At 41.2% G+C, this 139,303-nt stretch overlaps 4 protein-coding genes across 5 annotated transcripts; 2 read left to right on the forward strand and 2 right to left on the reverse strand.

Annotated features, from left to right (window-relative positions):
* The first annotated feature begins 6,216 nt into the window (after nucleotides 1-6,216).
* On the forward strand, nucleotides 6,217-16,297 carry LYSMD2 (LysM domain containing 2). Its single transcript, XM_036389865.2, has 3 exons — nucleotides 6,217-6,494; nucleotides 9,835-10,172; nucleotides 15,525-16,297. Exons 1-3 carry the CDS (start codon nucleotides 6,297-6,299, stop codon nucleotides 15,574-15,576), a joined length of 588 nt encoding a protein of 195 aa, XP_036245758.1. The 5' UTR covers nucleotides 6,217-6,296; the 3' UTR covers nucleotides 15,577-16,297.
* Nucleotides 16,298-18,539: 2,242 nt separating this feature from the next.
* SCG3 (secretogranin III) lies at nucleotides 18,540-46,720 on the reverse strand. 2 transcript variants are annotated; one of them, XM_036389372.2, is made up of 12 exons: nucleotides 46,342-46,720; nucleotides 45,604-45,656; nucleotides 45,006-45,051; nucleotides 44,696-44,911; nucleotides 43,526-43,668; nucleotides 42,260-42,421; nucleotides 41,773-41,950; nucleotides 39,821-39,937; nucleotides 28,649-28,732; nucleotides 27,920-28,048; nucleotides 25,892-25,972; nucleotides 18,540-21,772 (listed from the first exon to the last, which is right to left on the reverse strand). In XM_036389372.2, the coding sequence occupies exons 1-12, from the start codon at nucleotides 46,424-46,426 to the stop codon at nucleotides 21,654-21,656; spliced, it is 1,413 nt and encodes a 470-aa protein (XP_036245265.1). In that variant the 5' UTR covers nucleotides 46,427-46,720; the 3' UTR covers nucleotides 18,540-21,653. The 2 variants fall into 2 exon arrangements, with proteins under 2 accessions (XP_036245265.1, XP_036245266.1); XM_036389373.2 differs by having other exon boundaries at nucleotides 25,904-25,972; nucleotides 46,342-46,578.
* Nucleotides 46,721-50,743: 4,023 nt separating this feature from the next.
* On the forward strand, nucleotides 50,744-70,851 carry AP4E1 (adaptor related protein complex 4 subunit epsilon 1). The gene is given in 22 exon segments (XM_036389821.2): nucleotides 50,744-50,905; nucleotides 51,200-51,271; nucleotides 52,109-52,232; nucleotides 53,377-53,450; nucleotides 54,808-54,929; nucleotides 55,803-55,962; nucleotides 56,452-56,618; nucleotides 57,181-57,254; nucleotides 59,313-59,435; nucleotides 59,524-59,633; nucleotides 59,895-60,034; nucleotides 61,282-61,394; nucleotides 61,532-61,650; nucleotides 62,335-62,637; nucleotides 63,194-63,308; nucleotides 63,677-63,812; nucleotides 64,391-64,646; nucleotides 65,388-65,963; nucleotides 67,299-67,368; nucleotides 67,371-67,482; nucleotides 68,175-68,332; nucleotides 68,777-70,851. Coding segments are annotated over 22 exon segments (3,447 nt in total). The 3' UTR covers nucleotides 68,938-70,851.
* A 1,695-nt stretch (nucleotides 70,852-72,546) lies between these two features.
* On the reverse strand, nucleotides 72,547-117,523 carry TNFAIP8L3 (TNF alpha induced protein 8 like 3). Its single transcript, XM_036389718.2, has 2 exons — nucleotides 117,157-117,523; nucleotides 72,547-75,549 (listed from the first exon to the last, which is right to left on the reverse strand). Exons 1-2 carry the CDS (start codon nucleotides 117,506-117,508, stop codon nucleotides 74,987-74,989), a joined length of 915 nt encoding a protein of 304 aa, XP_036245611.2. The 5' UTR covers nucleotides 117,509-117,523; the 3' UTR covers nucleotides 72,547-74,986.
* Between the last annotated feature and the right edge of the window lie 21,780 nt (nucleotides 117,524-139,303).

Below are 139,303 nucleotides of genomic sequence, written 5' to 3' on the forward strand. Positions count from 1 at the left end.
GTCACTAATGTGCTACCCAGTGCAAAAGGAAATGTGCCACTGAGGCATTGTGAAGTTAGTCAACATTGAGCCATCTGCTACACACAATCTCAGGCTGCATGTCGTCAGTGAGGCATGAATGGAAAGAAGGCTCTAGCCTGACATTTTAGCTTTAAATTGAGTACATTTAATCCAGTAGTCATTGAAGGGCAGGGCAGCAGATACTGTCCCATGGCACCTTCCTAACAATTGCTTCTTAATGCAGAACAGTGATTTATGTAGTTTATGATGTTAAAGGATATATATGATGATGCTGCTCCAAATGCTTTCCCCTTCTGTACTGTTGGCTTCACTGCCTGATAACTTATTAACCAGAAAAAGCTGTAAACAATTTGATTCCAGGGATTTTATGACTTCAAGGGAAAAGTTGATAAACCATAAAAAGGGTATAAACAAAATATGAGCAAAAAGAAAGCCTGAAGGCCAGAGTGTGTCCCTGAAGTGCCAGTGGAGAGCTTGTCCCACACTCCCAAAAGCACTGCCAGCAGAAGCTCCCTGCCTGCCAAGTCCCTCATGCTGTACTGAGTACAGCCTGCCGGTCCCATGTCCCAAGGACACGGCTGGTGTCCTCTTAGACCGAGATGTGCAGAACATGGGGATTCCATCCTACATATTCAGTTCTATTTTCAGTGTAAACAACTACAAAATTTCCAAGAACTGCCTGTCCTTTCAACATGCACAGGTCAAAAGCAAATATCAGTCAAAAGATGGAGTTAAGAAGGAGAGGCTGAGTGGTATCATCATTTTCCAGAAGGTCACACCAAAAGCCACATGGCTGGAGTGTGGCAGCAGCCCTCTGGCCACAGAGAGAAACAACTTTCCCAGGCATTGTCCTGGGGAAAAGTCTGTGAGAAGATCAGAGAAAAGAATGAGACGCAATTCTCATCTCCACTTGCTGCACCTGTTGTTGTGAACAGGGGGAACGTGTTATGGAGATTTGTTTACCAAAGGGTGGTTTCTTAATTGGCCACTGGTGATGGTGTTTAGATTGAAGGCCCAATTAGGCCCAGGTGTATCATAACTGTCTATAAAAAGTAATGGGTTTCTTGGTAATATAATAGAATAAAGATTATTGATCAGCCTTCTGAGAATCATGGAGTCAATGCTAATTATTACCAGTTTGGAGGTGCCCTGCAATGACACTGAAGGAAACAGAACATACCTGTGATAGCAGAAGTCAGCCCTTACCATGGGACCCAAACTGGTTTCATCTTTTCCTGTGCAAGATTGCTCCTACCAGAATGGGGCATGCAATGCTCACATTGCTAAGTAGCAGGTGATGGACTAGTAAAGCTGGAGGCAACGAAGAATAATTCATCCTGCACCACAGTCCAGCTTAGAAAAATATTCAGGCTCTGCAAATGGTAAGGAAGGGAAATTAATAAAACTTCACTAGAACTTTTTACAAAGCCAAAAAAGCTCAAAGAATGCAAACCCATAGCATATTGCAACATTGTCTTGTAACCTTAATACAGAAACCCACAGTAAACCCTGCTAAGAGCATTAAATATTAATAATGGCTCCCAGCTGCTATTGCTACATAATGGGCTTATTTTGATGAGGAAGATGTGCACATCTTAAGTAATGTGCACCAGATCAGATGATCCTACTTTCCTTTTGAAATTCATGCAAGACCCTCTCTCCTTGCTGCAATTAATTGAAGAACCCAGAGCTATTATTCTTAAAGGCAGGACTTGTCTCTGATCTTTGTCCTACGTTACATTTTTTTTTTTTGTCAGAGGTTACAACATGAGCAGAGGTGGATGGTTTAGCTTGATACACAACTCATTACCAGAGGGCAGCTTTCTTTTACCCTGTACTGTCCTAATTAGTGTGACTCTGCCCACGCAAATAGCCCACAAGGACAGGGTTTTCCATTGTTCCCTGTCCTACATCAGTGCAACTATTATAAATGGTAATGTTCCTGGCTTGCATCATCATAAACATCAAAGCTAGGAATGCTCACTTTCCATTTATCCTTTACTAAGCAAGCTTGGGCTTCTTCACTGGCAAAGTAGGTGATGAATAGCTGACCACTAACAGAATGATTAATTAGCCAGAAGGCATTCTCCCCTCTTCTCTACTTACTTTGCCATTAAATTATATGGCCACCATAACTAGACTGAGCTGATACTAATCTCTGTTTTAGAAGATGCTGACTATAGTCTGCTGATTCATATAGCTTTAAAAAAATCATGATCACTGTGCACTTACAGATCCAGATATGAATGGTTCTCAATGATAAAATGGCAGCTAGATATCCAATACTTGTTGTCATCTTATCACAGGAGTTCCATCTTGCTGTCTCCTTATCACAAAAGTTCCACACCTTCTTGGTGTTCCTCGTGGGCAGCTCCTCAGAGCACTGACTCTTTCTTCTTCACAAAGCACCCAACAGACTCCAGTTCCCTTCTCACCCAGCCACCCCACTCTTTTATAGCATCTTCTCCTCATTGGTTACAGCTGTGGCCTGTTAGAGTCAGGCCTGCCCCTAATCTTTGATATTTGGCCCAGCTGCAACTGCTTAGGGGTGAGATTACTTTCCACACTATCTTTATTTTCTTATATTCTATCCCCCTACAAATGCTCACTGGAAGTAACACAGACTTAAATACAGTTTGTTATTTAGAAGATTCACCATGAAGCATTACTAAAAAGAAAAGCCTCATCCTCAGAAATTAAGAATGACAGAAGAGGCAGTAAGTTCCTAGACATAATGATTCACTAGAGCTACCATTAACTTCTACTGCTACTTCTACTTCTACTATATATTTCAGTAAATACTGAAATATATATTTTCTGGCTTTAACCAATTTCTGTCAAAAGATTTTATGTAAGAATGCAAAACTAATATTATCTAGGTCTGAACATGTCCCCAGGGTAAAAAAAATGCAGAAAGGGACTTAATCTTTTTCAGACTCAGCTCTAAGTAAGCCTTAGGTCAGAAGACACTCCGCTCATCTTGGCTGAAGTTTATGAAATGAAACCTTTCACTTCTAAAAGTGTGTTTGTAGTGTTTGTAGCTGCTGTAGTCGCAGCAATAATCCCCCAAAGGTGAAATGAGTAGCAGATGTAGGAATGTCTGCAGCCACCCTTGGGACAATGACTCTGAGGAGTGAGCTCCTCTGTTCCATGTTAGACTGATGAGTGTCAAGTCCAATCCTCAGATTTGTGACTTCAGTGAGCAGGAAATGGATTTGGACAAGTAGAGCTCCTTGAAACTGGGAGCTGATGAGGGGAAAGGGATCACAGATGCAGTAACAAGGAAACAGCAAAGACAGAAGAGAACAAGGGGAAAGGAAGTGGAGTCAGTAATGCCATGAGGCTCCCTGAACAGAGAAGGTCATGATCAGTAAACTCAAACTCAGGAGGGGGAACTGGGGAGCTGAGAATCCCAAGGTGACAGCAGGGACTCTTTCTAATGTGACAGGACACAATGGTTTATCAGGATGGTTTCGTGTCCTGACACTGAATAGTCACATCTTGAGGGGCAGGGGTAACCCTTTCCTTTTTCTGCCTGCTAGAGGATCTCCACTCTTCTGGGGTCAGACACAATCTTTAAAATGAAGTGTCACTAGCAAGACACTTCTAGTTTCTTCTGTAACTTTGAATGCAAATTAGAAGATACAGGTAACAATGCCTAAATGAAGATCTTGCTCACATTTCTAACTCAATTTTTTGGTTTAGAGGGTATTCACTTCATGAAGAAAAAGAAGCAGTCAGCTAATCAGATCAAGTATCTTGGCAACACCCCAGATGCAAATGTTCCTCTGGCTATAATATGGATTTTGAGATAAGAAACAAACATTTCCACAGATTGCTGACACAAAGAAAGGACAACCCAGCAAGTCCAGAAAAAAAACCCTCATCTACCCTTGAAAAGGTTTGTTGCTAAAATAAAGCATTCAGTATTATAACACCTGTGGTATCTTTATACCACTGCAAGGGATGCTTCTGCTGTTGTCAGAATCGTGACAGCTGATTTAAAGTGTATTGCACACACTTTCATACAAATAGAGTTTAAGATAACATTAGAGGGAATAATACTGTCTAATATTAGTGTACCTGTCAAGCACATTTCCAAACTAATTTATATTGCATGTTCATCTGATTGTATCACTAATGTTAAACAACATTTCCATTTTCTCAAATTGCAGTTCCCCTTTACTAAAAGCCATTTTAGCTGAAGTAACTGGTCTGAGTAATTCCAGCTCTAGGCAGGCACCCAGATGTTTGTAACTTCCATTAATCAGCCTGAAGAGGCTGAAGCAGATCTATGGCTCCACACTGCACACAGAGTAGACATTTTTAATAAATGCTGACCTGCAGTTCAGCTCTTTGCTAGGTGGGTCATGGCTGAAGTGCTGATGCAGTTCTGCAGATCAAGTTGTTTCACAAGGACTTGAAAGCACTGAGATGTCACAATCTGGTGCTTACTTTCTATAGCTGGTATAAACTCAATTTGGCATCCCTAGGGGACTCTTCAACTTCCCAAATATATTGTAGACTGCAGAAAAATTAAACTGAGCCTTTTCTTGCCATCGGTTTATAGTCTCTTGTACTGCTCTTGTCTGCCTGTGCATCGCCTACAGTCCCTCTGCTCAGGATGGTCACACTGGCTTTTCATGTGATGGTGAGGTGCTGATGTGTCAACTTGTGTGTCTTGCAGGGCAACTTTTGTATTTTCCTAACTTATATCTGGAAACTCGTGGCCAAATTAACAATGTTTCTGAGATCTGTCTTGATTTTAACACTGTATTCCTTAAAGAGACTCCATGACCACCACTGAACAAAATCTGAAAACTACAACTAGGTATTATGTCAGTTGATGCTTTTTTTTTCTTGCAAGTACTAGTATGAATACATACTGAACTGAGGAATGCTGAGGAATGCATGACTTTTGTGCTTAGGTTTAAGATAGAGATCTATCTTTTTAGGACTTCACAGAAAAAAAAATTACACCACGCTGGTGTTACACACACAGACACTTCCCAAAATCCCAGCCTGGTTGAGGCTGGAAGTGACCTTTGAGGGACATCTTTTCCAACAGCCCTGCTCCAGCACAGGCACCTAGGGCAGGCTGTTCTGGACACTTCTGGGTATTTTGGTACGTACTATGTCTGTAGAGGATACACACATGTGCATCATTTATTTGTGGCATACAGGTTTTATTAGAAAGCTCCAGTTCAGCAACAATGGATCAGCTTTCCCAGCCCACTGCCAGGTTTCTTGGTGAGAAGTACTCACTTAAGAACACATTACAATTAATTTTAATGTAAAATGGTACTCCAATACCTGAAGGGAACTTACTGAAGATGGGGCAAGACTATCTGTCAAGAGTCTGTAGTGACCAGACAATGGGGAATGGGTTCAAACTGTAAGAAGGTAGGTTTAGATTAGATATTAGCAAAATATTTTTTACTGTGATGCTAGTGAGGCACTGGAACAGATTCCCAGGTAAGCTGTGGATGCTCCATCCCTGGAGGTATTCAAGGCCAGGTTGGATGGGGCTTTGATCAACGTGCTCTAGTGGAAAGTGAGAGGTTGGAACTGGATGATCGTCAAGGTCCCTTCCAACCCACACCAAATTAGGGATTCTATGATTCTAAGTCACAAGTTATTTTCCTCGAAAGAATTTTCCCACGTCTTACTGTTTCAATAAACCTGGCATAATTAGACTTTCGTATTTGTGCGCTTATGGCCGAAGTCACTCCTTTTTACACTCTCTGACGGACCGCACTACTGAGCCTCCCGCCGGCAAACGCGCTGGGGTCCGACCGGCCAGGGGCCCTCAGTGCCGGCTCTCTGGCAGTGTTACAGGGCAAGCGTGCGTTCCGCGACGAGCGCTCAGGGCTGCCCACGGCTCGGCCCTGCCCCGGCCCGGCGGTGCCCAGGCCCAGCGGAGCCGCTGCGGCGGGGCCCGGCCCTGCTCGACTCAGCCCCGGGGCGGCTGTGCCCCGGCCCGGCTGTGCCCCGGCCCTGTTCGGCTCTGCCCCGGCCCTGCTCCGCTGATGCCCAGCCCCAGCTCTGCCCAGCCCGGCACAGCCGCTGCAGCCCGGCCCAGCCCGGCCCGGGCGGTGCGGGGCGGGCGCTCCCCGCGCATGCGGCCTCTCCGCGCCGGGCGGGGCTGCCGGGCCGAGCCGGGGCTTCCGCCGGGGCCGGGCCCGTGTCCGGCGCGCCGGGGGCGGCGCGGGGCCGGTGCCGGGGCGATGCCCGGGGCGGCGACGCGGGGCCGCGGGCGCTGAGCGGGCGGCAGCATGGCCGAGGCCCTGCGGCAGGAGCAGGCGGGCGGGCCCGAGTCGGAGGCCGAGCTGTCGCAGCGGCTCGCCCGCACCAAGGCCCGCTCGTACGGCAGCACGGCGAGCGTGGCCGCGCCGCTGGCCGAGCGCTACGTGGAGCACCGGCTGAGCGCCGGGGACACGCTGCAGGGCATCGCCCTCAAGTACGGCGTCACGGTAAGGGAGCACCGCCGGCGGGGCCGGGAGCGGCGCTTAGAGCCGGAGAGTGGCCTGGGTTGGAAGAGAGACCTTAAAGCTCATCCCGTTCCAAACCCCTGCCGCGGGCAGGGACACTTTCCCTAGACCGGGTTGCTCAGAGCCCCATCCAGCCTGGCCCTGAACACCTCCAGGGATGGGGCAGCCACTACTCCCGTGGGCAAGCATCTCCTCCATAGCCTGGCGGCTGTAGCCCCCACAGCGGGAGCACTTGGGCCACAGCCGCGAGGTGACAGCAAAAAGGTGTCCCACAGGGCATTTCCTATACACACAGTGGGTAGGAGACAGCGTGGGTACGGCGTTAGTTTAGTTTGAGTATTTAAATTGCTGACATCAGGAGTGTGGCCTGCCCGGAGGGGTCAGCAGGCAGCGCTGGTGCCCAGGGCTGGCAGGTCTGGAACTGACAGCGCTGGGGTGGGCAGGGGGCCTGGGGAAAGGACTCGCACCTGCTGCCACCCGATGAACCTGGATCACACCGCTGTGCACCACTACACTCACTGCAGGCTAAAAAATATAATTAGTGTCATTAAACTTAAACTGGAAAAAAGCATCATTTTGAGCTTGACACGCAGACGGTGACAAGAGAAGGAATTTCTTCTAGTAGCTTCAGGGCTAAACATTCTTCCATTGTGATCTGCCCAACCCAGTCCAGAGATGAGGCACAGATACCACTGATTTGAAAGTGTTGCTGCTTTTCTGCTCATTTTCTAGGGAGAATGTTCATTTCTGAGATAAATGTTGGAAGGCTTAGGCCAGCCTAGGACATGCAGAGTCCAACAAAGTCTACCAGCAGGCCCTTTACTACCATTCCAGATGGGGCAGAAATCACCCACCCTGCCTCATTCCCACTTATGGGGGGTCCATATTCCAGTGCGCAGCTTCAGTAGTCCCAACACAGAAAATTGTTCAGGGCTGGGCAGCTGGAGAGGTGGCACTGGTACAGTCTGTGCCACTTTGACGTCGGCTGCAAACAGCACCTTCCAGTTGGGCTCCTTCTAGATGAGCTACAGTGTAGTGCCAAACTATGAGGTTCTGGCTGGAGTGGACTTTTCCTTCTCTTGGTCTGCAGGATCTACTAAAACCTTCTATCACTTTCAACAATACAAACTGATCACTAAAATAGTAGCTTTCTAGAAAAAAGGCATTTCTAAGCTATTTACAACTCCCTTTCAGCTGAAGTTGTGAATCAAACCTGTACAAACACCTCCAAGTTGTTAACCTACCTTTTGTTTATAATGAGTTTGATAAGTTTTTGCTGTGCTAATGACATAAAATACATATGTTGGGATTTTTCCCCAACATCTTATTGGTTGTTTGATTTAATAAGTGTTCTGCTTAAGAAGCCAGAGCTGCATCATTGTAGACTGCAGTTGAGAGAGGTTAAACTGACATGAAATGCCCCTCAGAGCAATGACAAGTTCAGCAGAATCAGCCATTGTGTTTATGCTTTCATGGGTTTCAGCCCAGGGTAGGAAGGTATGCAAACACATTTGCTTTGAGCAAAATGCAGGCTGTTGTGTGTTCACACAATGACAAAGACAGATTTCCTTTAAAGAGTCCTTCTGTTTGCTTCCTGCATCATGTATTCTTGACTGGAAGTGAGAGTTGTAATGGAAACCCCAGAATTATCTTTGGCTGCCATTGCCTCCAGTATTGCTGGTTTTAGGAGTTTGCCCTGTGGTTTTCCTCACTGGGAGCTAATTTGTAGCCAGAGACATCCTGTCCAGTGGCTGCCTTTGCATGACTTGGCATAGACAGTTCAAGATAGATAAAAATACCAGGCCGGGGGAGAGGGATCAGTGTGCTTTGTTTGGTCTCATCCTCTGCCCTTCACCCCCTCCCCTGGATACTGTCTATTCATATTTAGAACTTGAATTGGGTGCATTTTCCTTTTGAGTAAATTAACACTTGAATTCATGTTTATGGTTCAGCCAATTTATGGCTCAGTGTAAGTGCTGTATCCCTTTTGAGGGGAGAAGGATGAGGACAATATTTCACTGTCAGTAGAAGTAGTTTTGATTAATTAGTTCAGCACCAGTTTACAGCTTCAGTTAAAATATTAAGCATGTGCTGAACCTTCTGCACTTTCATTATGATAGATTTGTAGCTAGTGGGCATTACTTCAGTTGTTCTAGCACTAAAAAAAGAAAACTCTTGTTAAATCCTGCTCTCCATACACCTCTGAATGTACAGAGTCACACTGAGTTGTAGGAGTTGTATTGCACATACAAAGTCACCTGCTCAGGGCTGAGGGATGTTCTTTTTAGAACCAAGTACTTTCCTTTTCATTATTGCTCTGTGCAGAGGTACAGACTTCCAAATGCTACTGGCTGGTATTTTAGGAAGAAATAACCAGAGGTAGAGTTACAGTGAAAAAGGAGAGAGAATAGCAGTGCAGTGCATTATTTATCAGCTATTGAAGCATCACCTTCCAACTCCCCTGCAGTAGGCTCTCAGTTTTCAGCTTCTGTATTGTATTTTTCCAGAAAAGCTCCTGCTAGTATTTTAAACTGTTTTTATACCCATCAAGACAGACAACTTATAGAGATTTTAACAATTGACATTTACACTAGAACCATTAGAAGTTTTACTAAGGCCAAACTGTTACTGAGTCAGGTAAAGCTTCCTTTATACTCTTCAGATGGTGCTCAGCCTGGGAGAGAACTTGCACCATTATACTCTTTGAGCCTTACTAAAAATGGTTTCCAAGCTTTAGGAGCTGGAAGAGAAGTGATCTTCTCTCGCTTGTGATACTGGATATTAGCTATTCAGTTTTTAAATGGGATTATTATAAGCTGAATATAAGCATTTCAGCATTTAGTCATCTGCATCAACAGGTTGAACCCTCGTGGTAACTTTATTCCCCTTGTTTGGAGTCTGCATAATTTTTACCAGAGAGTTCACCTACAGGAGGAGCTGCTAGCAGTTCTGAGCCTTGTTCTAATCTAAATCCAAATCAAAAGTACATTTGTGACAGAATTTTTGTTCTTTGGTAGGCTGTTCCTGTCAGCCTGCATAGGGACTGCAAGGCTATTTAAGGGCAGCATCTTTAGGTAGCACAAGACTTTGAAAAAAGCAGTATTGTGGAGTCAAGTGCACATAAAGCTAGGGTGTTAGCAAGGCTGAAACAGAACATGCACTCTGAAGTCACTTTGAATGCAAACAAATTCTCTCCTGAAATAATTGCTGCTGCAAAGAAAGTACAGATTTATTTTAACTAAAGGTTGTATACTACTTCAGAAAGTTAATGCTTTATACGTTGCCAAAACCTAATAGCTTATATTTTTTCTATTTTTTTCAGATGGAACAAATAAAGAGGGCAAATAAACTTTTCACTAATGACTGTATATTTCTGAGGAAAACCCTGAATATTCCGGTTATATCAGAGAAACCATTACTGTTCAATGGACTCAATTCACTGGAATCTCCTGAGAATGAAACTGTTGACAGCTCCCCTTCCTGTGATGAAGGACTAGTGGCAGCTCAGGAAGAAAGTAGCTCTTCTCCCAGTCCTCCAGAGCCTGACAATCAGCCCACTGCACCAGAAGAATTATCTGCCAAAGATTTCCTACAGAGATTGGACTTGCAGATTAAGTTATCCAAACAAGCAGCCAGAAAACTAAAAGATGACAATGTCAGGTAATTGCCACTTTTGGTGTTAAACATTGTAATCTCCCCCTGAAGGCATTGCAGTCTAAGCTGACCCCTCTTTGTGGGCTCTCAGCATCTGTGGCTTTTATTTGTCAATAGCAAGTGCCTGCTGTTCTCATGCACCAGGTACATTCAGAGCACAGCATTAGCAGGTGCCTTGCTATGGCAGTTAGAAAGGCTGCCTCACAACAGATTATTTGAGAATGCAAATACTATTTCATAAAAGCCAAAAGGCCAGGATTCTCCAAGATGTCTTGCTGTGTAAGTAGGCAGCTATTTAAGCAAAAACATAGTTTTTGGTAGAGTGCTAAGCAAAGGCCTATGAGGAAGCTGATTATGTACAGCAAGGCATGATTCTATTTTTCTTTTGTCCCAAATTGCCTCATTGTGTAAATATTCTCCATGACACAGTTTCAATTAAGCTTTCCTATCTCCTTTCCCTATGCAGTTCACCCCACTTTGTGGATCCACCTATGCAGACTTCATCTTTTCTTCAGTATTTCCACAGCCAGGAGCTCCCACATATTTACTCATAGAAAAAGCAGTACTTTGTGACCTCTGTGCCACAGTAGTGGCACATATCCCCTCACTTATGTAGGTATGCTATGGAGAGCACAGAAAGACTCAGAACAAGAGTGGATTTCAGTGGTGTTTGTTTTCTATGTCCTTGGGACAAGCTTCCTCAGCTTGTTCACAGTCAGTCAGTCTCTTGGGGTGGCTGGCTGCCTGTATTCCCTGCAGAAATCCCCTCAGTGGGGGATGCTGAGGTGGTCCTTCTCACAATAAAAGGTATGACTGCAGGGAACTGGTACTGCTTCTCTTACCAGAGAGCTGGAGAGAAGTTATGCCTGCAGATAGATGCTTTGCTTTTACAAATTTGTTCATCCACCATCTTGGTTCACTTCACATGCTCTGATTTGAGGGCAAGCAGAGGGTAACCTTTCAGGACCAAATTTATTGAGTACAGAATTGCAAAATTTTTTTAAACTAAGAAATTATTTCAGCAATGTTAAAGCTTTGTTCAGCAGACAAAAGTTTGAAGGAGAACAGTATATTGTATTTAGCTATTGGACAAGCCTCCTTTGGAGAAATATCCCCACATACAACCCTCCATTGCCAGGACACTGGTTTAGAGTCTCAGGGAAGGCTGGAAGGCTTTCACATCTTATCACACTTGTCAGTTACTTTCTTTTGCATTGGTTGCATGAAAGGAAAAATAGCTTTTGGAACTCACAACCTTCTCTGTGCAAACGCATCCACTTCCATTGTTATATTTGAAGCACCATAGAGCACCTATCAAAATATGCTGCTGCTGACTTTCAGATTATTAGATGTATGTACCTACCAGAGCTCAGAGTAGGTGTTGACCCAGCAGTTAAACTGCATAACAGGAAACCACAGTCCCTGCCAGAGGAAGGCAATAATTTTAACATCCCTCCAAGAAAATAACATGCTAATTTGAAGAAGAAAATTCACTTAGACATTACTGTACCATGAGCAGAGCCAATACAGTCAAAGTGCCACTGCAAGTGGCACTGCTGCCACTAATACCCATTTCCTATGCTGCTTCAGTTACAAATTGGAAACGTAGACCTGGTACCAAGTCACCTCCCAAGAAATAATGTATACAGGAGGATGAGTTATTTTCCCACCTCCTGTTCAGATTGAACAGATAATTCTGTTAAATGCATGTAGCAGATTTTTACTGGTCAGGATGTTACACGAAGCATGAAGTACAGAGCTGCAGGCAGTCTGCTGAGCAGGGTGTTGCCCAAAGCTTCTGAAGAGAAATAGCTTCCTGTGCATCTGATAGTCTTCATAATATTCCCTTCTACATCACTGCCCCTGGCTTTCATTTATGGCTCACAAAAGCCATCCTTACCTTGTCCTCTCCATCACAGTTGGAAAGGACAGACAGACGGACCAAAGTCAATGTTTACTCTGCAGAGAACAGGAGTAGAGAGAGACCATTGCCAAAAACCTTGGAGATACTTTTCAGCTGTGTACCATCAGTGGTATATGTGGGTCCAGACTGGAAGGTGGCAACATTCCTTTCTGTGCTCCAGCAGCTGCCCAGGAGGCGCCTGTTCTTCCTGCCCAGCCCTTTTGTGTCCCTTGCTTGGAGCAGGAAGCCTTTGGAAATTGGACAGCCATGTTAATAAACCAGCCTCATGAATATGCAAGTTTCCTATTCTTAGAGTGAAAACCATTTATGAAATTAAGCAGTTTCCAGCTGCTCTAGCCTGTATTCAGGTTGCCTTGTCAAGGCCTGTGTAGAGCCTGATGTGCCAACACTGCTGAATGCTTCCATGCCTGCTTGAGAGTGCCAAAGGAGCACCTGGAGTTCACCCACTACCACCCAAAGGGACACTGGAGCTCACAAAACTGCAAGCAGAAGCAGACTATCAGCTCATGAACTTAAAGAGCCATAACTTCTCACCATAGCATGAGCCTGATTTGACAGATGGTGAGAACCACATCAACTGAATTGCTGTTTACTTTGGTCTCCTTTAAGTTGCCAAGAATGCATGTGCACACGTGCACTGATTTGGATTAAACCACACAGAGAAGTTTCATAGTCAGAAACTGCCCTGTGCTACAAAGGCAGCTTAGAGTGAATTATATTGTTTAATTAGAGCTCTTGGAGTCACTCCCTTAAGTGCTCTTAGAGGAATAAGGCTTAGGTAGAAAAACTGGGGAGCACGTAGTTGCAGATTTAGACTAGATATTAAACTATAATAGCTGTGCAAGCAGATGAGCATAAAAGGTTATAAAATGTGATCCACTCAGTTTGTGCCAGCTGCCTTTCACTATTAGAGTTTATATAAGCACATGACTAGATCTACACATGATAGTACCTTTACTAGAGTTTCATTGAGCAGAAATCGTGAGTTAATGAGTCATTTATTAATCATGCATATTCAGCCAAGATGCAGCGCAAGGCAATAAAGCCTTTTTGTTTAGAGCAATGTTTTTATAGTAGGCCAGAAGAAATGCAAAAGGATTAATACAGTTCTCTGTAGCATATGTTATTAATTCATGTATTTGTATATTAGGAAAGAATACTCATTATAAAGCAGCTGTGATAGTTTGAGAAAACACAGTGGTGCTTCACCTGGCCCAAAGTGCTCTTACACTGAAACTGAAAATGACTTTAGTGGTGCTTTTTGTATCAGATAGTTGAATATGAGCAAGTTGAACCCCAGGTATATAATGCAAGCTGTTTATAGAGTCCTTAAGATAGACTTATACCATATACTGTGCTTCTGGAACAGGTCACATTTTTCTGCATTCACCTTGGAGTGTCTAATTTTGAAAACCTTGTAACTGAACAGAGCCTCTCTAACCAGTGATGGTGATTCAGTATAACTGGTGTCAGCACAGGAACAGGACCTTGTACTGTCATCTGCTCACTTGCCTTGACCTCAACCTAGGAAAGACTATGGTCTTGAAGCCTTCAAAACTCACAACTGAGATAATTTGCCCAATATTTTTTCACCCTCTTTGGCTATCAGCTGAGAAAAGAGATGCCTCAACAAAGGAGGCTGTCTGTGGAGAATCCTTTCAGACATCCCAAAACTAACAACTCAGATTGCCTCCTTGTTTAATTGTGCATTCTAGGAGCATCCAAGCATTTGAGTGTACTTACAGTCAGGTGTCCTTGCTGTTACAGAAGTGGTTATTTGTGGCCTGATGCACACCATTGCTTGCAGGAGACTTCTTTCAGTTCCTGTAACCCACTGGGCAAAGCGGCAGCAGCGAACGGGAAGAGACAGCACTACAGAGTGTTGTAATGCTGTGCTGTTCCTTTTCCATCCCCTGAAGGAGAACGTTGCTATGACTTAGCACTTGGCTATTTTAAGCATCTTAAAAGTGAAGTAAATTGTTTGGTCATTAAACATACACTGCCATGGTGGTGCTTGTGGGTCACAGACCAGAGCTTTCTTACTTTACTGTCATGCCACGTATCATGGAAAGCTTCTGCAAATGATACATTATTAACATTATAGTATTCCATGGCAGTTTTGGACACAGAACTGGATATAATGAAGGATACTATTTAAATGTCTACAGATATTTGCATCGTTGGTACTTGCTTGGTAGCATCACTAATGTAAATAGATATACATTTGTAAGGAAGGCTAAAAATCTGTTCTCAGCACTACTGTAACCACACATCCCTGCAGTAACAACCAGTTTCATCCCAGACTTGTTTTTTGGAGGTTTCTGTTTTTGGCAAGATTTTTTCAAGGCAAAGGACATATTATGCCTTTGGCTTAAGATGATAATTTTGGTGGGAAGACAAGTTACTCTGCTGTTTCGTTAGTTTGTAGGGTTCTGTTTTGGGGTGGTTATATGAAATTTAAATTGTAGCTAAATAATCATTTTATTTGGGAAAAGCCTTCATGGTTTTGATATTGAAATATTTACTTTTTACCTTATACCATTATTAGACTCTGAATAAGTGTACCTTTGTATGGAGGTACACACAGCATTAAAAGCAACCCTTTCACAGTGTAGCAGCTGTAAAGTCCTTCTGTTCTTACCAAAACACTGAACTTGGCAGCAGCTTTAAGGCTGGACTCTCAGGAACAAAACCATGAAGCCTCAGTAGTACAAAGCAATGACCTTTGGGGAACTTGGCATCCTTGATGCTGCACTGCACTAGGTTTACATAAGCCCTTTTTTTTAAAGGCAGCACTGTCAGGTGAACAGCAGGCAGACTGATTTTCTTGAGGATGTTTTAAAAGCAGCAGTACTTTGCTTTATCCAGTTATTGCACTAACAATAGCAATTGGGAGCAATTGCTTTTTCCTAAGAAAATCCAAGTGATCAGTGTCAGTGGGGATTGATGTGAGGGAAGTATACATCAGAACAGCTTGCAGCATCAGGACACAGATCCACCCACAGCTATGATTGACTGCTCCTGTTGTTTCATTTGGTCTCTCTGTCCCTCCTGCCATTCAAAATGTTGAAACAAACCTCTAACTAAGCTTTCTTTTTTTAAAAGAAGAAATGAAAAGCAACACTGCAGGAGCTCCATCATGCCCTCCACCTTGTTATCCTTTAAGTTTTTCTTATTGATTTGATCAAGAATACTTTTAAAAATACATTCTGATGTTGAACTTACACAGCTTTCCTTGCTTTCAGCATTATGTTCTCGACATCTCAGGAACTCCAGAGATGTGTAAATTACAGTATTATATTGCAAATATTCCTCTTAGGCAAGGCTGGCACGGCCTATTTTAACCCACTAGGAAAACTGGTCACCTGCATTTTCATTGCAGTTTTACTGTTGAGAATGGTATGCTCCTGACCTGATGATCATTTTCTTTCTAGAGATGAGGAGAATGAGGAAGGTCCCTATGCAACTTCTTCGTACCACCAGTAGAAGACAGATGTGATGGCCTGAAAACTTTCCATGAAATCAGTTCTTACAGAACTAAGCAGTCAGTAATTCAAAACCCAAGTCTTTTGGACTCATCCTCTCGATGTACTTAAAAGAAGTCATGAATGGGTAATTGCACTGAAATTATGACCTCTTCTGCCTTCCATAGGTTAATGTCCTTATGTTATATCAATAAAAGGTTTAAGCCTTCCAAAACTAGCAATGGCCTTTTTACCCCTTCTGTGCAAACTGTAGCATGGTAGCAACTATATATCCCTGAGGTCACCTTTATGCAGGATGTTGATCTTTAGTAAAGATTTTGTAAATACTTGTTAAAGTGAAATTTGTTTTAAGTATTTAAAAATATTAAATAAGTTTGCTTGTAAATGACAAATGATGGAAGTCATAGGAATTTACTTATTCTGCAAACATAGGCAAGTTTACTGTGAAAGTTTTGTCTACTTCAGGGCTGCAGAACTTGCCTATAAACCTTGTATGTGTCTGTGTGTGGTTATGATGTATTCCTAGAAAGGGGAATTCAGCTTGTGTTGATAAATTAAAGCCTTTTTGCTTAAAGAACTGTTTGCATATTGGATTTCTACTCATAAAAGGGATGAGTTACACAAGAGGTTTTTTTGTGAGATATGACATTGGAATATCAGATGTGTGTTCTTGTGTGCAGTTAAATTTTGTGTGGTTTTAATTTAATAAAATATCAAAAATACTGATGTGTGTGTTCATAATGAAGTCAGCTTGGTTCTAGCCTGTTCTTAGGGAAGAATGGTTTGTCTAGTTTCACAAAGTATTAGGTTGCAATTTCAGGGTAAATAATGTCTTTACCCTATCCATCTAATTCACCCTCCTAAGTGAGACCTGCAAGAGCTATCTGCCCTAGTTGTGCAGTTTGTTAAGATGAATAAGAGGCACATTACCAAGCCTTCTCTGTTCTCAGAAGACGTGCCAGTATTCAGGTATGCAAGTGCACTCCATCTGCAGCTCAGGGACACAGAGTGCAACCTGCAATCACTCTTGCCCTGAAGTTAGGGTATTAGGAACTTGTTAAATATCCTAGATTTTTTCCCCAAGGAGTCCATAAACTTCACAAAGGTTTTGTCACTAAAGATCTGATGGATCCTGACTGAAACAGATGCAGTTTCCTATCACTCAGATCATCAGTATCACCCTAGAATAAAAAGTTTTCAGCAGTATGATAACAGGGAAACAAAAGAGAAAGTTTCATTAACTTCCTAAAACCAGAAGTAAAAATTCAAAGCTCAGCAGGAACTGGCTGCTTTTACTGCTCTACCTAGGGTTAGGGTTCCAAGAACCACAAAGCCCAGAGCTCCAGGCACACTGCAGCTGCCAAAGGCATCCCAAGGGGAACACAGAACTGCCACACCATGGCTGCCTCCACAGCTTCTTACTTGGAAACAGCCCCAGCCCAAGGCTGCTTTTCCTGCCCTTAAGAGCAGAGCTGCAGTGGCACACAATATAAGAAGAATAGAAAAAGCTTAAAGTTGAGAAAAAGAAGTTCTGATTTTTCTTCAAGAGACTGGTGGATTACCTTTTGATCTTGTATCTTTCTTAGATTGGGATTGTATCTATTTCTTACATGATTGTAACATCTCTTGTCATTTAATTTCAGTAGAACATGACAAAGGCAGAATTAACTACTTTTCTAAAGGCCACCCTAGCTTCAAGCCCAGCTGTATTTTATTATTCCACAGAAAAACATAATCCTTTTCTTCTGAAGACCTGTTGTAGTGATACCCCCAGTGCTCTAGCACAGCCAGGCCTTCTTTGCCAAGCAGGTCAGAACAGCTCCCTGGCACAGGAGCACTGCACCTCCTGCCTCCCAGACTGGGCTGCCCAACCTCTGGGAAGCCACAATTCAATTGGGCCTTTCCTGATGCCTGTGGGCTACAGGACCCAAAGGACACACGGCATTTGCACCTGTTTTCCCCAACAGAAAACTGCCATAGCCTCAAAAAGCTGGGCAGTGGATAGAAAAGATGCATTCTCTTTGATACACAACAGCAGCCTTGTGCTGCTTCTTGTGCTTTAACCCCAGCTGGCAGCTCAGCCCCTCACTCCCCCAGAGATGGATGAGGCAGAGCACCACAAGGGTGAAAGGCAGAAAACTCACAAGTTAAGATAAAGCCAGTTTAATAGGCAATGCAAAAGCTGGGCACAAAAGCAAAGGAAAAGAATTCATTCAGCACTTCCCATGGGCAGGCAGGTATTCAGCCATCTCCAAGAGGGCAGGGCTCCACCCTAGGTCACAATTGCTTGGGAAAACAAACATTGCCACTCTGAACACCCCTTCCCTTCCTCCTCCTTCCCCAGAGGAAGAGCATGGCACACGGAGCACGGCACCACATGGTCTGGTGTTGTCATCTTATTGCAAAGCTCCCATACCTTCTCAGTGATTTCTCATGGGTAGTTCCTCACAGCACAGCCAAAAAGCTCCAGCTCTCTCCTCGCCCAGCTAACCCACTCTTGAATAGCACTCATCCTCACTGGACACAGCTGTGGCCTGTTAAGGGCAGGCCTGTTCCTAATCTTTGATAATTAGTGCAGCTGCAAGCCCTCAGGGGTGAGATTGCCTTCTGCACTATCTTTATTTTCTTACATTCTATTCCCCTACTGTCTGGGACATCCTCTGGTTAGGGTTAGGTTCGGGGTAGGAGATGGGGATCAGGTTTGGCGTAGGGTTTGTGTTAAGGAATTTGAGATCAGCTGTCCTGCATGGGTCCCCTCCCAGCTTCGTGTGCACCCCCAGCCTCCTCATAGGTGGGGTGAGGAGCATGAAAGGCCTTGGCTCTGTGCAAGCTCTGCTCAGCAGAAACGAAATCATCTCTGTGTTATCAACACATTTGTGTTTCTAGCACAGATCCTAAATATAGCCCTACATTGGCTACTGTGGAGAAATAAACTCTACCCCCACCAAAAGCAGCACACTAATGTAGCTTGTAGTAAAGTGTTTAATAAAGTACAGTATCAGAAACAATAGCCTATTAGAAAAGCTGAAAAGGTGAATACCATATATATTGTACTTATTACATTTTCAGTCATAATTTAGAAGTGAAGGATTTCTGAAGGATCCAGCAGAGATAGAAACAACACAGAAACTGATTTTTGTCAGTTTTGAAACAGAGATGTGCAGTTGTTGAAAATACCTTTCTTACCAGGAAGAAAGCAAGCACTATGATTTACTAATTATGGCTAAACACACAGCAGTGCATGTCAAGTTGTAATGTGCTCCAGGTGTTCCCTGCAGAATAAGTACTGATCTGTGATGCAAGTTGAAACTTGCATCATTGGTTTGATTTTATTTTGGGTAAGTCACAGCCCTTTAGGAATGCAGGGTGATTCATCAGGCTGGCTGTGTTTCACTGTCTGTTCTGAAATGTGTGAGGTACAGATAGATGTTCATTCCATGTACCAGCAATGGAACCAGCATTTGAAGCATTCAAGGAACGAGTTTAGTGGCTTGGGCAGGATGGAAATTGGATTTAGTTTGAGGAACCATAGCTTGATTTCTGGTCCATCTGTCAGAGGCTTGCCCTGTTCTCAGCTACTCATCAGGCTGCTCCAGTTATCTCCACAGGTACCCCCAGGGATGCACAGCAGCAGGGTAAGTACAGAACAACTCCAAGAATGTGCATACTCTGAAGTACAGTCAGGGCATACACATTGTTGAGTTTTTGTTTTCCTAAGTTATGCCACTCATACTTTGTTCAAGCTATAAAATTTGCAAAACTGAGAGGTTAACAAATATCACCACACACTGTTCATAGTCACTGGTCACTACTTGATGACATCTGCCCTTTAGTACCAGACTTGTGAGAGGATGAAGTAAGAAACTAACTTCCAATGAAAACTGAAATTATTCTTATACTACTCATCATGTAGACAGGAGAAGGAAATTTGAGGTCTTTTTAAAAGTAGTCACTGGAGAAGGACAGTTTGTCCTTTTTGTTTTTTCAAGTGCAGATCCTAGGTCACTGCCACTTCCCTATCTGTAGAGATCTATGGTTAGTTACCATCCTCCTGATTTCTGTCATAAATCTAAATTTGGGAAACAGTTTGCTTTTCCCACGTGATGGTCACATAAGAAAGGAAGTCAGAAGCTGTTGCAGAATGTAACTGAAATCTACAGAGACATTAAGAAATTTGGATCTTTGGGAACAATAGCAAATAATAATAAACAAACAAGAGGGTTTAGATGAGAACAAATGCACTGATTTAAAATAACATTAACTCTTTTTACCTGATTTTTTTCTATAGAGTTTCTAAGGGACTATTTGTCAGAGGAAGCTTACATTGATTACATTTTTGAATATGGTTTTTACCATTAGTGACTGATACTGCAATTCAGTGATTCATGTCAGGATGTGTATGAGCAGGCAGTGATGATGTATTTTGATGCTAGAAAACATTCACTGGCTTATGTTTCATCAGTTTGCAAGGAGTTATGCTGTTACACCTCAGTGCTATCACATTCACTTAATGCTGATTATCAATAATTGATAATTTACGTTGACAATTTACATTTTGCAGGGATTCCAGAGTTTACTTCAGCTGGCTGAGAAACATTGCTCAAATCTCCTCCTCTTTAATCTCCAGCTGTGAGGAAGGAAATGACCCAAGGAGTGACTTAACACTTACAAAACTTTGTGCTGTGCAGGCGGTGCTCTAAGTCAGTATCTCCATTCACTGGTCTGCATCAGATAATATTTTTTAACTGTATCAATCTCAGACATATCTTAAGATTTAAAAAAAATATCAGAGAAGGGATAACCTCAGTAATGAATGAAGAATCTGTAAGTAAAGAGTACAGGGCTTTCCTGGAGTTCCTCTACTCAACTGAGTCTAAGGCCTTACATGGGACTCTGAAATTTACCTTTCTAAATGCTTCTTTACCTTTGATCCTTTGATATTGCTTCGTTAGTTCTTCATACATCAAGTTATCCACTCACTTTAAGGTAAAAGACCTCATAAACCATTCTTCCAAAACTTTGTTAGTTGAGGAAGAAGAATGAGGATGACATTTTTGGTTTTGTTTCTTTGGGAAGTACCAAATTCTTGGCTAATGTTAGCATATATAGGCCAAAAAAAAAAAAAAGTTTTTCTCCAAGATAATACTGCTCAGCACAGAACAGAGGTCAGTGATCAGACCACAGCCTTGATATTCAGAGATACTGAGATACAATAGATTCTTTAAGTCTTTCTGAAAAGCAGAGCCCCTGTTCCTAAAAGAACATCTCTAGTTGCAAACTTCCCTTTCCATTCAAAATGACTTGAATTGCTTTCTTATTTTTTTTTCTTTAGAGAAAGCAATGGCTATTTACACTTGCTATCAGGATATTCACATCAGGAATTCAACTAATTATGCATGCACAATCATCAAATGGTGCAAAGAGAATGTCCACACATGCTGAAGAAGAGAATATTCTTCTAATATGGAAGGCAATTGTAATGTCTAAGATTTATCAATTAGCTAAGGACACTACAGTCCACATTACAGAATACTACATATAGAAATAAAAAAGGATAAAAAAAAGTGTTAGTATTTAAAACCAAAATAAATGAATATAAAATAATATTAAGATTAATGAAAACTTTATAGGTAAGTTATTTTCAAATACTTTATTTAGAGAACTATGAACTATTTTCTAATAATGCCCCTTTACATAGTTGCAGCTATAGAAAGCTTGTTGAGTGAAAGCAAAAAAATGTAGCATTAAAAGAAATTTCCATCAGAAATGATTGGTTTAGCTACAAAAGTAAACCAAACATGAACAATAATTCAAAGAGAGCATTACAGAAATATTTACCTTATCAAATAGAAATTCAGTGTCAGAATTTGGTGTTTAGGGTTGATTTGTGAGTATAGGAAAATACAGTATGCAGAAAGTGAATGGAGCACTACAGCTCTTCATTTCTGTCTAGACTTGTCAGTACAATGTAAACAGAGCATTTCTAATGATATCCTCAAATTAACAGATCATAAGTCATTGAGCCAGGAGTGGGGGAAACTAGACTAGATTCCTACGGGTTTGGCAGTCACTACCGCTTTACAGGCTGCCATAGATGCGTTTAATGACATCAGCCTCCTCCTTGTCCAGGATGCCCTTGTCCACATAAGCATCAGCTTGCTGATCAATGAAATCTCTCAGCTTTGAAAGATCATAGTCTGAAAAACAAGAATTCATTTGCACAATGAGTCATTGCCATTATACTGCTTCACCTAAGAAACAATGTCATTGTAAATTTTATCCAACCAGTGCACTTTATCAAACATGAAGAGAGTTCTCTCTAAGTGCATCTTGTGAAAACATAAAAAACCCCAAAATATTTGCACAAAGTCTTTTTACACACCACAGTGCTTTTATTATGCAAGAGAAATAATCATCTCTTGCTTTTGATTGATTGCTATCAAATGTTAAAGCAAGAACATTTTCCAGTCCAGGGATTTAATGTTCTAGTCTGCACAGCAAAAGCTGTTGTGCCCTATTATTTTCACAACTGTCATGGAATCAAAAGAAAGTACTAAATAGACTGTTTCCAGTTGAAATCCCAGTAAAATTCCCACTTGCTACCATTGCAGTGGAAATGAAAGCAACTCCCTGAAAATAGATCAAAATAATACAATTATTTACCTCGATACAGAACATAATATTCTGGTTTGAAAACTACTGCAGTGAGCAGCCTTTGTGACAGTGTTAGTGTCAGTTTTTGACAAGCTTTCTCTGTCAATCTGCAACAGAGTGCTGCAAGATCCTTCCTCCTCTTCCAATAGATGAGTGCATCTATGCAGCCTGGTTCACACCATATGCATTAAGTAGACTTTTCCTGTGCTGGAGAACATCACTATTTTCCATGAAAAGAATTCTACTGCAGAGCAATTTTTCAAATAACATAGAAAGCAAACCTATTGTGACTCTGGCAGCACATTCAGTATATTCACATATAAACACAATAAAGTTTCAGTTACATAATTAGCTGGATAAATGTAAAGCTTAATTTCTTAGAATCAGAAGAAGAACATCAATACTTTAAATGTTCATACTAAGATAAATGAATTAGCATCTTTCACAAGAATGAATAAATTCTGAATTTTTCAGTATAAATTACTTATTCCACAGAGCCTTCAGAATACATTAAAACTGATTTTTCAATGTCCAATGTATAATATCACACAGCAGTATGTAGAAGAACCTTTTTTCAAACTGTGCATTCTTAACAAAATAGACAATAATGAATTTGTGGTTTTTTAGGTTTCAAAAATTGACCAAAACAGGATAGAAATAGAAAGATATTAAGAAGAAAATTGATGCTTGTGACCATTTTTATAAAAGCATAAGGCAATTTCAAATGAGTAATACAGAAAATTTATATTCAACATTCCCCACTCCTGCAGAGGTGTCCTCTCCATATCTGAGTTAGCAGGAATTTTGCCATTTGCTGCACTGAGGGGAGGATTTCCTCTCTGCTCTGTTACTGTCATTATTCACAAGAATGTAACCTGCTTGTGTCTCCATCCTGTATGAGTAACAGGGACAAACAGTACTGAGCAGTTCTGTAACTGGGATGAGAGATTTTATTCATCTTGACAGAATGAGAGTCTCCATTGAAAGATACCAAGGAATGGAAATGAATGAAGAACAAATACTAAATTAATTTAATATCCACATTTTTCAAATTAAAGTGTATGTGCTTATTTTACTTCTAGAATACTTTTTCTAACTCTAAGATTATTATGTGGAGATGTGAAGGTTTAATTACTAAACATCCTGTATGGGATTATAACCATTATGATATTATCCAATTCGGGCTAATTTGTATATCTCACAGCAATTTAAATTGGGTTTTTTTCTAGAAATTGATAGCTGCCAATTTCTAATACTTATTTAGAATCTATTGTAATTGGAAAAATTAGCTTTGCATGCTGATTCACTGCCACAGCTGCAGCATTACATGGAGCTGTGAAACAGCTCCAGTAAATGAAGAGAACTCTTATTTGCAGATTCAGATCAAGCCATTTGCCATTGTAATTAATGATAGGATTTACTTTCATTTCTAAATGGCTGCTGTTAGTGGTGTGAAGCTCTGAAGGACCTAAATGTTTGTTGAGCAACCCTCTCATGCTCTTTGCCTGCATTGGTTAAATGCTCAGCTCTGCAATGGTTTCAAGCACCAGGCCAGGTATGGGAGATGTGAAGGACAGGCCCATGGAGTCTGTAGGCTGTAAACAGGCAAAACCAAACTTTGGACACAAAAGGCAATGAGCCCAAAATCCAGGCTTCTGACATGTTTATCTTTAAATCATCCCAGCCCCTCAAGCTTACCAGCCTCCTTAATAGGCAATTGATACTTCCAAACTGCAGAAATGCAAATCAACATTTCCAGGGTTATTACTCATTGAATGAATAATATCTACTGAAATTCATACAAAATGAAGGACCCACAAACATTTGCTTGAAGTAAACCTAAACCTCTTCAAGGTTATTTGGTGGGTAACCCAATCCATGAGTAGGGCTGGGAAAGTCTGGCCATTTTAATACATGAATTACTTTGAGAATTGCTTTTCTGCCAGCCCCAAGGTGCCAGCTGGAAGTGGAGAAATGATTGATGAGCACAGCAACACCACCTAATCTTGCACTGAAGAAACACTGCAATGCATTTATAGTTAGATAAGCTTACCCTGACTGTACTTTTAACATCATCCATGGGGAACTGAATTAGCATTTTACAAAAATAAAGAGTATGAAAAGGCACAATAAAGATGATGTATCAGAAGAGTAAGAATACTATTCTAATTTTGTCATAACTTGCACTCACTTTAAGGCTTATTTCCATTGCCAGAGGACAATAAAGATATTTTAGTGCAAATGAAAATCCATCTACACAGATATATATATATATCTCTTCATGCATTCACAGGCAGATAAAATGCTATTGATCTGCAGTCACAGCCATTTTCAGACTGCAGCAGAGCAGAAGAAAGATTACTACAAAGAGGAGCAAGGGGCTGCTCAGGCAGTATGTGGGATACAGAGATAAAATCACACATGATGGAGATCTAATTACATCAATGAGTACACTGCTAAACAGAACCATTAATTAAAATTGGCAGGAAAACTCTTGAGCAAATATGTAGCCCTGCTGCTAACTGCCATCCCTGCCATTGTGTGGAAGTGATTTGAGAGATGGGAAGGTTTTTTTTATAGTCTTTCCTATTACAGCTTCTGTACAGAAAAATGAATGTGTTGGGCTGCAGGCATGCACTCATCTCTGAAATGGAATTCACACACACTTCAACTCACAGAGAGGATGGATAGATGACCCAGGGCTAATCTCATCTCAGATCACCCTCTGCTTGGCTGCTGCAAGAAGGATCCTTCTCACCAGGCACCAGTCATAGCCCAGGGACAGATCCCCTGGCCAGGAACCTTCACTTCCAGAGCAGGCCATGGCAGAACACACAGCCAGGGCAGAGAACAGGGATGGGAGATTGGTTTTATGTAAGAACTTGAGGGAAAAGATGGTATGGAGGAGGACGAGGAATAAAGATCTGTGAGAAATAAAGGAGAAATTGTGCTGCTGTTCTGTCCCTGCCGGCAGCTCTCACACAGCCCTGCCTCCGAGGAAGAGGCAAATGCTGGGACAGCTGGTGAGCAAACCCTGTGCAGCTGCTTCAGTCACTGCTCCCTTCTACACAGCTTTGCACGTGAGAGCTACAAGCCATTTGAGTTGATCTGGGCAGTAATCCAAGGTATTACAGGGCTACTGACATAAGTTTGTATCTCAACTGTTCCTGCTTATGGAACCAGACTTGTTGCTGTTGGTGCAGGCACAATGGCCAGATGCACTGAGCTCCTCTAGACATGTCCAGACATTTCAAATGCATCTATCTCACCTACAAAGTCATAATTAAACAACATGATGAGCTAAGAAATGAAGCACTAGACCAAGCTGGCACAGCTGCCTGGTGACAGGCAGCCCACCATGACTGTGTGGACAGCACATGAGTGACTCCCTGCTGCTCAGTCTCTCTGGGTTTTGTGGCCAGTGCCATTCCACCCAGTTTACATTAATCTACCTTAGTTCACTATTTATGTTCATTGACTTAACTTTTACCTGACCTGTATTATTTAACTCTAACACCACTAACGATCACTATAATCTAGACAAGCACAGTTTCACATTACTATTATTTAAGGTATAACACAAGTTATACAACACAATATAAATTACTTGCTTTTTAATGCATATGGTGCCCACCCCAATGTCAAGACCTTTTACTTCATACCTTCTTTGTTACCTTGTTTATTGTGTTTCTTCAGCCATTCTATGTTCTTCCTGATTGCTTCCAAATATGCCTCAGATTTCCCTGGAGGAAAGGATGAGAGAGAAATCAAGCACTTACATCAATGATTGATGCAGCTTGCTTAACTGGGTGAAGTTGGTCACAGCAAAGGCAGATTAAAACTATTCTTAGTTTCTGTTTAAAACCTGAGTCCTGTCAAACTCAGTCAGGCAAAATTCCCAGAGATGGTTAGCAGGTGTTGCCTGTGCAAGATTAGTCATACACAAACCTTGGATCATGGTTTTTCTGATCTTTATACATAACTTTTGGTGGCATCCACAGAAACTGCATATGTAGATTAAAAACAACCTGTAGCTTTTTGATCATCATAACTGTTCAGCAAAGAAAAAGCTGTTGAGATAGCAAGGAATGACTTAGTTAGGGCTGAGAGCTTTCAGTATCAAAACTCCTCCATACAGTAGTATTAGCAGCATACAACAAACCTAAAATTGTAACATTTTGGAAAGACAACTTGAAATGTATTTACTGAGGAAAAATATTAAAATTACTATGATAACTCCTTGTTATAGCTGAAATTTAAAGTGACAGCTATTTTTGGACCAGAAAGCACACAGGACACAATTAGTACAAGGATTACCTAATAAGGCCCCTAGGAAAATATTCCAGCTAATGGATTTTGAATTCTTAGCTTGGCTGGAGCTTTATTGATGTAATGTTCTTACATTTGTCAGGAATAAAAAACATGGTGTGATCAGTGTGTAGAAGGTTACTATTGCCAGCTATGCATGTCTGCTCCTGTTAGTAAATGGATACAGTATTAGATACACCCTTATTTTTGAGTTGGCAGCGCAGTAACTTTACAGTAAGTTAAGCAAGGGCATTGCATGATGAGATAAAGAAAAAATACTGATCCAATTAGAATTTCTAAAAAGCTATTGGGCTGAAGATAAAGGAAAATGACCTGAACCAAACTGAAATGACAAACCTTCAAGAGACAAGCAAAATGTGTTATTTATCACTTCCTACCAAAAAGTGCTGAGATAACTTTACTGTGAAAGACAGCCATCTTGAGCTATTTTCCTCTTCCATGTTGAAATAAATAAGCTACTGGAAAAAATGCCACCTTCCCTCTGTGAGTGCACTGCCCACAGAGCTGAACCAGGTGACTGATGGACTACAATCTACTGCAGTCCTGATGTCTGCCATTTATTACTGAGCAGCCTGAGTGAAAACACTGCATTCCAAAAAGTAAGAGCATCAGACAGCACTGGTGCAAGAGAAGCAATTTTGTTTAACCAACTGATTGCAAAACACTGATATTTATGCTGTACCCTTTGCACTAAGAACTCACTGAAAGGTTTCTGCACCAGCAAACATTCTCCTTCAAGAGTTCAGCACAATAAGGAGGCATGATGTCCCCTGCAGATTTGTTTTCAGATGGAGTAGCTGATTTGCACCCAGGAGACTTCAGCCAGTACAGTGTAATTCATGCTGAAGCATGACAAAAATAACTGTACTACTGTACTACATTTGCTTAGGGAGACACTAACTTACTGTAATGTTTTCAATGTTACATAAAATAGGTTGATTACTGATAACCTTTAACCTCTGGCTGTGGGAAATGTAAAATGTATCACTGCAGAACTCCTCACTGCCTTTGAGTACCAGCTTGCTCTAACACAAACTATAGAAATCAATGGGCCTGCTCAGATATTGAATATTCTGGCCATCCTGAAAAGCCACAGATGCAAAGAAGCAAAATTTCTTTGCACTACTGCATCAAACTGCATTTCATACTGTTCCAAAGGGGTCTGTGAATTCTGGGAATGTCTGCTCAGCAGTAGTGTCGTATGTTTAAAACTTGGCAGATAAATACAGTTCTGAATCAAGCTCTTCTGTGCTGACTCCCAGTGACTATAGACTGAAGATATTTGTGCTAACACCATGGCAAATCAATACCAAAGAGAAGAAAATACTCCAATCACTTGGAGGAAAAGCGATATTCTGTACCTCTGGATTCTTCACTGTTTCCCGCTGCATTTTGTCCTTCATTTTTTGTAGAATCCTTTGAAACTTCATATTCCTTTTCCATTTTAGCTGCTTCTTCCTTTGTACTGTCTGCTTCTTCACTGCTCTTGTCTAAAGAAACAACAAAAGCAAAGAATTTTGTATCAAATGCCCAGGAACATTTCCCAATTACATCAATACAATCTTGGCAAGTAAAGCATTTTGACTGCTGGTTGAGGAAGAGCCTCATTGGAGCTGTCCCAAAGTGCTTCCTAAAGGTCATCTCTACTCCAGACCTCTGGAAAGAGGAATGCTTGTTTCTGCTCTCACAAACAATAGCTGAATACAGGTGACTGCAATGCAAAGGCACATTTCTTTGTGCAGAGAAAAAAATCTGTGAAATTTGCATTTGCAACATTCAAAGTCGACAAATAATGCTTTCTCATTATTATTTTAGTCTTAAAAAGCACTGATACAGCTTGCTTTTGTATATGTGTAACATCTGGACTCCAGTGAAGAAAAAGAGAGTGAATACACTTCTCAAAGTCTGGGCAATTAAGTGAAAATTTCTCTCTTGTTGTGTGCTTGGACAACCAAGCTATGGCTTGGTACAGGTCCTTGAGACACTGTGGCTTTAACAAGCAGTCTGGCTGCCAAAGCAATTAGCATACTTTTAACTGAAAAGGTTACAAAAAAGTGTTATTCCAGAAAAGAAAATTGTAGACCAAGTACCTGCTGTTAGTTTTGTCCTGGTTTTAGTGGAAGGGTTCTCTAGCTTCTTCTTTGTCTGCTCAGCTATCATTGTATCTAAGTTTTCTGGAAATCAAGGCAAAACAAAACCAAACCCCAGTTATTCTCCAGTGGATAAGATGCAGAATCCATACCACATTTTCCCCAACAGCAGTGTGAATGGTAAGTAGAAATCTAAAAGAACAGCCTTCATCCTTGCCCCTGAACAATTAATGCAGAGCCAATGCTACAAGAACAAACAAATATTAAATATTGATCAATTTTATTTAAGAAATTAACAACTGAATCATGACAATGAGAGTACCAAATAGTGCCAACATGCATAAAGTCAGTAAAAATGTGCATCATATTCCATATTTCAGTCATGTAAGTCACAAAATACTGATGGCTATCTGTAGCAAATTTATTCTGATGAAAGCAATGAAAGGCTTTAATTAACTTCACAAAAAAGACAAGACTATGAAATATGTGCTTCATCCTGGTGGGAAAACACTATCCCAAACTGCCTGTGTGTCTCAATTTTATGTGGTTTCATTAGAAAAAAAAATCTAGTAAAAGGTTTAAATTATATTTAGATGAAATAAACATGTAAATTGAAGAGATGAAAAAAAATACTTTCTTAAGTTGCTGAAGTCAAGCATTTACCTGAAAACCAACTAGACAGCCATAGCCATGTATACAGCTCTAGAAGACTAGAAAATGTATTTCCATGCAAATTTCAGGGCTGAATTCATCTAATTTGAAAGTAAAAGCACCTCTTCATAAAGATGGATGTTTCAGATATAAACATTGTATGGTTATGTGGGAAAAAAAGTCCTTTTGGTACCACACTTGGTAGATATTCAAAATACAGAGCACCTACAACCTGCCACGTTTCCTCAGTCATGTTATGGATACAGTGTAGAATTTTCCTTCCTTTTATTACCTTTTAAAGATTCAGTTAAACATAGATTCAAAATTTCATACAAACTATCTTGTTGGTGGGTATTTTTGAGAGATTTAGTTTTAAAATTTATCAAAATTCCATTTATATAAACAGCTGAAATATTCAGTGTGTGATGTGGGAACTGTGGCAGAATAGATATCAGGCTAATAATACTTTAAATCATATTTTCTGTATAAGGGCAGTATTTTATCCATCAGCTAGCAGCAATTTTTCTATTAGAAAGATACTCAGCACTGAAACCTAAGGAGCAGTTTTTTAGTAAGCATATTTCTCTTTGTGGCAGATCAGCATAAGCAATTGTGCCTCCCATCTGATGAGAAATCACATAATCCTGTCTGCCTGCATCCTTTATATGTTGTTATTTACATAAAATTAAAATGTAAGCAGTATTTGTTGGCACCCTGCCTGATTGCACCCTCTCAATTCTACATCACATCATGTTTTTTTGGTGAATATTTTCATTTGGTACATATCCCTTTAATGTGATTTCTGACCTTGCCCCATATGCCCTAACCAGAACAGGTCTGGGCTGTGTTACAAGCTGGATCAGACATCCTGGTGAAATAAAAACAAGCTAGAATTATAGTGGTGGTACTGATGCCCCACTAATCACTTGATCCAAAGCTTATTGAAAGGACTGTAAACATCCCTTTCAGTTCATTTTAAGATTCTATTTTTCATCCTGAATCAGTACCATACTAGTTTTTCAACAGGAATATAAGGATTTCTCTGTTGCAAGAGGCACATTTTTGAGGATAAGATTCCACAGTTAAGAGCTTAAAAACCCTTTGTAAACTCAAACGAATAGATTATTCTCTTTCACTAATTCATGCAAATGCAAAAATGTCACTGATTTTGGAGCTTAATCCAGCATGTTCTATTCAATTAAGCTTTATTTTAAAAAATGAAAGTATTAAAAAATTAAAATATTACTCATATATAAATGCCTTTCATGTTCTTCCTTTAAAGCGTCTGCATTTAGGCAGTAAGTTTCTATTAGCAGGAAATAAAAAGGCTCCACCAAGAGATAGATTAATAACCTGCCAAGACATCTTTAGATTTAAATGTCTGACACTGATATTTCTGCAAGTTTTTGTTCTGTTGATAGACTGTAGTGTTTAAAAGTTGTCCATATATCCACATACAGCATGTGCTACTGCAGGCAATGGGACTCATACTCCTCCATTATTTATTCACTTCTGTCAGTAGCTTCAGGAATTGTACAGTTTCTCTGAGTCCTTTGATTTGGGTAACAATTTCATGTGAGTCCACTATCACTCCTTGGTGAGTACAGAATTGCTTTCCAGCCCCATGAAGCATAATAAGGCAATGCTAATGACTGAGCTTTGCCACTAAAGCCAGACTGAATACCATGATCACTGTGCTCCATTCTCAAAGCTTTGTTTTGTCACTAAGGATGCAGACACACTTACAAGACAGGCCTTTTAACAGGCACTGCATTTGACAAGAGAAGTGGTGGAGTTACCCTGCCAGCTGGATGGCACATCAGCATGGATCTGAACATTTCTAATCAGCTGCATTTCCTGAGTGATAGAGTCCATGATTGAGGGGCTTTGTCTGATGTGTACCCTAGAGAAAATATTGCCAGATAATCCCAGTTCTTCCTGAACAGGATTTATTGCTCTTGCTCTGCATCCAAAGTAATGCTTTAACAGCTGGTATTGTTTCAAAACATGTTTGTACCTGCCATGTGTGGCTGGGCCAGGGCTGAGCAGTGTTTGCTCTGAGTTACACTGATGGAGTGAATCATCCTCTCGAGTGAGCTGTGCCTGTGAGCAGCTCAGCAACGCTGTCCTGGCCAGGTCTAACAAGGATTGATTACTTTTCTGGTGCTGTCTCCTTGGCAACCTCATTCGCACAGAGGAAGAGCTTAGAAAGGTACTGACCTTTCTACACTGCTGGCCACTTATTTGAAATGGCACTAATTAAAACAACAGGACAATAACTACTGAGCTAATGGAAGTGACCCAGGCTGGTAAATAGGTCAGTGCTCTGGCACAGCTTTCTGCAGAGCAGGATAATCTCATCATCCAAGCAGATACCAGAGTCACAAGATCTGCTTTCTGCCTTGCCTCACTTTCTAACTGCTCTTTGATCTGGGGTGACTCACTGAAGCATTCATACTGCGGAGGGCTTCTGTTTTGAGTAGGCTTTCTGAGACATCCTAGGCCCAGTTCCTACACACTGATAGATGCTCTTAATTCCACCAGAAAATGCAAATTCCCAGCAGTTTTGAAACTCTTAAGTCCCTCAAGTTGGGCATCCAAAAATCTGAACTGCATAAACCCAAAATGTTTTATCTTTACTCTGGGAGAATGTACTGTGGTTACACCCTCCATGGGAAAAGATACTACATGGATAACTATTACAAATTAAATTTGTTCTTATTAGAGAGGCAGAAACTAACATATCCATCTGAGTATTTAATGGAATTGGTAATGGAAGCCTGACATGGACCTTTCTCAATAGACAGATTCATGGTGTTTTCCAAACTCTTGCAAATTTTCCTGCAAAGGGTTTTTTCTTCTGCATAATTGTCCTGTACCTGGGAGGCAGTTTCACATTCTATCCTCACCAAATTGACTGAAGCTGAGATTCTATGTCATTAAATTGCCACAGAAATACCTGCTTTGCTGTTCTGTTTTCATGCAACATAAAAAGACTGTTTATTAAAAGAGAAAATGGATCATCAAGGTACTTAACATCACTTTTAACACTAGCTAAAAAATTAGTTTACTTAATGAGTTCATACACTCCAACTGCTTCAGCTGGAAAGCTTTGTGCTGATGACTGCTTGTGTGACATGCACATATTCCAGGCACTAAGAAACCACAGCTCTCCTAGGGCTTTTCTGTCTCCTGTTGTAGATGATCCTTAAGAGTTTGCAAGGCCATTTTCCATCTGTGAAAAATCTCAAGATATCTCAGCATTTGTTGGGACTATTCTATGGGAAGAGTATGTCTGATTAATTCTTTGGACAAGTGCATGTCCAAGAACTGTCAATATCCATTGGATTTTCCCCAGTGTAGCCAAAAGCAGAGTTTGACCTTTGGGCAGCTATAGCTGTATCAAGCATATGTCACATAAACTACTAAAACTGTGATGAACAAGAGAAATTCCTCCATTGTGGAATTACAGATGGGTCTCAGCCTTGCAAATCTCCTGCTGCTCTCCAACTCCCTGCCTTACATGTCAAGATAGGGAATTTTCTTTCTGAATCTCCCTGTTTGACTGATTTGATGTGATAGTGTCTGAAGCCTAATGCTGCCATGAGGAGTGACACGCCAGGTGACAAGTCCCAGCTCATGGCATCACTTGTAAAGAGATTACAGGTGAGATGGTCAGAATGATCTGAAATTAGGACAGCAACAGTATCACTTGGCAATCAGGTTAAAAGCAACTCCAAAAGTAAAACACAATTAAATAGATGTGCTTTGAGGTAAACATAGCTCTAACTAAGTGTCCTTTATCATCCTTATTAAATTCCCTACCTCACAGGCTATTTCTCAGATTTATCCTTTTAATATTCTACAGGCATTTCTTTTGCATTACTGCAGGACTCTTAGAGCTGTGTGGTGCAGTCTTTTGCTAATCCTTTCCTGTGGCCTGTGCACGCATTTTCTGTGTTTTCAGAGCATGCCCTTCACAAGCATGATGGTTTGGGACTGAAGCAGCACAGAGCTGCCTCTCCTGCAGGAGTGGGATGGAGTTTTAATGTTCAGTGACACCTTCTTTACCCCACACCCACATAATCATCTCAAACTTATGGTCTCAGTGCCCAACTGTCAACAGAGTGGCTCTGAATTCAGAAAGTAGGGAGGGGTTTATGGAGATATTAAACACAGTGAGGAAAAAATAAAAGCTTTGCCCTCCTTTAGAAACACCAACCACTTGGGAGGGTGCAAAACCTAGTTTTTCAGGAACCAAGCAATATATTTGTCAAATAAGATACTATGAGAAGATGAAGATTTCCATCCAGTTGGGAAAGCACAGAAGAGGCAGTGAAGGGAAATGAAAGAAGAGGCAATATATTTGCAAGAAATAATTGTACATTTAAATGGTAGGCAGTGACAAGCAGAGGAATGAACTGTAAAGTATTTATTTAGATTCTTGAACACATGATTTGATAGTCATGTAATGTGGTGGGAAAAGCAATTAGTGAGACTAAAACTCCTGGATCTCTCCCAAAACATATCTGAGAAGATTTAGAACATGTGGACATGTTCTAAAAAATACTACACCCTCACACACAATGTCACCCTCAGGTGATGCTCAGTTTCATGTATTGTGTAGTGGGGTCACAGACTTTCCACACCATAGCCACCCATTTGTTTTATTATGCAGTGAGTCTGAATGGGGGGAAATAGGAGGTAAGATCTAAGTAGTGGAGAAAAAACCACATTCATGTGTTTATTTAAATGCAGAAGTAGCAGGGGACAGACATGGAGGAGGTTACAGAAAGGACAGCTATAAAGGGGCAGTGAGATCTGCAATCAATATACTTCCCAGATTCCAGTCTTGCCTGGGATCTTTACACACTCTCTGTCCCCACATCATTTTATCTTATCTCCATGCAGATTCATCTCGGGTTTAACTATTTGCATGTACTTTACAGAACCACTGCTGCTCCTCAGTATTCAGCTCACTTTCACCATCTGAGGTGTCTCTGATTTCTACTTTTCAGATATAGTACAGTATACTGGCATCTGTGTGACTTTAGTTCATCAGATAAAAAATAAACAGCAGAGAAAAGAGCTGCCTGAAATTAAATTACTCCCACTGGCAGCTGTATGCATCATTCACATGATAAATACTGGGTAAGGAAAAGGACTAAAAGGCAAATTAAGGTAGGGAAAAATTTGTTAAATAATTTAATGTTCATGAAGAAAATTTGCAGTAGCAACAAAGAGACCTTTGGAAAAAAAGGATTTTTTAAAAAAAAGATGGTATTATGCATAAATGGTTCCCTGCATGAAATACTGTCAGTGCCCTTCAGGGCCCAGGTGAAAATGAACAAAAGGTCCACATGACACTGTCCATATTCCACTTGTAGCCTCTGGCTCTGCTTTAGCCAGACCTTCCCTCACCCTCTGAAATCACAGTCTGCATCAGGGAGCATCAGCTTATGGTCCCAGTGAGGAGAGGAACGATGATGCCAGAGTGGGCTGTGATCTGCACTCTGCCTCACACTCTTGGCTCTGTGCCTGTTCTTGGCTAGCTAAACAAATATCAGGATCAGATCTTTGGCCTGCAGCATCTGTGCTGATGAGAATGTCAGGCATTAGTCACATTATTCACACAAGTTCTCCTCTCCCAGGAAAAGGCCAGATTGTGGCTACTGTGCACTGGCATACAATGGGGAAATCACAGAGCTTTGCCTCCATCAGAAATGGAGCTGTGGGAGGTACCAAGAATGAATGCGAGAGGCTCAACAGCTATTTCATATTCCTTAGTGTGGAGAGGCAGGGACATGTCAAAAATCAACATAGTAGACTTTCTGCCTCTTCTCCTTCCCCTTTCACACAGGCTCAGTCTGCCTAAAAGACAGCATCACAGTAAAACAATATCCCAGCAGTTCTTTAGGACAGGACCAGACTAACGAGTGCCCGTACTCCTCGGCAGAGCTCCCCATGAACAATCCATCTCCCAGGGCTCCTGTGTCCTGCAGCTTGGTCCTCTCCCTGCTGTCCACGAAGAACAAATGATGTGAGGGTGGAAAAGGTAAACAGAGACATCTGTTCATGCCCATTTCTAACACACACAGTCTCCTACTCAGTCACGGGGGACAGTGTGGATTCTGACAGTGAGTCATTGCCAAAGAGAGAGGTGTGAGAGGTGGCTGTGGTTTGGTCTAGGGAAGAAGGCAGCTGGGACTCAAACAGTGCTCTCTGATCAGCTGGAATGATTTCTCTATTTCCCTCCTAAATAAAAGCCCCTCAACCAGTCTGCTGTGGGCTGTGTGTTCTACACTGTGGCTCCAGTAGTCTAAATACCACAAGGAGGTAAAAAGTGGCATCCCCTTCAAATAGAGAAAAGCTAAAGAGTTCTTAATTTTCTTCCCAGTCCTTTGCCCCTTTCTTTTCTCCAGCTGTGGATGACACAGTATTTCTGCATCTCACAGATGTATCTGTGACATAGAGAAGTACTGATGGCAAAAGTTTGTGCTACATATGCTATTCAATCCACACAAGGCTACAATGAGCACATAACTAATCTGCGTTTTTGGGGTAACAGTTTATTGAGTAACATATTTTTCACTTGGCTGGGGGACAATGAATACATTTGCTACAAATCTACTCTTGTAAGCAGCACACAGCAGGAGAATATAATTAATCTACTGTGTAAAAAGGATTCATGTATACACACTGGTGTCTCTTAAGAATTTGTCTATCATCTCTGAAAGCTTTATTTTTTATGGCCCCAAGCCTCTAATTGCAAATATTTCCTAGAATGGTTCTAAAAATCACTCATTATTTTGGTCTTATTAGTGGGAGATGATTTACAACAGTATCTGAACAAATTGGCTGAAACCATTTGTTCCTGTTTCTAAGCTGTATTATTAAAATAAATCTACAAAACTATAGTTTACATAATTACTATAAGTAGAGTATCAAGAAGGTAGTGGACTGATATGCCTACATTTTAAAACTAGTTAGATAGCCTGGCATACACAGGGAAAGTCACTTGTCATACAAAAAATTCTTTGTGTGGTGTAGATGAAGCTTTTCTTTAATATTTATCTGGTCTGTGATAGATGGCTTTGGTGGAAAGGCTATCAGAGTGAATCTCCATCATGTTACTCAACAGACAGAAGGAAAATGAAGGAAAATGTGATATAAGTCACAAAATAATATTTAAACAGTACAGGTATCTATGCAATGCATGCCTTGTTGTGCTCTGCTGAAATCAAAGTGAATTTTGCTATTGGCTCAAACAGTTCTTTTTCTCTTTTTCTCACTCAGCACTGTGAAGGATATTGTCCTTTCAGTTGTCCATGGAGTATCAGATATTTATGCATCAGTATCAGCTATTTATGCAATATAAATGCTATGAATGCCATGAATAATGAAATATTTTATGCTGAATCAGTCAAAACTTATCTGAAAGCCTCTTACTGCTTTCCACTGGTCACTAAGTGGGAGTGTTCCAACACTCCCACTCCCCTCTGCCGCTGCACCCTTGCCAACAGCAACATCACTTCAGTAACTGCCCCAAGCCCTTCCCAAAGCTCAGCTTGTTCAGGGACAGCAGCTTCTGCCTCTGGAAGGCTGGGGCAAGCAAGAGGAGCTCAGCTGTTTGGGCAGCATTTGCTGGATGCTGCCAACAAACCCAAAGGTGGCTAAATTAATACCACAGTTGGATCTAATTCACAAGCCACTTGTGCTCCTGAGATCCTGTGTCATAATTTACTGCCTTATGCTTTCTGTACCAAGCAATGTTTGTCCATTCTTTTAACTGCAAAAATTATTTTAAAGCAGCTTTCAATTTCAGAGGGCAGATGGTTTTTCTAGAAAGATTTCTGAAAGCCTTTGAACGGGCTAGAAATTAATGAGGCTGTCCCTCCACAGAAGGATCTGCTTTCTCTAACAGCATTCATAGCTAAGAAAGTAAAGAGTGATAGAGAGTTGTGGCATTTTGCCACAGCAGGATAATTATCCAATGAGGTGTACCTCAGCTGAACACACATTTTCTATCAGTTTGTTACAGTCTCTTTAATGCTTCCAGAGCTATACTTCTGAACACATACTGTAAAAGGTAGGCATTACTTTTTCTCCTGATTCATATATATGAATATGCTGGTCTAGGATTCTGTTACAGATTACATTTAGCATATAGAAAGCTTTTAAATATGTATTACATAATATTGAATATATGTCTTAAAAATAAACTTATTCCTTGTGTTTCCATGTATGTGCATCTGTGTTTTTCTTGCACCACACTGCAGCTAGACCTTTTGTAACTTAAAGCTAAGCCCAATAACATCAGTCACTGCTGCAGCAAAATACTTTCCCCTAGAGTAATATACAATGATGATGACATAATGCTGTGGTTTCCAAATCCCAAGCCAGCTGTTACTGGTATATGCAGTCAAATTCACTCTCTCTGCACCCCTCTGACAGGCAAAAAAGCTGCACCTTGTGACTTGATTCTGTAAATGATTTATCATTTTGAATGTATAATTCAGAGGCTTAGCTTACGCCTGGCTTCAGTCACAGAGCGGGAAAATTAATTTAGGCAGTTTCCTACTGTAATAAAATGGAGAGAGGATGTAATCCATCTGCACAGACCCAGTAGGTATTTTCCACCAAGTAGCACAGAATCTGCTCACTGATTGTAGACTGAGGAAACAACAAAAAGCCCTCAATTTTTTACATTGATTCCTCTCTCTGACAGGTATTCATACTAATTCCTTTATCTGCTATAAAAAACCACAGCTGTGTATCAATCTCCTAATCCAAACTGCACCATGATACACAGTACCTATCCTGCTATTACAGACTATAGAATTTTAATTCAGTAAGAGTGGCAATAAAACTGCTGCCGCGCTTAAGCACAGTGCAAGAAGCTAACATGCTCCTGTGGATGCTCTTCCTCATTATTTGAGAGTATTAGCTCAATAAATGAAGGTCAGCTTTAAAGCAATTTCTCAACAGCAAGTCTAGAAAAAGAATACCTCAGAAGCAACCTGAGAATCTATGAGAAAGCTTTTTCCACTACAGTAAGTTGCTTTGATGGAGCACAAAATCCACCTCTGCATAAATCACTCGTTTGCAAGGCAGAGTCTGGATACATCAGTTGATAGTCTTACTTTAAATCCAGACTAAATCAGACCTCTCAAACTCTTAACCCAATGCTTGCCTTCTGTACTATGTCATCGAGGCAATTTGTTTCCAGGGTTACAGTATCTATTTGCTCAAACAAAAGTCAATGTGAACAACTGCCCTGAATTTTAGCAGGAAAAATGCATTCCTAGTGTAACTCCATTATCTGCATGGTTTTGCATCAGGGATGAATTTAGCCTATTAAGTTTTGGCAATATCTGATCAAGCCATAGTATCTTCATTTCTAGAATGACACTGAAACCACTGTGCTTAAAATCAACCATTTCTTTATGTGCATCTTTCTTTAGATGTGCTGGCAGACAGAGAAATAGAGAGATGGACTGAGGCATAAGTTGTCCAAATATTCCAAAATTCAAGGAGATTTCTTGGTCAGATATATCATGAACTCTTTAGAGAGGAGGTGCAATCATGCACTGAATGTGAGTCATGATTCACTGGACCTTTTGTAGGCAAGTAATGGATGATCAATCCATATAGTTACAATTTCATCAATCAAGTATCTGCAATATAGAAAAACCATTGCCAGTCATCTCTCTGTGACAGGCTGATTTATGAAGCTGAGAAATTTCCCTGATGCAAACAAAAACTTTTTAGACTAATCCAGACCAGAAATACTTCAGAAAAATGAAAGAGTTTTGCAGAGTTTCTACAGATGAGCCCTTCCTCTGTAGGTCAGCTTGTTTAACTAGACAGGCTGCCTACAGTGAATAGAAGAGAGTTTGTCAAAGCCAGGAAAGGTGTGTGAGACACAAACCAGGCCATTCCAAATTCTCTCTTCAGGAAATGGTAACAATTTTACAAAACCTACATAGCCAAATCCACTCTAAAATGGATCCAGGAAAGAGTGCTTCAAAATCTGCTCCTGTGCCAAGATATAACACTCTTCATAGATGAAGGAGTTCTATTTGGTGGACAAATTTAGCATTAGGTCCCATCTAGTCCAGCTACATACAGTGAGAGATTAAAGGAGTTGAAGGAGTTGAAGTGCTGGATTATTTCTGGGAAATGCAGGTACCTAATCCACTTTAATAGACCAGAGAAGACCCTAATATTCCCCTGACATAAAGTCATTGAAAGAAATTGTGCTTCACAGATACAAAAGTGTAATAATACTCTAAATGCATATCTGATATATTACCTTTCCTTCATTAGATGGAAATATTAAAGCAGTATGGAATTGAACATTGCTGTAGGGAATGCTCAATCATTTAAAAGCTTTAGCATTTTCAATGAACAAATCTGAAACAGGTTTCATAAGAGCAAGGAAGATGAGAAGATAATTATCACTGCTGGTAGAGGAAGAACACACCATTAATAACAGTTGTATAAAGTATGTACTCTCACCAAGATAGGAAACTCCTTCTTCTGGTGTGATTGTTCCATATTTAACCATCATCTTCACAAAATCAATCAGGGTTTTCATGATAGTTATCAAGGTCTCTTTCTCTTTTGTCTCTGTCTCTGTGTGAGGAGATGAAGCAAAACTAGTCAACCTTCAGGTAACTTGGAAAAAGTGTTGTGCAAATTGTGCAAAATTCATGCATCAAGAATGACCTACTCATTAAAAGAGAAAATGTTGTGCTGGATTAGAATGAGAACTTACATATATATTTCTTTTTAAGCTGTCCCTGCAAAGTACATACTTTAAAACATCAGGGGTAGGTTCTTCTTCATAGCTTTTTGTCTTGAGGGGCTGTGTCATAATACCATTGTCTTGGAAGGCCAATGGTATTAATTCCATTTTACAGCTAAGAACACTAAGCACACAAAGATGGAGTGATCTGACAGTTCAAATTGATGGTTGGAGGGCAGATATAGGTAGAGTTTTCTAGAGTATGTCATTTTTCTTTTATTTGTTTGTGAAGTATTTAGTAGATCAGTCTGACTCTGTATGGAAGAGATCTTTTCTCCTACAAGATCCACAGGTTCAATGACAAAAATATAAAGTGTCCCAAATGAGATTGTTACTTGGACAAGTCCATGACCTGCATACTGGGACAACAAAGCATTACCTGACTGGGAGGATCATGACTTCAGGATAGGATACAAAAAAAAATTTTTATACAAATAATCAGGTTTTGCCCACTGCTTCTTAGCTTTTCTTTTTCCACTGTGTTTATGTGCTGAACAATATTACTGCTATTTCTGCATTAGCAGTGTGAAACTCCCCCATCACAGTCACACAGGCTTTCCCCACTGCCCAGGCTGTCACTGAAGGACCCAACAGAGCCAGGGCACCGTCAGTCAGGGACAGTCAGAAATAATACTCCCAACCTTGGCAGAGGGCCAGCCACCCTGGAGAGCTGCTGAACAGGCTTTTTATTGCTGCCTGCAATTTAACACACAGCTGTAGGATGCAACTGAATCCTCTCCTCCAGCTCAATACAACCTGACAGATGAACACATAAAGCAGGAGATGTGCAGCCAGTGGGCCTGGTCCTGTTTGCTTCACAGCCTGTTAAACCCAACATGCCTGCCTGCATCGTGAGTAGAAAAAGGAGAAGAACTAGCATGTAGAATTGCCATGGGAAAATTAAAAAGAACAGGAAGAAGAATTTAAAGTTTGTCGATTGGACTTGAGCAAAATATGGACTCAGGTTTTTCATTTTAGCTCTCCACTCAGGTGCACATGGGGACAATTTGAAGCAATTATTAATGCTCCTGCAGGACAAGGGATCTACAAAATACCACCCCCCATCCCTCCAAAAGTTAGAGAGTGTGTGTGGCTGCAGAGAGTGGGTGTGTGTAGAGGGTGATGACACAGGGCAGTGGCAAGGAGCCACAGTCTTGCCTGCAATAACTGGAAGCTGTGATGTCCAGCACCGGAATAAGAAGAGACTGCAGGGCTTTCACTGCAATAAACAGCAAACCTGTGGTTTGTGGAAAGGCTGGGAGGCTCACTCACACTCATTTACTGGTACCATCACTGTGAGGATCCTACTGTGGCTTACTCGTATCTCTTGGCTTAGAAGACATGGATGTTACTGGAAAGATCTCTGGGGAAAACTACTTGCCAGCTTTTCATCATGTCCTTACAGGAATTAAAAGAATTCAGGACTCCTGAATCACACAGCACAAGATGGGAAGGGCTGTCTAGGTCACACTCTTTGCAGTTCTGAGTGTTGTTCCTGCCAGTGTTTTGCCATCAAAATCACTAATCAAACAAGTTTCTGCTATGTATCTTACAGAACATTTTCAAAGCAACGAGGGAAGCTGTGGGGAAGAGACAAGAGGAGGAAAAAACCAGAGAATCTTAATTTTTTCCTAATATTTCTGTAACCACACGACAAGCTTACCTGAGTTAAGACTTTTTAATAATGCATAAAAATTTGGAAAATATTGGAGGTCTTCGAAATTATCTTCAGAAGGCAGCTCATTTCTTCTTTCCAGCACATTAGATGATGACCATGTGTTATCCAGTGTATCATCAACTTCTCCATTAGTGAAACTATCCTGATCAGATTTGCTTGATGTCTCCACATAAGACATAATTTAAAAAAAAAATAAATCTTTAAGCACATTGCTTTTGATGATAGAGTTAAGAGAGCAAAAATTTCTATCACAACCTCATGCCAACATTGTCCTAATTGCAAAGTGAAGACTATACTATTTTCTCAGTTATTTCAATTGACATCTTAAATTTTTAACTCATGATTCTTTTTTCTATCAGACAGAATTTCTTTAAGAACACCTCTTGTTTCCAGACTGAACTAACTATTCCCTAAAAAGCACAGTACTAGTACCATCTGGTAAGCAAGACAAAATTATTAGCTAAGAAATTACCATTCTTTCCTGTTGCTTTTCTTTTGTATCACTATCTGCTCTGCTAGCAGAGTAATCAAAATCTTCAGACTCCTTCTCACGATCCTTTGCTTCATTTGCAATGAGCTGTTGTAAAACCTCTGCCACTTCATCTTCCAGGGTATAGGCCTGACTCTCTGTGATCTGTTAAAATATTTGTGCAGAATACTTATAAGATACTGTGCTTTTTCTAGATCAAACATCAATATGAAACCTGATATCAATATGCAAATAGGTTGCTGTATGCTTGCTTCAAAGCTGAGCACAGCCAAATGAGGTGTAATATCTGTGTGTACATATAGACAGGCAAACATTTATAACACTCCATACATATATACATAGAAATACACATCTAATCTGTGTATACACATAAATCCCACCCCTTCACACATAAAGCCTTCAAACCAAACCTCTTTAGGACTTAACACAGTGGAGTGCAGCTTGAAAGATGGAGCTGCAAGTGTGGCACCTCCCTATATGTGCGTCCATGTGTGTGTATATAGAAATACATATGCTCTGCAACACATCTATGGACAGTTGAATAATTACAACAGAATTCAATAATACAGAATGGGAAAAAAGCAAACAGATTTCTATGATGTCATTAACATGTTTTCTCTTTGCTTCCTAACATCTGTCACTTGAACAAGAAGTCTCCCATGCAGCTGTCCCACAGCTCCCTCTGTAATCAGTGGGGTGCAATACTCAGCTGCAAAATCTAGTGCTCAAAAGATAAGGTGAGTATTTTAAAATATAAAGATCCCAAATGGCAATGGCTAAAGCCATTGAGACATTCAGAGGTCAGAGACAAATCCACTTTTCCTAAAAATCAGTAATGTAAAATATCCTCAACTAGCCAGCAACATTATGTGTGTGCTGATGATCTTATCAGCATTAGGTGGATAGGAATGAGCTCAGACCTTTCCCCCTTAAGTATAGAAAATAAATTAACAATAGAAAAGCACTCAGTGAAAATCAGAAGACAAATTAAAGGAAAAATGAGGGCAGACATGGGAGGAGTACAATCAGTGAATGTTTTTTCAACATCAGAAACATTCTGCAGTTTGGCCTATTTTGTTGCATCACAGGAACAACAATGTTATTGCAGAGCTCAACCAGCAAGGCCAAATAGCTCTAGAAATTTGCTTAGACCCTGAGTCCCAGACAAAGTGTGCATCTGAATTGTTTTTAGAAAGAGCATTAATCCAATCTAACACACAGTTAAATGACGATTTCCAAGATACTTACTAGCCCCAGATTTAGAAGTTTTGAAACAATCTTGTCAAACACTCCTCTGTCATTTTCCTCATAAATTCTTGCAGCAATTTTTTGAACAATGTCCTCAGCAGTTAAAGGAGTGCCATCTAATTGATGGAGGCCATCTGGGTCGTCTGAAAGGATTACAGTTTTATTGTGTGCTGACCATCCTAACTCATTTAGATTAAACATCTCATTAAAAAATATCTGCCCACATCTTTTTCTCTTCAGAACAAAACTGCATTTTTAGATACATTAGGAATATACTTTGATACACACTTTGCAAGCCATTAAATCAGTCACAAGGAAAAGTTCTGTCAATCTTCCACATGTGAAAAATATCTTTCTGAGTGGCTTTTCTGAAAGAGCAGAGATGAACCTTAGGAGCTTACTTTCCTGTTTATAGAAAATACTGGTAGAATTTCCATATCCACTTATTTGTGTCTTCCTGGTATCTACTTTCATTGTATGGCCACTTAGTCAGAAGAGTTCATGACAATGGCATATAATCTTGTTTGAATTTCAGCAAATTAACTTTTAATTATGTAATTGTTACCTATGGCAAATAATATCATTGTGACAATGGGAGAGGCAATACAATGAGTGAGCTTTGGTCCGTGATCAGCATACTTTGATATAATTAAAAATATCCTGAGCTAAATGCTGCTTACAATTCTCAGAAGACTCACTTAAACTACAAGTCAATTAACTACTCCTGTAGCAAAGGCAAGTATTCTTTGGCCTTTGGTAATTTCTTCTAGGTTTGTGATTATGAGAATTATCTACAACTGCACATAATATTTGGAATAAATATATGTGATTTAGCTGCATATAGAAGTGCTTCTTCCTCACAAACCAGAATAAATACTTTTTCATCCAAAAAAAGTCCCATTTTCCTTCCATCAAATCTAAATTGCTAAAAGACATTACAAATTACACAATCAGACTTTCCTCCACGGAAGTCTGTTGAAATCTGGAGCAATTCTTTTGTACTGTGTTTCAATAACCTAACTGTAATACAACAAGCAACTGTAAATAATTGAAACTGCACTCCAGCAACAAATAGAGCTCATGTTTAGTGGCGAAGGCAACATTCATGGAAGCAATCAGTTTGCAAGAGAAATCTAACCCAGAAATCACTGAAAGATGATTATGGAATACCTTGGAATTTATAATCCAGGCCGCTTTTAGTGGAGTCAAAGTCATCCACAAGCCTGCGGTTCTTGGTGGAGTCTGCATCATCAATGGCCACTTGCTGTTCATACAAAGAGCTTCTAATTGACTCCCTCTCCTTCTCATTCCTTTCTCTTTCTGCTACTGATTTGAGCAGGTTCAGGTCATCAACAAAGGAATAGTTCCTGAACTCTGGCTTGTTTTCTGGAAAATATATCAATATCAACATAACATAAAGTCTTATACCTCTTTGAATACTGTTATGAATATTGTTATAAAACCAGGAAAGATATTTTACCTGTGGGAGCTATTTTCCTATTCTTGTCTGCCTCAGCTTCAGCAATCTAATATACAAAAATAAAGCAAATAAAATAGCAAACAGGTAGAAGGAATAAAATGTGTGATCTCTTGATTTATCAGTATTAGCAGAGGGCTTAATGCCTGATTTTCACTCTTACTAAGAAGTTTGCCTGAATAAGTAGAACAGGAATGGGCACTGGAGACTTTCATCTGTACCATCCATCCTCTGATCAGAACCAGACATTACGAGAAGCTGCATTTTAAGATAAATGCAAGTTACATTTTCCTTCTTCATTCCAAGCTCTCATGCTATATTCCCATAGGACATCAACAGAAAGGCACGGCATATCTGTGAGCTGTTGGAGCTAGCAAAATGCTTTTAGAATGCTGGACAGTGAAAGTCTATATGCCAGTTCTTAAAAATTATTGAAACCCTATTTTGTATCTAACCCCATTAATAATCACTTTACTGACAAATCTATTTTTTACCCATTCATTAGCCATTCATGATATTCATGGATCAAGTACCTGAAAGGCTAAAAATATATATAGGAATTCCACAAAAAAAAAAAGTAAATATTTTTTATTTCACTCACCTGTTCTTCCAAAGGTCTTTCTACACTTAATTGTCTGTTGTGTATAGCTTTATCTAGAATAAACACACACACACACATATATATATATACTCAGTTATATGATACATGCAACTACAAAGAGACAGGACATTTTTCCTTAATTTACAGTTTTCTCCAATACAGCATGGTGTCTTAAATAGGATGCCAACTGCATCCTTTATGTTTTTTTCTTGCAAAAACAATTCAGTGTTCCTAGAAAAATGGGAACACAATAAAAAAAGTCAAACCTTTAAACAAAGATGACTGGGGCAGAGAGAGATTTTCTGCAGAAGACAGAAATACAGGTATAGACTCAGCAACCTCTTTCTGATCAGAAAACTCACGAATTGGGGAAAAAAGTGCCGGAGGAGATTGACTAAAATAGCAATAATCGGATTGGCACAAGCAAGAGATTAAAAATCTCCTCCATCCAGAATACAGCGGGAGACTGGGAGAAGCAAAGACTTGTGCAGACACTGATGCAGAATGGATGAAAACATTGCTTGGAAAAGACGGAAAAAATTCGGAGCTTTTCCCTCTACCAGCACCTATCCCTTCACTTTAATATTTGATTGCAGCTTCAGTGGTCGGTGTCTTGCCGCCTTAGGATCTCATTGCTTTTAGCCAAGCCGAAGGAAAGTTGTGACCTTCCTCTATCTCCATCCCGCAGAACTTTGCCCACCCGCGGCCGAGGGCAGAAGGCTCGGGGCGGGCGCTTACCTGTGCCCGCGGGTCTGGGGAAGCCGTGCCCGCGGCTCGCCAGCAGCGCCAGCACCTGCAGCGCGACCGCCAGCCCGGGGAACATGGTGCGGCCGGGGCCTGCCTCGCACCGGGAGCCGCCCTCGGGAGCCGCCCGGCCCGGCGGGCGCTGTCCGGCCCGCGGTGCTGAAGCTCGGGGATGCCGCTGCCCGGGGCTCGGCCCCTCGAACCCGCGCCCGCAGAAATGGTCGAGCCCGGCCCCGGCGGCGGCCCCGGGCACGGGGAGGAGCGGGGGGCGGGCCGGGCCCGGAGCATGCGCGGGGCCCTCGCTCCGCGGCCCGGGCAGCGGCAGCGGCGGCTGAGGAGCGGCCCTGGCGGCACCCACCGGGCCCGGGCGGCACCCACCGGGCCCGGGAGGCTGCGCTCACAGCCGGGCTGGCAGCGAGAGGAAAGCCGGTCCCGCACAGTCGACTTGTGAATCGCTGCCTGTCATCTGCTCAAAGCCTCTCCACAGCAAAGGCACAGTCGGCCGTGATTCTTAACGACAAAGAGGGGACGTGGAAAGTTTAATTATAGCACATCCTGCTCTTTAAAATTTTGGATGACAATAACCATGTAAGCTATTTCTGAATGTTTTTAATACTAAAATTTAGCCCTTGTTGGCGCAGAACACCAACAAATCCCCAGGGATCGGAGGAAGACATTTTCAGCAGTTCGCGGCAGAACAAAGGATTGCAGCGGTAGCGCTTTTCAGAACTACAGAAGCTGCTTCCAAAATAAATCACAGTGTTCTTTCTTCAGAAAAGAGCTCATCATTCTGTAGTCACAAATGCACACACTCAGGGAGCAGACGAAAATACTTAAACATTAGAAATCTCAGTTCTTGCTGACTGCTAAAAATGGCTAAAAACTATCTGAAGACATGAAAAGGACCAGTGCTTTCACAAGTGAAAAGCAGGAACACAGCCGAACTGTTCATTCCTTTATCAATGAATATATACACAGTACTATAGCATAAACTGTGAAGAGCACACAAAAAAGAACAATAATTAATTTAACCACAACCACTAAAAAGAATTTTTTTCCCTTAGCAGCCACTGTACATTACAGTCAAGCCTTTGCATATAATTTAGATAAAATGATGCTCTAGTTTGCATCAGATTCACTTCTATAAATCAGTCTTCCACATCCAGAGCAATGAAAATAAATTCCAGAAATGTACTGATAGCCCCAGAATCCTCACTTTTTACCAGGCATGGTAATTCTTGGAGCTGAGCCAGAGTTAGGAATTACAGGATATTTTGGATAAAAATCTTTTAAGCATAGTCGCATGTAAGAAGAAAACAGCCTTATTTACACATTGCTTGGTGACCTACAAGGAAAACTATTATAATAAACAGATCCTTCCCTCATTTTAGAAGCACAGAAGACAAGCAGCTTCCACAAGGAAGCATAGAGTAACCTTCTCCCCTGCCATCTTCAGCAGATGGGTATGTACAGCAACAGGAACCTCAAAGCTACAGAATAGTGCTGATAAAGAAAAATTAAAAGATCAATTCTTACTTCAATGTGGTTTTATATTCCATTCCGGTCTGGAATTAATTCAACAGTTCATTGCCTGTGTAATGTTCTCAATGTAACAAAAACGTGGACTTTGTCTCCAGGTACCCTTCCTGATGTTTACTTCATTCCACTCAAACATTTTTCACAAGGCATCGTTAACGTGCATCCATTGCTAAGACTCTACACATTTCTCATTCAGTGAAAAGTACTGAACAATACAAAAGCAGTGAGTATTTTAAACATGCTGAAAGGAAGGTGTCTGTCAAGCAGTCAGGAAAAGGAGTTCTAATTAGAGACAGCGGCATGAAGAAGGTCAAAACCATGGCTGTTTACGTGATATATCCACATATGGCTTTTTGGGTATAATGATACATCTAATTGTGTTCAAATGTGTTTGTTTTGCAGGATATCCTTCTGTTTATGTGATAATTGTTTCTATTTCTGTGATATCATTTCTGTATTATTTCCCAGATCCATACGGTTTATTTCCTTGGTGCTGAAGTGTCTCCTGCTTTGGCAAGCCTCTCTAACAAGGGATGATGAGAAGGACAGGGCAGGGCTGGGACTGATGGTGGGGAGAGAAGAGAATTCAAAACCTGCCATCACTAAAGCTTCAGACACAAATCCTTTCCCTGTTCACGGGCACTGCCAGCCACGTGCTGCAGCTGTGGGCACAGAGCACACTGGCACTGCCCCCTCTGCTTTGGCACACTGGTCCCCCTGCTCCTTGGTGGTGCCCTGGTGAGCCTGTGTGACATGTGACAGATAATACATAATCTCTGCTAATTATGACAAAGTAGGTTTAATCCTCACAGAAAAATGACTGGGTAAGAGTGCTGTATTTGTTTCTCATTACACCTGTTTCATTTGGCATCATTTGCATCATCTACTACTACACACTCCTCTGCCCAGTGCAGAGACAACGTGATGAAGAGCACAAGCTCTTCTATTTTGGGTTCTATTTTGGCTCATACACAATCAACCCATTTTCTATTCTGGAACTCTTTATTTCCAGCTATGTGAAATGAGCCAGAAAGAATACCACTTGCCTATCAGACGCCAAGGAGAACTCAGAGGAATGGCAATTAGAGTGTTTCTTGGTATGGTGAGAGCAGTTGATACGAAGTGTAGAGAAATAACTGAAATGCAGCCTTTCAGTGTTACATCTGCAGTTGTTTTATAACCACACTTCAAAGTTTTCCCTCTAGCTGATGAAAAAAGAAGGCAGATGAAAGCAGGAAAAAGGCACAACAAGCCACCTTGCCAAGTTTATGCCTAGATGGTAGACATTCCTTACTTCTGTGGATTTGCTTTCTCTATCTCATGTAATACAAATGATATACTAAATAACACAGTGCTTAAAAGGAAAAAAAAGTGTTGGAAGGCATTAGGTGTATCTATAATCATCTGACTTTAAGTCATGTATTTTGCACATATGTGTGCACTATGAATAGTCCTCATGATTTCAATGCAATCATCAACAATTAACCCTGCAAACACCTGAGGGCTTGTGCTCTATGAATCATTTTACACACAGCACTTATTTATACACCACCTAAGGCAAAGAGAAGGATTTAAGACTCTAGAACCATGAAAAATAATAATAATAAAAAAAAGGCCAAAGCTAGTGTGTTTTGAGCATTTATTCAAGTTCCATCAACTTTACCAGCAGCTTTTCCTATGCTTATTAAATGTACATTTTTGGTCTGCAAAGCTTATAAGTTTTTCATGCTTCTACAATGTAATGTGATATCTTAACCAAATCATTTTGTAAAGTGAACTTTAAAAACTACCACTCCATATCTTTCATCTTAGTTTCAAGGAAATGCCCACTTTTAATAGTTTTAAAAATAGTGATCCCAGTTTGTTCCTGTTGAGCTTTTATCTTTTTCTGATAATAAATCAATTTATAGCTTTGAAATTCAGCATGATTTTCTGTCCAGATGTATGTAGGAGACAGAGGGATACCTTTTCATTGGAAACACATAGCTTGGAAGGGATTGTTTCAGTTTCTTCCCCACCCTTTCCAGAAAAAGTACCTCCAAAACCAAAAACCACCTTTGAACTGAAATTCACTTCCTAGTGAAAACCTTCCCAAGAGGACAAAATGCTACCAGGGCTATGGGTATCACCTCAGATCAGCCCTTCTGAAGCCTCTCAGCCATGATGGACCTCCTGATGCTCCCACCCCCTCTTTAAGAATAATATTTTTCATAATTGGGAGGTTTAGATTGGACATTTGGAAGAATTTCTTCACAGAAAGGGTGATTAGATATTGGAATGGGCTGACCAGGGAGGTGGTGAAGTCACGGTCCCTGGAAGGGTTTAAGGAGAATTAGATGTAGCACTCGGTGCCATGGTCTAGTTGATGGTGGTGTTTGGTGGACTCAGTGGTCTCTATCACCGAACCGGTTCTGCGATAAACTGGGGTCAGAACCGAACCGATCCCGTGATAAACTGGGGTCAGAACCGAACCGGTTCTGTGATAAACTGGGGTCAGAACCGAACCGATCCCGTGATAAACTGGGGTCAGAACCGAACCGGTTCTGTGATAAGCTACCACCCACCGCTCATTGGCACCCGGCTGAAGAGTCTGTTCCGTGCTGCTGACACCGGGAGCCCCGCGGGCAGACCGCCCTCCTCCCTCAGGGCAGCGCCGCTGGCGAAGGCTCCGCACCCGCCGGGGCCGCCCCGCTCCGATCGCGGGGCTCCAGCTCCACCTCCCGGCCCAGCCGCGCGGCGGGCGGGGCCCGGGGGCGGCTCCGGCCCCGCCGCCCCGAGCGCCGGCCCCGCCTCCCGCCCCGCCCCGCCCCGGAAGGGGCCGCCCGGGCCCGGCTCTTCCGGGGGTGGCGGGTCCGGCATGAGCGACGTGGTGGAGCGGACGCTGAGCGCCCTGCCCGGGCTGCTGGGGCAGCACGACCCGGGTGCTGGCCCGGGCGGTGCCGGCGGCCCCGGCAGGGTATCGGCCTCCTCCCGGCTCGGCAGCCTCATCCGGAGCATCACGGCACTCACCTCCAAGCACGTACGGGCTGCGGGGCCGGGCTCCTCTCCCTTCCCGCCCCGGGGGAGCCGGCGCGGGGCTGGGCTGGGGGCCCCGGGCGCGGCGTCTCCCCTCGGCCACGTTAAAGGCCCCGATAAATCCCCGTGTCTGTGGGTGGCCGCGTTCTGCTGCTCTGGGCACGGGCCGGGCGGGCACGGCCCCGGAGAGAGGGACACGCTGAGTGTGGGGCAGCGCTGAGTGACCGTGTCTCCTCTGGTTCTTTCACGTTTTGCCTGTGAAATCTATGCGAGGTTAAAACAAGTTTAATTTTTCTAGGAAGAAGAAAAATTAATCCAGCAGGAACTAACCAGTTTGAAAGCAACAGTTTCAGCCCCCAGCACAACACTTGTAAGTTCTGTTAGTGGCTGCAGGCTGTGGAACAGCACACCAAAGGTGAAGGACAGAGTGTTCTCACTCTATCACAGGTGGATGTGCAGGGTATCTGCATTATAGATATTTAATCGTCAGCATTAAAAAGTACCAATACATATGGTTTTGCAGCACGGTTAAAACAGTGAGAACACCGATTCTGATGGATGTGAATAAACTGTAACAATATGACCCTACTGTCATTCTGTAGTTTCTGAAGTAGTGCAGACAGCAAAGCTAGGTGATGAGCTGCTTCCATCAAATAATGCTCTTTGCAGGCTGACATTGCTCTTACAATTAGTTTGTGCTTTTTAAGAAGCTGTGCTTTGTTGCATGCACTATTGTCATGTCTGAGTTTCAGGAGATGATGTATTCTGGTTTGAATTATTTAATACATATGTCAGTCCCATGAGTGAGGATTTTTGAAGGGAAAAATGAAATTTTATCTTGCACGTAGTGAGAAACCATCCCAAGTCCGGGTAGTAATTGAGGAGTAAGGTGTGATCATCATAGTGCTTCACATAATTAATATTTTTTATGTAGGCATAATTAATCTGCTGTTGATTACTTGCATACTAATCAAAATAAGAACCTTTTTAGGGGTAGAATAGGAGGACTTCTGCCTTTTTAGCAGAAATTTAACACTGCTTTGCAGAAGTTCATGGCAAAGAAAAAATTGCGAATAATGAGATTTTAGAAAAGGCTTGAATTCACGTCTTTCTATGAGATAAAGTTCTCTGTTTCAGTAGAGCAGTGAAGAAGAGCATAAAACATGTTGGACTTAAAATTTTCAGTAAGTTTTTTCTGGTATTTCAGAGACTGATGAAAGAATGCATGGTGAGACTCATCTATTGTGAAATGCTGGGCTACGAGTCTTCCTTTGGATACATCCACGCAATCAAACTTGCCCAGCAAGGGAATCTTCTGGAGAAGAGAGTTGGTATGTGCATGGAGCTGTAGCCTTTATAATGTTCTCAAAGTTTTACTGATCTCCCAGTTTTAAAGTTTTTCAGGATTTGTAATTCATGTCAAATACAACCTACTTAAAATGTTCCTCTATTTTCTTGGTCTTGTTTCGTGGTTTGTTACCTTTTGGAATTATCTAAATCCTTGGCTTGTGAGGTGCTCTGTGTGTGCTTGCAGCACAGAAGGCAGGGAAATGAATTTATTTTGGATGATCAGTTCTTTTATTGCTTTGAACTGCAGCACCAGTAAACAAATAATTTAAGAGAATATTTGTTAAACACATCAAGCCGAAAATGAATTTCTGTCATGATCTGGTTTCTTTTCCAAATATTTTCTGTTTTGGTGCTGGTAGGATTTTTTTCCTTATTTTAGAAAGAGTTGTAGGGAATGAGGCAAAATTAGGGAGGCCCTTACAGCATAGAGGCAGAAGTTCCCAGAGAAATCTTGAAGGCTGTTTCAGATTTCTTTGAAATGTCATGAGATTGATTTCCTTTCCTGCCAGTGTGGCTATAAACTTGGAGGAAAAAAAAGTTGGAGGGGCCTTGGAGAAAAAAAAGTTGCTGGCACATTTCTTTTCCTGGGTTCTGGAATGGTTTCTTCATTGTTAGAAAATAACATAGGAGTTCTTGGCATAGGATGCTGGATTGACTTTTGTATATTCCAAGTTGAATATAAAATTCTTTTGAAGAGTAATTTTATTATTTGGAAAGAAAACAGAACAGCTATAGGGAAGCACACTTGTGTTGTGTAGTCTAAAAGTAATAGACTTTTCCCTGTACAGAGAAGACATTAGTTCTCCAGGAAGTGATTTATAATAGACTGGTGCTCTTGACTGTTCTTTAGCTGTAAAAGTATTGTAATGTCTCTTATTTCTCACAACTTACGAGTTCTTAGCTGTTATTTCTTGAGCTTTACTGCAACTTAAATGCAATGGATTTGCCTGGAAAATGAGAGTCTTGATATTTAAAACAGGAGCAACTTTTATCCAGCAGGGGTTTTTTGTTGTGTTTTTGTAACTGTTTGAATTAACTCTTCTTGTGTTACAGACAATCTTAAAGTTTCTGTCATAAAGTTGTTTATTGCTTGAAAATAGTAGTGAAGTCTGCTTTCTTTTACAGGTTACTTGGCAGTTTCTCTATTTCTACATGAAAATCATGAACTGCTGCTTCTACTTGTGAACACAGTTGTGAAGGTATAGTGCTTCTGTAAAAAAAAGAAGAAAGAAAACCTTAGAGGCACAGGAGAGGCTGTTTCCCTGTGCCAGGAGATGAGCCAGTGGGGAAGTAACAAACTTTGGCTGCAGCTTGGTGGGGGGGGCTGTGGGGTGAAAAACTTGGACCAATTCTTCCCATTTTGTCACACAACATCTAATTACTTTGATTAGCAAAGACAGGCTGAAATGGCTTTCCCTGCCTTCTTAATTTGATCTTGATGTTCTTGCTCTTGAAGCCATCTTTTAAAAGTTCTTCCAGATGAGATCTGCCATAAACTGTACTTTATAAATGTACCAGTTATATACATTCTCAACTCCAGGAGGAGCCATGCACGCACATTGCAGTGTTAGCTTTGGCTTTTAGCTGATGGCAAGTGTCTGTTGCCTTCTCTGAACTCATCTGATGACTTTGACAGAAAATGGAAATACATTTTGGAGTACCACTGAAAATCTATTACTGATGTCTCTTACATGGAACAATTATGACTTATTATAACTCTTTCTGTGTAATGTTTACTTTTTTTACTGCAGTAGGCCAAAGTCCCAGAAATTACAGATTGAAAGTGATGGTTGTTTTGTTGCTGTGATTGAAAACTTTTTCATAATATTTAAAAATATGGCTTGAAACTCACTAAGAATTAAACCAAATAAGGACTGAAACTTATCTGGGAGAGATGAACCAAGCAAGTTATATCAGCTAGAAATCTCACACATTTAATTTGTTTTGAAAAGTAATTGTAGTCTTCATAAGTTCATCCATTGGGTTTTTTTGGTTTAAGGTTACAGTGAACCATACCTACTATATTTGATTGTATTTAGGACAGAGTGAGCTTGTTAGTTTTACAGGATGTTACTTGTAATTTGCATCTGCTTCTTAGGAAGTAGGTAATATTGTAATGTACAGATAGGTAATTGGCAGTATTATTGAGCTTGCTCATTTTTTAAAATTCTTTTGGCTAAATCAAAAGCAGTAGAGAGAGTATTATTGAATTCTGTGGGAAGTGACTAATCTCCCTGATCCAGACAGGGACTCAAGATATTTTTGCAGTCATTTCAGTAAACAAAAATTGATTGTAGCTCTGTGTGTTAATGTTGCACATGTTATAAAATAAAAATGTGGTTCTGTAAGAAGAGTGTGAGGAGCTGCCTGTTCCCATTCCTGTGGAGGAGAAGAGCCTGGTGAGCTCAGTGAGAGCTGGCTCCTCTCAAACCTGAGCAGGATGCTAGCTGTGGGTGGCCTCTAGGGGGGTAGGTCCAGCCTGCTTGTGAAAGATTGGGGGATATCTGTGCAGAATTTAAAAGTCTAAAGAAAAATTTACTGTGTTTTATGTCACAGGACTTGCAGAGCACTAACCTGGTAGAGGTGTGCATGGCATTAACTGTTGTCAGCCAGATCTTTCCACGGGAGATGATTCCAGCTGTTCTGCCCCTAATAGAAGACAAGCTTCAGCATTCTAAGTAGGTGTTCATTACAGAATTTCAAATGGCCTTGTACAGCTGAATAACTTAATTTTGTAGATAGTTTTAGTATAAACTAGTGTTTCTTCTCTCAGTTGGTCTTTTCTAGTCATCACCTTTAGAAATTAATCCTCTCCTTGTGTTTTTTCTTGGATTCTTGTCTCATTTATTTACAGTATAGTATTGAATAGATAGCAAATTTTTTCATAGCCAGTGTGGATAGGTGAATGTAATTGAATTTATTTGCTGGAGTCCTTTTAACCAATATGCATGAAGAAATGTTTGTTGAGTAGGTGGGGAAACAGATCCAGATCCTTGAACTTCACTGACACTTTTTTCATAAAGGTCTTTAGAGAAACTGATAAAGGTATATCTGTGGATACCCTTGATTTGTTTGAATTGTAGTTTACTATATCCCATAGAAGGGACAGTTTTCAGCCAAGTTTTCCCATAGAAGGGACAGTTTTCAGCAAAGTTTTCCCATAGAAGGGACAGTTTTCTCAAAGAGAGGAAAATGCTGTAGTTATTGATTGAAAAGGGAATTGCAGAATGAATTAATTCAGTAATTTCTAGATGTGTATTTTTTGGAGCTGCATGTGTTTTTTGGACCACAACAGATTTGAGTCATGGCCTATTTCATTGTTTATTTGGTGGACATTGTTTTAAATCACCAATCTGACATCCATCCTGACTAGGCTTTAAAGCTGGCTTTGTCACTTCCTTGCTTAGGTGGTATTTGCAAAGTCATTTTACCAACATGTAAAACACGGGTTCTTTTCTTTACAAATCATGATCTGGGGTCTGGCAAGTTTTTTTTTGCATAGTCAAGTACTTCAAGTACACTTGTTTTGTGAAGTGTCAATCTCATTTCAGGGAAATTATCCGAAGAAAAGCTGTTCAAGCTTTATACAAATTCTATCTCATTGCTCCTAATCAAGTTCAGCACATCCACGATAAGTTCAGGAAGGCTTTGTGTGACAGGGATGCTGGAGTCATGGCTGCTTCTTTGCATATTTATCTGCAAATGATTAAGGTAGGCAAAGAATTAGAAGCACAATTGAATTTGGGAGATATTTTTGTGTTTTTTATTTTAAATACACAGTGTGCTCTACAAAGGTTTTGCAGAAAAAAACTCACTTGTAGTAGTTAGAAAAGTTAATTTATACAGTCAAGTGTTACATTTGTTTCTGCCAATCCTCTATTTAACTGGGCAAATCCACTTCTTCAGGGTCTGAATGCTCAGCATAGCTGGGTCCTTAGCTAGTGGATCTAAGTCCTACAGTGGGTTAAAGGGAAATTTCCTTGTAAATGTGTTACACCTGCTCCCTTTGCAAATGTGTGAGAAAAGAGCATAGGCTTAAAGGGAAGAGCATATGGGTGCTGAGGGTTGAGAGCAGAAGTCAGATTTCAAGAAATGATGCAGTCAGTGTAGGTATTTTGATCTTACTCAAGTTGTGGATTGTTTTTATTTTTGAATTGTTGTATTGAAATATTTGAGTTGAATTTAATTTTAATTATGTAGGAAAACTCATCTGGATACAAGGACTTGACTGGGAGTTTTGTAACCATCCTGAAGCAGGTGGTGGGAGGAAAGCTCTCTGCTGACTTCAACTATCACAGTGTGCCAGCACCATGGTTACAAATTCAGCTTTTAAGAATTTTGGGGCTGTTGGGAAAAGATGATCCAAGGTAACCAGATTTTTCTCTGTAAGTAATAATTTGAAGTACAGTAACAGCCTGCACCTCATAGACTGTAAGAGGCTTTCAGTCTCGAAATTCTTGCACATTTGTCTTTAACCAATCATTAATTTCTGCAAAAGTAGTTTCTTAGCTTCTGGATTGTATAAACAATTGATTGTTGTGTAATATGATTAAAATGTAATTTTACTGGGACTTCTGTTACAATGTTACCAAATAACAGTGAAGAGCTGGAGTAAAGCTATTTTAAAAGAGTGCTGCCATTTTGTTAGGACCTGGTTGTCCATGATCCTTTTCCTATTGACCTGTTTATTTGTGCAAGCAGCAAGGGAAGTGTTTTTCTTCTTGTAATATGGTAAATGTTTCTTTTGAAAGCTTCAAGCATCCTGTTAAATTCCATTTAGGATCATGTTGTAGAGCTCTTCTGTGTTATAGCAAATTTGTGGATATGAATAATGTGTTACAGGTTTCAATAATAGCTCTGAACTGTTTGGCAAAATAAGACTACCTGCTTATTAGTGGTGCAATTAATTGTAAATATTTTCTTAAATAGGACAAGTGAATTGATGTATGATGTTCTAGATGAATCTTTAAGAAGAGCAGAGATTAATCATAATATTACATATGGTGGGTAAGGTTATTTTATGTAATTATCAATATTTGAAAAGATAGAAAATGAGTAATTGATTATGCTAAAATACTTACACAGTACTTTTGAAAAATCTAATTATAGTCTTAACATTAATTGTATTCTCAAGTGTCCAACTAGTAAATAGTAGCACAAGTGATGCATTGCTGTACAGCATTAATTTTTTATCATTGAATTAAAACACATCTATAAACAGGGAACTCTTTTTGGCTCAAAAGCCTTTATCCTGTGTTTGCATTGACCCTGTCCTTAAATACACAAAGTCAGCTGCTTCATGAAAGCTTTTATTGGACATTGCTTAAGTTGAAAAAAGCAATAAAAGAAATTCCTGCTGCTACATCTCTGTGGTAGAAATGCTTTGATTTCTCTTCACTGCCCTGAGAAAAGCAATAGTGTGCAGAGACAGTGTCAGTTCCTTGCAGCTGTGTAGGGTTTCCCCTCTGGGCACAGTTAATAAACATTACACCTCCAGAGTTCAGTGACAGTGCTGCCTGTGGAAGGGTGTCTTTGGCACATGTCTCAATTGAAAATTCCTAAAACCTAGCAGAAGGTTCATTTTGGTAGAAGTTCTTTGTCTTCTCAGTAGAGAAAGCTGGTTTTGTTGCTACTACAAAGCAAAAGGAATAGTTGCACTGTTAACTTTTTTCCTGCTAAAAAATTGAGCAATTTATTTGTCTTTTTTCTTTGTCTTCTCCTCCCCAGGTCTGAATGCCTCCCCAAAATCCCAGTTTTGATGATCTAGAACCCTACTTTAAAAGCTGTTTCACTACTAAGAAAACCTACCACCCCAATTTTTTTGTTGTTAAATAAAGCCCTGTAGATGTGCCCAAATCCGTGTGCTAATGCAATGGAAAGAAAATTGACACTTTGTTAAAACAATAGTGAGGGGTGAAACAGAAAAGGAACATGGCTCAAAGCTGTAGATGTCTAACACCTACATCATACATATGCTGTAAAGCATTGTGTAAGCCTCACTTCCATAAAAAGGGCAGCTTTGGGGAAGTATTGTCTTTTAGTAAATAATAAATGAGGAAGCATCTGTCAGATGTTTAGAGTATTCAGCTGATTGCTTCTATTCTTTTAGATAAGAACATACAAGTTAGTAGGAGATGTGTTGACTTTTAATACAGGCTATTTGCACATGCCAAGAGATAAACATTAAATTTGTTTTGAGAACTTAAGAGGACAAAGTGGGCAGTTCATCATGATTTGTACAAGGACATAGAAGTAGTTTTTGTTCACCTATGGCAAGCATTTTATAAAACTGTAGTTGATAATCCCAGACAAAAGAAAAATGTAATTCTGAGTGATTGCTCTTTCTTATAAAGAGTCATTGGTTATGGCATGTTTCTTACAGGACAGTTTTGTTGTGTGCTAGTCTTTAGATTTAGTCTGTAATGGCTAAGGAAGAGAGGGGCTATCTATTGGACAGTTCAGTTAGTCACTGATTTACAAGAACAGCATCGTGATTTTAAGCCCTAATTAACTTGGGAGACTAACTTGGTCTGAATCTTTGCCCAAATTGTTGCCATAAAGGAGTAATTACTTTTTGTGTATTGTTAGTTTACTTCTAGATTTTTCTCAAACAACTGTACAAAGCTGTTGGTTTTTTTTCTGGTTTTGTTTCTGTTTTAATTTTTCATTGGTTCTTTTTTTCAAGAATGTTCTTGAGATGATTTTGGCTGTAGTCGCTAAGAAATTATATGAGTTACCAAAAATAATTTGTCTCAAATCCTTTATAGTTGTTTGTTGGCTTTCTGAAGACTGTCCCAGTCCAGTGCCTTGAGCAGCTGTAGGAGACTTCAAGGTTGGAAGAACTTTAAGGACAGAAAATTGTTTGCAGGGGCTAATTAAAACATGTATGTACAAAGGAGATAGACTTTTACCTTATGTCAGATGGCACTCTCTGGTTAGATTCAGTGGGAGTGGGATAGCACTGCCAGTCCTTGAGGAACACTGAGCTCGTTTGTTTGTTAAAAATTTTGGATTATAGAAGTATTCAATACACGTTAATTATGTGTCTTCTCCTCCTGCAGCCATCTTGTTTGAATGTGTCCAAACAATTTATACCATTCATCCCAAATCGGAATTACTTGAAAAGGCTGCCAAGTGCATTGGAAAATTTGTTTTGTCACCCAAAATTAATTTGAAATACTTAGGTAAGGATGCCTGATTTCATTATGGTGTCTTTAATTTGGCCTTAGTGATAGCATTGCCTTACATCACTTGCAATCTTTTCCATTCCAGGTTTAAAGGCTCTGACCTATGTTATCCAGCAGGATCCAAACCTGGCACTTCAGCACCAGATGACAATAATTGAATGTCTGGACCATCCAGATCCCATTATTAAGAGGGAGGTCAGTGAATTTCTAAATGTCAAAAATTTAGGTGATTGTAAGGTGGGGGATAAGTTTTGTAAAATGAGTTGTGTAAAAGTCTTATGTTTCCATAATTGTGAGAGAACAGTTAAAAACACAGCTAATGTGGCAAACTGTGTAGAGAAGCAGTGTATTTAATTTAAGAATGGTTGCTCAATTGGATGTACTAAAGCTGCTGTTTTGCTGCTGCTTTTTTTGAGTCATCAGAACCAATTAATTTTTTTGTGCTTTCTCTTTCAGACCTTAGAGCTTCTCTACAGGATTACAAATGGGCAGAATGTAATTGTCATAGTCCAGAAAATGCTTGACTACTTAAAAGAAAGCCAAGAAGAATATGCAATCATCAGCTTAGTTGGCAAAATAGCAGAACTAGCTGAGAAATATCCTTTTATTTTTCTGAACTAGCTGAGAAATATCCTTTTATTTTTCTGAAACTTTGAAGTCAGAGCTCAGGCACCTGTAGCAGTGATACCTATCAAGCATCTTTCCTGATCTTGTGAAGTAGGAAGTGTTAGAGCTATGCTTCCCATCCTTTCAAATGCAAAAGAAAGCACATACAATAATGACTACAGTGTTTCTTGTGTTTCACTGAGAGAAACTAGTTGCACACAAATTTTGGCTTCGGAGTTTAGCATTAAAACCTTGTGTTTTAAATTCCAACTTTGAAGCCTTATACCATTGCATAGAGAGAGATGTCTCAGTGCTACTTGAAGAGCTGTTCTGTAATTGTGGGACTGATCTTCCCTGATAGAACTCTCATTGGTGTATGGATTTTAAGAACAGCACACTTGGATAGAAATAAAGAAAAGATTTTTAAAAATGCCATAAAAGATGAAAGTAATGATTAAGGATTTGGTTTATGATGTGCATTACTGTTAGACCTGCCACTGCCTGATTTCTGTGTGTGATTTTGTCTGATATCTTCAGTTGTAAGCTTTTGATAACAGAGAGCTGCCTTATCATCCTGTTTTGCAGTGCTTGGCATGGAGTACTGTACTAAAAAAACCTCTGTTGTCCTGCTGTATGCAAAAACAAATGCAATAACTCTGAAATTTCTGTGCTGTTAAAAATTTCCACTCATTAACTGTATTTTCAGGACTTATCTGAGAGAAGGCAAAAGCCAACTTTCAAAGTTAACAAAGGCTGATCAAAAGTTAAATATATTAAAAAACCAGTGAGGATTTATGTGGAGTGCTTCAAAATGTTTTTGTAAAGTTTGTAAATCAACAGCAAAGCACTGCTGAAAAACACTGTTTTCTTATCATTGATCAAGTAATGCTGGGTAAACAAAAGATTATGTGGAAGCCTAGTACAGGACAAGTGTGAGCTTAAAATAGAGTAGGACAAATGTGAACATATTGTTCCTAATGTGTGAGGCCTGCATAAACTCAACTGTTTCAACAAAGTAACTTCAGGCTTTTCTAACTGATCACCAGTTTTCATGAGATTTCCAGGAAACACTTCCTAAAAGATCCAGGAATATTTCCTCTTTGGTTAGATGGAGCTGATATTTGCCCATCAGATCCCCAACTTACTGGGGAGATCACAATGGCCATTCCTATGGAAATAGACTAAAAAAGAAGGAAAAAGTTATGCCTTAGCATTTCATTCCTTAACATCTGGACACATATGCCCCTAACAATGAGTGGTTCATCCAGACAATGAATGCTGTGTTCTCAGTTGGAGGTGATGTTGTGCATTCTGATATCCCAAACAACTTCCTGAGGCTGTTGGCTGAAGGTAACTCCCCACATGCTCTGAAGAATTAGACATGTTCCTTATTAATCTGGGTTTTTTTTTTCTTTTCTTAAAATGTACTTTGAAATATTTGGTAGGATATGTTATTTGTGTTTCACAGAAATGGTACTGTTTTCTAGGATTTGATGATGAAAAAGAAGATCATCAGCTACGAATGTATGCAGTACAGTCCTATTTGGCATTACTTGAGGAGGAAGATAAATTGTATCCACAGAAATTCCTTCAAGTTATGAGCTGGGTAAGGTAGACACAGGTCAGAATTCCATACACAGATTTGAGGAAGCTGTCAAAGGTGATAATGTTTCTAATAAATATTTATTAAACTTTAATTTTCAGTCACTTGTACTTGAAGTCAAGCTAACATGCTGACATCGATTTTAGTGACCTCTTTGGTGACTGAGGACTGTTAACTTGTGGTTTGTGGCAAAGCTGACTTGCTCCCTTTTATGCAGGGATGGGTGGGCAGCCACCTGAATCTGGCTGCATACTGAGAGCCTTTCTGTCTTCATCCAAATTAGCCAGATGTGGTTGTGAAATGCTCTTGTAGCCCTGCAAATGACTGGCCAGGTGCTGTGCTGGTGTTGTCTGATACTGGGGAAGCTTCAGCTCCCACCAAGGGAGAGGCTGCAGTTTGAGGAGCTGGTGGTTTGTCAGGGCCTAGTTATATTTCTTTGCAAGACAGTTATTTGATTTTTAAAAAGCCAAATGTTGGAGTCTGTCGTGGTGAACACAAAGGTCACTTCAACCCTTTGACATATGAAACACAACATGGTAAAGAAATAATTTGGATAAAATAATCTCTGTTTAAATAATAGCTTCTTGAGTGTGAGGTGGATTTATTGTGTTATTTCAATACTCTGTTCCAGTTTCAAAACTGAGAGCACTGCTCTAAATGCATATTTTGTCTGTTCTTTGTGAATAGGTGTTGGGAGAATATTTCAGTCTTGTTACAGATGTTGATCCAGAAGTTATTTTAACAAAGCTGCACGGCCTGCTGAAGAAGACTTTTGTTACTTCTGAAACTAAAGCATGGATAATGGCTGCAGTCACCAAGATAGCATCACACACTTCCTGCTCAAAAACAGTGGATGAAATAATCCAAGAACTCAGCAGCTCTCTGGATACATGCCTGAGACAATATGCCTTTGAACTGAAGCATCTGTGTGAAGACAAAGCACTGATGAAAAGCTTGCTTCCATTTGATGCTAGTTGCAGTGACCTGGTGGTAAGACACATTCCAGGTTCTTTTTCATGAACCTCTTTGTGGTCCAGGGGAATGAATATTTTGGTGAAAAGGTGTTTCCAAAATGAATGGTATTTGCAGTTCTTACTGGATGCAAGTCTGCCTAAAGTGAGTTTTCAGAAACTTCTTCAGGCATATGGGATGAATCATAGTGTTCTGTACTGAAAGATAAAGAACCATGGTGTTTTAGTTAAGTAAGCTGGAGTAGCTTTTAGCAAAATTATCATTTCATACACTGGTTTATTTTTAGTTGCCTTTTCTTTTTTTCCAAGATGAGGTAGGCCTGCTTTAGTGATACAGTACTGCTTTTGAATTCAAAGGGTTTGCCTCCTATTTAAAAACCATTGATTTTGACCATGAAATTTCCACAGTAAATGATGGAAAAGATTCTGTCTATATATCATCTTAACTGGTAGATAAGGGACATGTGACGTGAAGGTCCTGATTTGCTGATAAGACACCATATTCTTCTGGTAACATCTGGCTCACATAGAGCAAATATTTTCATTGCCTTTTCATTCCTTTAACTTCTGTGTAGGTAGATGCTTCCTTATCTTTTCTGGATGGGTTTGTGGCTGAGGGACTCGCTCATGGTGCAGCACCATATAAGCCTCATCACCAGAGACAAGAGGAGAAACTTTCTCAGGAAAAAGGTGACAGTTCACTGCATTTATTTAATACTGGTAAATTACCTGAGAAGTATTAACAATTAAAGTGTACAGTTAATCGATCTTCTTAAAATAATAGTATCTCAACACAGCTCTTGTCTGTAGACAAGAGCTAAGTTCAACTTAGATTTTAGTTCCCCCTTTGTCTAGCTGATGTATATAGATTGTTGTTCTGTAGGTGAGAAAGTCTCACTGTAATCCTTGCTGATCTAGAGGATTTGAAATTTGTGGGGATTATTAAAGTGAAAGCCTGAGAAGTCCAGCAATACAGGAATATCTCTTTTCAGAAATATAGATTTAATTCTTACTTTTTTTTATGCCTCCTTGTAATTTTAAAATTGTCTGTCTTGCAGCACTGAATTTTGAACCTTATGGATTATCCTTTGCTTCAAGTGTGTCCTCATCTGGTGTCACTGGCAGACAGTCCCCCACTGGTTTATCTTTTGGCTCTGATATATCTGGGAATAGTGCTGAGACGGGGCACAAAGAGTGAGTTAATTTGTGTTTGAAGTGAAGCATGTTTAGGCTTCTGTTCTTGTTGTTATCATGGGTCTTTGTTGCTTCATTGCATGAAATTAGAAAGGGTGCAATTGAACTTGGAAACTTCTATCACATAAGAAGAAAATCAGCTGGGGGCATCTGTGTAATAAGTAGGAAAACAGCTGTTGTGGTCAGACTCTTCTGCCTCTTTCTTCACAGACTGCAGTTGAGGTGATAGTTAATGCAGTAATGTTGGGGTAGGATTGCTTGATGATTACATTGTTTATTATTTTTTCTGATTTTTTTATTTCTAAAGACAAAAGTGAGGCTAAGGTTTGCAGTATAAGATGCTCCTTTTATTTTTAGTGCACTACACATTAATTCCATATCCATAGTTTCATACAAATTAATAACTTCATTTATACTCTGCTAAACTGGTATGCAGGAAACCTTTCCAGAATCTTTATATTTTACTGCTCACTCTTATCTATCAAAGCACCAAAGTAGTGAATGGTGTTTGAGTGTTGGCGTGTTTTTATGAACATGTTCCTGTGGCTGATCCTGCTTTGTTTTGTTTGCCTTTTTAGGACAAATACTCTGAAACTCGAGGGAGTACGCAAGCTGTGGGGAAAAGAAGGTTACCTTCCAAAGAAAGAAAACAAAACAGGGAAAGGAAACGAGCCACAACCAGTGCCTTGTGGCAGCTTATTAGCAGGGCAGGTGGGGGAACCTCCTGCACTGCAGCCTGAGCAAGGTGCCAGCCTGTCTGAGGAGGACAAAGAGAAGCAGCAGTTAGCATCAACTTTGTTCATCGGGCTGGGAGCAAGTGCTGGTGTCAGCCTGGTGAGTGATTCTTTTGAGATTTAACAGTTCAAAGTTTACATATGCTCTTATTGGAAATTATAGATACTTGTATGCAGATGGAGATCAAATTAGTGATAAGACAACCCCACCCCCCCAAGTCATTGAAAGACTATTGAGAATGGCTTTTGCAGTGTGATATTTTATTGAAACCTGAAACAGCTTGATGAACCTCTGAGGCAGATCTGATTTGGTAACTGGAGCTTTCCTCTGTTTACATGTTGTGCTCCAAGTTTTAGTGTTAGTTTTCCTGAACAACTGTTCCTTGACCCAGCCTTGTAGAGCTGTCACTATTCATTTGGATGTAAGGCTAGACTTTGACAGCCTATGTCAAGACCATTTTAAATTTATGTATGGTAGTATGTGGAACATAAAAGAATTCACTATTAGGTAATATTTTAAGACTGGCATTGTTTTAGCCAGCTCAAATCTTGGCACTTAGCACTGGTTACCAGAGACTGCCTTTGCTTAGTCTTTTATTAAGAAGAGCTTTTAGTTAGGTAAGAGAATCTTGAGTCATTCATGCATTATAAGCTAATTTAGTCCTCTGTAAGAGACACAGCAAGCCCCTGGATCCATTAAAATGTTTGGAATCTCTTTGTATTTGTCATCTGTTTAGATTCCTTGGTCCTTCCTCACCTCCTCACTGCATGGTATTAACAGTAACACAGCTGATTGCTAGGAACTTTTCCACCCATTTTTTTTTTTCTCTTTCCTTTTCAGATGGGCAAAGCAGACACAGCTACTCAGAAGTTCAAAAGGAAATCAAAGATAACTGAAACTCAGCAGTTGAGTGAGGAGGCATCAGTCTTCCAAAACAGTGCTGCTTCAGATTTTGGTCCCTTACTTGATACAGTACCTATTAATGTGGAGGATTCTGAGGGAAGTATGCACACAAGGTTAAGGAAAGCCTCCCCTTCTTCAGATATTGTAGAAGATAATTTAACATTTGAAACACCTCAGTCCCTCAGAAAATCTGTGCTGGATGACAGAGTTTCAGCTAACAGGCTGTCACAGTCATCTTTGTTTGCTGATAGCGATATTGAAATTTTTCAGCCTTCTTCAAGTGCTCAGTGTGAGAGTGCCAGTGAAACACCATTGGTCCCTTCCTTACCAGAAGAACTTGAAGAGCTTCCTCACTCTGAAGTAGTGGGACTTTGTCAGAGTGATGCCTTAGCTCTGCATTTATGTAAGGTGTGGACAGATGACTCTCTGTTGCTCATTGTTTTTGTTTCAAATAAAAGCACTGCTGCACTTCATGCTGTGAACTTAGTGTTTGAAGAAACAGAACACTTTCAGGTAAGAAACTTTGTTTCCATTATATTTTAAATTCACTTGGAATTTCTTGCTTTTTGCTTGCATTTAACTATGCAATATTTGGTTTAATGCGGTAGCCATGCCTTTTTCCAAAGTATTTCCTTAAAACCCTGTGGTACACCTGTTACACATAGCTTTAAAAGGAGGTGAAAGAAACCTCACTATAAACTTACTGTCACTGGCTATAAAAGTTAGCCTCTCACTTTTTCAGTTCACCTTGATTTTGTTTGCCTCTGTGTAATGAATATGTGTGATTTTTCCATTCTGAATGCAAAGACTAAACCAAATGCAAACCTCACTGGCCCTGCTTGGAGTGGTATGACTTGAGTTCACCTCACTGTGTAGCTTTCTTTTGTCTGAGTGTGGCTACTGTGCTTGTGCATTCATTTGTATTTACCTGATAGGCAGACATGATGCTTTCCTGACACCAAATTTGTATAGCTTCTTTCAATTCTTTTTTCAAAGACATCAGTCATGGTTCACTCTCATGCATTTAGTTGAGAGTGCAGATTTTTTACATTGGCTACATTTGGGATTTAAATATGATTGGTAAGGGCATGTTATAGTCATAAATAAAACTTCATTTAAATATTTGGAAAGATATTTAGGAATTGCCAATTGATTGATCTATCCCCAGATTTTGCTTAAAAGAAGCACAGAATTATTAAACAACTCAGCAACCTGATAACAAGAATTAAGTGGATTGTTTCTTTTAGAATTTACTTAATCAAGGCACTGCTAATTGATTATGGAGTCCCTTTCCTTTCCATTTCTGAGTTGAATCAAACTTGTCTTGGCATTGATAGAGAGTGAGCATCTCTTGTCTAGATTTTTCTAGTAATTCACTTAAATTCCCTCCCAGACCACCACCATGGACAGAATTTCTGTTACCAGTTTGTTTGGTGAGCCAGGGCCTGCTGAGTAATCTAGAAATCCTCCTTTTTATTAGGGATGTTTTCTCAACTTCTTGCTTTAGTGTATAGCTTGATGTGATGCTGCTTGCTTGTATATTCATTTGTTGGGACTGAGCTGCAGAATTCAGGTTCCTGGTGCAGTTCTTTAGGGCTAGGAGAAGCCAATTGTCAGAGATCAATTTCATTGGTGCTGTGTATCCCATAGAATGTTTGTAGGTGTTAGTGATTGATTTGTCCTTCATGAGGGCTGACATATGGTGGCTCTGTTCTCTTGTCAAATACTCCAAGAAAAATCAACAGAAATAAGAGGCACTTACACGGTTTTATAGCTGTATCTGAATCACTTGCACAACTTGACAGCAAGACTACTTACATTCTTTATTTCTTTTATGACATTCTACAGATTTTGGAGAGTGCCACCTCCCAGTTTCCTGTAATTGAAGCTCAAAGTGTGGAACATTGCCAGAAATGTGTGAGATGAACAAAGTTTGTACACAGGCAATTCTTCCTGCCTCTGTTAGTTACCAGTCAGAGATGGAAACTTGCCTTGAATTTTCAGTAACTTTATCATTGATGGACTTCATCAGGTAAATAGAATAAACTGCAGTTTTTAAAAACACTTGTATACAGCTCAGTGTTAGACAAGGGCAGGATGATTTCGGTATTGACTATGAAAATATAAGGTTTCACCTTGAGCAGCTAATTCAAATTTGAGATGGTTGGTAAAGATAATAAAGGGTTATTTTACACTTGTGAAAAAGGGGTGAAGTTCCAGCAAGAAGTACAAATGCAGGGAGAATATTGACTGTAACTGTTTTTGAAGAGACTAACAGAACAGAGAACAGAATGACATGATGCTTTAAAATATGGCATAATGTAAACATGTCAAGAGGAAACAAGTGGTTTGTGTGCAGAAACCAGAACACTCTATGAAAAGGTTGACAACTTTTCAGAGGAAGAAGAAAGCTCATTCTTTTAGTTTTTGAACACTGCATTTATTTTAGGAGTAGGAAAAAACAAGTGTCCTTTGTCCAACAGACTTTTCTTTTAATGTGAAATTTGAAAATTAATTTTTTTTTAATTTAGAAATCTAAAGCAAGGCATAGAAACATTTTTTAAATGTTAAGCTGAAAAGAGGAGGGTTTGATTAGACTAATACATATTTACTTATTTTGTGCTCTCTTGTCCAGTTGCTTCCATATACAGGGTTTTTTGAAACCAAAGATATTCTGATTTATAAATATTGTTTGGCTAAGAAATGTGGTGAACTTCCTTTTAGGCCAATGGAAATGACTACAGAAGACTTTGGGAAGCTGTGGTTGTCTCTTTCCAATGATGTGAAACAGAACATAAAAATGTCATCTTGCCAAGATTCCCTTTCAGCAGCCCTGGATACATTGCAACAGAAGCTGAAACTCCACAGAGTTGATGTTATAGGTAAGTGAAAGTACACTGTGGGGGTGCTCACAGGATAATTTGTCCCAGGAAAACAAGTACATGGAAGAGAGGATCTTGCAGGTTTAGGGAGGGAATGTTTGGGAGCATGGTGAACAAGGGACTGGTGTCCCATGGACTTTGTTTGCCTCACTCAGGGGTCTGTGGGAAGGTGATGTAAAGGTACAAGTGTTCAGCAAAGAGTGGATTTTACAAAGGAGAAAACTTGCACTGTGAAGAGTTTTGGGTAGCACAAAAAGGGAATGAAGCTGTGTGACAAAGGTGGGATTTTTGGCATGATTTGTGGTGATGTGTTCCATGAGGAACACAGAGGTAAGAGAGGGGAAAACAGCAGACATGGAGTGTGACAGATGCATTTTCTGTGAAGTCTGCTATAGCAGTTGTTGCTTGCTAATTGTTACTGCATTTTTCCCTGTGGTCTCTCAGGTAATGAGGGAATCCTGGCCTGCCAGCTCCTTCCATCTGTGCCCTGCCTGCTGCACTGCCGTACTCACTCAGGGATGCTGGCCCTGTGGTTCAGGTCCCCTTGTGCTGCTCTTCCAGATGGTTTGCTCTATCAGTGTCAGAAGGTGATGGAGGAATCCTGAGAACAATAGTGCCTGCCTTAATCTATTTGGTGTGTGAAAGCAAGTCAAAGATTTATACAGTTGCACAGATAATTACCAAAGCTAAACTAAGATACTGCTTCTTCAAGTATTAAAAGTTTTCTTCCAGCTGGCAATGTCCAAGTGGACTTGTTGGGGGAAAATGGTGACCTAAATTACCCCTGCAAAAACATGCTCAGGACTGTACAGTACATTAAAGTATTGTTACCTGTGTAAGTGAAATGTATATTAATTTTGTTGTAAATGACTGAAAGTATTTATTTTTATTACACAGCTTTTATAGATGCCAACACTTATTCTTCATGGCAACTACTTAAATATGATTTTGAAGAAAACATATTTCCATTATGAGGTCAGACTTGATCAGTTATTTAATTTTATTTTGATAATTTTTCTAAAGCTATTTTTAGCACTGCTGGCAACAAGACCCATATTGGTGGTTATATAAAATAACTTATGTAGCAGCAAATGCATGGTTTTAAAACAGTTAAAAGATTCTAGGGAGGAAAACACTTCCCATGATCTTTGATGTTTACCAGGGAAGGGATAACATCTAAATAGGTTTTTGGTAGGAGTCAGGCATGTGAAATTGTTTGGAAGCACCTCCTGGGGGATCAGCTGAAGCCCTTCAGGTTATTCCTGTCTGCAGTTCTTTCTGCCCCAGATTTCAGTCTCATTCCCTTTCCACAGGGGTCTGTGACAGTCACTGAGGATTTGTGCATGTCTAAGCTGAAGTTCCACGTGGATCAGCTCTGAGCTGGGGGCACTTGGCTGTGGACATGTTGACTCCTTGATTTTTGTTTAGTGAACATGTTCATTGCTTTCCAGTCTACCCTATAAATTTGATCTGGCCAAAATCCCTGTGCATGAAAATTCACAAGGGGAAAGCTTCCATTTATTTTTACTTCTAATTATTTATAGCCTGGGTATGACTCATCTAAGGTCTGACTTGCAGGGATGTGGCTGTGTTGTGTGCATGCCTGGGAACTGCAGCAAGGCATGAGGGACTAAATCACAGCAGCAAATGTGGAAAATGTGTCTGAGCAGATTGTCTTCTCTTCCTGAAGTAACCTCACAATCTTGAAAGTCCAGCAATCTGAATTTATTTAGATGCTAAATGAAAAATAGTGCTGGTTAGTATTATTTATAGCTGGTCATGTTTTCTATTGAAGCATCCAAGATTGTACACACAGTTCAGACATGGTACAAAGGGATTCTGTGGTAGAGTTCTGTACTTTGTGTGTTTAATAGTAACAAGGAGCCTCTCACATGTCAGCATTACTGATTCTCACCTGATAAGCACTGGTTGTAAAGGAAAACAAAGTATTCTTTTACTTTGATGTTTTGGTAAACGTTCATGAAATTGTTGTAAGAATGTTAATGTGCTGATAGCAATTTTTCTTTTAAGTCAAGCTACTTGTGTTATCACAAGTATAATCATTGAAGCAAAGTTCCTTTTTTATTGTTGTTTCAGTACCCTCTTACTGAGGAATTTAAAGTGCACTGAACCTGTAAATATATTTAATGTTCTGCATACTTAAATGTTTACTTGGCACTTCAAGACAGTTTATATGAATGAAAACTGATTTATAGTGGAATAATTTCCAGCAGATGATTGCCCTGCTGGTAAATCAGACTTGTGTTATGCAATTGGACTTGTGTAATTATAGGAACTCTGATACAAATATCTGTTTGTGGCCTATGCATCTAAACCATTTCAGCAAGGAGATGTTCAATGTCCTGGTGTTTAAAGAACTGCAAAGACAACAATGCCTTCTGTTGTTAATGTAATGTTCTCTGTAACCTTGCTCACTGTATGAATAGTGTACGTTAAGGTGTCAGTATTCTGATTCTAATGGCTTTATGGTATCATCACTTAAAGGATTGTGCAGGGAATTGTACCTGTGTCAGTCATTATTTTTGGATTGCCCAACAAACACTGATCTGAATCTATCACCATATTTGCATTTCTTGCAGTTTAATAAAATTCAGTTTTATTAAAAAAAAAAGTTTGATACTTGTTAAATGTTCTTTTCCATCACATGTAGCAGTGTTTCTGTATATTAAGAACTAGTTTCTATTTTAATTGTTTCTCTTTGCATCTGAACAGTGAAACATCACAGATGAACCTGTTTTCCAGGAAGGGAGAGAAGGTGCAGAGAAGCAGGCTAGAAGGAAGAGAGCCCATAAAGAGTTTACATGAAGGAGTTGGCCCAAGAGGCACCCAGAGGCCAGTCAGTCTGTGCTGACCATGCTGAACTGGCAGGTTAGCAGGGACTGGACCAAACCTGCAAGTACCAGGAGGCCTCACTGTTCCACTGCTGTGTGCCCTGTGAGTCCTGGACATGTGGGAGTCAGCAGGAAAATGATTGTATTGGATCCATCTTTCAGCTGTTTGGCCAGCTTCTACCACCTTGCCCCAAGTATTTTCAGGTATTTTTACTGAAACAAACAGGTAGGAAACTGGAGGAAGTGCAACATGGCAGCTTGAGGCAGGATGTTTTCTTAGATACAGTCTAAATCTTTCGGATTTTATTACTTTCTGCTAAATATTCCCAAATCCTCCTCATTCTGTAAGGACCCAAAAGAGTAAATTTGTGTAATGGATGGCAGGATCTTGAGGTTTTCCTGTACTTGCAAGTAGCTCATAAATGACATTGATGGTTTCTAAATATTGGAAAAGTGTTTCTCTCTTGTAGAGTCCCACCAGTAGCTTTTCAGCATAAAAAGCTGTATTATCTTTTTCTGTGTAGGTAAGACTGTGTGTGGTCTTTTTCTGGCATTGATTTATGTAAAAACGAAAATAGACCTGCTTAAGTTGTCCAGTTAAAACTTGGTTTTTGCATTTCTGTTGCTGTGGTGAAACTTAATTTTGCTTTACTGCTTGGTGGTCTTCAGGGCCAGCTATTTATGTGCCAGTCTCTGAGAATATTTCTCTAGCACAAATCAGATCACATGTTCAGTATGATGTGCAGCTCTGTGGCACAGGCACCATTTCATTAACATGTTACAAGTAGCACTCCCATGAGAGTTTGTTAAGCATTAGCATTCTTGTCTTTGTATAATAAAGTTGGCAGTGATGAAGCAAAGAAAATTGTGTCCTGCCATGATATGATTCATAAAATTACCCTGACAGAAATGTTTTACCAGCAGGAAGGCTCAAAGCACCACTTAAGGAGATTGCTTTAAACTTTGATTTTAAGGTAGTTGTCAGTTTTCTCTTTGTGCCAGTATTTCACTGCTTTCAGTATAATTGCCATGTGAGCTGTTTGCAAATCCTGAGCTCTCTGAGCCAAAACAGTTTGCCTTTTCTGGGAATAAGGACAGGAGAATAAATGTTTCATGTTAAAATGTTCTGGTAGGTTCCAGCAGCTCCATGTTAAGGACAGGGCTGTGGAATCTGTCAGGAATATGTCTTCTATCTACCTTAAATCACATCAGGCTAAACTGGGCTGAATATATAATGGAAAACTTGCAAGAAGGTCCTTGGAAGAGTGAGATTTTGGCTTGTGGCACCTGCTTTTTGCTGCTGACATGTGCTTGTGATACAATAGAGGTGGTAGGATAAATAAATCGAAAGGAAACAAAAAGGGCAGTAATCACACATTTTTAATCCACAAATGTGATAATACATAATATATTTAAGGTGACCTGAACATTGCCCATATTTTAGCAATGTTTTTACATACCAAGCTACAAGTACAAAAGTAAACAATGAATATAGAGGATATGCAAGTATGAGAAATACTTGAAAACATATCTTTCCTTAAGGCTACTCAGATTATTTTTAAATAAAACAACAGATGTTCAGCTGGTGTGTTTAAAATACCAGAATCTGAATATTGATACTTGAAACACACAAAAAGTCACAAATACAGGATATCCCTTTCCTTTAGACATCTTGAATGTTGAATAATCTTTTTCTGGCCTTAAAAGAAGAACTTAAATTTGTTTGCCACAAATGAAACACACAAAATCTGACATGTGCACTGGGACAGGAGCATTGGATACAAGAAATACAGTTCAAAAGCATCAGTTGACAAGTACATGCCTGGAAGAAATGCAGGTCATGATGCATGTAAATATGGCTCTGCAATGGCTGAACTTGCAACCCCAAATGTTGCTGTTTCATTTCTGTGTTGCAAAGGAGTTGTCCATCTTCATTGCAACTAAATCTGCTTTTAATGGTTAAAGGAAATATGTGGGGGAAATTTACACCATCAAAAACTGTTCTGCCAATGTCTTTCATTTTTACTGTGCTTCAGATGAGTTCTCCTGGGAACAGGTAAAAATCCATCTAGGACAACCCAAGTGAGTATATGACCTGGGTGTGTGTATTTTCAGCTGTATAAAGGTATGACAGTAAAAACTTGTTGCAAGAGATAAAATATAGTTATTCTGGGGTGAGAAAAGACAGAAGGATAATAAGAATTTGGAACGGTTTTCTATTAATACCATAGTATTCAAGAATTTATTTTAATGAGAAACATGTTTTTGTTTTTTTTTCTTATCCTAAAGTAATGAGGGATCAACCTGTAAGTTTCCCTTAGAGAGGAATGGCTTTCAAATATATTTTCTTGTCCTTGTCAACTTTCAGATACATGCATCTCTCTATTATAGTATACATGATATGGAAGGTATTACCCCCAGATGATGGCACTGTCTGCTCGCTGTGTCAGCTGAAAGGAGAGGGCTCCTGACACTGCAGTGCCAGGAGATAGAGATGAGTCTGGAGGATAAGATGGAGAGGACAAGGAGAGGGGAGATTTCTGAACATGTGTTTTTCACTCTGGATCAGTCTCCACCTACCCAGGTTCTGCAAGTGGCCAGCCAGAGCATCCGCTCTGCTCCCACACTCCCTGTGTCCAACCCTGCCTGCACAAAACCCACTCTTTCTTGGCAAAATGTTTTCAGTTTGAAGACATCACTATATCTTGTTTCAAAAAACACTCTGAACAAAAACTCACTCCAGGAACTCACCAGAGTCACTAAGGCTGTTCTGTTTTGACAACTGTGGATATGCTACACTTGGAGGCACTGCACAAATAGTGGATGGGGTTCCTTTGTATCCCACCTCTGATTTACTGTAGGCACAAATGTCATGGGTACATTAAACCAGGAGTATTATCTAGGTTGAATATTTTGAGGTTCAGGGATGTAAATGTTGGTGTCTCAGGTGTGCTGCTCCTCACAAGGACAATTTCAAAATCTTCACAAAGAGTATTTTGTTCTGCCAGGCAGAACAGTAAGAGCAGCACAACCTTCAGTCTGAGCTCACCTGCTGTTACCCAATAGACAAGGCCTGAGAGCAGGGGAATGCTGGACTCCTTTATCTGCCTTTGAGTATGAACCACTGAGCTGCTTTTCAAATTAAAATGAAACCTCCTCTCTGTTGTTAGCAGGTATAGAACTAAACTGATGAAACTGTTGCTTCATAGAGCAGTTCTTTAGATTTTCTCCTGCTTGTATGATTTGTTACTCTCTTATTAGATTTATATACCATGTAAAATCAGAGATGTTTTCTCATATTGATTCCTGATTCTTTTGAAAGGAGTGAACTTAATCCATTACAGACCTACTTTCTGTCAAAGCCTTTTCAGTTAGCGTGGAAATTATAAAAATATATGCACCGAGGGCCTTGGGGGTAAATTCCATGTATTGCTCTTGCCTTCATCTGTCTATTTTTACATAGCCATGCATCTGAGTTTACTTTCTGTTCACATGTTCAGCCTTGATCACAAAGCTAGCGAGATCATGGTGAATAGCAATCTGTGTCTGAACAATATATATCAGCAGCCTTGTTCACTCTGCTCCTTGAAAAAGACTGAATTATCTGAACAAAGCATTAAAATCGACAGCTTTCTCATTTAAGTTTTCCACTTCACCACGAGCCTGGTGAGCACCTTCTGGGCCCTGCAGGGGATTGTAGTAAGACTGATGGGAAGGAAGCTTGCTTGCCTACCATGGCTTAGGAGGGGTGGCCAGTTCTAGAGAGAAGTTTTTGGTCGGTTTCTTGCCTTCGAGCGCGGTTTCAAAGAACCTTCTCATCCAGCAGTTTGTTGATGCCGTTGCAGATCTTTTTGAGGTAGGGCCGGCAGTCCCCATCCAGGCTGTAGAGGGCAGACAGGAACTCCACGTCTGCAAAGTGGTTGAAGACGTGGTTGATGCGCCCGTGGGACCGCGCCGTCAGGTGCTGCCCCACGAGTTCGTGCACGAGCTCCTTGCACTCGTTCAGCAGTTCTGCCAGCACGTTCCTGTCAAAGGTGTACTCCACCTCGTAGAAGCTGACGATGGTCATGGCAGTTTGGTTCAGCTTCTTCCTGAACTTGTCCACGATCTCCAGCTCTTCCTGGTTGAACTGGTTGTTTCGGTAGAGGATCCCGATTTTTATGGCCACTTTGATCAGGTCTTTCATGATTTTATGGGCTTCCTTTTTGTTCCTGGTGTGCTCCTTTGTTACTTTGTACAGCTCGTCGAAGATTTCGCTGCTTGTGTCGTCGATTAGCATGTTAGCCATGGTTTTGGTTGCCATTTTACTCAGGATCTTTTTCTGGGCTTGCAGTGCAAGATTCTTGGAGCTGAAATAATCGGGACCTGGTTTGAGAAAGAAAAACAGGGGAAATGTTAATTTTATTTGGTGAATTATTTTTGCAATCAGTTTAGAAAAGTAGTACCTGCATGCTTAACTGAGACCTTGCACGTGTCAGTGACCAGAACAGTCACAACTGCAGGAACACTCCACACACGATTGCCAGGTATCCTTGGGGTTCCACACACCCATCTTTCAGGTCTTGCAGCCTCTTTATTTTGCTTGCAAACAAAGAACAGAATATTCTGGCAGGGGATATATATGCTGATTCTGTGATAGTAATTTAATTTTGTAGTTCAGTATGAAAGCTTTCTTGGCAGAGAAATCTGCTGAGATGTGGTGGTTGAAATAATACATGAAGTATCAGAGACAAGCTAAAAGATATAGTGACAAGTAATATATGAACCTTCAGAGTTCCTCTCTGGTCATTGGGAGGCACTGTTGTTCCATGGTAAGGCTAAGCAGATTCACAAGAATGCATTTATTTTGCCTTAATCTGTAGTATCAATGCCTTGCCCTTTTGTTATCAATTTGCAAAATTATAGAATATGACTTTTATAAAATGTTGGTGCCTCAGTGTATGCAGTTCCTGACAGACAAAAATATCTGAACTATTTACTCTACATTTATCAAACTAATATTTTGTATTTTTTGTCTTTTACTCATATCTGCACATTTCACTCAGCAGAGCACTCAAACACATGGCTAGTGCTGGGCTTTATCTCATGAACTTCTGTAATTCTTGGTCGAGATTAATTTGACCTTCCTCTGTTCTTCACATTAATGTTGGCTTCTAACCGATCCTCTGTGGACAAAGCAAAGGAAATATGGCTATGAAATAATTGTCCAGGTTAATACTGGGGCAGCAGAGCCTCTGCTGGATCAAAGGGCACTTTACCACTGTAGCCAGGTGTTGAAGAGTGTGTGTACCTGGGGAGGACAGCCAGTGAGCCCTGAGTGATGGCAGAGTGGCCTCTTTGGGCCAAGACACCTTCCTTGCCTTTCCCTCTCATCTCCCCTCAGTCTGTGCTCCTGCAGGGGAGGTGCCCCTGTGTCCCTGCCAGCTGGGGACCTCGCTCTGCTCACCAGGACACTTGGCTGCTCCCAGGGGATGGAGGTAACCGTGTCCTTCACCAGCTGCTGGGAAATCAAACCACTAAGAGAAATGGCAATATTGTCATTAAAAATGACAATAAAAACCAAATCTTCCAGTACTTATTCGATTGTGGGGCCAGAGTGAGTCTTTAAGCTGGTGGGGTGAGCTCCAAGGCCCTTTCCAGCCTTCAGCACAGGAGTGCAGTCACTTCCCCTGTGACATTCCCCTTCCTCATGCCAGGAAAAGGGGTGCTGGCTGCCAGTGCTCACTTGGACTTTAAAGTCCTCTTTTTAATTCTGATTTTCAAGTTGGCTGGAATATTAAAGTTGTCATCTTTGTGTGCCACAGCTGTTAAAGAGTAACATTTAATTTCAACTGAACCACCACCTGGAAAAAATAATTCAATGTGCTTAAAAGAATTGCCTGTCATTTGGAGAGAAAATTGTGGGGCTGAGCTGCTGTCTGGAGGAAATAGGAAAAACTGTGATTTAATTTAGAAATGATAAAAGCAGGATGAAAGCATTCTTTCACTTAGCAGTACGTGGGCATATAAATAGTATCCATGATGAGTAATTATGTGCATTTGACACACTGAAATGGGAGATTATTAGTGTCTGTTTCTGTAGTGAGTGCTTGCTATTAATCAAGTGGATGTAGTTGATGAACACCTGGTTTGATCAAAAAGTGAAAAGAATTGCAGTAGGTTTTTAGGATATTAATTTTCCTGAAGTTCATGACACTTCAGCCTCGTGTCCCTTTGCCCAGGGGAGGGTCCAGCTGAATCCTTTGTGCCTGGCCCTGCTGCAGGGACAGCTCTGCAGAGCTGCTGCAATTCTGTGCTCCAAGCAAAGCCAGCAGTTGGGGTGAAAGAAACCTCCCATCCCCATCCCACACCCTGGGGGGGTCTGGGACCAGCAGAGCCAGCAGCACCTTAAATACAGACACATGCAGCTTCCCTCCCTCCTATGTGATCTCTGAGAAAAAGCTGGACTTTAAATTAACACATAAAAGCTCTAATGAACTTTTCAGAAGGGAGAGTTGTCTGGCACAGAAAATAAAGTGTGATATATGTTTGTGTGTCCAAAGTTCTGTCTCTTATCCACAAAACTGGGCAGTGTGACCTTCAAACATGGGTCTCTTTCCCAGGACACACCTGGGTTTGGTAGCTCAGACAATGATACCACAGCTCCCAGTGAAAGGTGCAGGCTGTGAAAAGCACAGCACAGCTGGAAACCATCAGGCCAAGTTTTACTCAATGTTAAGGCTGGAAAGCTTTTCCACAGTGAGCCCCAAGTGTGGGATCTACTGTTTAATAGCACGAGACTGGAGCTCCTCCTCATCTTTCTAAAAGTAAAATAAAGAAACGTATTATTGCACTGCTGCTGTGGCTCCCTCCCCACTTTATGCTCCTACCTCTCCATCCTATCCTTCCATGGCATCTGCAGCCCCCCAGCCATGCCATTCCTCAGGATCCAGGCAGCCCCAAATCCTTTGGGCAGGCTCCTTTCCCCTGGCTCCCTCCATGACCTGTGCTGCTCTCTGTACTGCACAGTCTGCAGGAGCTGGCAATGGTTTCACCACCAGGGCTGCCTTGAGCTGTATCCCACTCAGCTGTACCAGGCAGAGCAGGTTCCAGGGGGCACAGGCAGAGCCTGGTGGGACACAGATTGTTGTGCACTGTTGAATACAGAAGCTGCAGCTGCTGTCACGGTCCCTGCACCGTGTCAGGAGCTGCTGCCAAGCTCTGGAGGAGGTGAAGGGCAGCATCCACCTGCCCCAGGGCTGCCAGCAGAGCCCCAGCACGGCCTGCCCTGCCCAGCTCCTGCTGCTGCACTCACACCATGTGTGTGGGATGGGGAGAGGGCAGGCAGCAGCCATCAGCCCACTCGTGCATCCAGACAGCGGCGTGGGGGCTGCTCACAAAGGGCTGTGCTCTGATTCTGGGTGTGCACAGCTTTGCAGCAGCATCTGCTGGAGAGGGAGAGAAGCTGTTTGGATTGATTGTCTGGATTCCTGCCTCCAAAATCACACTGTGCTCAGACACCCAGGTGACGCCTTGCCTTTCAAAGATCACAAGTGGTTAGCCACATGATCACATTCAGGCTTTCGTGGGGACAGCATGTTTACCGTGGCAGCCTTTTCTTACTGCAGCACATTGCTCACTACACAAAATACATCTTCACCTCCTACATACAGCAATTCTATTTTCTGCTTTCTTTCATACAGCAAAACAAATCAGCAACGCCATTATAGATGCTATTAGCTTTCAGGAACATTTCACCAAGGCTAAAAATGAAAAACCACCCTCCAAGCACACTGCTTTGTTGGCTAGTGATTAGCTTCCATTATAGAAAATCTGACATCTTAATTTTTACTAAAGAAAGGGCCAGTTCTGCTTCAGATCTGCTCTCACCTTCTCTCTGTCATCTAGAGAGCTGTGTACGATAAAAGCTGTTTAAAAAGCTCCTTGTGGTGGGATTGATCCTACAGCAATCTTCCATCCTCCTGGAAGTGCAGCTCTCCAGCCATGTTTCCCCTGCTGTGGTGCCCATGGAGGGGTGGGAGTGGCCAGCTGTGGGCAGGAGGATGGGGAGAGCCTCCCTGTGCCCAGGCAGTCCCATGGTCAGGGCAGCACACCACTCCCCACCAGTGACCACCCAGCTCCTGGCATGCAGTGCTGAACATGACAAAGATGTCTCACATCCACTAAACTTAATAACATGATTGCTTAATAACAGAGTTGCTTAATAACAGAAGTGCAGAAAAAGTTTGGCAACTCTAGAGAGCGGATGTAGGAGTTTTATATTTGAGGAGTTTTTGAGACTAACACACAAGAACATCTGTAATATTCTCCAAACATTTTGATTGCAGATGGCTGTACCAAGTACAAAATGGTCAGAACTAAATGCTCAGCAATACTATTTTTATGTAAATCTGCATTCAGCTGCTCTGTACAAAACACGGCAAATCCACTCAACCAGAAGATGCTTCCACTATGGTGAGGAGGGAGAATGGTCAACATTTGCTGGAGCAATTATGAGGATATGGAAAGCAGCCTCCTGAACAATGAATCCATTTCCCCCCAGTTAGCCACTTAGTCAAAGCCATGATACCATTTTGCAGCCAGGATATTTTCTCCCCTGGCTAATGGCTGAAAGCTGAGTTGAAGTGAACTCTGGAGAGAGTGTGGCTTCACCACAAAAATGGGGAGAGGAGGAGTTGATCCAAAGGGTTTCTGTGGCGGCTGTCCAGTGCCTTTTTAATTGTTTCAGCAGGCTGGCTGGAATTTCACCTGACCCTGGGAGCTGTTACCCAGTGCCTGCTGCAGCTTGTCCTGGGTAATCACTCACCTCAGCCATTGGCTTCACCTGCTCCAAAGTGAGACACACGTGGAGCTTTGCCAGATTTCCCACTACACTGGGTGTGACCCCAGCTCAGAGCAGTCAGGGTGGTTGTGTTTTCCAGCCAAGGAGTGCACGTGGTGGAGCTACTGAGTAGGCTTGAGAGCATCCTGGAGAGGTGAGTGGAGCTGTTTTAAATTAAAGGTCTGAGCTAAAATCATGAGGAGGCTGCAGGTCTGAAGAGGGTTCCTGCAGCTTGGCAGGAATGGGAGGTGATGGGAACCAGAAAAGGGTCCCTGCATCTGTGCTCCAGCTGTACTGGAAGTAAGCAAAGGGCTGAATCTTAACTGAACAAGATAGAAATGCATAAGAAAGTAAAGATGATGAAGAGGCTGAAATATTTTTAATACTCCTGAATCTTCACTTTTAAAATGCAGCTTCTGCAGCAAAAGACAGGCCTCAAAGAGTCAGCAGTGCTGCTGGAAAGGTGGGCATCCCTCCAGCTGCTAGCATTTGCTCAGGCTTGTGGGAGATGGACCAAGCCAAGGGCCAGGCACACTCTCAGAGTCTGCCACAGAGTGAGGTGGCTGGGTTGTGAAAGTTGTTGTAGAAATTTGCTGTTTTAATGACTTGTGTGACCCACTTTGAATGCATCTGTGTACTTTAACTTAGTGATATACCTGCCCCTGAGCCTGGAGAGTCTGGGAATGGCAATGAGGCAATTGGATTGTAAAACTCTTGCAGTTATACAATATATAGGATATCTGAATGGTTAATCCAGTGCTGCTGCTGATGTTGATAATTTACTGTTTCTTTATAACCTAAAGATTTTCCTGTACTGGCTCCTTTTCTTGACATAAATACAAAAATGCTTAATTTCCATCATTCAGGCAAAATGTTAGAGGAAATGAGCTGCAAATGTGTGTGTTTTATTTATCCATCAAGTCTTACTTGCATGTTATAGGATTGATTAGAAATGTGAACTGCAGGACTTAGGATTTCAATGTAACTCTAAAAAAAGTCCACTGAAGCCACTTGCAGTGAAGTGTTTTAGCCCTGAGCAGCCCAGGCACGAGCTCTGAGTGTGTGTATTGCTCTTGGACAGCCACAGGATCACTGCAGAAGAAACATTCAGTGTTTCCAGTAACTTTAAGCCAAGAAATCCAATAGAGCAGATGGAATACATCAGCTTTCAGGGAGGGCCAATTTAAACACGTGTAAGCACCAGGGGCCCAGTGCTCAAACTTTAACACTTCCAAATTGTTACTGTGAGCATCAAAGGGTTGCTCATATCCGCAGTGGAACAGGAGATTACAGACTGATAATTATATGATCCTGGGAGAATGTACCAGTGCCCAAATGTCTGCAAGCAGAAGTTGGACATGCTGGAAAGGGCAGCAACAGCCCTGTGCAGAGGAAATATGACTGAATGGAAAAAAAGACCATTTTTCCTTTCAGTGCTTTAGATGAGCAGTAGTATGCCACAAAAACAGCCTTTTGTCTGGGAACCTGGGGATTCCAATGGACAGTCTTATTTCTGCTGCTGGTTTGTATCTGGCATTTACTTTTCTAGTTCTCTATTGTTGCTACATACTGGAGTTGCCTTTCAATACCTGGAGGAGGTGGTGGAAGGCTGGGGTGCCCCTTCTGTAAAGAGAAGAAGAGCAGTGAGAGTGAGTGGATAGACTGCTGTCCTCTGGGTAATGCAAGGAGCCTGTCCAGGGGAGAGGAGCTCAGCTGCAGTTTCCATCAGCTCTGATGGAGTTGCCAAAAAAGGGTCTGGCTGAGTTTTGCTCCTGCTGCCCCTGGTAGGTGGCTGGGAGCTGAACTGCGCTGCTGTGCTGCTCTCCTGGCTCTGGGAGCAGTAGCTGGCACGTGGTGTGTGGATGACAGCGCTGTCCCAGAGCTGAGCCTGGCTCACAGGGTGGAAACCCTCCCAGGCACTCCCTGGAATACATGGCAGGGCTGATACCAGGCTGGGATTTTGTCTGGCTGCTGTTTGACATTACAAATGAGACATTGTGCTTGGTCATATCCTGCAAACTCACATCCAGCCTGTGCGAGAGGAAACCCCTCCCTGCCAAGGGGCTCACTGAGCATCATCTCTGCCCCTGGGTCCCACAAACCAGGGGGCTGGACCAGGCAGCAGGACCAGCCCTGCTCCAGCTGGGCACATGCAAGCAGCACACACCTCTCTGAAAGTGGCCACTAAAGCTTTTAATTTTATTAACCTGATAACATAAACCAGAACCAAAGCCTAAACCAGGCTGTGGCTGAGGGAATGGTGTCTTTGTAGGGTGACTTTCAAGAGTTCATTTTCAGCTTTGCACCTTGTATTTAGCAGCTCTGCCAAGGCAGCAGGCACAGCTGGCAGTGAGTGATGCAGAGCTCAGACAGCACCTGGGGCACACCCAGAGTGTGAGCAAGGCTTTGCTCCCAAGTGAACAGCTCAGGAGTTAAAGTCTGTCTGCCAGGAGTGAGAGTGAAATACCAGGGTGTTTGGGTTTCTAAGCTTTGCTATACAACTGAAAGAGGTTTTGATAAACTGACCACTGTATTTTATAAACAGGTTTAAAGTCTTTTGATGTCAGTTTATGTTCATGTCAAAATACAGTGCAAAGAGTGAACACCCCTATCCCAGAAAAAGTTTGTTTAGCTCTGCCTGACACTGCCAGACAAAATGGTTCCCCACTGACAGCAGAGTTTTGACAGGGGAAGATTGGTTACTGCCCCTTGCAATGGCCTATTGATCCTGTTCTAGTTTTGAGACAGTCTTTATGGCTATGTAATGTGGGGTTTTTTAAATGCTAGTTTTACTCTAAAAGACTTCTTTGGACCAAAGAGACATGGTGGCATACCCAAAACACTACAGCCAGATCTTATTTAAGCCTGGATAGCTCACCAACCCCAGCAGCCCATGCCTTGGTGGCACTCAGGGACATCTTTAATTGGCCAGGAGTTTTTGGCCTTCAAACTGTCTGTGAAGTTTTTTTTCCCCAATATAGGCTCTCCAGAAATCTTGGGCAGGAACTATTGAAGAATTTAACTCCAGTCTCTGAAACATTTTGTGTTTCATGTCCTTTGCCTTTCCCATGATTACCACATTTATTACACTGTCCTTTCTAGAAGACACAGCAGGGAAAAAAGAAGCTATCATGGGGACTGTGTGGCAAAAATACCCAATTAGTCAAATAATTATTATCTCTATAGGAAAATTATGCTTGTTTTAATGTCTGGCCATGTAATTTTCACAACAGGATTGTAATGAGTTCTTTGATATATGCTAAGGGGTTGTTTATTGCTTAGAAGGGACAGAGGCTCTTGGGGAATATCAGGCACATAATGAATGATAAACAATTATCTTGTTAAGGAATGAAGGCTTGTAGGCTTCTTTGAAAGGATTCAACCATCATGTTCTTCCACACTAAGGTAACAATTATCCAGGAAAGAAAGATTTTCTTGCCAAAGTGTTGTTTGTCACAGAGACTTAAAAGCCATGTGAAAACTTTGAAGATCTTGCAGCTGTCCTGTTTTATCCAGATGCAATTGTTGTAGCAGCTTCTCTTTGTCAATGATCTGTAGAACTTGCTTGCAGTGGTTCCAAACAAGATTTGTTCTGAACAAAAACTTGAAAAGCTCTTTGAACATTGTGACACTTGCACAGGTCTTGGGGGCTTTCAGTCCAGTTTCATGAATGACTGGAATTCTTGATGAGGGTGTGCATGGTGTTCATGTATTCTTTTATCCTCTCCTCTGGCAGAGTGAGGGATAGAGGGAGCCTGTGGAGGCATCTGTGCTTTTGTGGGCTTGGTGCTTGGCAGTTACCACAGGCACCACTCCTGGTTAAGGGGAGGGTCAGATTTCCCCGTGCTGCTGCAGCTCCAATGCTTTCTGTTCCTTCCAAAGAAGTCTCTTTAGCATGCAGGAGCTGGTTGTTCCCAGTAGGAACAAAATAATATGCTGTTAGTAAAGCAAGGCCCATCAATATCAGCTCTAAATATTAAACAAGGCCTCTGTGCAATCTGGGTGCTTTAAATAGTTAAAGTGCAGCTATGAAACAAGCTACTGGGGACTGCTTCACCAACTGCTATTTTTTCCCCCACCCATTTCTCATCCTCTCAGGAAGAAAATGTTGAGGGTTTATTTTTGTGCCTTCAAATTGCTTGCTGTTGCACTACACTGCTCTTTCTCCGGAGATAAAACGCCCTTGCCTTTTACATAGAATAATTCTATTTTTGACTCTAATATATTAAGAATGGCATGAAAAATAACCACGTCTGTGCTCTAGGGATGTACAAAATTCCATGAGAAAGCAAGCACTTGAGACCCCAAGGGTAGCTGGTCTGAAGATGCTGTGAAACTGAGATGGCATTTCTCTGTAGGCTGAAAGAACGTGGGAAGGGGGAAGCATTTCTGCCAAACCAGGTCAAGGTGAATAAACTCCAAAGAACCCACGCCAGGATGCAGCTGCAGCAGGTGTCCAGCTGCTGCTGACCAAGTGGCTGTGTGAGCTGAGCCCTGCCATGTCCAGAGGGAGAGGATGGGGCAGCAGCTGCATCCATCCCTGCAGAGCTGTCCCAGACACGCTGCTTGGGGTGTAAGAGGCACAACTGTAATTCTCTCTGCTTCTGTGGTTCTTGTCTTGGGTTTTAAAAACAGGAAAAACCCCTGGCAACAGCACTGTGTCTTCTCTGCTTGCAGTGCTTCAAGCACTGAGCCAGTGGGAGCTGGCTGGGCTGGGTAACACCTGACAGGGTGTGTGGGAATGGCAAGAGGCCAAGGGGAGGGCAGGGGAAAGACAGGCTGTTGGAGCTTGATGTGAGCTGATGGCATCTGTGTGTCTGGCAAAAGAGGGAGCTACTTTTTTAGGGACACTGTGTGCTGTTGTTTTCCTAATTTGGTATTTGGTTGCTTGACCACTTGGCTTTGAATTAAGGTGATGGATGGAAGGGGAATAAACCAATGCCAGATATCAGGTGCAGCTGGAAAAACATACTGTTGGTCCCTGAATAAAAAGGCCAGAGGAACTGTTAATTTCCACATTTAATTCCAGCCATGCTTCCAAACTCTGTTTATACCAGAGAACAAAGTCAAATGAGGGGAAGGTGAAGAGGACAATAATGGCAAGAAATGTCTGACAGCAGTTCACTTTCCTAAGTCAGGAGCAGACACTGTAGACTGATCACAACATGTTTAAAACTATTAAGGGAAGAAGGTTTCCTTAACCTTTTGCATAGGCTATTTATTGTCTAATTTTTATTCTCTGTGTATGTGTTTTGGGAGAGTCAATTTAAAAAGAAATATTTTGAAGCTGCTGATCAGTGCTCACAGCTCTGGGAGATAAGGGCTCCCATTTGGAGCTGCTGTTTGACAGTGCACAGAGAGGCACAGCTGTGGCTATCTTACAGCTGGGAGGGCAGGACTGATGTGAGTGTCACTTAGCAAACCAAGCATGTCAAACCTGCTCCAACAGGAGAGCCTGGTATGGGCATAAGGGAGCTTCAAGTGAGGCTTATCCCATGATGGACTCATGTTCCTTAACATATTAAACAAAAAAAAACCAAACAAACCCAAACCCCAACCCTCCCCCTCAATAAACACAGCCCCTTAACCAAACAGAAAATCCCACTCAAAACCCCAGCCCAAAACTGCTGCTGGAAGAGGCTCTGCAGATGTGTGTGTCTATTACTAAAGGAATAGCTTTCTGAACCCTCCCCTTAGTGATATTGTCTGTGTCACAGAATCATTACTTACAAGGTATGTGGGTGCACTTGTCTCTGTATTTATAACAGTTTTCACTCCCTCCATGAATGCAAAGGCCTGGAGTTGTAAAGGCATCTAATTTATCACTGACTGCAGTCCAAAATTTTAGCTCCTATTCTGAGAAATGTGCATGAGGCAAAAAAGGACTTAAACAGATCTGGAAGAGTTGATGCAAATTGTGAAGTCTTTTGGGGTAAAGAAGATGCTTGGGATTAATTCGTGGCTCCCACTCCTCATGCCTCCCAGAGCACCCCCTGCTCCCTGTGGCCCAGGCCTGTGTCCCACTGCAGCCTGGGACAGCAGCAGCATTTCTGAGCCAGGTGTTGAACTGTTGCTCCCACAGCAGCTTTCAGGTGCAGACCTGAGCTCCAGCTTGGCAGAGGGTTTCACTGCTGCTTGAAGCAGTTTTGTTCCATCCAGCCCCAATTAATTGTTGACTGTGCTGCAGCTTTTTGAGCCCAGCACAATACCAGATGGGAATGTTGCTTATGCAAGTTCATAAAAGACCTAAGGGTACCCTTCCTTTCTGAGCAAGAGCTGCTGATAATATCAGTTTCTGAATGATGCATGCTCTGGTTTCTTTTAACTCTTTTGAAGTTTTTGGGTTTTCTTTAACAATTTCCTTACAGATTTCTAACAGAAAATCTCACTGTGGCCTTGCTGAAACAAACCCTGCTTGCTGTTTGATTATAACCACCAGGACTGATATTGCAGAATCCTCCTACAGTGAGCTAGTTCAGTGATGTAGTTATAAATGAACTTGTGGTGTTACAAGTTTAAAAGAGAAAATTTATTCTTAAATGTCACTGTCTTCTCCTTGCTGACAAGCAAATGAGTAAATTCCTTTTCCTTGTAGTTTAGGCATTTTCCCCCTTCTTCAACAGAGAGGAGCTTAAGCCTGTGCTATACTGAAACAGCTGCCCACATATGAGCACTGGAGCTCTGCACACCTTCACAAGCAAATCTGACCTCAACATGCCAATATCCTCAATGCAGGGTGAAAGCAATGCCTTGTTTCCTGTCTGAGGGTGCTAGAAAAGAATTTGTTAACAACAGCAAAGCTGAAACTGAAAGGACAGAAGATGTGACTACTTAGAAGAAGAGTTTGCTGTTTAGTGTTGTTCCCCAAAGAGAACAACAAAACTAGAAGAGTCTCCATTTACTTTTTATTTTGAACAATGCTTTACTGTTTGCCTGGTCATTCAAAAGAAAAGGAAAGACATTTTTACGGTTGCAGAACATTAGGCTGTGTAGAATCCTTGAGTAATTTTATTTTCCTTTTCTTTGTTTATTCTTCCCCCTGTCCCTAGAGAAGGATTAGTTGCTGGGGAGATGGCCAACCCAGATTCTAAATGGAAAAGTCCTGAACAAAGGAAAAATTAATGCTGGTCAATGCAGCTGGGATTCATCACACTCTGCATCCCTTACAAGTTTTTGTGCATCTGATTGGGAATTTATTGGTAGGAACACGTTGCCTTATGCCTCAGATGTGATCTATAACCTTGTTTTCCTTTAAAATGAAGTCTGATTTGGACTTTAATATATCCTTTGTGTGATCTGCTCTGCACTGCTTGTCTACAGTGTCAGGTCAAGCATCTGATCAAGATGCACAAAACACCAGGAATGAATATGTGATGAATTCCAGCCCTGTGGTAAAAAGGACACAGGTTAATATATCTATGTGCTCCACATGAACCAGACCACCTGCTGGATTCTCCACACTTGTCCTTGGCAATCCTGCCACAGGGAATGACCACTGTGAGAAACTTAGGCTAGGCTAATGAAAGCTGAGCCTTACAGTACAAGCAAAAGATTATTTCCTTTGGAAGGACCAAAAACCTGGGAAGGTAGAATTGCAGTCAATTCTGTTCCTCTTTGGTTCAAAATCTGCATGAATATTATCTGCTTATTATCTGCTATTATCTGCTAAATTTATCGTGTCTTAGTGTCTTACACCAATGAAAGAAAAAAATCCTGAGTTTATACTGGGGAAAAAAAAAAGGAGGAGAAAGCTGACAACTGGTGATGGTTTCCTTGTTATGGGTTTAAAGTAAACTGCTAAGCATGGCATCAGTATCTTCACAGTGAGGTAACTGACCCACGCAGCACAAACAACACCTGACAGTCAGAGCTCCTGCAGAGGATAAACACTAATGAAAATAATCTGGTTTTTTGCTTTTACCTTGTTCATTGTGTGTATACATATTGCAAAGTACATCGTGCCAGGAGGGAATTACTGATAGCAGGGATGCTTTTGCTGTCATCAGTCTCTAATAACACTGTAACAGCAGTGGCTGTAACCACCCGTGATGCTGAAGTTCACTCTGAGTACAACTCTGTATTTCAGGAAAGCAGAAATGGGAAAGATGCTGGAAAAGTACTGAAAGGGTCAAGACAGTTCATAGAAGGTCTGCTTATTCTGAGGCATGTGAGTAACAGCAATGTGTTATGTGGGGGTTTATATATATATATATATATACATATGTATATATGTATGCACATGTATCCTCATTACATAACACTGCAGCACCAAGGAGTCAGGACTAAATTTGCATAGGAAAAAGCCAAAACTCACTGCCTTTGCATTGCCTACAGGAAAGCCTGACAGGACAAGCCTCAGCAACAAACACAGATAACCAGAACGTGCCATCCCTGCTGGTTTCAATTCAGGGACATCTCTGAGCACACAGGCACTGATTTGTGATGATGCCCACACGTACAGAGAGCACCCAGCTGGGCCATGCAGAATGGAGCCTCTGAGTGCAGCAGTGACATTGGCCTCTGGAGAGGCTCCCCAAGAGCTGCATCTGGCCCAGGCTGATGCTAAGAGAAAGCCCTGCAGCTCAGCCCACACGCTGCTATCCTCTGGCTGCTCCAGCTGCAGCAGAGCTGCTGCCTTTGCCTCTGGTTGCTGGTGATGGAATGGCAGAGTCCCACAGCCCTGGGGAACGCTGGCATCACCAGCAGGAACTCATTCCACCCAACAACTGACACTTCTGAAGGGACTTTGGTCAATGCAGCCCTTTCTTGATCTCAAACACGAATTTTAGAGTGTCTGTGGTACCTGCTGAAGAAGCAGAGGCACTGGCCTGTTACTTCTCCTTCTGCAGCCATTTTAAGCATAGGCAGCTCCTCGAGGCTGACCTAGAAAGTTTCCAAAGGTGAGTTTAGAGCCATGTTATCTCTCCTGGAATTGACAAGGTATTCAAAGACTGGGCACCCTGTGAAACTTTCTCACATAGACCAGCAGCCACCTGAGGGAAAATAGTGCTTACTTTCCTCTTGCTGCTTTGTAGGACTTGATAAATCCTTCTTTCCTAGAGAATTCCTTGCATTTCTTAGTCCTGCCTAAGGACACTGGGCTCAGTGCTCTTTCTGCCTGAAGAAATGTGACAAAATCCAAATTCTTGCTCCGCTCTCATCAGTCCTGTAGGAAAAAATTGAATTTTGCCCGATCCTATGTTTCCCATTCAACTTCTTATACAACAAAGGAAAGTGTTAATTCCTTTCATGAAGGGGGGTTTGGGCAGTTCTGGCATGTCCTGCTGCAGATGGGCAATCCCCAGAGGGGACTTTGTCAGGCAGGGATGGGCCAGATTGCCTGGAGCCCGGTTCTCACACCTGGCCCAGCTCCTTTAGTGAGGGGGTCCAGCAACCCCCATCACGAACACTTGGCTGGAGAAATAAGAGTCCCATGCTCCTGCCTCTGTAGGGTTTGGATTTTCCTGCAACAAGGTCTGTCTGTAGTTCCTGCTTGTGCTCCAGCCATTGCCATAGCATAACCCAGGGACATTGACATCTAAGTACACAAGGAATGAGCAGAAAGCAGAGAGCTTTTGATTAAATAGACATTTCTATGCTTTTAAATGGAGATAGGAGCCTTACAAAGGAATGACTATATATGTGTAATTTATTACCATTATTTCATAAACAATAATCTTAAGATTCCTATGGGTTTGCACCAAAAAGCCTAGAGAGTGATAATCCAGTGTTTGAGCTCTGAATATAGGTATTGCTCATAGGGAGTAAACTGCTGGCAGAAACACTTCAATAATCTCTATCATCAAGCTGAATGATACTTTAAAATAATTGTTTAACTTTTACTACCAGTCATTATTAATTTAATGAAGTTTCCCAGGATGCTTTAAACCAAAAGAGAGGATGTTTGCAGTCCTCTGCATGGAGACACTACACATTACATATTCAACAGGAAAGGTCTGGCAGAGGAGCCCTTTTGTTTATTCTTATTTCCTTTTAGCCAATGCTAATCTGAGCTCCTAGTCTCATGCTGTTAAGCCCTACACTTCAGTATAGCTGAAGCTTCCCCTGGCAAATAACTGAGCAGCAATTTAACCCTCACCTTAGTGAGCTGGGTCTGCTGCCAAAGAGAGCTGGCCTGCTTTTCTTTTTAAGGTTTTTTTCCCCCTTTTCTCCACCCAAGTCTATTCAAATAATTTCTTTTGCAGCAATCTGTTCTCTTCCTCTGGGCCTGATGCTGTTGCTGAGGTGCCCTTGGCATGGAGCTCTTCAGGCCTGCCTTTGCCCATCTGCATTTCCTCAGCTCCTGGCAGCGTTGCTCCCTCCCTGCCCAAAGGGCTCACAAGGTTTGTTTCAGGAGCAGCACCTCCCCATCAGTCAGCTGTCTGTCCTTCCTCCAAGCATAAAGCCAGAAGGTGCTTTGCCACTTTTCAGTATTTTTTCCCCAAATACTCTCATGCTTTCAGAGAAAGCACACGCAGAAGCTTTAACTTAACAACCAATGCAAAATACGTCTGTGATAAAATTGCATTTTCTCATGGCAAATGGGCTCCCCAGTGTGTGAGCTCTCATTAAGTCCAGCCCAGTGGTGGGAGTGTAATGTTGCTTCAGTGGGCATTTATTTGACTTTAATATACACCAAATTGCTTGTGGAAAGCTTTTATCAAAAAAGTAAAACTCCGGGTACCAGAACTCTGTCTCTTATCTAATGAGAGATAGCCTATAAATCCAAGCAGCATGTTGGAGATTGCAAGATTTCTGACAAATGGAAAGAGTGGGGTAAAAATAAGAAAGTCAGCTGTCACTGTGTGTGCTCTGGTCCCATGTTCATGCTTGTGGCTGGCTGATGCAATTTCTTCTTGGAACTCACACAAAGGATCCATCCTAAGACAGCAGCTGAAGAGGGACTTGTATCCAGTGATTTTGGTTAAGTGAGACCATTAATGCTCTGAACACAAGTCTGTAAATGTGATGATATGCCACAGTTTATTCAGGGCAGCTCTGAGTTTCTTAATCAAGATGGTTATAATAATGATACTGCTTTGGAAACTGGTCAAATGGAACCTGATAAATCTTATTAACAATCTGATGGGTATGGTTTGTAACATTCTAGAGATGCTTGACAATTGTACAGCAATCTGCTTTGTTCCAGAATAAAACTTGGTCCAACACTATAAAAAGAATGTAGCATATTTCAATATTCTATATTCTACACTTGGATGTCTTAGTTTGGGCAGTCCTGTAATGGCTTCTTCTAATATAATTTAATTGCTTTCTTATTTTACATTTACCCATAACAGTTCTTTACGTTACAGTCAATGAAACTATATGCATTTGAAGGCAGCTTTTTTCCTTCATTTTCTTTCCAAGGAAAAATTTACAAAATTGAAATATATGGCCAAGATGTTGTAGTAAGGAAAATCTGCTGCTCAGATAAGCTACAGAAAACAAAATGTTTAAAGAAATTACTTGCCTTTTTTTCTTCACAAAGGTGAAGAAAATACTGCCTTGTGGAGGAGCACTTGCTGTATGGGGATCTGCCTCTGAAATAGCTGGACATCCCAAAGGTCACGTATGAATAAGATTTGGGACTCCATTCTACTTCCTTTTACATAGATAAGAATTATTTTGCTATATTCAGAATTTCATGAAAGAAAGTCTTTACTGATAATGGCCTAAAGTGGCCAGGTAAAATTCTGATGTCACATATGATGACACAGAGCTTTCTTTTTCCATGATGTACTTAGGTTTGACTCAACCACTTCTCATCCAATTCTGATTTAATCTCCAGCAGGTCCTCTTTCCTAATTCTCTTAGAGGCAACTCACTATTTAAAGCAGACATATCCCAGTCAACCATTAAATTTTGGGTGCACTTCACCACCTTTCTCAGAATGCATTTTGGTACAAGACATTTGATGTTATTGTTCTGATTTCCCACAGCTACCAGAGCATAACCCTGCATTGCACAGTGGCTCCAGTCTGAATTAATGTCTTGAATTTAAAAAGTATGTCTGTCTCATACTCAGGCTCTCACCCTCCCCACTGGGGACTGAATCAGCAAATAAGAGAAGGACTATTTTCTGGTTTCTTTTAGTCATGTTTATTTTTCACTAAGACAACTTCTCAGAGAACAAGCTGAAATCTTACTGTGTCTGCTCTTTCCTCATTCTTTTTTTTTTTCCTCACCACAAAATAATATAAATCATATGGACTATGGGATATAAATTATTTATGTCAATGGCTACATTTAGGAGTGACTTTTAATGGCATTGTCTTTGCTTCAGAAGTGAAGAGACCACAGGCATAGGTCAGTAAAGCAGTAAAGGAAAAAAATAGCTTCAGGGACTGGAATGGAGAAATGTGTGCAGTGGATGCTTTAAAGTTTTGAAATATAATAGGCTAATTCCACCAAACTCTAATGATTTGTAAGATCTCTGAAACTCTTAGTTCTATGCCATTTCTTGGTTGTCATTTTAATCACGTAGGCTGATTACTGTATTTTGGTTAAATATGGGCAACTATAATCACACTCTGTTCCTCCAGTCCTGCTTGTACAATCTCTCTTTGTCAAACAAGGAAAATGGACTTTCATCTTCAAAGGTTTACGTGGGACCTTTAAAAGATTCCATGCAAAAAGTTTCCTCTGATTCCTTGCAGAGTTTGCAGCGTCACATTGCAGCTTTCCTCCCATGAATGAGCTCCAGAGAGTGAAGCTGCTGGGGCTGCTTTCCCTAACTGAGATGTGCAGAAATGAACTGAACACTCTAAGTGGAACAAAGAGATCCTATGTGGGCCTTTTTGTGCGAGTGTAGTGTGAACCTTTTTGTGCGAGCGGACCTTTTGAGGTGCTATGACAGTCTGTGAGGGGTTGGGCACACCAGCAAAGCCACCCCCACACAGAAATATAAAATCCTTATCCCTTGAACAGCTGCCATAAGGAGCCTTTTCTCCTCAGTGAGTCCTGACTAAGGCACTGAAGTGGGAAGGAGTGAATGAAAAGAGGTTTTGCTCTGCATTGCCAGAGAACAGCTCTGAGAACAGAGCTTTTCAGCAGTACCCTGACTGGAATGGCTGCAGGCTCAGGGGACTCCCTGTTGCCAGCCTTGGCACCTTGCTGATTTTCAGCACTATTTGTTACTTTTTTTAAACCCAAAGCCAGTTGAAACTAATGAAAACACACTTCCTTAGCAGCCAGGGATTTCGCAGCCAAGCGCTGCTTAAACTTTCTAATGTAAATAGCTTTGTCATTTTATAGGGTATGTTCTGAGTTAAATGAGCAGACCTTACTGGGAAATTGAATTAAAAAATATTGATTTCCCCCCCTTCCTCATATCTTTCCAAATATGCCCTTAATTTTTGCCAGTTCTAAGGTGACCCTGTTCATGCAATCTAATGTTTAATAGCTATATTGAATAATATCCCAAAGATGAGTCACAGCATGGCTGAAATTTGCACTGAAGTCATAGAAAAATATAACCCCTGAATCAAAAATAATTTGTGGTCTTTCCTATACCCTCTGGCCCTAGGCAGAGAATCAGCCTCTGAAAAGGTTTGCTTATCTTTAAAATAAGCTAAATCCTCTGGTGTACACCAGCACAATTCCACCTGTGCTGGCACACTGCTCCAGTTCTGCACCCAGAGAGGGAGCACTCCCCTCATCACATTTATTTTTAATAGGTTGTCTGAAGAACAATACCCACTCTGCACCTAATGAGACTTAAGACTGGACAAATACTACAACTTTATCTACTTATGCAGTTAAGAACAGGGAAAATCACAAGTTACAGACTGCCTCTAGCATTCATATAAGCTGGAATTCTTCAGCTATTTTGACAGAAAATGTTGGCTGGCTGAAATATTGTTGGAAGTGCATGTATTTTTTTCTAACATCCCTAGTGATTTCATGTCAATCTCTAAAGTTTTCAGCCCTTTCTTCTTGAGTCTGCCATTTGAGTTAGCCTTGCTGCACTGATTTTGGCTGAAAAAGTGAATTGTTCCCCCATGCAATAGGGAATCCAGCTCAGTCCTCCTCTTCAGACTGAGAGCTGATACTGACCTTGGTCACGTACACTTGGTGTCTTTTTGGAAAAAAATCCCAAACAAAACCATCAAAACAAACCAAAAACCCCAGAAAATATATATATATATATGTATATGCATAGATATGTTACACAAATATATTTTTCAAGAAATTTTTCATTGTCAGTGACAACACAGCACCGCTAGATTTTGCAATGCAAAGACTGCCTTTAATCAAATCTAATCTTGCATACACTTATGTAGATCTCCCAAATGATGATTTCATCTCTGTGACACCACAGGACTGGTAATACTAATTGTTTCAGCATGTTATTATTGTTTCAGTTGTTATTGTTACAGGACAGCGAATGCATTTATTGGGATATCCTATTTCTAAAATATCCAACAGAAAAATTATTGTTATCATAAAATGTTCTAAATGTATGAAGCATGAAAGGAACAATCCTATTTCTCATACACATTGAAGGGTTAAGTCACATACTTTGGGAGCACTGTCGCTTATTAAAAAATTATTTACGAGTTGAATTGTATCACTTCTAAATATATAAAGAGTTGGGATGGCTTCCAACAATTACTGAAGAAGCCAGCCAAGTGATGCTTTCCAATTAAATCAGGCTGAGTTGTTTGTTTTTTTTTCTTTTTTAACTTCTCAGTGTCCTGTGTTCTTGCTTCTGTTTTTGATGATTCAAACAGACAATGCATTAACCTCGTGCAAGTGAAGTCTCACACGTCTCCTCTTTGGTCTCTTTCATGTGCTGGGGAGCAGGAGGAGTCTCTGTAGGTACTCTCCACATGAAAGGTGTCTTTCTTGTCCATAGAAGTGCTGCTGCTGGTGCTTCAGTCTTGCTTTTATTTAGAACTAGTTGTTATACAAAGCTTCAAAGCTTTAAACTTCAGATAGCTTATTTATATTTGTAATGTTCAATCTTTGATAATGACTGTGTTAAAAAACCTGAGTAAGGAGTGCAGAGCTGAAAGCACTGACTTCCATGGAAGTCAGTTCAAATTATACAAAGAGACAGATGAAAGTCCATGATGTCTAATTTATTAGAGGGGAAGTAAAGAACAAATTAATTAAAAAGAAAAATGCTGGACCAAAAAAAAAAAAATCACTAAGCCCAAAGTATTCCCTTTCCTCCTTATATTGGATGAAGCTCAGATGTTTACAGGGATGTCATGCACCGCTACTCACGTGTGGTATCACACTGGTACCAGGTCTTGATAGAGAAAAAAATTCCACAATTCTCCACTGGTTTATTTCCTGGGTGAAGCATATTATAGAAGGTTACATCTTTATATCCAGGCTGAGTCCAGACTGTAGACCTGGAGGATATACCCAGACCACAGCAGCCTATGAACTTTTTCCAAGATGTCCGAGAAAAAGGTAATTATGAAAACCTAGTCAAGTCTTTATAAGCCTAAATTTACTGTAAGCACTCTGAACTGAAAGAAAAGTTATGTAATCTGCAAAATTAAATAGAACACTGAAAACACTGCAGCAGACTATTGAGTGCTTACTCCTTGGGAGTGATGATTGCTTCCCATAGCTGGCTATAGTCATCATTGCTGCAGAGCTCACTTTGTTTAATGCTCAAGGAATATGTCAGCTCCACAGAACATAGGGCCTGCCTTTATTGCTGGGGTTGAAACTTTGCCACTCAAAGATTTAATCAGAATAGTTTATTTTTTTCACCACTCTGAATAGATAACAAACTCATTTGGGTATCTGGCATATTTATTTAGCTCTGTTACAGGTTCACCTACTCACCCATGATGGTTTACAAGGTTTAAATAAAGGTTTCTCCTTGATTAGTGCTGGAAAATGAAACCAGCTTGTGCAACTTGGAAAAATGATTTAAAATGATGGAAATTATTCTTGTATGAGGAAGACAGAAATAGCCCAACACAAGTGCATTCTGCAGTTGCCAGTTGAAACAGCAGCCTATTTTGTGCTGTGCCTTTTACTGATTCATTTTAGGGTTGTTCTCTAAAAGGAATCTACAGTTAGTGGATCTGAACTGCTGCTTTCTGTCAAGTGGAAACTGAGTGGCTGTTCCATGGCCTTTTCCCAAAAGCTTCCTTTGAAAGCTGAAACACTGGAGCACAGAGATGTGCCAGAGCCTGCCACTGGGAATGCAGGATTGCAGCCCTTGCCCAGGGTCTGCAGTCCTGCCAGCTCCTCCCTTTCTGCTGGGACAGCTCAGATGCTGCAACAGAGGCTCTTGCTGCCCATGCCACACTCAGGAGCTTCAGCCAGAGGATTTGGGAAGCCAAATCTGTTTGTCACATGTCTGCATCTCCACCAGCCTCTCCAAGAGCATCCCAGGAACAACGTGCAGCAGTTCTGCAGGTGGAGTGGGGCTTGAGACACACTCTCCTTCCCACAGAGTGGAATTGCCCAGCCATGTTCCTGTCCCTTAAGGGATTGGCCCTTACAGACCTGTCTGCTGTTTTCAATAAAGATTTCTTTGGTTGGCTTCAGGAGCCCAAGTTTTCTGGGCACAGCAGTACCACCCAGCGATAGACATTCTTTAGGTCCTTATTGAAGTGCATCTTATGGGTCTCTTTTTTACCCATATGAATTTCACAGTCTGAGCTGGGATCAACAGATGAAAGAGTGGGAGAAAGGGAAGTTTTATCCCACTTCCACCCCGAGTTCTGCTCAGTTCACTCATTTCATTATCCTCCTCTCCTGGGTCAGGCTGCATCCTCCCCTGCTTTAACCTCTTTCTGCCCCAGTGACAACAGCTGGTTGTTCAGCTCATGTCCAAAATAACACTGGGCTGCTCTAAAAATTACCATAGCTTCTCCTCTGGGACACAGCCAATGTGGCCTCACTCAAACTATTTATTTACAATACATCTTAAAAGCCCTCTGACATCCCAATCAGTAGCAAAATGAAATAAACATTGATTTGTTACAAGATGTATGACTCTTTCTACCATCAGGGAGAGGAAGGAAAATAGAAGCTTTAGAAAAAATCAGAGTAATAACTTTTGAATCCTAGTCTGGAAATAGCAACACACACAAAAATAGACATTTTTAACTTATAAAGATCTAAAACATATTTTCTACATTTTTGTAATTTGAAGGCTCTCAAAGCATAATGAACACAAATATCTTTTTGTTTGCAGTGTATATCCTGCTTAATAAACCATCACACAAAGCATTTTGGCTCTTAAAATAACTACTAAAATGAAGGCTGTCTAACAGAGCATAGACTGAGATGGTTATTAATGCTAACACTTGGCACCTAGATAGTCTGTCAGAGTCTCTGCTCAGTAAGAACTGAGAAGTTCATTGCACTTGTCTTAGAAATGTCTCTCCATTATATCCATTTTTGGAAAAGAAATGAGAAAAGACACTGAAGCAAAATATTCTTTTCCTCTCCAAGCAGAACTTAAGAAAATTTTATATTATGTAAAATTGTACTGAAAAAATGCTTTCACAGCAATCAGTTTCTGAGGTGTTTAAAATTCTCTTACTTGACTTAGTTAAAAAACAATCTCACTGCTATGTCAAATTTGCTAGAAAGAGAATGACAGATCTGCCCTGAACTTCACGTATCAGGCACTTGTTCATTGTTCTTTCCTAATGAAATATCAAATTTTCACTCCTGTTTGGAAATCAAATGACAAGATTGTTTGACTACAACAAAGGCACTAATTAGAAAATTCCCTGGCAAATGACACAGCCAAGACTGATTTCTGTTCAAGAATATGATGTTTACCCTTGTTTGGGTAAATAAGAAATACAGAAGACAAGGATAATCAGTTATTTTGTGTATTCTAAACATTTTAGTCCCAAAAAAATTCCACATAAAATTATACTTTCAAGTCTTCTAAAAAATCCCAGTAGCATCTTTTACTTCCCACCTTCTCCTAAGCTGCAACCCTTTTCCTGCTGTATATGTTATCCATGTCAGAAAACAAATTCCTTTTGTTTTAATTTATCTGATCACATCAGCCTTGTTTGTACCCATTGGATTTGACACTCAAGCTGAGAATTTTCATTAAGGCCTGCAAAAGGACAGATTTTGGGACACAGCTAATCATGATTCCTTTATCCTTCCCATGTATTACGAACCACTCCAGGAAATGTCAACTTTCCAAAGCTTTTTAGCATTTGAACATTTTGATTGAGAAGGAATCCTCAGCCTGTCAGTGGTGTTGGTTTGTGCTTTTAAACATGAACGGTGTCTCTTTCTGCTCATGGCAGGGATCCCACTTCACACACCAGCTAATTAACCACAATTTACACTGAAGTACCAATGATTACTCTGCTGTAATGCTGCTGTTTCTTAGCAACCATGAAAGATATGGTAAAGGATGTGAGACAGAGACCCAAATAACATCATTTCCAGATTGAGAACTTCCACCTAGACTAACCTACAAGTGGGACAGTAAATTAATTTTAAATTTCCATTTCCCTACTTCAGTGCTATGTCCCTTTTAGGCTCTTGACAGTGTGTTTTCCCAGTCCATGATGACAGGTAAGCATTAACTTCCCCAGTGCTACTCCAAAAAAAAACCTTGTAAGGCTTAATTAGAAAAATATTTCCTGCATTATTCCCACATGATGACTTATGTCTAGCACTAATTCCTCACTTGATGGGAGTTCTACCAAACTAAAGCTGCAAGGTTAGGCCTTGCTTCAATGTTACACAATAAACAAAAATCTATTTTATTAGTGGCAAATTGGTAGTAGGTCATTATGGTTTTCCTCATAATCCTAATAAGGTATTTTGAGCATTTAAATTGCCTGACTCTGATCTGAAGAGACTTATTTTATGTATTAACCAACTTTATACTGCAAGACAATTCTGTCAATGCTTTTCAAAACTATTGACAGAATTAAAAAAAGTCTGACCACTGAAAGTCCAATTAAAAATCAAATTCCTTTAATATTTGATGAATCCTTTTATGACTTGCTATGTAGTTCTACTCTGTGATTGCTACTTCCACATGATGATGTCAAAAGTGCAGATTTAATTTTTACTCTGGAAGAAATGGAAGATTGGTTTCTGTGATCCTATTTATATTCTGCTTTTGAACACAGGAATGACTGAAGTAGAAAACCAAAAAACAGACTTTGAAGTACCAAAGTAGGACAAAAACTGATGGCTCAAACTCAGATGATGCAGGTGCCCACATTTTGGATTATGTGTCCGAGGCACACAGAACGTGCAGCCATGGGAGACACACGTGGTAACGCTCCCAGCCCTGGCAGCTGGGAAAGCTGCCCTGGAAGGGATGAGCTTGAGGCAAGAACTCATCTCATGGGGGTCTCATGGGTCACCTGGGGGGCACAACCCCTGCAGGATGCATGTGGCACTCACATTTTCTGGAAAAATCCCTTCGCCCAGGATTTTTCTCCTGGGAAGTTGAGAAGCCTCAGAGAAAAGGGAAATAATTATTATCTCATTTGCTTCTCCTGTGTTTTGCTCCTCTGGAATGTGTTTGGAGATTGTTTACAGGTGATTGTTTCATTGGATTCAGGTGTGAGTTGTTTTCACTCATTGGCCAGTCAGGGCCAAGCTGTGTTGGGACTCTGGAGAGAGCCAGGAGTTTTCATTATTGTCTTTTTACCATTGTGTAAGTTGCCTTTCTGTATTCTTTAGTTTAGTTTAGTATAGTATCCTTTAATATAATACAGTATCTTAAAATAATAAATTAGCCTTCTGAGAACACGGAGTCAGATTCATCATTCCTTCCTTCAGTGGAGCAAATACAACAGATGCAGAACTCCAGTGTCTGCACCACCACTGTGCTCAGCCTGTGATGGCAAACTCACCAAGGGCAGAGCAGGGGTGCCAGGAGGGAATGGGGCACCTGCCAGCCCTTCTGCAGTGGCACCTTCCTGGGACAGAGCCTGACCCCAGCATGGTGGTGCTGTCCCCCCTGGCACCAGGTGTTTCTCATCAGCAGAGCCAGGGCTGCCCTGAGCAGCTGCACCTGGGGCTACAAATGTGGGAGAAGCAGGGGAGGGGGTTATTCCTGCAGGGAAGGCTGGGGGAGAAGGTGGCTGTGGAGGCTGGAGTATGGGACACACAGCTTGCAAGGTGAGTGAGCAGCTCCTGGTTCTTTGTCTTCTTGCTTGGGGCTGTTTGTTGTGAGAAATTGCTTTGCTGGTATCACAATGTACTCAGTTGTTGTTTGGGGTTTTGCTGCTGTTAGTGCTGGTGTGCTGGGCTAGAAGGAGCCCTGGTCCCACCTGGGCACTGCTCTGCCCAACAGTTCTTGGGCAGGCAAAACCTCTGTGAGAGGGTGGCCTTGTCACAGTGCCCCAGTCTGCATAGGGCAGGGCTTTGTGCTCCTTTTTGCTGCTGTGGCAGCAGGGACAGGTGGAACCTGGGGCTGCCTGCATGGCTGCTGTAGGTTTGTTTCACTGTCTCCTAGAACTGGGAAGGGATCCAAGTACTTGTGTAAGCTTTTCATTGTTTTTGCTGGAAGAAGTTAAATGTAGCAATCTGACATTACAGTTCTTTAGTCATACATTGATAGGGCATTTGGCAAAGTTCTGCAAGAACCAAGGAGTCAATTCCTCTGGTACTGTGTGTGGTAACACCTCCACCAGCCAGTCTGACTATGGGTTTAAAGGACACCTCTTCACTCTCTGACTTTAAAAGGAAACCTGGTTTGGCAATGTTTGGATTTTTGCTTGTTTAGATTGTGTGGTTTTCTTTTTTGTTGTGCTTGGTTTTGGCTTTTTTTTTTTTTGTTGGTTGGTTTGTTGCTTTTTAAAGCAGAGATATTAATTAGTAGTCTGAAACAAAGAGAGGAAACTATTGGATTAATCAGTATAAATAAGCACACTCTCCATACTCAAGAGGAGTTCACAGAAAGGGTATTTTCTTGTAGAGCAAGTTGACATGGTCCTTGGGAATACTGTTCTATTATCATTTTAGCTGCTTTCTGTTGAGGTATTTTATTTTCATCTAGAAGAGCAATGAACATGTATCTCCTTTAATACTCAAATGAATATCATCAAGGCTTGATAAGTTTATTTCTGGTAGCAGCATGGCTGAACATGATACCATGATGCCAATCACTTTGTTATAGTAATGTTGTTTGTGCATTGCACTTCAGTAATTTTGCTCTGATGTGCTTTTCTTGTACAGCTCAGAGAGACTTTGCAGCTCTCTCCTTGAGAGGAAAAATGACTTTCCCCCTTGTCTTCCCTCGAGGCAATAAAACTTCAGAAAACCTTTTTTTTTTCTCTCCTCCCCCTCTTTCAGTCTGTTTACATTTTTCCAGGGAAAAGTTAGAGCACTATGAAATAAGGATTAAGGCTAACTATAACTCATAGGTTCTAACATTCCTTTTTATTTCTGGTTAAAAATCAGATTCCCAAGACAGATGGTGTGTTTAGTCTATCTTAGGTCACTTCAGGAACAGGTCTACTTTAGTAAGACTCTTTTCTTTCCTGCTATATATAGCTGTGTTATAACAAGATTAAAATAAAAACCCCAGATGTTTAATGTATAAAATTACCTGTCCAGTTTGACAGAAAGTGTGTCTGCTCCTCAGCACCTACACTTGGTATTTGTCTCCTGGCCTCACTGCACTGTTGAGCTCTGAATCAATGTATAATCAGTTTGCAGGCTGGGGGTAGATGGTGTCTTTTTGATTAAAACCCACCTTCCTTTTTTTCCAGCTGTAACTTATACCCACAGAAGTGTTTCTAGTAGGCATTAGTCAAGTTGCATCTACAACTACCTATGGGTGATAAATTTTGCTATTAATGAAGAGGGAGAGGTTTGCCATGAGGTGTCAATAGTGGCTATAGGGCATGGAAGTATAAATGTTATTGACAGACCACCAGGTACAAGCTGTGATGATTTGGACTGGCTCTTTTGCTGCTTCCAAAGCCAGCTGGCCCAGCAGGTGGCTGCACCTGGCTCCTGCAGGGACATTGGCTCCCAGACAGGTGAGGCCAAGCCAGGCTCCGGGGCAGTGCCTTGCTGCAGCAGTACCCGAGGTGATGCTGGCAGGAATCAGTCTGGGGAGATGAGAATGGGTTGGGAAAGTGTTCTGACAGCATGGGGTGCACCTGATCTCATGGCTCAATGCCATCTATGGTTTTTGGCTGCTGCAGATTGGAGGATCGGGATATTTGAGTATGTTGGGTTGTTTTTTTTAATTGTTTTTTCAGCTCTGTCTTTATGAGCCTCTGCAACTGAACTGTCTGCATTTACACCTTGGAAAGCAATGCTTGTGTTAAAAATCACCTGCAATGTCATTAGGTAACTGATCACTGAATGAGGTGTAGCTGGCAGGGGCTGTTTGGCTGATGTTAGGATGGGGTAATTTACACAGCTGTGAACTGAAGGAATTGTACCCTCCAGAACCATTGGAGGCTTTATATAAAAGACTATCAGTGTTCAAATGAGATGGAGTTAAGGAATGAGTTTTGGCAAAGTTTATTCTGTGGGCTCACATGGAAAGTGAGTCAGGTTTGATGTAGAAAATGATTGTTTACATCACTGAGCTAAGGCTGTGAACGGCTGTGTACTGCTCCAGTGCCATAGAAACCTGGGGGTGAAGGAAATGAAACTTTATATAAATCATCTAATCCATTCCTTTCTCTGATAAGGCTAACAGCCTAGCAGAGATAGTTGTCTGATCTGTTCCTAAAGGCCAAGGTTCCTGCTCAGTGGTTGTAACTCTGATTTTCCCAAAGTCAGGCTGAATCTCCCTGGCTGCAAACCTGCTGGGTGCCTCTTGTCTCTCCAGCAGACACTGATCCCCCTGTGCATTAACAGGGCTCAGCATTCCTCCACTATGTGTGAGGGTGGAAAATGTTCTCTTGCCACCATTTCATTTCTAGGTCAAATAAACTGATCTTGAGAAGTGAGAGAATGACAATAACATTATCCACTACAGCTGCTTACTAGGAAGTGTTCAACCTGTGTTTCTACAGGCAAGGTGACTCTCAGAGCTCTGTTAATGAAAAGCTGTGTTTTGGCTGGAGCTGACTTTGGAGTTTGTTGTATTTCAGGCCAGGTTTGTTGTATTTCACCTGGCTCTGCAGAATTTGAGGGTTAGTGCCAGGTTACCAGGCCCTGTGACCTTTGAACAGGACTTACTGTTTCTTGCACTAAGGCACTGCCTGAGATGAAGCAGCGTTGGGCAGATGGTTTTAAAGCACAAATTCACACCCTAGGAAGCCAGCTTCCTGCAGGGAAGCCTTAACAGACAGGACTGGAAAATGTCCATGTTCCTCGGCCTGCACACAAGGGAGCTTGGCAGCAAGCACCTCTTGAGGAGAGGATTGTGTAGGTGGGTTATCAATGTGGAGTCCACACAAACTCCTTTATGTGCAAGATCTGAAAGTTGGGCTGCAAAGCAGGTAGTGCTCTCTGTGAGGTGGGAGAACTTTTCCCTGTGGCTTCCAGCAGGTTCCTCATGGATGCTGGAGTGTTACACCATGGTGTGTGCACAAAGGCCAGGCAGGAAGGCCTCTGTCCAATCACTTCATCAGGATCTTTTTGTTTGTGCTTGATCCCACCTTGCAAAGACTTGTATCAAAGAATACACCAGCAGGATAATGCTGCCAAACTCCTTCTGGTAAATTCTCTCTGGGTGAATGGCTTTCCTCATTTCAGAAAGAATATATTTAAGGGAAAAGCAAAACAAAGTAACACAGGATAACTTCAAATTGTGGGGTCTAGTTTGATTCCAAACATATTTTCACTGCCAGAAAGCAAAACAGTTGGAATCAGAAACAAATGGGAAAATGGGGGGGGGAAATGTGTGCTCCCTTTAGCTCAACTGATAAAAATATGAATTTTCTACTTTTGCTTGTAACATTCCTTTGTCTTATGATATGCAGTAGCACTGTTTATTGAAAATAATTATTTCAATCACCTGATTAATGTGACAAAAAGTCAAGTCTGGTTAAGATAAAGTAGTGTACAAACTGCAGTCTTTGTCATAACTGAAAGTCCTTGTTGAATGCATATGCATCTTTCACATTTGAGATGATGTGTGAACTGCAGAAGTGCAGATTTTTTCTCTGGTAGGGAAAGAAGGCCTCTGATAATAGACCTATAAAAGTATCATGAGGGACCATGCCCTGCATTGATATTAGTATTTACATCCTTTTCATAAAACACCTCAGGGTTCTTACTGCACAAGAGTAATGGAAGACATTCCTCATCTAAAAATAGTGAAGGTAAAAACAGACAAAGACCAGGAATGGGAGGAGAAATAGACACAACTGAAAAACTTGCTTAAGGCTGTCATTAAGATCCTGCTGACAGCCCAGCACTTTATCCACCAGATTTTGCAAAGTTATCATATGGGAGGTTGCACAAAGAAATTAGCCCAGTATATTTACAGTGTCCTTAAATTTCCAGTTTTATTTGTTTTGAAATTCAGGAAGGTGTTATTTAACAGAAACCTAAAGCTGCAAGGTGTATTTTGAAAGATATACAGCTTACAGATGCCTTTTACAATGTACTAAATTGGTTTAAGATGAATACAGTGTTATTAGTGCACAAACCTAACTGGGGTGTCACACAAAGAAAGGATTCCTGCCACTATAGGTTTTTTGGGGGTTTTTTGGTGTTTTTTGTTGTTGTTGTTGTTTGGATTTTTGTGTATGTGTTTGGGGTTCTTTTTATGAAGGAAAAACTTATTTGGCTATTTTCTTTCAATCTTTTTTCCAAATAAGCATGTGAAAACATGGCAAAGCTTCTCAAGTACTGCCATTCCTGTTACTCTGCATGTCTGTCCCTGAGTTAGAACATCTCTGAATTACATAAACCCCAAATCAGTAATCCATCTGTTGAAATCTGACACATCCATGCACATCCTGCACTTCCTAAACCCTTTCAGTGCAGCCATCTAACATTTCTTCTGTGATGTCTGCTCCACCTAAATAGCTGCTACTGCAGAACCAGTCCCCTGCTTTCAATGGCTCGGGCAGCACTGTCCCAGGGTTAATTTTCATTTGCTACAGACAAGCTTCTGGTTCCCCTTTGTCACCATGAAAGCTGTGTGTCTGTGAGCCCAAGTGAAAGTAACTTTAAATACCAATTTTGTATGTTTGTGTTCATATTAACTCCTTTGTGGTGTGTCTGCTAAAAAGAAAAAGAGAAGGAAAAAATCGAGTAAGAGCATCTGGACCAACTCCTACCACAATCCAGGTCTGCCACCCTCAAGGGCTGGGGAGCAGTTGCAGAGGGTCTGCATGCAGGATTTTTCCCTCAGCAGCAGCAGCACTGTGACTCCCTAGGGATGCAGTTTCCTGGCCATGGTGTGCCTGGGGCAGCTCTGGAGGGCAGAGACTGCTCTGTCCCCGCTGCCTCTGCGGTTCTGATGGCACAATCACACCCTGTAGCGTTCTTTCTTCCCCAGAACTGTTATTCCACACTATACATCTCAAGAGCTGTGGAGGCTACACCTTCTCTGGTTTATTCAGGTTGTGACATTTATTAAGAATATTTAGAACTCGGTGTTACCTACTGGTGTGTGTGCAGCTCCCATTGATGGTAAGAGGGAATGATGATTAGCAGAGTGAAAAACGTGAGCCAGCAGGATAAATGACTTCCACTCTGCCCAACACTGTTCTCTTTACTAGGTGTTTATGATGTTCTGTATGTTCCTGTGCAGGAAATTGCTTTTTTATTGTTTGTCCTCCTGCCTCCCTGGGGATGGTGCTAACAAACCTCCTGAAGTCTATGACTTGAAAGTCTTCAGATTTCCTTCTATATATAGCATTTCCTTACTAAGGGAAAATCTTTTTTGTCCACTTTACATATGTATAAAAAAGCTGAGTTATATTCTATCACATGCTGTTTGTATAAAAAATGTTTTCACCTCAAAAAATGCTAGACCAAGGCAAGCTTCAAACCAAATGAATTCAAGTAGATAGCTGTAAAACTTCTTCAGCAACAAGATTACTGTGAGCTTTATGATCTCATATGTATTTTTATCACTTTATCATAGTAAAGAAACCACATTGCTTTAAAAGCAAGCTAAGTACTTATTTAAAGATTTGTTTTCAATCTCTTTAATGGCATATGAGCAGAGATTATATTTTAGTCAGTGATGAAGTGACTAAGTATAGGCCTTAACTGTCCCTAAAATAATGCCCATAAGAAGTGTAACTACTGCCTTAATGCCTGCAAAAGAGAGGAAAGAAGGGAAGTATTCCAGAATTGGTTGTTTAACATAATGGCGTGCATGCTATCTGAATGCCATCAGAGGAGGCTACAAGGAAAAAGGGATTATAAATATAGAAAAGCTTCTTCAGTGACAAGTATATAATTATTTTTAAACAACCCCTTGCAGTCTGCATGGGTTATTTGCTATGTCTAGTCATGCTTTATTTCAGTGCTCAGCCAGAGGTGTTCCACGTGCACACTTCTGCTTGTCATTGACTGCTGTAACTTCAAGGAAATTTAATTCTGTTATACCAAAATATGGAAAACACTGAATAATCTCTCCCCCACCATCACCCTAAATTCTCTTCCTACATGTCACATGTCTGTTCTTTAATACTACTCAGCTGTTGCTAAGGCATCGCTTCCCTCAGCGGGTCCTGGCAGGTAAATACAGAGAGCTCAGACAGAGCAGGGCAACTGTACCCACCCTGCAGCCATGGATGGCAAAGGCACACACAGCCCTGGGCAATCTGAAACAGGTTCTGGCTGCAGGATGGGAGATTGTCCTGCTGCCCTGTGCCAGGCCAACGGGGAGGGCAGAGCTGTGCCCTCCCTGCCTGCCAGGCAGGACTCTGTCCCTCTCTGGTCACTCACGGGGTGCTGCTGACCCAGGACATGTGGGGACATGGCTTGGACAGAGCCAGCAATCCAGAGAGAGATGCTGTGGTGGGAGATGGGGACCCTGCTTCTGGGCACCTTGTTTCTCTTCCCCAGTGATGGGAGAGGAAACCTGAGAGTCAGGGTGGCTGCTGACCTCCAAATTTTAGTTTGAATTAGCTCAGGCCAGTCAGTAGCAGAGTGGAAGGGTGGATGTGGCACTGTGCTGGTGCTCTGGTGAGGCTGTACCCACTTGGCAATCCCTGTGCTTCAGCCCTTACCCTGAAGCCTCCCTCAGTGCATTCCTGTGCTCTCATCCTGGTCTTATTGGCAGAAGAAAATTGAAATAGACATTCTTGTCCCAAGTGAAGATGAGTTTAGTTTACAGAAGTGTATTTTGCTTTCACAGTTGTTTAAAGCTTCTGATTACTTTCCGAGCAATTTCTGTGAATTCTCTTCTAATATTTTTTGAATGAAAGTATATTGTCACTTTGTAATAAATATAAACTTGTTACCTTGTGTGAGGGAGATCTGCGTGCTGTGATTCTACACAAAGCTCTGCAAAATGGCAAGGCTCTGGTTTCCTTTATTCCTGGTAGTTAAGCTCTATCAGTAGAAAACAGTGTCCTCCTCTGACCTCCTTTGATCAGTGCCAGTCACAGGCTGCTGTGTCTGGTGACAGATGCAATTCTACCCTGGACCTGCTCTTCAAGCCCAACTATTTGAACTGAGAGGGGTGAGGATATACTGTTTCTTCAGGGAGTTGTTCATTCAGGAATGCATTCTGGAAATAGCTGGGAAGCCCTTGCTATCTGTGAAGATGCTATTCTCATTTTCTGGAAAATATTGCAGCTACCTGTTTCAGTATTTCAAAATCAATTTAACTTTCCTGATCCCACTTGGAAGCCCACTGTCTGTATTTTTTGTTTGCTAGAAGAAGCATGTTAGTTCCTGTTTCTAGAACCTTTAATTACAATGCCAAGTCAATATCTTACTTCCATCAATTTCCCCTTTCTTCAAATATAACCTAACAGCATTTATTCTCTTCTTTTAGTGGTAGAAATCATAAACCAAAGAGCATTTGAGAAGAAATGAGTTAAGGAAGAAAAATCAGATCAATACTTGAAGCTTTGAGGCTTGAGGGGGAACAGCATATTGGCTGGGATACAGAAGTGAGAAATCAGTCAAGTGCTAGGAAGATGTGGGTATCTGGAGAATGGACACAAATTGTTAGTGTAAGATATGAGGGTGGATAGGAAAAGAGAGAATTTAAAAGTATTCTAGAGGTTAGGAAACGGAGAATATAGCCAAAATGTGGGTGCCTGCCTTCCTGCAAGGGCCTTAGCCTCTGGTGGCAGGGGCAGTCCAAGCAAGGGTGCTTGAAAGAAACTTTAGCCCTTCCTTGCTCTGTCCCTGTGCCTTTCCTCAAAGCAGGAGGAGTTTCTGCCTGTCCTCCCTGTCCTGCTCCTGATGGAGTGGAAACATCCATTTATACCAGCACAAGTGTGTGGCAACATAACACTGAATGTGTCTATTTTCTGTCTGTCCCCAACTTTCTAGGCTTTCAAACTCCTAGCATGGAGTAAAATCAGCAAGTTTAAGAGAAAGTTGTGCAAAAGTGAACGACAGCAACTAGTTAAGAGCCCTAGCTCACAGTTTGGCCTCAGAACTGCAGGAGATATCCAGGTCTGGAGGATAAACAGATGCCAGCTGATTAACTACTCAGTCTCGGGACTGCTTTAAACCCTCTGGCATCTGATTTAATCCAAACTACGAAGTTAAATCATGGAGTTGTGGAAAACATTGGTATTCATCTGTCCTTGAGACAATTTGTTCTTGGCTTCCCATCAGTTCTGTATGATTTCTGTAAGGGGAAGTGCTCTACAGAGAAATGCCAGTGGTGACTGTTTTGGATGAGTGTACAGGTCTGGGGGTTTGGGGTGGTTGTTTTCGTTTCTTGTTGTTGCTTTTGCATTTGGTTGTGGGTTTTTGATTTGGAGGAGAGGAATGGACAGGAGTGCAGGCAGGAGCAAACTCTCTTGGGGCTGTATCTGCCCCAAGGATGGAAAGTATTACATCCTTCTTATGCAGGATAATCTGACCTTTAAGAACTGGTATAGAAATAGACTCTTAAAAACAAATGTAGGTAAGAGAAGCCACAGAAACCTCAGCTGAGGTCAGGCTAGATCCATACACCAGAAATTTCTGATACAGGTGAGGTTTTCATCACTGAACAGAAACTTCCTCTCAGGTATACAGACCCTGGTGTATTTAAAGAGCACTGGTCAGTCCAAAGGGATAAGAAGGGGACACTGGCACTGTATAAAATTTGTGCAAGTGGTTTTTATGTATACTTAGGCTTGAACTTTTTTATCCCATTCTTAAACCTGTAATTCCAGTTAATATTTTTCCTCACCAATTCTTTATCACTTTCTAATTAATCCAGTAGCTGTGCATCATAATGACTGTACTGATTACTTTTGTATCTACGAGTAAACATTCCTTCCTAGCAGTGGAGATGATTAATAATGTATAAAAATAGTGAGGTACCAACTATAACCTGCTTTGAAGTGAACATGAAGGTCATTCTTGATACCTTTAGCCTACTTCCTTCTCACTTCTGGGAGTCAGAGGGAAATGATGCACAAAAACACAACTCTAAAATTAAATGCAAGTAAACGAGAGCTGCAGATAGTCACCTGGCATAACACTATATGGCACAGAGCTTTTGTTGAAAAAATAATCTGAAAGATAGGGTTATTTTTCGTTTTTTTAATTAAGATAACTGACTTGAAAAGTCTAAAGAAACCTGTATTTGTTTGATCTGCATCTGTCAGTGATTTGACCATGTAAACTATAGGCTCTAGAAGTAAATGGAAAATTATTTGGAAAGGAAGCACAAACACAATAATAGAGTTAAATTCTCTCTTTGAAGAATGTATTAGTTTTTCCTGCAACACAAACTGCTTGGATAAACAAAGTTAATGCCAGGAACGAGCTGGTGATAAGTGAGGTATTATGCTAACTTGTACTATTAGTGTTTCAGAAGATTGCCTTTCATATTAAGCTAGCACTAGTCAGAAGACCTAGGAGAATGGTGAAGTGTTTGTTTCATAGATGGCATAACCTTCCTGCCCTGTTTTGTGTTGTTATATCAACAGATGTCAGCCAAAACCTACACCTGTACAGAGGGACTGGTCAGCCTGTTCCTCTGCAGAAACAGAGCAGAGCCAACTGCTCAAACCTGACATAAACCAGCATCTGTACCAAGGAGGGATTAGTGACCCTGAAAGGACATCCAAGTGACTCTTGCCCTTTCCCAGCCTATTTTGTTAAAGATGTCTGCCTTAAAGAGCAGAAAAACTCACTGGCTACCAGCCCATATCTGAGCTCAGCTTGGCTCCTCAAGTTGATGTTTGAGGCTTGGCTATAAAGTTGTAGTTATTGCAGCAAGTCTCAGCCTCCCATGAATCTCCTCCAGCTGCACTTGTCAGCCCATGAAACGACCTCCCATAATGTAACTGGCAAAGATTTCTGCAGGCAAACAGCAAATAACACACTTTTAATTGGGCAAGGCTCCAAACCCAGGTCTGAGCCCAGGGAAGCTGCCCTGAGCAGGGTCCCTGAGCAGCCTGGACAGCCCTGAGCATCAGAGGCCACAGCAAGAGTGAAGAACCTCTGCAGCCTGCTCTGACCACAGGATGTCTGTAAATACACCAGCACAGACCCTTTTGTCCATGCATTGTCCTGCCATCTGGATACAGGCTGAATTCTTTCCCACACTCCAAATGTTGTTTAATTCATACTGGCCACTGTTATCCTCTGTCTCATGCCAGGACATTTAGTGGGAGGCTATCTAGCATGGGCTGAAACAGTGCCAGGAGGAGTATTAATAGATAAACAGTTTAGAGGATTGTGTACCACTGCTTGGGCTCACAGCCAGCTCCTGCTTAGTTTACCAGATAAAACAGTGAGGTCTCAAAGTTACAGGGTTCTCCTGCCTTCCTGGGAGGGCCTGTCACCCTAAGGCTGATGCTGTGGGTAGAATGCAAGTACCAAAGGTCTCAGAGTTTTCAGGAAAACTCTCTCATGTGTCTGGCACACTGTTGTCCTTTTTACCTGGGATTTATAGCTTGATTGCCCTGTTACCAGCTAAATAAGGTGACATACTCTTCCCACCATGACTTTTTAGTCTTTGCTGTAGAGAAGATGAAAGGCTAAAAGATTTATTTCTTCAAAGGGGAAGTGTAAGTTTTTTGAGGCAGTGCACTCATTCCTTTGTACAGGTCACTCCTTACTGCCAAAATATCACTTTAAATAGAAGTCAGTCTCATCCCAGACCTTTGACAAGGCAGACAGGAATGGCCAATAATTGCTGTGTGGCAGCAATTGCTTCATATTCCTAGTTATGAGTTTAATATGCCATCATAAATTCCTTGTCCATACCCACGTATTAGAGATTGGAGGCTTCCTGCTGACTGACTGCTAGCAGCCCCAAAATTTCAGGTGGGGGAACAGCTTGATCATGATCTTGCACAGGCAGGCGATCTTGGGCTTCGATCCAGTGCTTCATGAAGTTCATATTTCCACTTGATTTTAAGAACAGAACCCATAACAAACTGACTTGTTCAAGTGAATTATTGTTTGTCCAAGGTGTCAATTCAATTTGACAAAAGTGGAATTATTCATGGTCTTTACTATCCTTACTGTGTGATTAGAATTTTTTCCCTTTAAAGTTTTTACTCCTTTTTTTTTTTTTTTTTTCCCCTGCTGGACAAGACTCCCTGACTGGCAGCTGCTGTGCTAATGAGGGCTCTGCATGCAAATCAGCAGCCCAGGTGATTCCTGGAGGGAACACTAAAAGAAAAAATTCATCCAGCCAGGCTCTTGGCTCACATCCTTGCCCTGGCTGCTGCTGCCTGCTCATCCCAAAGCATCTCTTGCCCACTCTCTTGGCAGACAGAGCTGGACCTGTCTCAGTTTGCAGGGTGATGCAGAGGCTCTGTAACAGTCTGGTGCACAGGTCCCATGGCATGTTAGCTCATGTCTGTTGTCTGTCCATCTCTTTTTTAATTAGCTCTGTTTTCCTTTGTTGTCCAGCAGAAAGCAAAGGGAGAGCCTTTATTAGATAGTTGCTTCAAAGAACTTCATAAAAATTCTTTGCTTCCAAAATATTTTTCTAGTTTTCATACCTAGAACATGTTATCTACTATTTCTTCTGGCTTGTCTGAAGTCTAATAAATATTATTGTTTATCTTTGGAACATTCTATGTAGAATCAAAACAAGGCTTTGGTAAACCAAACCCCTCCTCCTTCACACAAGTATTCCTTGGGGCAAAGGCTCTGTTTTTCAAATGTGTGTGTGATAGAGCAAAAGGTTAAACAAGGCTTACTTGCACTATATGTCACATAAGCATGTTACTGATGCCTCAAATAATAAATCTTAAATGTCCTCATTACACTTTCTAATTAATTTTGTATTTACAAGAATATATTAACACTTGAATGGCATTAACTCTGTAAAACAGTGATTAAAATATATAACAGGCTTCAAAGATTAACATCACAGAACTACAGATAGTTCGCATAACATGATAAATAATTTGCAGAAAAAATTACTCGCTGAGCATTGCAAATCAAATAATAGTGCAGCTCTAGAAAAATTATTCATGTCTGTAGAGGTCATTTTCACCAGTAAATAATGTTTAAATCTGTTGGGTTTTTTACCAAGTATATATTTATTGTCCAGGGGAAAGCTCAGATAATTTATCAAGTAATTTTAAATGCATTACCATTTTTTTTGTGCTAAGAGTTCCAGGGTAAGATGTTGGCTCTGTTGAAGATGTACTGAAGTAATAATCAGGGTCCCATTACCCTTATGGACACAAGTCTGGTGATAAGGTCCCCTTCATCTTGTTATGCTTGCCATTATACAAAGCTGTAGGCTTCGCACTGTCAATTCTTAAAAACCCCAAAAACCCAAACCCCTGCCACCAATTTAGAGCTTTACTTGGGTACAAGCTGCTCTTTTCTAGGCCAAACATCTTTTGACTTCTGTGGAAGGAAAGCCAGAGAAGGGACCAGCAACAGTTTGTTCTCCACAGAATGTTAAACTTCATGAGGATAATCTGTATTGTTTCAGAGGCCATGCAGGCAATTTAGCCTCTGGTTATCTTATGTTACTATTGTAACATAACAGCTCCATCAAAACAAATATGGAAATCCATGCTGTGACTTAGTGGCTTGTATGAAGGCTGAAATCAGTGCAGATAAGAGCTACATGGCCAAATTCCTGCCTGTTTCAGCCAGGGAACCTAGGACAAGGCACACCAAATGAAGGTCTCACACCTTTACTCTCCTACATGCAGAATTTCCAAACCCACTGTGAAATCATTTCTGTTGGTGATGACCTGAATTTCTGTGAAATGTTACTCTGAAAGATGACATGGAGGATCATTCTTTCATGTGGCAGGATGACTATGAAAGAGTTGAGGGAAAGGAGACCATTACTCTATTGAAAAGGGCTTTTTTGAAACCCAACCTCTCAATAGGTGGACATTAAAAAGTGAGAACAATGTTCTATTTTAAGATTACCTGTTCAGTTCTCAAAAGCTCTTCTGTAGGACAAGAAAAAGAATGTGACTAGTCACCTCAACAGTAAAGCTAGAAATTTCATTAGCTAGTAAGCATGTAGCTTTCTTCTTTTGCACCAGAATACATAATTTTTTCAGAATCATGAAGACCTGTTTAATGGTTTAATAGGAGTCTGTCTCATGAGTAACCATGTTTGAAAACCAAAGCTTTCTGACCCTCTAGACACCCCAAGTGCAGAGCAGTAATAGATGGGTGTGGGAGGCTTGTGGGAGCCAAGGCTGTAGAGCTGGATGTTGTTAGAGGTGTGGTGGTTTTTCTGTTTGTTTGCTTTAAAGTACAGCTGACATCTTGCGCTGCTCACATATAAGGAGTCTTTTGTTTGCACCATATGAATATGAAGATGCTATTGTGACAACATGTTCAGAATAAATACAGAAAAAGTATTTCTGCCTCCTTGAGACTCAAGTTTGAAGAGGGCTATTAAAGCTAAGAGGCTGCTGGGATGTTGGAGCAAGACTCCAGCAGGTTCTTGGAAGCCCTGTGTGTATGGCAGATGGTGAGGGGCACTAGGTATCCTCCTGCACACCCCTGTGAGCCCAGGAATGGCAAGGGTGCCACTCACTGGGACAGGACAAAGGGCTGGGGGAGCACTGCACGAGCAGCACAATCCCTGAATTGGGCTGTGCTTAAAACATCTGTGCTGCATCAGCGTGGTGGAGCCCTGGAGATGAAGCACTCTGCATCCCAGGGGGCTCAGGCATGGGCCAGGCTCAGCAGTGCCTGCAGGGAGCTCGAGCTGTGCCAGCTGAAGCCTGGGCAAGTGTGAGGACTGGTAATGAGGAGAGCAAGCTGAACACTGGGCTGCTGTCAGCTTCAGTGCACAATTCTAGCTGTACTAAAATCAATGTCCAAAATCAAACCAGCAGCAGGACTTCATCCCAAATTTTCCTCCAAGACACTGTGCTTGCCCTATGAGCTGTGGGGTGGGCGAGGGGGTGGCTGAGCCCCACACTGAGCCCCTCAGCTGCTGTGCCTGCAGCAGTGACTGACAGCCTGACTGAACACCCACGTACAGAGAGAGGCTGCACTACACATATGGCAGAGAACAGAAAAAACACCCAAGGAAATCTAGCAAAAATATCTCTTTTTCAGAAGACGGTGGGGGATACAAAGAACATGTAATTCTTTAGTGCAGGAAAAAAAAATTGCAGCTGGGTAAGACAAAACATCCAAGTTTTCTCTCTATTCCAATTTTATTCTACTGCATAGGCATCTGCCATGTATGGCCAAAATACCAGATTTTTCTTCTCTTAAATGGAACAAAGGAGGAATAGAAAAGAGGAAAGGAGACTGATGAGCATCAACTCTTGGCAGCTAGCAAGTGATGACATGAAAACCACTTATGGCAATCTCTGAGCATAGTTATTTTAATTTATTTAAAAGAAATTCCTATTCAGAACAGGAGTAAATTGTTGGCAGGAGCTCTATTACATTAATTTGTCTATAAATGTAATGTTTGTAACTTGCTCTTCATGCATGGCTTGGAAGATTTGTTTGGATGAAAAATTATAGCTGTTGGTGGTCTTTGCAAGTAAGCTCAGTCTACCAGAGCTCTGTGAATATAAGGAGCTCTGTGACCTGTTGCTGGTCTTCTTTAATTCTTTAGATCTCAAGTAAGAAAAACAAAGCAAGATATCAGGAGTAAATACCCCTATATTTAAAACAGAATTAGATTTCAGATTACGCTATGAAATGTTCTGCTGGGAGACTAGAAAACACGTTTATCTTATGACTTCCTACTGTTGTTTATCACTGCTGTATTAATAGGACAGGTGAACTATTAAAAAAAATGTGCTTTTCTGCCTTTGTAGTTAGAACATTGGTGCTCAAATTCTTCTTTTTGAGGATGCAGGAGGGTGTTAGCTGGCATGAAGTACATGTCCAAACTGGACTGGTCATGGTGAGAAGATTTTTCTCAAATATCTAATAACATAACACAGCAACTTTGTGTTTGGATTTATTATGATCACTGGCACTATTTCAGGCATCATTCCAATTGCACTTGCATCTGATGCCAGTTAAATGTCTTCAGAGAAGGCTGTCTATGACTTTCACTGTGGGAAGCTGGAGGTCAAACAGGTTCCTTCTGCACCTGGTGCCAGTGACAGCCCCAGCATCTGTCAGGTGCCAGCCGCGTGTGTGACACCCCTGCAGCCCGGTCCTGTCTGTGTGTGTGTGACACTCCTGCAGCCCAAGGCTGTCTGTGTGTGTGTGACACCCCTGCAGCCCGGTCCTGTGTGTGACACCCCTGCAGCCTGGTCCTGTCTGTGTGTGTGTGACACTCCTGCATCCCAAGGCTGTCTGTGTGTGTGTGACACCCCTGCAGCCCGGTCCTGTCTCTGTGTGTGTGACACCCCTGCAGCCCAAGGCTGTCTGTGTGTGTGTGACACCCCTGCAGCCCGGTCCTGTCTGTCTGTGTGTGTGTGTGTGACACCCCTGCAGCCCGGTCCTGTCTCTGTGTCTGTGTGTGTGTGACACCCCTGCAGCCCGGTCCTGTCTCTGTGTCTCCGTGTGTGTGACACCCCTGCAGCCCGGTCCTGTCTGTCTGTCTGTGTGTGTGACACCCCTGCAGCCCGGTCCTGTCTGTCTGTGTGTGTGTGTGACACCCCCGCAGCCCGGTCCTGTCTCTGTCTGTCTGTCTGTGTGACACCCCTGCAGCCCGGTCCTGTCTGTCTGTCTGTCTGTGTGACACCCCTGCAGCCCGGTCCTGTCTCTGTGTCTCCGTGTGTGTGACACCCCTGCAGCCCGGTCCTGTCTGTCTGTCTGTCTGTGTGTGTGACACCCCTGCAGCCCGGTCCTGTCTGTCTGTGTGTGTGTGTGACACCCCTGCAGCCCGGTCCTGTCTCTGTGTCTCCGTGTGTGTGACACCCCCGCAGCCCGCTCTGCTGCGGGCAGGGTGATACCCCCGTTGCCCCAAGGCTCGGGCACCCAGAGCTGTGGCCGGGAGGTGACAGCGCATCTCGGGGCCACGTGCTGTGCCGGCAGAGCGAACCCATCTCTGTGTGTTTCACACGAGTTTGTTGTCCCCGGTTTTACCATGTGTGCGGGACGGCCTTTGCCTACGGCGCATAGCCCATAATTTGTTTCGCGTAAGCCACAAGAACGGGAACGTTTGGAAAAGGCAGGAGAGGTTTTTAATTTTTTTTCCTTCTGTCTCATCCAAGAACTATGCGGGTTGCAGCAACCCAACAGCATGGTTCTTGTGACAAGTTAAGACTTGAAAACAAAAGCCCAGCATGCCGGGGGCTCGGCTCCGGACGGGGGCGGCCCCCCTTGGGTACGCGCGGTGCTCCCGGAGCCACAGCGGAATAGCCAAACCCCCGAAAACTTTGCAGCCCCTGGGTATGAAGCATCAGCTAGCGGCAGCACCGCGATTCAATCAGCTGTCAGGGCACAGCCCTTGGGGCAGCTCTCCCGCACCCCGGGCGCAGCGGAGCGCAGCCCCGAGCCCGCGGTCCGTGCCCGAGAGCCGCGGCAGCGCGGCCGGACCGGGGGCGATGCTCGGCTCCGCCGGGGCCGCGGCAGCGGGGATGGCGCTGCCCGGAGCCGCCTCACGGCACGGGGACCCGAGAGCGGGGATGGCGCTGCCCTGTGCCCTCAGCCTGGCAGCGCTGCCCGGAGCCGCCTCACGGCACGGGGACCCGGGAGCAGCGCACGGGAAGGGACCGGAGCCCGCGGCCGGCGCTTACCTGCGGGCGAGACCAGCTCGCCTTCGCTGAGCTCCGCCGAGTCCGAGTCCATGCTGCAGGCTCCGCGGGGCCGCCGCTGGCAGGCAGGAGCAGTGCCCGGAGCGGCGGAGCGCTGCCCGCTCCCTCCCTGCGCTCGCCGCCGCCGCAGCGGCCGCCCCGCCGAGCGCCATTGGCTGCGGGCGCAGCGGGGCCGGGCGGGCGCGGCCGGGGCGGAGGCAGCGGGGGCGCGGCCGGGGAGCGGCTCCTGCCCCGCTCTGGCACGAGTTGGGCTGCACGGCCCGGGGCGGCTCCCCAGGCAGCGCTGCCGAGCGCAAAAATACCGAAATGACCGTCCTGTACATGGCCATCGCATCTCCCGTCTGTGTTTCCAGTCACTCTTCTTGTAGACGTCTCCCCTGAGCTTCAGTCGCCTTCTCTCTTTCCCCTGGTTCTGTCTCCTTTACCATAAACGTCCTCAAAAATTAGAGAGGAAGCCAATTGGCAAGTGCCAGTTCTTGTCGGGTATTAGTGCCCAGAAGAATGGTGGAAGTCTGAATTCTGTTGCTTCCTGATTATATGTTTTTCCGAGGGAGACAGTGGAATATCTGGTAAATGGCCATGCCATTAGATTGTTTTGAAGTGCAAAATTGTATGTTAGATTCTGCAGGCTTTGCTTCTGTCATACAAGCTACTACAATCATAAGCCATCCCTTAATTCAGAGGGTTGAGGTCACTTGTTCAGCTCTGAGGTTAGTCAGATCTTACCCTTTACTTTTATTCATTTCTAGCTTTTCTTCTGTCATAGGCCAAATCTGACTCAAATTCTAGTACAAAGATCTCAGAAAAGTAGTAGTAAAAAGTACTTTTTGAACTGGGAACCAAACACCATCCCTAAAACAGGCCTTATAGATCTGATGGATCCATGGCTATGTCACATCCTAAAAGCTGCCCGGGGCCTTCAATACTTACCTGCAGCATACTGAAGCTCCAGCCAGAGGTTTATGCCTGTAGCTGTAGACCAGAGCTTTAGTCTGGAATTCTCTCCCCAAAACCACACACCCTTGTTCTGGAAAAAGCCATGTCTGGGTGCTGCTTTCAGGATGCATGTAGAAAATTATCTATTGCATCAGATCAAGCTTGACACTCTTGACAAGTGTGAAGACTTTTTCTTAACATACAGCATGAGATTAAAAAAAAGAATTTCTTTTAACTCCAAGGGCTCTGTCAAATTCTTTCCAGGGATGGCTTATCTTGTGCAATGCTACAGTACTAAAATGAAGCCCATTTTATGTTCTAAGGTCGCTTCCCTGCCTTCAAATCAGGTTGAGACTGAAGAGACAAAAGACCTCAAACTACCTGACCTTGGAATGCACACAGTGCTGTGGTCAGTTTAGACACAAAAACCTTCAACCTCTGGAGTGAAGAGTTATTTCTCAAGTAATTTGGGACATTGCTGTCATAGCCTGAGCCCATACTGTTAAGACTCTTATGGGTTTTATTCCATGAAAACAAATTCTGACTTTTGTTTGTAGATGTTTTCATTAAGTTTAAAATGACATTCTAAATACTGCTGAATATAATTTCATAAATTTACTCATGTAAAGAGAAACATCTAAAGCAAAGTGATTCTAGGATGTTGTTGTGAAAAGCCAATGCAAAATTTGTCTGCAGAATATGTGGGGAATCTACAGTCGTGATATAAACAACACAGCAACAGAAAAGTCCCAATATTATATTACAGAAATAATCCCAGATGCCACACCAAGCACAGAATCTGAGACCTGAAAGGATTTTAATCTCTCTTATTCTCTTTTTATTGTTCTTGTTTGCATTTATGATTGTCAAAAGCAACCTAAATCACCTCCCCAAAAAGCACAGTTTAGTAGGAAGAGCAAGTTTGTATTTTAGTACAATTAATTAATTTTGTGGACTGTCTTCAATTGCTAGAAACCAATGATAATTTCTAACCTGGAGAAATTCTGGCTATTTAAAGGCAATGGCTGTAATCAGATAAGCAGAGGAACGTGGTGGTTTTTTGAAGGGATGTGTCTAGCTCTGTCAGTGGCAAAGGGGGCTGCCTCTGCAGTGGATTTTGGATCATGGATGGGGCTGATACAATGCAGCTGTGGATGCCTCTCCAAGGTGTGTTCCCAGCACTAGCCTGACCCTATTTTCTGTGTGGGATTTTTTTCTTTTCTGAGTGTGGAATTAAATGTTAAGGTCTTGAATAGTCCTACTTCTCTGCTACTGATCATAGTCCAGTTAGTAGAAGTTATTTTTCATGATCCTCTCAAAGATGGAAGTCTTAGCATGGAATACTTAAAAAAAAAAAAGATCCAAGCCCCACTTATTTTAATTCCTGTCAGTTTTTTGTCCTTGTATAAGTACACTAGTGAATATAATGATGGAAATGGTATAACTCAATCAATACTGTATTGCATCATGCTTGCCATACATACATTGGCTATTCTCATTGCTGTAATTATTTGCTACTTGACAGTAAATTCTGCCTCAAGATTACTTTCCCTTTTTATTACTGCTAACCATAAAGCAGTTAGAAAAGTTTTCAGCTGTAACAGAATGAGCATATTGTTTCATTTCAAAGCATATGGTTAGAATTCAGGGTTTTTTTCCTTTCAGTGTTCTCTGCCCAGTGCAGTCCTGCACTTGGTTTAACATGTGACCTGGAAAATTCCATATGCTTAGAGCTCTGAACTTCATAGTTTCCACTCCTTACAATGCTAGTGCAGAGAAAAAGCACAAAAAGTTTATTAACAGCAAATATGTACTTATCTAGATGCCTGTTAAATGAATCTCCACATGGAGAAAGCTGGCATTTTGTGATTTATTTTTTGCATTTGGTACAAATAGTGCAATTACATATTCATTGTTATAAACTGAATCTCTGTGACTGTAGCTCTGCAACTGCTTCCTTTATTCCTTCATAAAGACTGGGATGTTTAGAATCTGAAATGTTTTTTCTCAGGGCCCAGTTAATATATTTGTCTATAAATCTTTACCAATAGGATGTAGCAGGGGAGCCAGCAACATTGGAGCTGCCCCATGTAATCCCAGTTATATGATGCTACATCTCTGTGTGGCTCCTCCATTCACATTTCAGCTGCATCTGGTCTTGATCTTCCTTCCATATGGAACCTAGCTGAAACTCTCCTCTGCCCACTCATTGTGTGAGTGCTGGAGATGTGCCTATGACAGCTTTTAGGACTCATGCTTTTGCAGTGTTCTATTGGCAAATCACACTTGCATGTTCACACAAATACAATTTCATTGTATTCTAAATGCTTAGGGTGCCCAGTTACCATTCCATCCATGTCTTACATTTCTCCTTACAGGCCTGCTGTGAAATCAAGATAGTAGTATTTTTCTTTTTTAGAGGGAAATGAGGTACTGAGAAACTGTGTTTAAGGTCAAATGTAGAGCACAGACTTTCACCTGAATCCCATGAGCTGTACCTGAACTGTCCAGTTATCCCTTTCTGCTGAATGAAAGGCTGGTAAGCTGCCTCTGGTTTGCTACTCAAGCTTTCCTCCTTGCCACTGAGCCTTCAAACCTATGATAGAAACCAGTCTCTTTTCTTTCCATTGTTACATGTAACAGAACCCCCTCTACCCTCTTTTGTTTGACTTGTCTCCTTTACACTGTCCAGACAGGTGTGTAGGATTGTATATTCCTCTCAGTTCTAAATGTAAAAATGCAAGGTTATATTTTTTACTCGCAAATTATTTATTTAAATTTATCTACCCTAGGTTGTACTGCTTCTAAACTTGTTGCCTGATATTTTGTTACACTATTTTATTATCTTTCATACATGTTAAGGAACTTTTCAAGTCTGAACATTTGTGAGGCTGTCTGGCAATCACACTCCAGCCAAACAATGCTAAGCACCATTGCTACTGAATGTATTTAACAGAGCAGCATCTCCCACAGGCTGACACACAGTTTTGTCATGTTGGCAACTTAGGCTCTTGCTGGTGTTTGGAAGCCAATCAGCATGCACTGCAGATATACATCTTGTGTGCACTGCTAGGAGATTTTCATTGCAATCATGCATCTATTGTGATCTGCAAACAGTCTGATTTGATTTAGAGTTCAAATGATGAACAAGATGTCTGTGTTATTTAATTCTTTCTCGTGGACCAGTAGGCATTCAAAGATTGAGATTTTTGTAACACATGATGTAGGCAGTGCTTGAACATCCTGTGTTGAGAGGATAAATATGGAAGAGTTCAGTATTTTCTGTTCCCTCCCTTTTTAAGTAACTGTAAGAGATGGGGAGCATCAGTTCTGGATACCTACCATAGCATGGACATATTTTTAGCCATTGGTCTTCTGAATTATGTTCTGCCTCTGGTGCTGACTTCTTAAAGCAGAGCTGAGGAAGCAGTCACAGGCTAGGACTGCAGTCTGGTACTGCTGTGAGCCTATGCTGTGATGTTTGCAATACCAGATTTAAAGACAGGACTGAAATTCAGCCTCAGTCTTCTCAATGCCTTGTAAGCTGCTCTCAGGAGATTTTAATTCCAAGTGAAATAAAGTGAAAAAGCAAAGTAGTAACTTATCCCATTTCCTCTTAGCTTGTAGAAACAGGACTCCTATGGGAACTGAACAGCAGAAATGTTCATGCACACTTTTGGCCCTGAGGATGTTGTTACTTTTCTGTTCAGTTTTAGCAGGATTTTGCCTGTAGAGTAAGGCTTTCTGTATTAAACTCTAAATTGGATTGCCTGGGCAGTTCATTGTTTCCTACTACTTTAGTGGTATTGGCTTTTATTTTCTTACAGATACTTGACCATTCCTTTGTGTGAGATGGTGATTTATCCTGTGCTTAGAAAGATATAACTCTTTTAAGTTATAGATACAATTACCTGTATATTGGCAAACTCTTGAATTCATAACCTGGCTTTCTAAGTGATTAAAGAAATGAAAGCAACTTTCCTAATTGAAAAACTACCAGTTAATTCTGTTTTTGCTTTCTCTGTTCTGGAGGTGGGGAAATTAATTTTAAAGAATTTTTCTGAAGGGGATCACTGTGAAATATAGGATAGACCAGGGGATTTTCTTCTGTTCTATTCCCATTCTGATGCTGTCTAGGGAAAGTGGAGGGACAGCTGCCAGTCTAAACCTTTTTCCTTTCTGCCATTTTCTTTGTGAATTATTTTTAATTCTTGTGGTCACTGAAGCTATTTTAAAATATGTCACATTCCTTAGTTTTCACGTGTTATTGAGTTATGCCCTTCAGTACAAGGGCTGATTACCCTATGGCTACATTTAAGCCTTTGACCTTGCCCAATATGCAAATTAAACACAGTTAAGACAGCAGTGCCTTTTTCTGAGCTGTGTTTCAGGATGCTTTGAGGCAGTTTTATACTTCTAGCCTCGAAGATGGGTCATCCTTGTTTTCATCCCTGATTTCAAATTGTGTGTAGGAGGATTCCACAACTTCACCATACTCTGAGAAAGCAGAGAAAATTTTGTTGCTAGGAAACCATGGAGGATCTATACTGTACTGTCTTTCCAGAATGTTTATAGGTAGCATCAGTTACTTAATTAACTTCTCTAATCCTGTTCTTTATGCTAGCATTCACTTTTTATAGTCATGCTGTTTGTTACATGCTTCTGTAGCCTAGAAAATGCATTCTCGCTGTGGTTATTTCTGTATAGCTTTATTTAACACACAAACCCCAACTTCCCTAGTATTTCAAATTAGGTTGTGTTTGGAAAGCTGTTATTTATTCACATAATAATGATTTATTTATTCACATAATAATGATACCTATGCATCCTGATTTATTAGAACAGGTAGGTCACGCTTTCCCACAAAAGACAAATGCTGAAATCCACAGAGCTGCACAATTTGTGCAGAACTTTAATAAATTGGAAATCACCAGGACAAGTGTTAAAGCATTCAATGTTTTACAGCTGACTGGCTCTGGATGCTTCTTTACATTTGGTGCTGACTTTGACTTTACAGCCATGAGTGGGACCTGCACACTGGGCAGATGACAGAACCCATGATGAGGATTTCAGCCCAGGAGTGCTACAGCTGGGACTGAGAGGGTGATGCAGCAGCTGGGATTGGCCTTGGGGAAAGAGTTTCTGATAAGAAGTGTAGCACCCCTTGAGCTGAAGGGAATCATGATCTCTGAGAGGCAATCAGAGAGGCAGGAATCAATATTTTGTGAGCAATTCACTCACATCCACAAATGGATCAGAATGCTCACATTGTTATTATGCTCATTTGTGGTTTCTGTAGAGCTTGATGTGATTTTTGGAACAGCATGGAAACATCGTCTTCATCTGACTGTGTGGGCATTACTTCATGACCATATCTAATAGCATGGCAAAAAGCACTCTGCTGCCCACCTATCTATAAATAACGAAATATCATCAACCCAGGAATAAAATTGCATTTTATGGGTTGTCTTGGGAACATGCAACATAGGCAATTAGATTACATGTAGTCCTACAACAGTTCCACTAAAGGGAATGAAATTACTTAGAAACTTGCTGTCCAGGCCACTTGCAGGTGAATTATTTCTCTTGCACACACAGAGGGCTTCAGAATACCCATAAATACAATATATGAGGAACTTGAATTCAACTTGGACAATACAAATCTGTCTTTAGATAAGATCTACGGACTTTATTGTTTCTAATGAAATTTTTGGATTGTATATCTTGGGTCCTTTTTTGCAGCTAAGACAAAAGACTTAAAACATTCTTTAAATATTGTTGGGATCAGTACTGTGGGATGTATCAGCCTAATAATATCTACTCAACAATTTTATGTGAATTCTACCTATTTCCAGTATAGAATCACAGAATCATTAAGATTGGAAAAAGTCTTGAAGATTGAGTCCAACCTTTGGTCAAACACCACCAGCACTGAGGTGCCACATCCAGCTGTTTCCCTACTGCTACAGCTGTTGGTATGAGGGGTCATGGTTACTGTTTATGCTCCTTAGGAAAAAGAAATACTAATCTGAAGGAAGGAAAAAATACCTTGAATTTCTGACTCTCATTGCTGCTCCATGTTAAGGAACTAGAATAGAGAGAGGGAGTTTGGGACAGAGCTGCTGTGGGAAGAATTCACATTGTGATGCTTGAAGTCTCAGATTGTTTTCACTGCATGATGGACTCTCTTTGCTCTTCCAGTGCTTTATTTGTCAAAGACATGCAGAGAAAAGTAGCTGGCAAAAACAAGATTATGCAATGCATAATGCAGTAGTGCTGCATTTAACTGGTGTAATGTGTGTGGCTGCCAATGAGGCTGTAAAGGTACTTGGGATCACAGGACAGTCCAGGCTGGAAAGCACCTCAGGGCATTAACCAGTCAAACCTCAGAGGATACAGCACCAGTCTGCAGGACATCTTCCCACTTGGTTTGTTATGCACCTGTAAAATACATAAAAATTAAAGAATTAAACCAAAAACTGTAGGTAGGAGAGAATCAGATCCTATATCTGAAAGCAGTTTAGAGCCAAAGATGATAACCCAGCCATTCCTCTAACAACTGTTTCTACCGAGGTTTTTGTCATATTAAAATGGCAATGTCTGGGTATTTGAAAAGAATGCCAAGTGAAGATTGAGTCATGAGGGAGGCTGAGCATTTCCCTCATTTTCAGAAAAACAGGTTGAAGTGGAGGCTCAGCATCTCCCAGGAAGCACTAAGCTCCACAAGGGGTTGGAGAGTGCCAGGGAAGCTGTGTTGGTGTGAAGGGTGCTGGGGTGGGATGATCAGATGAGCAGCACGTGGTGCAAAACCTGAGGAGGAGACAGCTCTAGGTGTTTTGGAATGTGAGATTGCACACCCTCTCTGTGCAGGACTGAGAGGCCCAGTCCCTTCCTGAGAGCCAGAGTGAGGGAACAGATCGGTGCTGGTGCCCATGGGTGGGTTGTGTAACATCACTCAGCTCCCATCAAGAGTTCAGGGAGTAGCTGAGTCACTGCAGAGACTCATTGTGAGAGCACAAGCCCAAGGGCAGAGCAGTGGCTGCAGCAGGTGTTAGAAGAGTCTGAAGAAGCACAGAAAATCATCCCAAAGTCAGTGAACTGAAATGCTGCAGGGGATCATCAGGGTACTGAGGCAAGCGTGCTCCTGCCTGAGATTAAAGAAAGTTCCCCACCATTTTGAGTGACAATGAACCCTGATTGAACCCAATAAAGGACAATAAATCACACCCAGAGAACACCAGTCTGGCTAAATGGGACCACATAACCCTAAACAGAACATTCAGAGCCTCATTAGAGCCAACCAGGTGCCATGAAGTTATTGATCTACTGAGAATTCAGAGAGAAGGATCTATAGTAGTAGCTGATATCATTCTGGAGATAAAATTTTATTTGGGGTAAAACTGAGCCTGGCTACTCATGATTTTACTGAAGGACAGCATTCTTTGTTCTAATGAGTTCTAGGGATTTAAGAGGTCTGATAAGCACTGAAGGAGGCAAAGATCCTGGGCTCTTGCTGTCATCTCAGAGCATCACACAATAGGAATGAAGACTGAGTCAAATGTCCGCAGCTGGGGTACAGTTGCAGCTAAATTTTTATATGAGGTACTGGAACTGTTAGAAGAGGAAATCCTTAGTTAGCTGGTGATGTAACTTGTAAATGTTTTAAGCTATGCATAGATTTAAGAGGTAGAAATGAAAATAAATATAAATAGTACAAGGATATCTACAGTTATCACTACAAAGCATCCAGGACCACACTGACCACTAGCCAAACCTGCTTTGGGATAACTGCCTCAATTTCAGAAATGGGCTTTAATTGTTTAAAAGTGAGATGCTGGTGATATTGAAAAAATGCTATTTGAAAAGGCAATCTTGTACAGTACTGGACAAAGTGTATGTGGGTTGGATTTAAGCAGTCCATTTTTTGTATCCCTCTAATGTGCTGTGATAAAATGAATCCTGAAATACCTTGTTTTATGACTCATCTGATATTAAGATGTGTCAGTGTTCATAAACAATGCTGTTCATCTTCTGTGTGTGTGCATGTGTAAGAGGTGTAGGTGGAAGCTGAAGTTTTAGTTGTGATGACTCAGCCTTTATACACTGTTTCTCTTATTTCTGATTTATGAAGAAATTCTCTTCTTTCCTGTGCACTTAGATGGGTGAGGTTCAAGGGCTCAGTGAGGAATGTAACATGTTCATTTCCTGGAACAATCCTGAGATTTTTATGTCTCAGATATTTGACTATTGAAAATTCCACCTTCTGTCCCAGGCAGCCATCTGGATTTTGGCCCTCATTTCTTCACTCCCTTTCTTTATGATCCCCTTGAGTTAATGGAGGAATTTCACCTACCCTCTTCTCTGTTGGATTCTATGTTACTGCTAAAGTGGTTTTGTGAGTAAAGATTTTGAAGAGAAATATGCCTTTTATGAATTTCATATTCTCATTGGGTTATCTTGCCAGACTAATTGATAAGCAGTGATCAATTCGAATACAATGAAGAATGTTTATGCAAAAATTAGGGAAAGAAACTTTTGGTGATGATTTAGGTCTTGCTTGGTAAAGAGATTAAATAGGCTGTTCAACTTTCCATCGTGCTGGGGTTTTTTTGTGTTTTGTTTTTAAATGAGAATTTGTATCATTATAAATGCTATGTTCTCTAATTTGCATAATCCATCAGGTGGTAAAATCTCCCTGAATGAAGCATGGAAAAGGTGACTTGTTAGGTAGCAGGGCTGAGTTCAGGCAGTGATTTGGCAGCGGGAGCCGCCGGCGCTCAGTGCAGCCGGCAGATGGAGGGGCTGCCCCAAGCCCTGCTGGCCTCGCAGGCACTTCCCACTGCAAAAGAGCTCCTGCACTTGTGTGCTTCATGTTTCTTACAAAGCAAGAACCTCTGCTTCAAAAAATGGACCCCGTTATAATTATTTAAGCTATCTTTTCTTTACATCTATGATTTTGTGACATCTCTCTTCACGTCTCTCATTTTGTGACTTTTAAAGCTTTATGGATGGTGATGGCATGTAGAAATCAGGTGATCATTACAAAGCCAGGACATAAATACATATATGTGGGAGTGGGGGGAAGAGGTGTGGAAGGGCTGAATGCATTTCTTTTTAGCATCACGAAAACTCAAAGGTCCATAATAGAAATAGGCCTGCCAGTGTCAATATATTGCAGTGTTGTGTTAATGATGGGTTATGAGGCTGCAGGAGCATTGTAAGTGCATAAATATACATGGTAGTTGCAGTTCTCCTATGACTGCTGAGTGCAGATGTTGTTCTGGAACTTCTCAGAAACCTTGTTGCATCTGGTCAAGTGGATGCAATATTGTCGCTCTGGTAATCCCTTTGTTTAGGGCAGGTTCAACCTGGGACTTTCTCTCTCTATTTTGTTACCTGCTTACTGGTTGGATGGCTAAAGCCACTCAGTACAAAACCTGTGGCAGCCTAGGGAGTCCCAAGAGCAGGAAGGCGAGGGGCAGTTGTGCCAGGAGGTTGGTATGGTATCACATGCTCTCTGCCAAGTTCTGCTGTGCTCTGATCCCCTGCACTTTGGGGAATAGGGGCACCAGTAACAAAAGCAAGCTGTTTGTGACCCCCCCCAAGTTTTCCCTTGTCTCTTCCACAATGGGTTTGCTGGACCATCTCCCTCTGTTTCTTTTTAGCTGGTCAGCCAACACAGCAGGGCTTTTCCCCGGCTGCCTGCCATCTGCCTGGAGACTCTCTCCTCCTTTTGTTTCCCTTTAGAAGCTCACTCCTGTGGGGCACTGGGAGGCTGCCATGAAATCCTAAACAGTCCTGTTTCCTGCTGATATTTAGGAAAAATCATTGCTGGCCATCAGTGAAGAGAGTTTAGCATGTCCAGAGAAGGGGCAATGACTTGTCAAGCCAGCAAGGCAGCTCTGCTCGAGCCATGTCTCTGAGCCTTGTAATGATGTCCTAATGAATATTTATCATTATTTGTGATACCCCATTTTCAGCAGTTGTGTATTCTAGTAACAGCTGACAAAATGTTCATTTTGGTTTGTAATGAAATTGTCTCTGTTTTAGCTGCTCATTATGGTGGGGATGTCACTCCCCCACCATTGTGTCTGCCATTATAACCCAGCTGGATTATTGGCAGGCTAGCAGTGTTAAAGGCACATCTATCTGAGAAGTTTCTTGTCAGGATGAGGGTCTCTGAGTGGAAATGTTAACTCTTTGTACTGTGCATTTATCCTGTAGCAGTGGGGCTTTTTTGGTTTTGTTTTTAGCAATAAAAAAGTCTTCCAAAGCTCCCCAAACTTTTAAGTGGCAACCACTAAAATCAAACTCCTTCAGTAAGAAGCAACACAGAAATGTTCACTGATAAAGTAAACTGAGTTTAGACTCTTATCATTTTGTCAGTTGAAGCTGTCAATATGGTAAGTATTGCAGTAAGGAATGCTTGCTGGATGTGTGCCACAAGACAGCTGTGGTGCTGTTTGGCAAAGTGTGATTAGGTAGTGATTTATTTGAGCAATAACCAAGCCCTTGGCTCATGTGTCAGGCATTGTACATCCTTCCCTGTATCCTTATCATTAGGCCAACACAGAAATCCAGAGACTGCTTCCTGTAACACGGACAGGGCATGTGGATGGGTTTTTTGTGCATATATTCTTTCTTTCACTGCAAATGCAAGCTGGCACAGAAGCTGTGTGTCTGAGTAGTCCCAAGAAAGCTGGTTTGGAAGCCAGGACCTTTAATTTCTTTCCTGCCCATGTCCATTACCCATGGTCCAAGTGATGCATTAATAATAAACCCTGAACCTATTTAAAGTGGCACACAGCCTTGCGTTTCAGCTACCATGCAATTATTCCAGATCTCATCAGTGAAAATAATTTATAATTTTACAATTACATTTAGGAATCTGGTCCAAATCTTTCAAGTGTTTTTTGATTGTTTTCCCAGATTTAAGTCTTAGAACAACCCATGTTGGTCTGGAAACCTCTTCACACTGTTCTTATTCCAGCTATGAAACCCACATGGAAATGCTCACTAGGCTGAAGACAAACTTTTGCCAACAGAGAGAACAGCTTTAAATAGACAGTATTTTGGGATTTCTGTTTCCCTTTTCTCAAATAATGCTGCAGTCCTGAGGATGCTTGGTTTAGGCAAATGACATTTTGATAAAAAGTGACTTTATTAAAAATTGATATCCAGCTCTAATCTAATTCTGTATGATGGATTAAACCTTTTTTATCCTTTTTATCATAAGATTGTCTTTGCACTGTTAATTTTGAAGATTCAGACAAATTTGGACTTAGTCTTACTATATAAACTGGAAGGAATCTGGATGATTGATTCTCCCTTTGGGAAACCTCCCTTCCACTAAAAATTGATAACAAATGGGTCTGATTCTGCTGCAGAAAAGTGTACTGCAGTTGGGTTTTCACTCTTAAAAAGAAACTGAAGTGATTTGGATCTTCACTGTTCACAAATTCTGGACTTAGCAGTAGGAAATATCTCCTCCTTGCACGGTGTGGCACAGAGCATTAAGGGATAGTTTGTCATGCAGTACATATCACACCACATCTGGTTTCTCCTTACATCCTCAGCTTGGAAATGGATTCAGCTGGTACCATAATGAGAGAGCTGTGCTGGCATTTTAATTTTTAAAAAGCACATTCTAGAAATCTTAAAGCAGGAACGTCCTATCAAAATTGTTGTCTGAGTTCTTGTAACAGAGTGTAGAAAGTGTTAATAATATAACACAGCACACAAGAACAGATGTCCCATGGCAGAGTTGAATCAAAATTGGAAGAAATTAACACCCAGTTTGATAATGCACAGCAATGGAAACTTTGTTCTGCATATGGGGGCTCAAGCCTGGATGCTTACAACCCCTCCCCTTCATTATTGAACAAAGAGGAAAATAGGAACACAATAAAAATAGAAACTGATAAAGAAAGCTCAGTCAGTGCATTCATTTTTATCCTGTAGCAGAATTTCATTTACTGATCCATTTTCTTTGCATAAATACCAATGAATTGGACTCACCTTTAATCTCTGAAGCTTAACTCTTACTTGCATAAAAAGACATGAAACTTTATCCCAGTTCCAGAACATTGTTGCTTTGATCTTTTCCTGAACCATCACGTCATATGAGGCTGTTTGAATTCAACAAACTTGGAAATTTAAGGTGTTTAGATAAAAGATTTCAGGTTTGACTTGTCAAATTTTAAGTGGTGATAAAGAATATAATTCCTTTTTAAAACTTAGGCAACGAAGGCTGATTAGTCAACATATTTATCTTTGACAGTCCATATCAGAATTTCCTACTTTGATTCAGAGTTTCTGGATTTTCTGGCTGTTGGTCTGAGAAGCTTTCCCTCTAGGTTGTAGATGGGAAGGTGCTGTGGCAACTGTATCATGACTGACCAGTTTTGGATTATTTTAGGGTTATTCAGAATGGAAAATACAGTTTTCACTACCGTTTTAAAAATATATATTTTAGAAAGTTTTGTCTTTTAACAAGTTTTTTTTAGAGTTTAACCCTGCAGTCTCTCAAAAATGGATTCTTTCTGTAAGTGCCAAGAATTAGCTATTGTTTGTTTTTATCCAGAAAACAATAGATCAATTTAATCAATCAATTTAATTCTATGTCTCTGTTTTTCCATTTCTGATAAAACTCAATTATCAAAAGATGTAATACTCTTTTACAGCAGTTGTATTAATTAGACTTTCTCCAGCATGTAATCATCCTGAGTACTTCAGTGCTTTCAGTTTGACAATTCCCTACAGTCATGCAGAGATTGTGGAGCTATGTCAGCATCATTTTGCGTGTTTTACCTTGTCTCAAGGAAGTTTCACATTTTACCTTTTCAGCACTTGAGCAAATTTCCCTGGGAAAAAAAAATTCCTCATTATTGAAACTCTTTGACTGCAGGGTAAAATACTTCAATATCACCACAGAAATACATGGGCAGGAGATAGAGAGGAACTCTTGCTGGCTATACATGTTTCAGCAAGATTTTCTCTAGTCTAATCCATCAGTTTTGTGTATTTAACTGGTCTTGTCTACTGGTTTGCATAGAATTTTACATCCAGTTTGAGCAAACCACACCTGAGATTTATGCAAAATATAATTTATCTCACATGCTGCAGTGGTGGGACAATTGTCTGAGGTTTGATGTGAGACAGAAAATTTTTGAGCTGTCAAACAGCAGCTTTGTTGGAAAGCAGGAGGAAGGAGTAGCTTGGGAAAACTCATGAAGAGACAGACCAGAACCAGGCAGGCAGAAGGGTGGTGGTCTTTTTTGGACATAACTTCAATAGGACTAATAAAATCTGTCTTTAATTTGATAAATTAGCCTTTCCCCAATGGCTGTGGTGAGACGGTGTGTCTGAGTGCCCAATGACATTGAGATCTATACATGTCCCATTTAATACCTGAGAACTGGAACGTCTGAGCAGCAAAAGGGGGAACTTGGATAAGGAGAGAGAGAGAGAGAAACCCTGCACGAGATTTCCTGGTGCTGCTGAAAGCCAGGCCTGCCTGCCTGACCTGAACAAAGCTAAATAATGCATCATGGCCCAGCTAGAGAGCTCAGATTTCTGTGTGTCCATATGTGTTAAACAGGAAAAGGTCCTGGTTTCTGAGATTAGAGGTCACACTTTCATGTAGAAAGGCAAGGACATTCCTATAAGACTTTTTCATAGCAAAAAATGTAAACTACTGCTTGGTTCCATCACAGGGACAGCTGAAGAATCAATCTCATTTGATTAAGACAGCATTTCTGCTTTGTTTTAACCATTGACAGGCATGGTGAAGGTGTTGAAATTTTAGAATAAAACAAGACTCTTTCCAAAGTATATTATTAAAGCTTTGTTGAGATTGGGCTGGCTTGTGAGGAGGATCTTTCTTATTTGCACAACTCTAGATATCAAGTTGCAATTTTAAAGTTAGAAAAATGGTGATGAATAAACCATTAATTATGATTAAGTACTTGAATTAAAGGTTTGGGGTTTGCATGAGTAAGGCCTCCTTTGGTTCAGGTACAGATACAGTTTTTTCAATATCTTCTTTTGAAGGCTGAAAACTGCAGAATTAGAGGAAATGAGTAGAGAGTTGCATTTAACTTGAATTCTAGGCATAACAATGTCAAAAGGCACTTCACTGGTGTGAGGGAGAGGTCTGTAAAATGATGTCCCTCTCTATCATGGATATGAGAAGAAAATATTGCAGCAGAGGTGACTGAGAACAAATGGTCTTCTTGCTGCAAAAGACTAAATGTAGCATATCCTTAATAAAAGTACTGACAAAATCTCTTTTGGTTAAAATGGGTACAGGATAAAGTCTGTTTAGGCTTTTGTATTGCCTTTTTCTATTCTAAAAATTAGATACAGCCAAGATGCCTTAGATAATCTGCCTTATGTGAGGCAAAAATATTACATCTTTTAATACATGTTCTGAGACTTTTTAATTTCTTGACTGGTGTTTTTATGCAAAATTGAATGGGATTTAAAAAAAAAAAGTTTTTGTTGGGTGTTCTGACCAGTGATGGGGTTTTGCCAGTGGATTAATTTAAAATGTTCAACTTTTTATATACATGCATGTACTTGATATAATCACCCCCATAACAATCAGTCCTTTGACATTCTTTAATAACAGCCTGACAGGATATCTGTGATGGACAGCTCTGTTGCTTATCAGTTGTTTATCTTTCATACAAGCATCAGTCTAATAAAAGATAATTATTTCTGTGAGTCATTGCTCTAGGTCCAAAAATTATATGCCCTCTTGGCAAATGCATATTGCTATTAATGTATTTCACCTGAAAAATAATTAAAGCCAGTTTGAAATGAATGTTTCATTCTTGTTGTGTTAAAAAGATAGTTAATTCTAAAGAGATATTGGAGGTAACTTATTCCCTAAATAATTTTAAAAAGTCTTCATGTAGCTTCTCTTGCACATTTAATTTTGAAAGCACAATAGATTTGACTTTATAGTCCAGATTTATTAACTGATATTTTTACTCCTGAGAGATAATTATAACTGAAAATTGTTTGGCAAGTGCTTTGTCTAAGCATGACTCTTGATGTCTATATTTCATCCACTCTGTCATCTTCTAAGGGATAATATCAAAGTTCAAGTGTTCATCCAGTTTGTTCTCAACAGAAGCAATTGTTTTTGCTCAAGAAGTTGTGTGGTTTAGATCCAGTGATCCCATTTCATTCTTTGTGGTTTGTGGCTTACAAAGGCATTTCTCTCCCTGGTACAGGATTCCCCAAGGGCTGGGAGGAAGACAAAAAGGTTCTGTTTGGTGAATAGGAATAGAGTTCTGTGCAACCAGGATTAGGAAAGTCCAATTTATTTCTTGAGCTTACTTTTGTTTAATGAGCTGTGAGCACAAAGTTTCTGTCTTTGTAAGAAAGCTCCATCACATCTAATAAATTAGGAGTGTGGGGCTCTTCCTCAGATACAGTGGTTTTTGTATTGCTGCATGTTTTAGAAAACTGGTATATATGGGACTCAAAATAGTTTAAAAGTTTCCTTCTCTTCCTCTTTTTATTACATTAAGTACAAAAACTTTTGGGATGAGAGCACACAAAAAGAATGTACCATTGCATAATCCTTTTTTTCTAAATGGGATTGGCAAAGTACAGGTTATTCTTTGATTTCTGCATCTATCTATGCATGCAGGAGGTGAAACAATCCTTGTTCCTTCCTTTCCACACTAGGATACACACAAAAGATGTGATGCATAAAACATCTTTTAATAACCCAGTAGAATCATTATTAGCAAGGGGAGGGCAATTATTTCTCTTCATTAAACTTCTCAGTGCTTATGTTAAAGTAATCAGGAGACTGTATGCTTTAAAGCCTTGCATAGTTAAGGCATATCCATTTCTGCATGTTCTGTGACACCAAAACCCCAAATTATACTGAAGGGTTAGCAAATACTTGTGGTCAAATGGTAATTTTAGAAATGGCTCTCAAGAGGTGTTAATTAAATCTTTAGTTTTCCTGGATGTGTGTTTTAACTTTTATACAGAAATTAATACAGATGTCTGGCTACTACAAGAATCTGTGAGCATTTGTTACTGAATGTAACCTGAAGTTAAATCTCCAAGAGTTGAAAAAGTTGTTTTCTATCCACTGGAAATGGATTTGAAGACAATTCAGATATGAGTGCTTTTTTTCTCCAAGGCAGTTCAGAATCTGAACACGTTTTGCATGCACAAAGCCAGATTGTGGCACAAAGTGCAAGCTTAATAGTTCAGAATTAAAATACTATAAAAATAATAGTGGCAAAGCTCTGCAGATGAGGTAAACTCTACAGTATCTCAGGGTCAGGCTGAAGGAAGACAGTCTAGGATTTATGTTGTACATGTGTACTGCTGTTTATTGCTAATCAGTTAGAAGAACATGGAGTCTTTGCTATTCATTTCAAAATGTGTTTAAGATTAATTTTTCCTTGCTTTCAGGAGCAATTGTAAAACTTACACTTCTAAGTCCCACTGGCTTTACATGACATTTCACTAGACTTGCTCAGAATACTGAGATGAACCCCTGTAAACCACTTGTAAGTTCTCTAAAGGCTTGGTGAATAAATGTCACACTCTAGTTTACTTTTTAACTTTTCAGACTGGGGACCAATACATAAATACTCACTGGCTTTGTAAAGGCTCTATTCCAGTAATATTCATTTAGGGTTTTTACTCTGATCCAAGTCCAGTCAGCGGTATTTTGTTTGAAAGACTCTGGTGTCACTGAAACACACTTCTAAATTATCAGCTTCTTCAGAAGCCAAACATGAAGTGATGTTTTGTATTGGTTTAATCTCCTATTGCTCTAATCGTGTTCTGCTCCTGCTCTCTGTTCTGTGGAGAACTCCTTGAATTCTCAGAGGAGATTTGGGAATTTAAAAATTTAATTATAAAAAATCAATGTGGAAGCAGATACATGTTAGTAGGCTTAAAACAGAACATTTTGTAAGAATTTTGAAATTTAAGTAGGTCCATTATTGAATCTGCTCAAAAATTTATGATCCATAACTTGAATTAACAAATTTAAAGGACATGGCAAAACTGAGTTTGTAATAGTTTATAAATTTGGACACTTCCTGCATGTCAATACTGCACACTGCATCATTGCCCTTATTTCAGGAAATATGCTGGGTTGTTGGTTGGTCTAGTGGTGAGTTTGGTTTGGGTTTTTTTTGGTTTTTTTTTTTTTTTTACAAATACATGTATTTGGATTCTCCTTTTGCACTATTAGCAAATTTCTGAGCCTTGGCCATCTGAAGATTGAGTTCTTCCACAGGGCTTTTTGAGCACAGTGTCCAGAGAGCCCAGGAGGTTAAATGCTCACTATGGTGTACAACTTTTCTGTGTCATCTGCAAAAACGTCCTCATCCTGTTAATCACAAATATCACCAGCTTGTTGTCAGTGTTTTGTACTAGAGTGCTGCATGAAAACCTTTAACCCTCTAGGATGCAGTTCTCCAAAACAATTTATCTTTTGTAGAGTTTGTCACAGTTTCCGTTGCATTTCCAGAACCAATTAGTGATAAGAGACTAATTTAGGAGAATTTCAACAGACTTCTGTATTTGCCAGGTGACATGCTGCTATTGTGTCAAAGAGGTGTAGTGAGCAGCTGAAAATGGGGAGCTGAGCAACTGAAAATGGGGAGCTGTCATTCCTTGATATAATTTTAAGTAGCTGTTGAAAAAACAGCCAACCAAAGTTTGAGGTTCTTGCACATGCCATTTCAAGTGGGATATTTGCCTGCAACAAAGGGGAACACACAATAATTTACTGCTAACCTAGTCAATAATGATAAGGAAGCAATAATAAATCACAACTAGCATGTTTTAACAAGATGTATAGATCCTTCTTGAAGCGTTCTTGCATCTCAACTATGTAATAAAATGATACATATATGTTATTAAGGTCAAGCCTGTTCCTTCCAAGATGGGGTGTCACGACAGGGCATTGTGTCCCCAGTTCTGACAAGATGTTCCTCCTGTTGCTGATGCCATCATCTTCACCTGTAGGTTCTCTGGAGCCACATTTAGAGTAGGAGCTGGCTCACCTTCCCACTTCCCTTCAGTCTGAAACTTTCTGCTGTCTCTAGTTTTACTGGAGGTTGGAGCCAAAGTACTGTCAGGGGCAGTTGCTGCTCTCCAGCCTTTGGTTAGACTGTTAATGGCATGGTTTACATAGGCAAATGTTTACTGTATGGGCAATCGTGTTTACTCACACCATCCTCATAGATGCAGGCTCAAACATACCCTGACACCTAAGCCAAGACATTAAAAAAGGATTATTGGCCTGATGCCTTAGGGTTTTGATCAAACCTTGTCAGAGTGAAGGGGCCCACGAGTAATTAGGTCCAGAGCTACACAGTTACATTGTTTTTTTTACGGTAACCTTTCCTTGAGGCAGGAGTTTATGAAATCAGCTTCATTGCAAAGATTTAATTGATACTCCTAACATGCTTTGAGTTCATTAGGTGAAGTAATACAATGGATTGATAACACTTCTGTAGAATGAATTTATCTTCTTTGAATTGTCTTTAACATCTGAAGGAAGACCATGCATACAGTTTCATTTGTATTTATACATCTGAGCTGGTGATATTCCATTTGAAAACATTTCAAACAGAAAGAGATCCATTTGCAGCTGCTTTAGAATTCATTTAGTAGCTGGACCAAGTTCTTTTGCAAAATTTAATTATGTGCTTTCTGAAATGGCAGTAAGTGGCAATTTTCTTAATGCAGTTAGCACCATACTTAATATAATAATACTGATTTATACTCTTCTCATGTCTCTCTTGAACTATTGTTTAACACTGAAAAATATCTTCCAATATTTGTTGGAATTAAAAAAGGATGAATATAAATACAAATATGCATATAAGTGTTAGAAGGTGCAGTTTCTGAATATAGTTATTTTGATCTATAATTACTTGCCAAGAATATTTCAATGATTGTTAAATGGAGAATAAAATTCAATTCCATCTACATATCATTACAAGGTAAGGGTAAGTTTATAAGGCAGTGAGTGAAATGCTAATCAACCCTTCTGAAATTAAAGAGGAATTAAATGATTGAAATCCAGTGGGAGGTATTTCAGCTCTAATCAGGTTGTTTAATAGAGTTGTGCACATTGTGCCAAATATGCCCTGTTTTGAATGTGACTTGATTTTGACCAGCAATTAATTAAAGAATAAAGAGTTATTGTGAAGATCTGCTCAGTTCTTGGGCTGATAGGTTGGTACCTTCTGTAGAGGTGTGGTGAGGCTCCATGAGGTGCTGGGCCCTGCATTACTCATAAAAATCTAACTTCAAAGACCAGAATATTTCCTTAGTGATTGCTGTTCTACTATGGAATAATGCCATAGAGGCACTACATTAAATTAAGCCAGCAACAGGGAAAATATTGTATGAAGGTATCATATTGAGAGAATGTGTTGGTATCAATACATCAAATTAATTGTTGAATTATACTTAAAGTACTAGCAAAGTCCTACAGCTTCTCAGAAATCATTTTGAGCCCTACCAAGTTAGGTTCTGTTGATCTTGATGCCAAATGATACACAAAGATTTGAGTAGACTGGGAGAATTCTTTCAGCAAAAGGTGATACTGGAAAATGTTCTACGCCAGTGCTAATTAGAAAAATGAATAAATGGAATATTTAATAAGCAGGATGATTTCTTGCCAATAAATTCTGTCCCTGGGCTGGGTTTTCTCTCTGTCTCCACACTTTGAGTGACTCCACGTCTCCCTCAAGCCGTGTTTAATAAGCGAGTGAGGCCAGGAGTCTCTTGGCTTCCAGCAGGGACGCGGCCCAAGCTGAGCTGTGCTCGTGGCAGGAGGAATTCGCCACCTGCTGGCGCTGCCGGCGGTCGCTGCGGAGCTGCCGGCGCTGCGGAGCCTGGGCCGGGCCACCCGCGCCGAGCGAGGCGCAGCGAACGCCGCGGCCGCTCCCGCCCGGGCAGCGCTGGGCTCCTTGGGCTCCTTGGGCTCCCTGGGCTCCCTGGGCTCCCTGGGCTCCCTGGGCTCCTTGGGCTCCTTGGGCTCCCTGGGCTCCCTGGGCTCCCTGGGCTCCCTGGGCTCCTTGGGCTCCCTGGGCTCCCTGGGCTCCTTGGGCTCCTTGGGCTCCCTGGGCTCCCTGGGCTCCCTGGGCTCCCTGGGCTCCTTGGGCTCCTTGGGCTCCCTGGGCTCCCTGGGCTCCTTGGGCTCCTTGGGCTCCTTGGGCTCCTTGGGCTCCTTGGCAATGCCGCGACTGGGCCGAGCCGGGGCAGCGCTACCGCAGGGGAGGGCGCGGAATCCGCTGCTTGCCCACACTGGGAAATTGAAGATCCGCGTTGGGAAAAGGCACAATTATCACAATTGTGATAATCGCAATTATCACAGCATGCAAACCCAGCACTTTGGTAAATTGAGATCATCAATTTCAAGTCTTACAATAACAGTAGGTAGGACTCATAACAACATCACTTAACGTTCTTAACCTCTTAAATCCTGATTAAAATTCTATGTCAGGTGCAAATTCCAGTTTTAAATTACAAAAGAATTTACTTCAATCAGGTTTGGCTTAAGTTCTGAACTATTTTCCTCTGTCAAACAGTACTGCATTCCTTTCTACTGGAAACTGTCAAGTGGAATTTTCTTTTGAGGTTAGAATTGAATTTAATAGGATATTAATTGAGGCTGTACCATTGGATTGTATTGTACAGAAAGTGAACAATTTATAAAATGAAAATTTATAAAATGAAAGTTTATTATTGTTTAAAAATTACTAATACAGCTTGTGAAAGTCTAGGATAAATATTTTCAATATCAGGTCACTGTCTGAAAAATCTATTTGCAGCTATGTTAGAGTTTTGTGGTTTTTTAAATTTTGTTTTTTAGTGTGCCATTTACTACCTTCCAGTTCCCTGTCACTCAGCCAGATGTTTATCATTCTGAAAGCTTTTAATTTGTGTGAAAAAAATTAGGCATTGGATACAAATTGAATTTGTCGTGCTGTCTTTTTACAAGTAGAAAATGCAGATTAAATTTTTTACTTTCAACTGTATAGTCAATTATTTTATTTGTTACACTTTTTAATTACTTCATATACTTTTCTCACTGATAGCTGAGTCCTTTATTTGAATCATTAAGCCAATTTTTTGGTTATATTCACAAATACCTGTTATCTAAAGAACCACCAAAACCTAC

The sequence above is a fragment of the Molothrus ater genome, chromosome 13 (genome assembly GCF_012460135.2).
Source record: "Molothrus ater isolate BHLD 08-10-18 breed brown headed cowbird chromosome 13, BPBGC_Mater_1.1, whole genome shotgun sequence".
Taxonomy (NCBI): domain Eukaryota; kingdom Metazoa; phylum Chordata; class Aves; order Passeriformes; family Icteridae; genus Molothrus; species Molothrus ater.

Coding starts and splice junctions, on each gene's coding strand:
- LYSMD2 (XM_036389865.2), top strand. CDS start 6,297: ATGGCCGAGGCCCTGCGGCAGGAGCAGGCGGGCGGGCCCGAGTCGGAG. Junction 6,495..9,834: donor CCCTCAAGTACGGCGTCACG/GTAAGGGAGCAC, acceptor TATTTTTTTCAG/ATGGAACAAATAAAGAGGGC. Junction 10,173..15,524: donor CTAAAAGATGACAATGTCAG/GTAATTGCCACT, acceptor TTTTCTTTCTAG/AGATGAGGAGAATGAGGAAG.
- SCG3 (XM_036389372.2), bottom strand. CDS start 46,426: ATGTTCCCCGGGCTGGCGGTCGCGCTGCAGGTGCTGGCGCTGCTGGCG. Junction 45,657..46,341: donor CCCCAGACCCGCGGGCACAG/GTAAGCGCCCGC, acceptor TGTTTATTCTAG/ATAAAGCTATACACAACAGA. Junction 42,422..43,525: donor AACTTCTAAATCTGGGGCTA/GTAAGTATCTTG, acceptor ATATTTTAACAG/ATCACAGAGAGTCAGGCCTA.
- TNFAIP8L3 (XM_036389718.2), bottom strand. CDS start 117,508: ATGCGATGGCCATGTACAGGACGGTCATTTCGGTATTTTTGCGCTCGG. Junction 75,550..117,156: donor CGAGCTGGTCTCGCCCGCAG/GTAAGCGCCGGC, acceptor TTCTCAAACCAG/GTCCCGATTATTTCAGCTCC.